Here is a 142351-nt window from a genome sequence, read left to right on the forward strand (position 1 = left end):
CCAGCAATTAATCATCACTTTTACCAATATTTTTTAGTATCAAACAATTTTATTATTTATTCTTTTCATTTTTCTATTTCCTTATTTATATAATTATATGATACAAAATAAAATAAATTAAAATTTAAAAAATAAAAACCACCTAGTCCTTGCCTAGGCGCCCGCCTAGGAGTCTGGGCGCTAGTCTCCTGGCCACCGCCTAGCGATTTTTCAAACCTTGCGTAGAAGTAAGGAAATCATGGCTCCAAACCTGTTGGGTCTTATCATTATAGCTCGTCATAAGGCCTAATGGTGATCAATCTACATCTTTGGCCACAAGACGTTCTGTGATTCACAAAAATAGAAACCAAAAAGTAAACTGCACGTTTAATTTCGACCAAAAAGTCTAGGCATTTACTTGTTATTGCCTAGATCCGGAGGATAGCTGATCTAGTTAACACGGACAAGCATCCGGTATCTCAGTTTGTTTAGTGAGGTATGTGATACCTTTACCTGTCAAATATAATACACATGCGTCATGAGGGACACTATGGAGACTGTATTCTCTCCACCGATGCCTAAGTCAATCAATATATTAATATTGACAGAGTGTCGGTAAGTAGAAATAAATATGTAGTCTTAATGAGAAAAAAAATATAATAAGACTTTTATAGGTGAGCTGCTACACCTCAACCTTTGTCTTCGATGTGGGAGAGATATGCATAAGTTCTGAGCAATTTTCCTCTTTGAGAGGTCACGATTGTTGCGTGCATGCAAGCGAGTCAGAGCATGGTTGTTAATGCTCAAGTCCGGCGGTAGCCGATTCCTTGCTTAACGCGGGTCCGGTGGGCAGACCGCTACTCCTAGGATCAGGTGATTCCTGTTTACTGCAACACGATAGACAGGGCGTCAGAGGGAGACCGCGTTGGGCGGTCTTTACTTCTCCGATGCCTAAGTCAGTCACTGTATATGCGCAGCATAACAATAAACGAGTAGTAATTGCGTAATTAATGAGGAGAGAGGAGAGAACCTTTTATAGGTGAGGAAGAGGTTGATCTCCTCCTTGTTTCCGATGTGGGACTGCTGTGCTTCGATTCCCATCGTCTGGAGCTTCTGATGCTGTTTTGATGAGGCGCGTCAGCGGTGATCTGGGGGCGGTCCAGGGTACGAGGTCACACAAAGGTAATTCACCCGGCCGGTACGAGCGGCTTGGATTCATTTGTCGCTTACGCCGAGTTCCTCAACGACGGTGAGCGGGACTTCCTGTATCACCTTTGCGAGCGGCTGGGGTTCGGCGGCTTGGAAGGGATTGTTCGGTCGACCGCCGTCAGCGAGTCGCCCTTCAGCACAGCCTTTGGGCACGTCGCCGTTGGGCTCCATGAGATGTTCCAGGCGGCGTCCAAGCAGCCCCTGGTTGAGCGGGAGCTGAGGGAGGAAGTGGCGGGCCTCTAGAGGGACTTGGGGAAGGCCCAGGAAAAGCTGGCTGGCGTCGAGCGACGTTTGACAAAGGCCTACTGCGATGCGGCAGATGCCAGGGGCAAGCTAAACGTTGCCATTGAGCGGCACCTGGAGCAGAATGAGCGGTTTGCCAAGCTGGAACAGGACATGTCCCTGCTGCGGGACCGGGTGACCACGAAGGAGAAGAAAGTTGAGATCCTTCAGCGGGAGTCCGCCGCCAAACAAGCGGAGATCAAGCGGCTAGAGGGTGAAGTCGCTCGCTTGAAGGCTGAGGGAGGCCGTCCTGCGGCTGCCGCTGTTGAATCATACAAGCAGTTGGCGGAGTACAAGAAGGCGCTGAACGAAGCAGCTAAGGCTGGTGCCTGGCCAATGTGGAGATGTTACGGCAGAAGGGCGCCATCGACTGGGCGAAAGCGGCGATGCCGGTCGTGTAGCCAAGTAAGGAAGCTCCGCCGACAACAAGTACCGCTCCTACTACCGCACCTGGTCATGTTGGAGCCGGCTCGGGTAGCGGGGAGAGCGGCGGGCTTCCAGAGGGAGACTCTCAGCGGACGCCTACGCAGTCGGAGGTGTCCCGCGCCGGGTTCTTGGCGGCCCACACCCGGCGGATGGCACAATAGAGACCCCCAGTCCCACAGCCCGAGGGTTCGACCAGACGAGCCGCTCTCATCCGCCGCAGGCCGCCAGTGGAAATGCCGAAGGTAGCGGAGCCGACCTTGCCAACCCTATCAACCCCGCCAACCCCTGAATAGGAGTAGAAAAGTTTTTGTAGCCGCTGAGGCATAAATACTTTATGTAAATTCAGTTTGGATATGAATGAAATTTTGGAACCCAAGCTTCTATACTTGTTTTTCTTTGTGATAATGTGTGTGCCACTAGAGGTCTTGACACTTGCTTTTGGTCATGAATGAAACACTAAAGGAATTAAAATTGGTCCAAGTGCACAATGTAGCAGACGTAGTCCGCTGACTGGCGTTGCCAGTTGCCCTCAGTGCTAGATTTGGTAACAATGGTTTGAATAATTCCTCATTTCATTGATAGCTGTCTGAACAGCGTTTACAAAAGCGGGGTCGTACCTGTTGGGTAGCTTCCCTTAGCTAAATATTGAACAAAAATTTAGCTAAGTCAAGATGCTCTTGGGTAGCGGTATGACTATTTGTAGTAATACCGAAGGTGTTCGGTATTCCAAGGGTGGGTCGTTGTGACGCCATCCTTGTCCATTAAGTAGAAGGTGCCTGGGCCAACGACCTCTACAATTTTGTATGGACCTTCCCAAGTTGGGTGGAGTTTTGTTGGCAGTGGTATGACTTCCTTCATTACCCAATCCCCCAGTTGGAGGTTGTGGGCTTTGACCCTGGCATTGTAGAAACGCAATACCCGTTGCTTGTTCTGGAGATTGCGCAAATGGGCTGCGTCTCGCGTTTCCTCTAGGAGATCCCTGTCGAGGTTAACGCCGTCGCAGTTGGTCTCGGGGCAGTAGCCTTTGACCCTAGCGGTTGGTTGGGTTACCTCGATAGGCAGGACAGCTTCAGTTCCGAACATCATACGAAAGGGGGTTTCACCAGTGGCGGAAGTTGGGGTTGTCCTGATGGCCCATAAGACCTCCGAGAGCTTCTCCGCCCATAAACCCTTGGCCTCAACGAGCTTCTTCTGTAACAGTTTCTTGATTATCTTATTTGCCGCTTCGACCTGGCCGTTGGTTTGGGGGTGGGCGACAGATGCAAAACGCATCTTGGTGCCCAAGTTGGCGGTGAAAGAGATGAGTTCCTTATTGTTGAACTGTGTGCCGTTGTCTATGATGATTGCATGCGGGACACCATATCGACAATAGATGTTCTTCTAGAGGAAGTGAAATTCACTTCTGGGGGCGGTAGCACCTGGAGCAGAATGAGCGGTTTGCCAAGCGGGAGCCTCGGGTGGAACCTGCCTTGATTTCTTCTGCTGCTCGCGGGCCCCGGTGACCTCCACCTCCTCCTCTTCCCCGCCGAAGTCGGGTTGACGGAGGTTTCGCTGAAGGGTCTGCGTACCTCCAGCAGCGACAGCCCTCGCACCCCCCCTCGACGCTCCAACCCTGCTATGGTTACTCCCTCTGTTGGGCGCACCGTTTTCTTTGGCACCCCGCGCCGTATCGCCGGCGCTCTTTCCTTCTGCGGCGCCGCCTCGCTCTCCGAGCCGATCCCCGCCTGAACAGCGGGCAGCCCGTCACCACCAAGATGAGAGTGGTGCGGCATTGGCAGCACCACCGGAACTTCTGATGGGCTCAGCGCCAGCGTATCGGGGTCCACCGCTGTGTTCTACGCTGCCAGCCCGGAAGCATACATGGCCTCTAGGAAGTTGTCAATTTCAGCTCGGTCCATCGCTTTCTTGAAAGCGTCACGGCTGGCCTTGTTTCCCGGAGGAGTCTCTACAAAAGTGCATAATGGCAAGCCGGTCAGTATGAGGCAACGTCACAAAACATGCAGTACAGCGGAGAGTACTTACCAACAGCACGCGTCAGTTGTTGCGCTACAAGCAGCTCCCACCCGATGAGGAGACGGAAGTCCAGTAAGTTGCGATTCCGCCAACAACCCTTGATGCGTGCTACGCGGCACTCTTCCTCACGAGTCAGGTTGTACCGCAACCTCGCTGCACAAAAAGGTCATTGTCAGTATAGTAAAAAAAAAAACAGAAACCACGCCAGTCTTGTTCAGCAGAAACGACAAACAACCTCGGATGGGCTGAAACTCTGACTTAATTCTAAACGACGGCTCCCCCTCGTTAGACCCCGCTTGGTACTCCCACCTCGCTGTGGCAATGCAAAACGAACCCCGCCAATACGACATTGAGTCCCACAGGTTCTCGATCAGCTTGGGCGCTCCTTGGCGACGATTGAGGTTTACCTGCCCCCTACAACCCTGGTGCTTCACGTACACCAGTTCGTAGAAGTGTAGTACCTCCACCACGGTCGGTCCTTCGCAACCAGACAACCGCCACAGCGAGTTCAACGCCAGCAACAACCGCCACATGTTAGGGCACACTTGCCCAAAGGCGATGCCGAACTCACACACCAGGATCTGTAGGTTGGGCACCAGCGGCAGGGTCACTCCCTCGTGGAATATAGCCTCGTGCACCTCGGCGTGGCCCACTGGCAGAATCGAAGCCTTCTCCTCTACCGTAGGCGGACGCAGCTTCACCACGCCGGGTAACCGGAACACCCGCTTCAGCCGGTTGACGGCAACCGCGGTCATCCTACCTCCCGCCTCGTCAACGGGGGTGCCGTCCTCGAACACCCACGCCGACTCGGTATCCTCTCCCGCTACATCTCCTCCGCCAGTGGAACCGCTGGCGGCACTATTACTTTCTAGCCGCTCTTCATGCAGAGTGTGTGCAGCGGCAGCCTCCCCCTCCCTAGAACTATCCGGACGCGATGAACGATCCATATCTACGTCCCACGAAATGGTCTGTAGCGGCTCGACCTCTAGCGGTTCTGGCAGTGAGGTTCCTGCACGGGCAGACAGACGCAACGAGTCAATAAAATTTCTATCCACCGCGCTGAACGACACTTTAGATCCGGAATCCTCACTGCTCGAAATCTCTACGACGTCGGCCATCCCAAAACCCTAAAACCCAAATCAGTTAGCTCACACAAAGATCTAACCTACCCATATATCAGCCAGTGCCCAAGACCATCAAGAACACTCAAACCCAGAAAATGCCAAAACAAGAACAAACGCACTCAAACCCAGAATTGACCATCTAGAAAAGCCCTAACAACTCCAATTCTGTCAATCACAACCACCCTTCCCCAAACCCACTCTCACACCCTCACAGTACGTCAACAAATAACATATCACAGAAACACCCAAAACCTAGAAATTCACCGAGGCAGACACCCAATGAAACAGGGAAATAGGCCAGAATACCAACCTTAACAGTGGAGCCTCTGACAGCAGTGTGTACACTAGTCTTCGAAGCCGGAGATCGTCGGTTCTTCCACGCACGAAAACTCGCCAATATCACCTCACCTTTCTTCTCCGATCTCAGACACAGAACACTTGAAGACGACGAAGGCACAGTTCAAAGTTTAGAGCAGTGCCAAATATGCTACCTTCCCCCCTTTTTATGTCAACGTCAAACAATCCTACGCCGTCCGTTTAAAAACGACATCAAATGTCAGCCGTACACGTGTCCCACAACTGCAGTTACTCTCCGGATTAACCGAGGCGTCGCCTCGGTTACGAAATCCATCATTCCTCAACATTAATGGAGAGGAGATGGCTCGGCGGAGGAGGCACCCCTCCGCACGCTAACCCTTTAGGGGTTCGCCACGTGTCCACCACCATCAGGCGAAGCGTCCAGTAGAAGCCACAACTTTTGGGAGGAAGGCGCCAAGTGTCGAAGTCCGCTGAGCGACACCCCTCTAGCGGAGCTTCTCACTTGTCATCTTCCAAGTGTCGGAGTCCGCTGAGCGAAACCCCGCTAGCGGAACCTTTCACTTGTCATCTTCCAAGTGTCGGAGTCCGCTATGCGAAACCTCGCTAGCGGAACTTCTCACTTGTCATCTTCCAAGTGTCGGAGTCCGCTGAGCGACACCCCGCTAGCGGAACTTCTCACTTGTCACCTTCCAAGTGTCGAAGTCCGCTGAGCGACACCCCGCTAGCGGAACTTCTCACTTGTCACCTTCCAAGTGTCGGAGTCCGCTGAGCGAAACCCCGCTAGCGGAACTTCTCACTTGTCATCTTCCAAGTGTCGGAGTCCGCTATGCGAAACCTCGCTGGTAGAACTTCTCACTTGTCATCTTCCAAGTGTCGAAGTCCGCTGAGCGACACCCCGCTAGCGGAACTTCTCACTTGTCATCTTCCAAGTGTCGGAGTCCGCTATGCGAAACCTCGCTAGCGGAACTTCTCACTTGTCATCTTCCAAGTGTCGGAGTCCGCTATGCGAAACCTCGCTGGCGGAACTTCTCACTTAACACCTATCGAAATCTACTATGAGCGGATGCCCGCTGGAAAACTTCCACTTGTCAATTTGCAAGAGGCACCCTCCGCTATGCGTGGCACTGTCGGCAGAACCAACTCCATTTTGCAAAACCTGTGCGTTGCTGAGCGCAACTCCGCTCATTAACTATCACCAAACACGTCTACGCGACGCTGTTTCCCTCTACGTCCAGCGGGGGGTATCCGCCAGCGGCGAATCCCGAGGCTACGCCTCACTCTGACAACGACCGCCACGCGGCGTTACGGTCAGATGGTCCCTACGGGACACAGGGACTTGTCAACAGTCTACGACAACCGTGATCAGGTACATTGACCCCAGTCACCCGGGTACTAAGATTGGGCTCGCTACCCAATACCCTCTACTCCGCGCAGCTTCCCCTTAACAAACAATTTGTCGACCATCCGGAGGTCCGTCTTGACTAGGGAGTGGGGGACACCCTGGCGGGCCCGGCAGGGGCCCACCGGAAAGGGTACAAAGTGTTAGCTCAGTAAATCCATGGTTGACAACGCACTGACGCTAATTATGCTGTTGCAAGTCTAGCGGAAGTAACGCTTCACACCGTCGATCAACTCCCCAACTAAGATTGCCCTCCTTGACTGGGGACTTGGGGGACTTGTACCTACATATGCCAGAACAAGCATAATTAGCTATAATGAGCCACGCTCAAGGTACCGCCAGAGGTACCAACTCCCACCAAGGGGGTAACCTGTGAAGGCACGGCCAGGCGGGCTACCGCTCGAACCCTGGACCACCCCCAGATCACCGCTGACGCGCCGCCACGCGCAACGTCAAAACAGCATCAGAAGCTCCAGACGATGGGAATCGAAGCACAGCAGTCCCACATCGGAAACAAGGAGGAGATCAACTTCTTCCTCACCTATAAAAGGTTCTCTCCTCTCTCCTCATTAATTACGCAATTACTACTTATTTATTGTTATGCTGCACATATACAGTGACTGACTTAGGCATCGGAGAAGTGAAGACCGCCCAACGCGGTCTCCCTCTGACGCCCTGTCTATCGTGTTGCAGTAAACAGGAATCACCTGATCCTAGGAGTAGCGGTCCGCCCACCGGACCCTAGTTAAGCAAGGAATCGGCTACCACCGGACTTGAGCATTAACAATGGTCGAGCCTGAGATTGGCTCAGCTGAAAGTCTGACTTCTAGTGTTTCCGAAGGTCATACTGGCAAGAACTTAGCATGGTCGGAGATGACTCCAAGACATGGCTGATTATTATCCACAGTATGACTATGTACATTAACCAACTATAATGTCAATTACAATGAGAAACGTAGCAGAGTCGAGGCGAGGATGAGAGCCTTCGGCAATGACCAATGGTTCATTTGGGTTATCTTTATTCCTCGATCAGGGTGAGGATCTTGCGCATCTTCAAGGATTTGATTAACCGGGTTACTCCCATCCCATATAACCTAGTTGTTCTACACAAATACATATAAAATGTACATTGTTTATGTAATGCCCCGTACCTATTAATTACTTTTTACCGTGGTTGACCGAGGAGTGACTTTTTCTTTAGTCCAGTAAATTAGGAAATTTATTTGAGATTGTCGTAGAAGACGCAAAATCGAGTTCGTGGACACGAAGTTTGTTTAAATCGGAGTTTTTACGGAAAAGTTATGATAAAAAATAGAAAGTACTATTCATAGCATGGTTATTTTTTTTAGATGAGTTTATTATTGTGGAAAAGAGGAAATAAAAACAGAAAAGGAAGAGAGAGAAATCGGTTTCCCGATTCCAGCCCCCCCCCCTTCCTTTCTTCCTTCTTTCTTTTCTCTTCTTTCTTTTCTTTCTCTTTCTGCAAACCGGAGCCACTTTTTCCGGTGAAACCACCGCCACCGGCCGCACCACCGGCCATTAGAGGATCTTCTCTTCCTCCTCTTGCATCTAATGTAAGTATTTCACCTTGGGTACCTTTGGTTTTGGAGATATGAGGAAAATTGCAGAAATGGAAAAAAGTGGATTTTTGCTTTGATCTCAGTTTTCCGGCGATTTCCGGTCAAATTTCTTTGGGTTTTGGTTGTTGGTGAGTTGCTGAATGAGTTCCTAACCTTGTTGCAGCTTGTTTTGGGCTGTGGAGGAAGATTTGAAGGTGTTTGAGACTGTGAACAGTACCGTGAACAGTAATTCTCGAATTCTTGGGTTCTTGTTTGATTTTTCTGGATATTTTTGCTTGTTTTTGGTGGCTGCTGCAGATTTAGAGATAGTTGTGTGGGTTATGAAGTTGATTTTGGAATAAATAGGTTGATTGGAATTGAATTTAATCTTTGAGTTTGTGTTAAAGTTGAAGTTTGTTTGATATTGAGTTTTCTTTGGTTGTGATGTTGAACATGGTTGATGGATTTGTCATGTTTGTAGTGTTGGGTGAAAACTCTTGGTAAAGGGCTATTATGAATTATTTGTTAGGAAGTAGAGAGAATTTGAGATTGTTAGAGTTGAAATTGTGATTTTGCAAAGGAGAGAAAAATTAAGAAAGAATGTGGAATTGTTCTATTTTGTGGAGGAGTTTGGAGTGGAGATTGTGTTTTGGAAAAGAGAATTTAGAGAGGAGTTGAAATTTAGAGATGGAAATGTGAGTGGAAATAAGGAAGGTTAAGAATGAATTTGGAAATTTTTGGAAAGGTTTTATATTATAATTTGGTGGTAATTTTTTATGAAGGAAGTGAATTAAAAATTTGTTTAGTTATTGAAAGGTTCTTGTGAAGATTTAAATTAAGTGAAGTCCTTGATCGATTGAGAATCGAATTAAAAATCGGTTGAGTAGTTTGAGTTAGAGGGCATTGAGATTGTAAAGGAATGATAGAATTTAATCTCAAATTAATGGATGGGCGTTTTATAACCATTTGTGAATAACGGATGCTTATTCCGAGGGGAATGAGTTGTTTTTGAGAGTACCTCATTATATGGTTAATTATATCCTATTTTATTGTGACAGGACGTACTGAGCCCTCGAGCGAGGAGGACACAGACAGGCAGCAGGGTTAGCTGCGGGATTCACTTGTGAGTGGACCTTTATTTTTATTTAAATAATGCATGCAGCATGGTATTAAGTTTTGAAATGTGATTTTATGGAAAGAAAAGGATTAAAAAGGAAACAGTTGACAAGGAGGCCAGTTTGGCGCATGCGTATCTTACCTAGTTGGCAGACCCTTCTAGGTAATAGTCTGGTTGGCAGTCCCTTCCAGACTACAGCTCGGGTGGCAGTCCCACCCGATGCGTCATCTGGTCGGCAGTCCCTTCCAGATGACTTGAGGTAGTTAGTCGGCAGTCCCTTCTCCTACCTGTGGCTAGTTGGCAGTCCCAACTAATCACCGCCTCCTACTCCGGTTGGCAGTCCCTTCCGATGCGTCATCGGGTGGCAGTCCCTCCCTGATGGCATGAGATGCCTAGGAAGCAGTCCTTCCTAGTAATCAAATGAGTTTCTTGGAAGAAAAAAAGACTCGCTGCATGATGGTTTTGTTAAAAAGAGAAATGGGGAAGCATACCATAAATTGTTTTGATTCTAGTTTCGGTTTTGTCCACTCACTCTAATGGATTTTATATGTTTTCCCCTGGGCCCTTCGTTTTCAAATGCCCAGATTTCAGATTTGCAGAGATTGCGTCCAGGCTCAAGGACTTTGGAAATCAGCGCTTCCGTTTTTGTCCGTAGGTTATTACTTAACCTACCTTGTATGATATCGGCTTAGTTTAGTATTGCTCTGATAAACCTTTTCTTTTAAGTTTGAGGGTTGTTGTGGTTTGGTTGTTGTTGCTTACGGAGGATTATGTGGGGATTTGAACTTTCCGGATGTAATATATGTACTTGGATTGTAAATTTAATATTGTAGGTTGAGTAGAAGATATAGTTGAAATCATGTCCAGGTTTGTGAAATTTTGGGTAGCCCATTTTTAGGGGAGGTTCTGCCGAATTTTCGGTAGGATTTCGCTTAAAGTGGGTCCCGCAGGCTCGTATCCAGGTAAGTGGGGCGATTCCTGGGTCGGGTCCTGTCAGTTTAGTTTCTTTCATACTTTAAAATTTTAAAATAAAAAATAAACAAAAAACTTGAGTTCAGCCTTAGTTTTGAGGATCTCGGAATGGTTTCACTAAAAAAAAAAAAAAAACACACACACACACACAGGGAGTCCTTATAATGATTAGGACTAGTTGAAGATTTTCTAATCAAAGGTTTAGGAGACACACTTTTCGATTACATTACGACAAATCAGTCGTTAAAGGTTTATGTATGCATGAGTAGATTACATTACTTATGAAAATTTTCTTCCAAATCTGTCAAACAATGGATCAAATCAATGGATGAACCAAATCTGTCAAACATGTACTGTTCATGTTCATAACTAATAGATCACGATTATGAATGCCTTAACGATTTTTAATTTGATCAAAAAATTGCATAAATGATCTACACATAAATAGCTAAACATCCAATGGTTGATTTGTGGAAATGTGATCGAAAAGTGAGTCTCACAAAAAAATCCTCAACTAGTCCTCATTAGGAGAGCATCTAATATCATTTTTCCGATATATATGTATGTACATATATATATGTATATATGTATATATGTATATGTGTGTGTGTGTGTGTGTATTCTAGGTAATTTGGTCCTCTAATTTTTTATTAGATTGATTGAATTGTAAACAAAATATACTAATTACGCGAGGAAGTCTTCACAAGTCTCGTGCTCTTCATAATCTTTGTAAGCGATCTCCTCTTAATTAATGGAGCTAAGAACGTACGTTTATGACTTATAGATATATTCGATCTCGAAACCAAAACAATGTTTCAATCTAATTGCTGCCTCATCATAAGTCTGTTTCCTGAGTCAAATCTGAGGACTTGGTTGGAAACCTACAATATTTTTTTTTTGTGTCAATGATTGTATTAGAAAATCCAAATGATCAAGCAAAATACAAGAGGTACATAAGACCCCAGTAAAAGAGGCACATAGGCCCAGATAAAGAGGCACGTAGGCCTAGCAAACATAAAATAAAACCCAAAATGGGTCAAACCTAGCTACCAGCCAAAAGCCCAAAGAAAAATTACAAACCCTAATCCTATCAAATAGCCACCAAATCTGCTGCTACAAAGAAATACCACCGCCGCATTCATGCCATTCCATGAACAGAAGCCACCACCATAGAACCAAATCATGCCTCCTCCTCCACCTGTTGGAACACACACAGGGCTCAAGAACACCCAAAAGAAACAAAGTAACCGTAGAGGGTGTGATTGCCGAAGCAATCTGGACAACCTCTTTAAAGTGGACAAAAATTCGGGCGAAAGCTTGCCTAGATGTGGTGGAGAAGTAAGCAGATCTGGAAGCAACCATAGTCAATCCCGTCCAAAGAAAGCATGAACAGATTTGGGCGTAGAACTCAAAGAGAAAATTTTGGTGACTCGAAAGGAGAATTGGTCTGTGGAGAAGGAGAAAACGTGGGATGGAGAGGAGGTGAACATGGTGGTGAACATGGAGTTTTCCATCACTGGAAATCTCAGGTGAGGAAAGAGAGGAAGGTGGTAAATGATGAAGTGAGCAGATCTGGTCGAGAAAAGAGATTGGGTGAAGGTGGAGATGGAGGTGAAGGTGAAGGTTATGGGGGCAGTGGTGGAGGTGGTGGCGGGTGGGAGCGGTGGTGGACTGTCAAAATAATGGCAGATCTAGAGTCGTTGCAAGTTAGTCCCTACAGTGTTAATTTCAATGTTAACGTAGGATGACTGATGACATGAGTTGAGTAGAATGAAAATGACAAATTGTTGTCAAAACTCAATTAATTAGGTTATGATTTCGTCCCAATATTTTTTTCACATAAACTAAAGTATAGGTAAAAGAAATTATCGGATAAGATATAATTTTCTCCACAAGTCATTCGGCAAAAATCAAAACCTAGGTAGGAATCATGTCGATCAAAAACTTGTCTTGAAAATTATCACAGCAACAGTTGCATGAACGATGAATTCAACATTTTTACATTTGTCAATTGCTGCTGGTGTACATGTTACAACTTTAATTGTGTTCTATGCTTAGAAGTAAGGGGAAAATCCTGGCCCTACGGATGTTGGGTCTTATCCATTATCGCTGGTCAAAAGGCCTATAGGAGTATAGGTAATCTTGTGACAGGCCCGCAAAGGACTTGACGAAGATTAACTTTTCTTATCCTTTTGCAAAGTAACGTATTATTAGGAGTTTCTTGGTAAGTTTTATAGTTCACCCCAAGTAGAAAGTTTCGAAAGAAATTGATACTCATTTGCGCTTAATTTCCCTTAGTTTAAAATCTAGCAGTGAAAAATAGTGAGTTAAATAATATCATTCCGACTACTTAGTGTTATTCACCCTTAGATTTGGATCTAATGTAAGTTGAGTTTAGTATAACTGAATATGAAATCAATTATGTATGTGAACAGAACTGCTCGGGTATATATGCAACTTACTTTCACCTTATTAGTATTCAATTTATATTAATGAGTTTGGTAAGTTGCTGCAATGAAATGCTTAAAAGGGTCGGCGTCATTACATGTTGCTTAGTTAGTAGTTAGGAGTTAGGACTTCGCATTCAAAACCCTTATAATGAAGTAACTAGCTCTTTTTCAGACAAGATTTTAATGAAGTCACTCTTCGTACTCAGATCTATTATAACACATGCACTTTGATAATGATAAAGAAGAGGCTTAGTGCATGCCTTTAGTGCTGCTTGTTGGAGCCAGCTGCATTCAGATAACAGCTTACTTAATACAATTCCACCGCCAAAAATTCCAGCTTACTGGTATACCTTGAGCAAGACTTCCACCACAAGGAAGAATATGAATGGTACTCGTCAATTAGCAATCCTGCGGCAACCATTAATTAAAGTTATGGGAGACAGAGCTGCCTTTTTTTTTTTTCCTTGTCTTTTTTATTAGTTTCCTTAATCTCGATGTATCAATTTAGGGAAAACATTCCTCGTGGTCGGACCGACTCTGCAATATAAGCTGTAGATAGTTCCATACAAATGTGATGGCCATTTAACTTTACTTTGGTTTCATCGATAGCTACGGTACATTGATATATAAACTAATTTTGTTTGTTGAGAGGTTAATTTAATTTGTTGTTCATGTTTTATGTGACTTATTTTCTAAATGTTAACCAGACTAGTAGATGAGAGATCTAAGGTGTAAGGGGGTGTTTGTATTGCACTATCCGGCCGGCCACGCATTTCCCATACAGATTACCAATGTCATGTAATGGAAATTAACACAAGTTTAACTATAACAAAAGATTTGAGAGCTACTGCATGTGTATTTCTAAACAGTGAAACACAAAAGGAAGTTACAAAACCTGAATCAATCAGAGAGTATCAGACACAATCATTGAAACCAACACCAATTTGGCCTTTTTTACATTCTGGGTTCAGACACAAGCCTAGTACTAACTACTAAACGGGTAAAAAAAGAGAGCAGACAAATAGAACATGTGCCAGTTACCAATTAAAGAAACACAAAAGCACAAAGTCAATCCCAGTAGTACAAGTTGGTCACCATTACTGCTACTACCACATTCTTTAAGTTCCCCCAGCTATTTTTAATCGACCGCAGTCGGTGGGGGTAGGAAATTAGAATCATATCATTGAGCTTTGACGGTGATGCTTGGTCACATTGATAACTCTGGTTTGGTTCAGAAGTAACCGTGGACGATTTGACCCCTGATAATTTCAGCTCGAACCCTGCCTCACCGTGCAAGCAACCACCTGTGCCCACTGCTTCAACCTTGCCTTCACCGTCTGTGGATTATCCCCTTCAAGGTCACCCATTTCAAACAAACACAACCAAGATCCATTAGTAACAATTATCAAACGCAAGAAAACCGAAGTTGTTTATAGTTGTATTTTTAAGTACCAGTATTTTGAATTTCGCAATTTGGATGGTATGTGAATGAGAAAATGCTTAGTAATAATTAGCAAACGCAAAAAGTTCAATTTCAATTGTATTTCGAAACAAAAAAATTTAAAACGCATAGATCAAAATTGAAATTTTAAGTAAGAAGGCTCGAAAATAGGTGTACATACCGGGACCGAATATGGTGTGGGGGCTGCCGATGGGGGAGTGGGAGTCGCACTCCGACGGTGTCGGCGAGAACGACGACGTCGGAGTGGTGGAAGACTTGTAGCTTCTGTTGACGGCGTAGTAGAGTCCCAAAGCGGGAAGAGTATCGGAGAGTCGTTGGTCAGCATCCTCCTCCTCCGGCGGCGGCTCAAACCCGAACCCCAACTCAATACATGCTTTCAACTCGTCAAGGTCTTCGTCGGTGACGCTCTTGCTCCGCTGCTTTTGCTTCCTGCTGTTGCTTTTGCGGCGGTGCCACGCCTCGTCGCGGTAGGCGTCCGGGGACCACGACTTCTGCTTGTAGAGAGGATTAGGAGGCATGAGCATGGCGGTGGAGGAAGATGGGGGAGGGGTGGAGGTGGCAGTGCGTGAGGTTCAGACATCGGGATCGGCCGCCGCCCCGCGCGTGGGGGTTTGCGGAGGTCGGAGGACCTCGCGCGCGCGCTGGAGGTTGAGAGCGTTTGGAACTATTTGTTTGGTTTTGGGAGGAGGAGGGTTTTAATAGGAAGGGGAAAGCAAGGGGTTGGGGGCCCGGTGAAGACTTTGCTTTGGTTGGTCCGCGTCATCATTACCTGTTCCTTTCCTTTTGGTTTAGGTTTTCTTTTCTTCTATTTTTATTTTTTTGGGAATTTTGGTATATTCCGGGTTTGCTTGAGGAGGAAATTTTGTGACGTATTAATAGGGTTTTAATAAAATAGGGGTATTGGCGTTAGGTTTCGGTTGTAATCATTGTTTTTATGGTTTTACCGACCGTATTGAATGTGGAGTTTTGATTATTAGGGATTTGAGTGTGATATTTGTGAAAAATAAACTATGGGTAATAATAGCTAAAATTAGTGCTTTTCCTTTTGATGAAACACAAATATTGGAAGGTGCTATCTAAATTCATGAATGACCGACCAAAAAACAGCAACAAAATGATGAATGAAAGCCTTCGAGAAATCTCATCTTGAAATATAAGGTTGAGGTAATTTTTGGGCATCCTATGTCCAAATCGAACAATGACCACATAATTGGCTATGAAATCATGATGCAAGATACTGCATTTTTTTTCTTTTCCTTTTTTTTCGAAGAGGATCAAAGGATATTGCAAGATATTGCATTATCCTTCTTATGAATTGTTATGTTAGTTTTATATATATTGTGAAATAAAAAAGAAAATAATTAATATTATATACACTAGCAAGATCGCCCGCGCGTTACTGCTGGGTTGACTATTATTATGAATGAAGTGGAAAAGAAGTGCTGATTGAAATGAAGCAGATGTTTGTATACACAGAAGGAAGAAAGTTACACTATATATTGGACTTCATACTAAATCAACTTCTCTATTGAGATTTTCCGAGAAGATCACTTTGGACAAGCTGCATCTATATGGTACATTGTGACAACAGCTGTCTGAAAGAAACGCATATATACACTAATGCTTAAGAAACAAATCCAAAATGAAGAATAGTCTAACAAACTAAGCAAGGACAAAATCGATTTTTCTACCAGCTTGATATTCTACCAGAACAGTAAGGGCAAAATCGACTTTTCCACCTCTTATAAACAGTGTAACAGTGAACTCGGCTTTAATATATAGTAATTATTCTTCCCTACTATTTCATTTATAGCAAACTACATATACCCCCTTAATAGGATTTCAAAACACAAAAAACTCCACAACATTTGGTTTTGAACATTTAAGGACAAAAGTTTACACTTAAGGACAATATACTCTCCACTCTCCACTTCCCACTTGTCATGAGTTAATTTACTTTTTTACCCTTAACTACTTCTTTTGACTTGTTATCTCTTTATAAAGATTAAATCTTATAAATAAGGACAATCTGCTCTCTACTTGTCACATGTCATGAGTTAATTTATTTTTTTACCCTTAACTACTCCTTTTGACTTATAATCCCTTTATATTACTTTTTTTTTTTCCGAGAATAATCCCTTTATGTTACTCTTTTTTTCCCCTGAGAATAATCCGTTTATGTTACTTTTTTTCCCTCTTAACTACTCCTTTTGACTTCTAATCCCTTTATATTACTTTTTTTTCTTTTTCTGATTAATGTTACTTTTTTTTTTTCTGAGAATAATCCATTTATGTTACTTCTCAAAAGCAAAAAAAAAAAATATATATATATATATATATATATATATATATATCTTTCTTCTACAAGTTGCTAAAGAAAGAATCTCAGACCTCACTCTCCTACTGCTCTCATCTCATCGCCTAATCCTACTATTGCACTCGTCCAATCCTTCTACTGCACTCATACTCGTCAAGTTTTGTTACTGCACTTGTACTCATGTCCAGTTCTGCTACTCATGTTCTGCTACCGCACTCATCATCACCTAATCTTGCTACTGCACTCATACTCGTCCAGTTCTGCTACTCGTGTTCTGCTACTGCACTCGTCATCGCTTAATCCTGCTACTACACCCGTCCAATCTGCTATTGCACTCGCTGCACTCATACTCGTCCAATTCTGCTACTGCACTTGTACTCTTGTCCTGCTACTGCACTAGTTATCGCTTAATCCCGCTATTGCACTCGTCCAATCTTGCTACTGCACTCACTGTACTCATACTCGTCTAGTTTTGCTATTGCACTTGTACTCTTGTCCTGCTACTGCACTCGTCATCGCTTAATCCTGCTACTACACTCGTCCAATCCTGCTACTGCACTCGCTGCACTCATACTCGTCCAGTTCTGCAACTGCACATTTTCCTACGTGTCGGAGCTTTTCTTCTCACTGGTTTTGTTCGATTATTTCTTGTGTCATCACCCTTTTGCACCTCCACACAGTAACCAATTTGAACCATAAACAATGAATATCATATCATTAACATAAACCATAAACTATAAAGTAGCAGATTAATTCAATTTGAACATTAGCAGATCATATCATTGATAGTAGCCGATCATATCATTGACAGTAGCCGATCATATCAAAGTAAACCACAGAACCTTACTGATACTAAATTCATGAATCTACTCTTCATGTATATCAAAGTAAACTACAAAACATTTGTTACGCCCCGAATCAAATTTTTCATGTTTAGTTGTTATTAAAAGAGGAGTGACAATTTTCTATACAATTTATTTAAGTTTCGATATTTTAGGGGGTCCTAAAAGTTGACTTTTTAACTAGGTCAAAATTTGAAAAGTTTTTCTTCATGAAAGTTGTAGAGGACGTTAAACAGAGCGCGTGCATATTTGGTTCGTAAAAATCAGATTTCGTATGCAAAAGTTATAAGCGAAATACGAAAATTACTGTTCATGGTAATTAGGAAAGTTACTGTGGTTAGGTCATAAACCTACCCAGCCACTTTTCTCTCTCTTCTTCTCCGATCTCTCTCTCTTCCTCTCTCTCCCCCGCGTCGACCCTCTCCCGTTTTTCCTTGATTTCTCCGGCATTCGGCAACCAAACGGCGCGTCACCACCCATAAAAGAACCGTCTCTTTCTCCTCGATACATTGGTACTCATGGGTCACGGCGATTTGGCCATAAAACCATCAATTTTGGCCAAAACCGTCATTGTAGCAGTTGTGTTCTCCGGCGAAATTCTCCATTTTTCGGCCACTTCCGGAAGTGAAACCGGTCCTATTAGGAGCCACTCGAGTCACTGATCATCTTCCCTCAAAGCTTCTAGCTGAAACTCTCACTGTGTAAGGAGAATTTGAAGGATTTCCAAATCGGTGAGTTTGGAAATTGATGAAACTTGGTTTAGGGTTTGGGTATTGGGCAGTGGCAGTGTCGTAAATTATGATGAAACTCGAGTATTTTAGTCATTTGCCATTAAAATTGGGAATCATGCTTGATTCATTTGACTTTTGGACCTGCGCTCATATCCTCATTTGTATAAATCTTTTTGCAAGTAGGTTTTTTGTGTTTACATCTTTGGTCATGTGGTACTATATAATTTTCTATTCATTTTAAGATGGGATTGATTCAAATTCGATCCTCAATTCCTCATACTCGTACCTATAGAGTACTCTCAAATGACCAAAAAATATAAAATAAATTAGAGTACTCTTGATTTAAACAAATATTTCAGTTAATTATGATTATGATAGTAATATTATAAGATTAACTACAATAAATGAGCACATATTTATATATACTAGACCAAAACACACACTCTGTGTGTGAGTTTAATTTTGAAAAATAAAAAATAAATAAATAATCATTAGAGAAAACGTGGGGAGTTTTGGAATATTTTTTTTGTTTTTTGTTTTTCCTTTTTTGTTGTGGAATTAGGAAGTTATAGAGAGAGATTTTAGGGGAAAATAAATTAAAATTTTATTTTGTTATTTTGCTTATTACGATTATATCCTCTGTTTATTAAAAGATATTTTAAAAAAACTCTATGGTCTAAGGATTTAGTCATCTTTTCATGTCCACTCTGGCTAACAAAGCCTCTTCTCTTAATAATAGTATATATACACACACACTCGAATAGTTAGTTACGGGCAGAAGACGCTATAATATTATACATTATGATATATTCACGAGTTGTGCTTACGTACTCCACAGCATCGATGAGGATAAGATTAATAGCCAAATATCCTACAAGTTGAGCATAAGTTAGCTTCTGACATACTAAACAGTAATCACCAACCCAATAATAAGCAAAAGCCTTCATGTATGCACATCAAATTAAGTTAATTTGTTATTAATTAGCTAAATTAAGTATACACGTCAATTTGATGGCTGCACGATGGTGACCGTGTCGGTTTTCCATGAAATTAATTATAAAAAATTTCTATCCACAAGCGAGAGTCTTTTAATCAAAGAGTTCATGAGCGTGTTTAGTGTAGTTCATTTCATTCGAGGGAAGAAATCAAGAAAACCACACCATCTAGTTAAACTTCTTTACACACTATTTGCTTCAAGATATAGTGATTAATCAGCAATATGATCGATTAATCAGCAATACGATTGTTAGGGAAAAAAAAAGAAGGAAAAAAAAAAGCCAAATTATTTGTTCAAAAGCAGGTCTCGAAGTCAAAAGCCGTCACTTTTACTTTGAAAACTTGGTAGTGAATAGCTAGGGTTTGGTCAAAGCGACTACAGCCTTTGAACCAGTTACCAGTTACACGAAGGTTTGTTTTTTTATTGTATTTAGTCTAGATATTTTTGTAGTATTAGTATTAGTTTTGCAATAAGTTACAGACCCGACCATATATATAGGAACAAGTAATGTGACACAGTTGCTTCATAGGTTTGTGTTGACCCAGAAACCCAGTTTCTGAGTTCCAGAAATTTCGGGTGGAATTATTGATGGGCGCCATATTTCTTTTCCTCTTGACCAATTAAGATGGAGGCCGGATGCCAATTTTCTTTTTTGCATGATCACAGTAGATATGATTTTGACGATATATATTATTGTAAGAAAGACTCAAGTTTGACTACGCGTTAGGGTTTTGACCGTTTCTAAAACCCTAGAATACAAACTGGCATGGGGAAATGATGGCGGGGAAATATAGTGGTGTTGGTGATCATGTCAGGTGTCCCATCCCCTTCGAATTTAACGCAAAAGCAAAACATGCACCTTCCAGTAGGACTTTGCTAGCAGAATGAAGCATATATAGATCGGCGGAAACAGCTAGCTTACACAATTTGAATATTCCTTTTACATGATGAGTGATTGAGTGATCACATCTATTTGACTATTTCTTCAGCAAAGCATTCTAGAGCTCCATCATTGAGTTTCTCCTTTGTAGGGTTTTCGCAATCCACAGCACCAGCTCCAAAGGTATACTAAGATGCTTTTGATATTTCCTTTGTGGTTCCTTTCTATACTTAAAAGGAAATTTAGATATGTACAATAACTCTCTCTAAATAATGATTTTTTTTATAAAAAAAATTACTCTAAATAATGAATTTATAACAAGAACTTTAAATATTCAACAATGATAATTTAGGTCTTAGTTTATACACGTACGTATTCAATTATTGAAATTTCTTATTGTAAAATTCTCATAAAAATGGGTGTGATACAACTTACTTTATTATATTCTGATTAGAAAGGCTCTCATACAATTTTATTTCATTTTCTTCTGATTAGAAAGGCTCTCATACAATTTTATTTCATTTTCTTTCGTGTCTCGAAGTTAGTTGTGTCATAAGTGTTTCAACTAGTCAACAAATATTGTATAACATTGGAGTTATCATGACCATGCGACTGCTCAGTACTCACCTTACTTGTGCCCCAAAAGTAAAAGTCATGGGAGCTCGATACGTTGGATACGAGAGGGATGAGGATGGACCAGTAGTACTTGGAAGACTTTTATCCAGGTGATGGTCCTTCAATTCAAACAAACCCCTGTGGATACATACAAAATATAATTCAACAAACGTACCCAAGAAGTGTATACGATTTTGGGTCATGATTTGATTTCTATGTATGGGATGGTTTGCAGCAGATCCTCATCATTGGGACAAACTTGTTAATCCCACGTACGCTGGTCACTGAAATATGGATTACAAAAACACGACCCAAAAGGGGCAAAAAAAAATTATGGAAATTGGGCTTTCTGTGTATTTGCCAAGGGCCCAATACTGTTAATAGTTGAGAATATTGATCTATCAACTTGTTTTGTGATGATGAGATAAATCAATCACAGATTCAGAGAGAGAGAGAGAAAGCAGTGAAAAAAAAAAGGGTTGGGGTTAGGGGGGTTTCTGGTTTCAGTCGAATCGGAGAAGAAACGATGTGGCACGAAGCGAGGAGGTCGGAGAGGAAAGTGCACGACATGATGGACGCCGCTCGCAAACGAGCTCAACGACGTGCCGTTTTCCTCGCCAAACGCCGCGGCGATCCCCAGCAGTCCATCCAGGTCGTCGGCTCCCGCTGCCGCCTCTACCGCGACGACGGCCTTTATCAAGCCACCGAGGATCAGCAAGGCCTGTATGTCTCTCTATCTCCCAACTCTCTTGAGCCTTAAAATTTGATTTGATCCTCAAATTAGAATTAGTCCGAAATGCAATTTGGTTTTGTGTATGTGAATTTCTGAATTCAAGTATTGTTTTTGTTCAGGATTCCTTGGAATGGAAAACAGGATGTGTTAATTGACAGGTGAAAATCGCAATGCTTTTAGTCTGCTATTGTTATTCGGAATGCATTTTTTTTTTTTTTTTTTTTTAGCTTAGCTATATTGTAAAGGTTGGACATTGAGTTTTTTTATGTGTGCAAAATACAGATTTGATGGGCGTGCGCTTCTCGATTTTATTCGAGAGTCTAAGCATTTTCGTGTTCAAGAGAAGTCGGAAGAGGAGGAAGAGTTAGAAGAGTTTGTTAATTTTGAGCGTTATCGGGATTTAATTAAGCATCGTCGTAGAGGATGTCGGTACTTTTTGATTTTGGAATCATGTCTTCAATTAACTTTATTGTGTCGGCATTTTTATTATAGATTGTTTATAATGTATGCGATATCATCTCCTATCTGCTAAGACTATAAACTGTCTAAAAGCTATCAATCTTTCTAAACTCCATGTTATCATTAGTAATTCGGGGGTTTTAGTTTAAAATTGTCACATGCTAAGCTTTGTACGAAAACAGTTACTGATGATGAGGGTTTGCTACACGTGAATCAAGAGATGGAGGCCAAGGTTACTGCTCCGTTTGCACCTGAGAGGTTAGATTTTTCTTTTACATTGTTGGGAAGCTCTACTATACACGTATGTGTGGCATACACACAGAATCTGGCGGTCTGTAAGCCATAAATAGATGAGAGAGAAAGGCTAGCTTACACACTGTCAGATTTTGTGTATGCAATACATGTATGTATAGTAGAAATTTCGTACATTGTTTGCCAGCGTGGTTTCTTCATTACTTCTTATTTTGATCGCCTGTTTACTGATTAGGTAGTTCAGATTATTTGTTGCAACTTAATTTCTTTTGTTTTTATGCAAATGTGGTAGGTCTCAGCCGCAACAAGCTTCTGCCACCAAGGGTTCTTATTCCCAAGTTGGGTTCTCTTATGGTGGGGATGGAAAAGAGGACGCCCAGTATTCAGATGCTGATGAAGACGATGACGATGACGACGATGACGAAGATGAGGATGATTTCAACTCTGATGATAGCAGTGATGAAGGAATGGATAAAATAGCAAAAGAATTTGGAATCAAGAGGTATGGTTGGCTTGTCTACATGGATAAGAAAGCCAAGGAGGAGGAGAAAAGGCAAAAGGAAGTGATCAAAGGCGATCCTGCAATTGTAAGTTCTCACCAGTGTGTGTAAATGACATTTCTGTTGTAGTATTCATTGGTGCATAATTTGCATTTCCAAATCCCTGTAGAGGAAGATGAGTCGCAAGGAAAGAAGGAAGGTTTCTCAGATAGAAAGGGAGAGAGAAAGAGAAACTGCCCGGGTAACCGGAACTCGTGTTCTCCAACATGATCCATACCGGTAGAAATCTACAACTTTTTCGAAAATTTCATTCTTGACTGGTTTCTGTCTCAAAGCAGATGAATCTAGCATTTGATGGCACTAACAGTTACATCTATATATGCAGTGAAAGCAGGCGAAGTCCAACATATGAAGCTTATCCTCGTTCAAGAAGGTACAGTGTCTATATCATACAATGTATATCCTTAACTTCCCATCAAAGGCATTTAGTAGATGAATGTTATCTTGTGTGTGCAGATCAAGATCTCGATCACCATCATACTCAAGGCGTCATCCTCGCGGACGACATTCTGATGCTCATAGAAGCAAACCAACGACTTCTAAAATTGAATACATTACAGAATTTGGGGGCTCAGGCGATAAGGAAGAATCAAAGCGTGAAGGGTTTTCTCCACCACAATCTCCTCGCTCACAGACTGATGTGTTAAACCGGTCGGAGCACTCGACCTTTAATAATTGCAAAGATTCATTGGACTGTCTTTACTCTGCTGCAGCTTTTAACCCATTTGTTACCTGAGGCAAAATATGGTTTAGAATAGTTGGGTTTAGGGTCAAGTCTAACTACCCAAAGGAAGAGGGAGGAGGCTTCATTTCTGAAGCTCATTTTCCCCCCTGAAATTGATATCCTAATGCTGCTTCTTTACTGCAGGTCTTCAACTGGTGTAATACTTGAGGCTCTGCATGTCGATCCTGCATCCGGTGCATTGCTTGACAAGGATAAGAGCACTAAAGTGGTGAAGCCATCAGCAAGGTATTTCCTAAAGCCTGGATGAGAAGAGTTTTACTCCATATGTTTCATGGTTCACTGTGCCTGTTAGAGGGGTTTACTAACAGTATATTTTTTTTTTTTGACCTCTTGTTTGTCACCTGAATTCTATGTCCTAGTAACTGTATATTTCCGATTCTTAAATTAATTCCTTTTCCTAGCAGCACATCTTCAGCATTAGCAAAGTTAAGTAAGACAAGTACTTCTGTGGGGTCACTGAAGCAGCAACCAGCAGAGAAGAAAGAAACTCCTCAAGAAAGACTTAAAAGGATTATGAGCAAGCAGCTGAACAAACAGAGTATGTTCTACAACTCATGCATTTAGAAATAAATAGCTAATATATATTATCAATCTGTTTTGGTTCATAGTATATTAAATTGATTGCGTTGAAGTTGGTGATAGTATAAGAGAGTGCTGTGGTCATATATGCTGCATCCTTATAACATAATTTTGAAATATATTGCTTTGCAGTTAAGAAAGATACTGCCGCTGAAATGGCTAAAAAGCGAGAGCAGGAGCGCCAGAGGCTGGAAAAACTCGCCGAAACAAGCCGGTTAAGTCGATCTAGGCGCCATAGTCGTAGCAGGAGCTACAGCCGTTCTCCACCAAGGTGGTTTTATTTTCTATTGTCTGAATTTGAGGTGACAATTAACAAATCATGTTGTGTCATGTTTGATCATGTGAGTTGTAGTCGGCCATACGCCTTTTGTAGATGCCTGTTCTACAACTTGTTCATAGAGATTTGCAAAAGAGGAGTCTGTAGTTGTCTTCTGGAGATTGGGGAATTTGAAGTTGAAACATCTCCTTTTGTCTCTTGCAAAGTTGTTATCATTACACAATTAAGTGGGAACTTGTTGGGGTTGTTTGTCCTGATGCTGTCTTTAGCAACAAACTAAAATCTGTGATATTGCATTTCATGTATTCCAGATATACCCTCGGTAATTGTATCCTCTTGCCTATGATTGTGACGTGTGTGTAAATGCAGAAGACACCGACGCAGTAGAAGTCCAAGTCGAAGCAGGAGTTCCCGACGACATTACTCCCGTTCTAGGTCAAGGTCCCGCTCCCAGTCTCGTTCTCACTCCAGGTCTGGCTCCCGTACCTGTACTCGTTCACACACGTACTCCCGCTCACCAAGGTGATCACACTGTTTTCCTGGCCCCCTTGATTCCCTGCCTCTTGTGATGTGGCTCTTATCATACTGAAGACTGATTCAGAGAATGATATTACAGGGTAACTAGCCGTTCAAGATACTGATGGATACCTCAGGAGGGGTGATCAGTGTGCTTGGAATGCTAATATTTGGGTCTTGTACTCGTAGGAGTTGAAATGGCCCTTATTTACCTACTTTCCTAGGTTTCTTGGTTTCAGAATAGGTGTGCGAAAAGAATATAGGTGTGCGAAACTTTATTGTATATGGAATCTATAATAAAAATGTGTTGTGTTCTTTTGTCATGTTCTGTCTAAAAAGACCACACAGTTATCATTATCAGTTTGAAATTCGTTGCCTATATTTAGTTTCAGATGGAATCAATCTTTAAAACTTTTGGGAAAGAAGAATGACTAGTGGAGTATGGAGGAGATGGCAGAGCCGGGTTTCCAAGGCAAAATCAAGTGTATTGGGTTATCTTGGCATCTAATGAGCAGCATTGATGTGAAAGGAAAGGAGGAGATAGAATTCATGGGCAAGAAAGGGACTGTCGTTGAATATATTTTGTGTAAAGAAAGGATCAAGATACCTTGCACACGGTCAATTTCTGTTGAGCAGCGATCGGCTTATCATAATGTGTTATATCTGGATTGGCAACCTTTTCAGAAAATTTTGTCCAGAAGTTGAACAATGAGCCCACAATTAATTATTCCTGCGCCGACTTCCAAACGGCTAATGGGTACAGGACCAGGAACTTCTCGGTTATGTTTACTGCTGGCTCGATGGACACTCTTTTAGTGCTAGGGCTAGCAGGGATGTTGAAATTCACTGGTTTCAACAAGCGTGTTCTGGTACAGCACAAAAGATTAGCATGGATGCCAGGTTAGTGGAAGCTCAAGTCTTGTCAACACCGATTGTTATGTCAATTTTCAGGAGCAGTGACTCCGCATGTTGTGGGATCTTTATCAATAACTAAAGCCAAGCATTTGAATTTGACTGTCTCTGGTGATTCACCAACTTTCTCAACATAGGTACTTGGCCTACTGTTGAAGCATTTCATGGAAGATAGACTTTTGCAAGGAAGAAAAGGATTAGTTCTATCATCTTATCTTGTTGGTTCCTTGAATATAAAGTAGGTTTCTGTTGTGATAAGAATCTCGAATCTGCAAGATAGTTCCACTCCGTCTGTAATCAATCCAAACTAGTTCCTGTCTGGTGTTTCTCTGAATAATTACCAAGTACCAACTTGACATCATGTGTTTAGTTCAAGAAGCCCCATCTGGACCCTCTTAGAACATGATTGTTGAACAAGCAACTTACTCCAACATCACCCTTTCTTAGGTTTTACTTGATAGAAACCAAGGTTTCTTCATAAAAACAGCCCATTTACTGATTTACATTATGTTTTGGACTTGAAAATACCAAGATTATGTCCATTTGTAAGTTGAAAGTGGTTGAGATCTTTATGCTTCTTTGAACTTTAGATTCAATTTCAATTATGACACGATAATTTAAAAAATATACATTTACAATTTTCTTAAAACCGGATAAGTTTCCAAAAGGGTAAATCAAAACTCCCCCGTCAACCACTTTATCACATATAAAGCATATCATAGGATGATCTACCACCTTACAAAAACGAAAGATACAAAGAGACATTAATTGATCATTAGTTTTCGGAAATATATCCAAAAGTATATACGTTTTCCCAACTACTTTACTAAACATGCAGGGCCTTCCAAATCAAACTTCCAAATTTCCAATTGCTGATCAGATCTAGCACTTGATGGACATCTTGATACTAATGTGATGGGAACAAAAAGAAAAGTAAAGATAGCTAGATGAAGATAAAGGCAAATTCGATCAAGTTGGCGTTTAGCCATAGATGAATCCCGCATCACGTTCGTCCTTTTTATTCATGAGCCTCTAACCTTTTGCTTCCCGTGAGCCACACGGGAGTTGTTCTGGGTTTCCTTTTCTTTCTGTTGCGATCAAAAGCTTAATTACAAGCATCGATCGTTCTAAAACCTCCCTTTATTCCATCCATATCACTCGAAAGTGATCGATGCCTCTATCACTCTTAGACTCTTATGGTTCATTTCACATCACCTTTACTTCTACCTGCCTACTTTGATTTTTATAGAGAAAGTTGTCGTATAAAAAACTGAGGAATTCTCACCACCACACGAGGGGGCCTCTAATTAATCATAATAGACTTTAAGTTCTGTAATGGAAGTAGCTCTAGGTATGCAATTTGCTTATGTGGTGATGCTTTAGAAAAGATAATAACACAATTAGCTAAGCATGTCTCATGTGTTAGGTTAGGGTTTGGCTTACGAAATAGGTACGTATGAGAAACCATTCTCTTGCGGGATAGTTTAATCGACATGTTATATATGATACATCAAAATTATCAAATTTGACTCTTGATATTAGTATGTGAATTTTTGTTTGAATATACATGTACTTTAAAATAATTAACTAAAAAGTAACAATGTAATATAACATATCATAAAACTGTATATATGTTCTGAATTGTTAGATTTGAGAACATGACATAACACTTCCAACAATAAGATTATTATCCGATCCGAACTAAAATCTTCTAGTACAAACTTTTAGAAAAGGAGTCCGATTATCAAAATCAATTGTCTCTTTTAGCTAGCCTTCTTTATCTACCAATTATTTTATGCTAAAGCCTTTTCCACTTTGTAGTTTGTACATGCAATGAAGAAATGAATCCCCTTTCATTCCCTTTTTCTTTCTTAAATCCCACCTATTGTACTAGGCTTTAACACGATCAATTCTTCCTACAAACCCAAGGCAAAAACAACTTTTGTTAAGTATGTTGTTGTTTCAAATTAACTATAGAATACGTCTGAAGGAAAGTGAAGCACATGGGATGGTGTATCTCCTCGGATCAAATAAAGTTTGATTATATATAAAATTGAATCTTCAATCCAATAGTGTAAATAATAAGACTATTTCTAGGTTAGCCTTGCCCTACGAAATGATTTTATTCTTCTAAGCATGCTTTCTCATCTTATAACCACCTTGATATTATATTATCATCCTAATCACCATGAACCATCGGAAATCTTCATAATTTTGTCATAGCCATCCTTTAGTTAAATATGATTCCTAAACCTTCCCTACTCTATCAGCATGATAGTGACATAACTAGGTTTCCATTTATGTAAATATTATAAGCGAAGTGGTAAATAGTGCTATACTACTTTCATGTGATTTCCACTTACCCTAAAACCCTGGCCTAATGAAAACAAAAACCCAACGAACATGAAGATGGAAGACATTACTCGTCTACTTGCGTGTATCATTATTCTCCATTATTGTCAAATAAGTTTTTTTTTTTTTTTTTAATTTTTTTTTTTATCATGATAAGAAATTTCATTGCTTAACTCATGAGTTTTAAATTATGAAAAAAAATGAGTGACCTCAATAAAACCTTACCCGACTAAGAAAGTAGAAAGAGTAACACAACTTAGACAACTCCAATGCAACTAGATAAACCAAGACGGCTCAACTTCTTTCTATATTAGTATGGTATAATTAGACTAGAAACATCCATATGTAACTAATCTTGGGCAAACGATTAGGGTATTACCCCCAAGCTAATATGATCGATCTGTCCCTGTTGATAGAAATGGATGCATTAATTAGTAACAGGGACAAAACATCCTTGTTATTTCAATTTATTTATTTAATTTAATTTTTTTTTAAAAAGGGCCGTTGCGGTTGCCCTCAAACCTTGATTAATGAAACTGCATAATACAGGGGGGGGGGGGACATAGAGCCTTAACCCCTAATTACAATAAGCATCAGGAGAAAAAACATCATTGTTATTTCAATTTGTTTTTTTATTTTAAAGTTCTAGAGTAATGCTAGAGACCCCAAAAACTTATACCAAATATGAATCCCAAATGACGTGGCAGCTGGCAAGTAATTTCTATTGACTTCTTAATTTTCAATGTGTAAATAAAAATTAATTTATTTGAGAAACTAATATAATATTTTAAATTAAAACCCTAATATTACCCAAACTGAGGAAGAAAAGGAATTAAACTCTACAAACAAACAATCAAATCCCAACAATCCCAATACTAATAACATGTACCAACAACTCCTACAATTGCAAGTCGCCAGCATCCATTTTTGATGCAGCTTGTCAATTTGGATTCCATTTTATATTTGGTGCAACTTCTCATCTTCGTTATTTGTGTTACAGAGTCTACTTCTTTGTGTTCATATATTCATATGAATATTAGTGTAATCAAACAAAAAAGATCATGAGATATTTTGTCGCCCCAGATTTGCGCATCAAAAAATTGATGCTTAGTAGTGATCGACTCTCCTTCTGATTCCTCTTTTTCTTTAAAGAAAAAGTTATAGTACCAAAAACCTCACTTCATCTAAATTGAAGGACTTCTAATCTTTTCTCACCTCTTTGAACACAACATACACAATTGTAAATAAGACATATCCATATAGAGTGAAGATTCTTGATTGTGAGAGATAATTTTCTCATTTGGAAGAAACTAGCTTCAAAGAATACGGATCTGAATTTGAGTCATTTTCTAAAGCAAGTGATACCAGCGAAAGTCTGGTGATGGTGGCTTAATTAGTGGGATACCATGAAGAAAGTTTGAGATTTGCAGCTACTATTAAATACCTGAACAATTTATTTTATTTTATTTTTTTATCAAAATAATGTTTTTCTTTTTACTTAAGAGAAATGTAATTTTGCAAAGAACATATACCCATGTGGAAATTATAGGGTGACAATATGACATGCGCCATGTCATTTAGGATCCTATTTTAATATAAATTTTTTGGATCTCTAGCATTTTTCAAAGTTCTATCCATCTTGTCAATCAAAAGTATACCTCGTGGTCCTTCTCAATGTACAATTGTATTTATCAACACTTCATACCAAATAAAGACACCTATATAAGTCTATGTTTCTACATTTCCAAGCATTATAGACAAACCCAGAGATTGATGGCTTGACAAATCAAAGCTTAAGGGAACATAATGTGGGATTGAGGAAGACAACGTAACCAATGTTGCCCACCAAGTCCATTTAGTAGATTTCCAATTAGAAAATTGTTGATTTCAATTTCTAATATATATTGGAGTATTGGACCCTCACCAATTAGAACCCTGCCTTCTTTTGTACATATATACAACTCAATGGTACGTATCTTCCAATTACTTATGTGCGAAGTGGGATGTTCATATCTAAGTTCACTTTAGCATGGAAGACAATTGCTAGACATTGATGACTTTATATTATGGGTGATGACCATGCTATTTGGTCCATGCCCTGAAAAAGCCTACAAATCTAATCTAAGGTTTCATGTACGTCAAGAAATCGACCATGTCTATTTCCCACTCAAAATCTTAAGCCAATACGTTCTTGTCTCTCTCTAAGATCCTTGTTTCAAAAATGTCTAACATTCTAATATATATTGTGCAATGTATAAAACCTAGATCTAGAGAGGATGTACGTCTAAAAAGAAAAAAAGGAAAAGAGGAAGAACAAATTTTATCTAAAATGATCGAAAATCATTCATTATTCAATATCTATTAGTGAATAAATTATGAAAATGATTGATCTAATTTTAATTTTATTTTTTATATTTTCTATGTAAGGAAAATCTGTGCATATAATCCTCAAAAGTTACTTGTTACAAGAGTATCTTATATTCATGAGAATATTTGTCACGATCAATGACGAATCCATTTGCAGGTCGTTAAGACAATTGCATGCCTCCGGTCAACACTCTCTGTACTCTCAAGTTGTTGAATTAGTTATTTGAGGCAAACTCAAACATCTTCCGAAGTTCTTTTACTTTCGATCTCATGAAGAAAATTTCATAATATCCGTTACTAATCTACAAATTAACTTCTTTTTTTTTTTTTTTTTTTTATCAAAGATCTACAAATTAACTTAAGACGAATCCATTTGCAGGTCGTTAAGACAATTGCATGCCTCCAGTCAACACTCTCTGTACTCTCAAGTTGTTGAATTAGTTATTTGAGGCAAACTCAAACATCTTCCGAAGTTCTTTTACTTTCGATGTCATGAAGAAAATTTCATAATATCCGTTACTAATCTACAAATTAACTTCTTCTTCTTCTTTTTTTATCAAAGATCTACAAATTAACTTAATTACTTAATTTTGATGCAGCCTTCTTTTCTTGATAACTTAGCATGCCATGTGGACCATCCTAAGCACCTTATTTCACGTCCAATAATTCGGAGTCTTACACATGGAGTGGTGTTGAAGTTTTTTTTTTTTCTTTTCTTCTATAAAAGAGGGGTGTTGAAGTTTACTTCCAAACAAAGAAATACAATTCTGCAAGTGGAAATTTGCAGAATGTTAATTGGGTTTCTCGTTTACGTAAGGTGGTTTTTACAGTTGCAAATGTAATAGGATTGTTAACCTTCAGAATTAAGTCATTAAATCTAATTGCACAATGAAACCGTTGACCCAAAAATCATATTGTTAGAAAACGAAATTCAAGGCCTCTCACATGTTATGATGTTCATGTCGACTAATTAAACTAATTAATGTCCCCAAGCAATCGTAGCCTCCCTCCTGAGAAAGTAGCCGTTCAGATTAATAGATTAAGAAAGATTGATTCTTATTGTTTTGGGGAATATCATTGTTTCCCTCACGTGCTCAACTTGAGAATATATATAGCCGTTTATGTTAATCTTGTTTATGTCATGCAAGGTGTATTAGGGTTTGAACTTTGAAGTTTAAGAAGCAAAGAAACAATGAGATAGGTGTTTGATCAATTCAAACAATCAATTTAAAAGAATGCAACCTAATGTGAAGAAAGAACAATAATCAAACTCTTGTCATGAATGTATTCATAATGTCATAAACAATAAGATGCTTGATTGATTTAATTAGTATTATAAAGAACGCGAGTTAAACTAAAAATTATTATGTCAATAGATTTTGAGTGTGTATCTTGATTGATTTCATAACTCACTTAAAGGGCGGTGTTAACTTCTAAATTAAGTTAATAATTAAATATTGTTTACTCCATATACTTATAGGGTTTCATCTTCAGTCTCTGGCCTTCGAATTTCACCTAAAAAGTCTCTGAATTCTCAATTTCCTCCCAATTGGTCTATGCAGTCAAAATTTTCTGTTAAAGTTGCTGAAATGTCTATTATGCCCTCACTTAATTTATTTTTTTTAATTTTTTTTTTTCTCTCTCTCTTTTATTTCTTTTTTTCATTTCACCTCTTGAAGGTCTGTGGATTGGAACTATCTTGATGAGGAGATGAACAGAAGGAGCCGAGAGAGCCGAAAGAAGAAGAGGTAAAAAGAAAAAGAAAAAAAGAGGAAGATATTTTATTTTTTTATAAAAGTAATTGAGGGTATAATAGACTTTTTAGGGGAAGATAACGGAGTTTTGACGGATGTTTGACGGCATGGACCAATTGGGAGGAAATTGGGAGTTCAGAGACTTTTGAGGTGAAATTCAAAGGTCAGGGATTGAAACGATGAAACCTTATAAGTATAGGGAGTAAACAGTATTTAACCCTTAAGTTAAATAGAATAAATAACAAGAATCAGACTCTTATCAAGAATCAATATAGTTGCCTCGTCTAGCTACTTCGTGTATAAACCTCCCTGAATATTTGGAGTTTGTACCAAGTATGATTTAATAAAAATTAATGAATATAGAAGAAGTCGAAACAAGATGTGAGAAGACAAATATAAACAGCTAGGAATTAAAGTCTTCGAGAAGTTTTAACATGGATTCCAGTGCCACCATGTAAATCCAATAGTTTTTTCATTGTTGGTCAGAATGCAAATCCAACGTTGTTAGAAAACCCATTCCTTCTTCGAATTTGAAATGCCGGCTCTAGCCTGCCTGCTTCTGTAATTGCACATGAACAAGAGCAGTGCAGCTTGCTAGGTAGCCCTCGTTTCTGACTTTGATTTTTGTGTCTGTTTAGATTGACTTTGTGCCCTGCAGTTTGAGAGATTCCGTATTTTGGACAAGAAGCACGTTTTTGATTCCAGTTCATTGAGACTTTTGTAACCACGAGTATTAGTGTATTACATGCTTCAAGAGGGATTCCTTTTTTGGTGTTTTCTAGGGATAGGGTATTAGACTAACTTTTCGATTACATTTTGCAATCTCAACCGTTCAGTTTTTAGGTTCTAATGTGTAGATCATCTCTACAAATTTTCAGTTAAATCGGTGATCATTAAAGTATCGAACTAGATTAAATCAATGGACGAAGCGAATCTGTTCAACATGAACCGTTCATACATATAATTGTAAATATCAGTTTTGAATGCCTTAACGATAATCAATTTGGCTGAAAATTTACAGAGGTGATCTACACATTAGGACCTAAAAACTGAACGGTTGAGATGTCAAAATATGATTGAAAAGTTGGTCTAATGCCCTATCCCTAAAAAAGACAAAAAAAAAAAAAAGATCCCTCACTAGAAGGGTCCTGCATGCTTCAGATCAAATGTACTTTTAATCTTATCCTCTTTGAGTACCGAAAATATGATTTTACCAACTATGATAGTGTCCTATTCTATGCCACATTAGTTGGTAATTTAAGTTCTCCATGCTTCGAATAATCAGGTGAAATGTGTGAGTTATAGTAGTAAATGTTATATTTGAACTCAATATAACGAACATAAATAATACAAAAGGGTACTCACATCTTGCGCTTGTTAATGTAGCGTTTGTATTATTAACTTGTGCATAATGTTTCTGTTTTCTTTCAAGCGGATGGAAAGTAACTTTCACTCCAATTTGCGAACAAATCCAACATCACATTTTCGAAGTTCCCATAAACGTGTTAGCGTAAAACGTTCTCTAATCAGACCGCATGTCTAGCAATTAGGTAAAAATTTGTTAATTAATTTTGAGATAAAAATGAACACTTCTTAAAGTTTAACGTGTCATATGATTTGAGCCCAAAACAATTCCGGTCATTGGACCAGGAGAATTTATCTATGAATGATGCTCCTAAAGAAACAATTATTGAAGATGAAGAATACTAGGAAGAGACTTGAGTTGGGTACTTGGAAGGACATGAACTAGCAGAAGCCATGCCAGAAGCAAACCTTGCCTTCACCCTGAGGAACATTTCCTTGCTGGTCTTATTATTCTGATGACCAAATGATTAGCCGAGTCTAATTTTTGCAACAAAATATTGCTTTGTTTTCCCAAATTTAATACTTAAAAAGCAATTAATGTCTAGTCCCTGATGGGTATGATCATAATTTGCTTCCCCTTTATCATTGCTGTCATACAAAATGCATCATTATTTTTTCTTTCTGGGCCATATATTTTGCTTACAGTTTGCATCATTATTCTGGATCATATATACAAGGAATGTTTACCACGTAGAATCAAACAAATCGTTGCTCAAAATGATACCTTTAGAGAAAGAATATTTTGCTCACAGTTTGTTTTTATTGTGAAGACAGTAATAGGCACTAAAGCTTGACTAATAATTAGGACAAAGAAATGGTTGGGGCATCAAAATCCCGTTAACAAAGGTGTCAATCTCCAAACACAAGATGATTAGCGTACTTTTTAGCTTTTAACCGTTGTCAAAAGGACAATGTACTGATATTCCAGGAAAAAGCAAAATAAATAAATTATTTTAACTGATAACGTTGTACGTTATATCGTATAAAGTCTTACGTTCAACGAATGTGTCTAAAAACAATTATTGTGGGTAAGACACACGATCTCAAAACTCTTAATGATCTCCATTACGTAAAAAGTGTGACAACTAAAAGACACGCTCCATCATTGTAGCCTTGTAGGTCCAAAAAAAAATCGTATACTCTAACATATATACGATTTTAATTAAAGAAACAACAAACAATATATTTTTACAGTAACCAAACTATCATACAAAGCAATAAATACATGAATTGGCAAAATTTATTGGTATTATTTTTTTTATATGAGTACTGTATGAATTTGTATTCTCTCCTACATTCTCGTTAACAACATGTGAAATATTTCACATTAATTATGATATCCTCTTTATATTAATAGACCATATTCATACAAAAGTAGATAATCTCATATTTACTACTCTATTATCCATATATAGAGAACCAGATTTTTTTCTCATTCTCCTCTTAATAAAGGAAAAAAAAAAATTAAAAAATCTTCCAAAAGAAAAAAGTACAAAAAAGAAAAATCCCGTATATTAAAATTATAGTTAGTCATAATCACAAAACCCAAGGGTAATTAACTAGTAAACCACTAGGCAAAGGAAGCTAGCTAGCTACGAAACTAAAAAAATAAAAATAAAAATAAAAAACAAGACCAAAATCTGAGTGGGCCCCACTCAAGAGCGGCTATAAATATCACCACTCCTGCTTTGCTCAGCCTATTTCCTCTTCTCCCTTTCTCTCACCAAAAGCCACCACTCACACTTTTCCTGTTCTCCACTGAACACTCCGGTCACTCCCACAATGGTCGACGTCGATCGGAGAATGACCGGCCTCAACCCGGCCCACGTCGCCGGCCTCCGCCGCCTCTCCGCCCGAGCCGCCGCAGCCCCAACAACTCCCTCCAACACCAAACCCTCCCTCCCTGTGCGCAACGGCCTCCTCTCATATTCCTCCCTGGCCGAGAATCTCATCACCCACCTTAAAACCTCCGGCATCCAAGTCCAGCCGGGTCTGTCCGAACCCGAATTCGCCCGCGCCGAGGCCGAGTTCGGCTTCGCATTCCCGCCCGACCTCAAAGCCGTTCTCTCCGCTGGCCTTCCGGTGGGCCCAGGTTTCCCAGATTGGCGCGCACCCGGTGCTCGCCTCCACCTCAAGGCCTCGCTGGACCTCCCCATCGCCGCGATTTCGTTCCAAATTGCCCGGAATACCCTCTGGTCCAAGTCGTGGGGTCCGAGACCGTCCGACCCGGAAAAGGCCCTCCGGGTCGCGAGGACCGCCTTGAAAAGAGCGCCGCTTTTGATACCCATTTTCAACCATTGCTACATTCCTTGCAACCCTTGCCTCGCCGGAAACCCCATCTTCTTCGTCGACGAGAATCGGATCTTCTGCTGCGGGTTGGATCTATCCGACTTCTTCGAGCGCGAGTCGGTTTTCCGGAAATCCGACTCCGACCCGTACATCCTCAAGAAGCAACGATCCGTCAGCGAAAAATCGGCCGGGTCGTCCGCGAATTTTTCTCGCCGGAGCCTCGACACGGGTCTCGGGTCCGGAGCCGCCAGAACCCCGAGATGGGTCGAGTTCTGGAGCGACGCCGCCGTGGACCGTCGCCGGAGAAACTCCTCATCATCCTCATGTTCCTCGCCGGACAGGCTATTCGATTTGCCGAGGTCCGAATCCCCGAAATGGGTCGACGACTACATTGATCAGATAGGATCCGCTTTGAAACTGGGCGGGTGGTCCGACTCGGATATATCGGATATCGTATCGGTTTCCGCGTCCGGGTTTTTCGAAGGCGAGATGGTCATGTTGGACAACCAAGCCGTGCTGGACGCTCTGCTGCTCAAAGCGGACCGGTTCTCGGACTCGCTCCGAATGGCCGGGTGGAGCTCCGAGGAAGTATCCGACGCGCTGGGTTTCAATTTTCGCGCGGAGAAGGAGAAGAAACCGGCGAAGAAGCTGTCCCCGGAGCTCGTGGAAAGAATCGGGAAACTGGCGGAGTCGGTTTCCCGGTAAATTAATTTTTCTAATTTATTTTTTTGAAAATATCCATCCGGATCTCGGGTTTCGGGTTTTCGGGTTGAGAAAAGAAATTATAAATACGTGGGTAGACGCGTCTGTGTACTGTGAAAAACAAAGCGTATAAGAAGTAAAAACAAGTTCCAAATTTTACAAGAAATATATAAATAAAATTTAAATTTTTTTTTTTAAATTCTTATTTTGGGCTTTGTAATTATGTTGTTGGCTTTAATTATGTGGATCCAGCGTGGTTTTAGTTGTGCAAAAGACATTGATTAATTAAGATGATTAGTATTGTATTTGGGCTCTGGTTTCTAAATGGAATTGCACGTGTGGTTTCTTTGTGCGCTCTCCTGCAACAAGACGACGACGACGTTCTCGGGAAGGTGAGATCCAATCACGACTCGGCCCGCGTGGGACAGGATGATGTGATTCAACGAACCAGACGGCATTGAAACGGCGCCGTCCGAGGTGCTGAACAGAAAATGGCTTTTCCTGAAAGCGAGTTTCCTTGGTGTGGTGTGGGTTGGTGTTGATAACACTTGGGTGTGTGGGAGTTTGGGGAGTGTGAAACAATTAAATTTTTGGTGCTTTTGAGAGAAGCACTTAATTTTGGCTATGACAGAGGGAAAACCCTTCTCGCGGTTAAGCTTTTGAGAGACATAACAACGAGGCGTGTGCTTGTGCAGTTGTGCTAAAGCTTTGGGTCAGAACATCTGGTTTTTCTGGATATGGAGTGTTTTTCTTTTCATATTTTTGTCACCTTTTTCTAGCTGGTCCATACAGAGTTGTTGTTTTTGATTTCAAAGAAATTAAATGGAAACCGATCAAGATTTATGGATAATTACTTTCTTTTTTTTTTGTTGAAACCGAACATTTTATTAACAAAGGTTAACCCTCGGAAGAAATATATTTATAAGTATGGTAGATGACAATTGTGGTTCATCAACATATTTATGAATAATTACTTGGGAGGAGATATTTTAAAAGGTACATTACATGTTACATGACCGCCACATGGATATTTTTAAGTACGGATGCTGCTGGATTCCTTGAAAATTTTACGTACTAAAAAAATATATTTTGTGATAATTTTGATATGACGAGGTTTTTACTCAATTCATAAATATATCATAAGATGCCAAATATGGGTAAATGCGTAATAGATTTCGAGTGTTCCAATCAAGCTTAAATATCGACACATTTATGATTTTTAATAAGTATTGATATTAGCTAAAGCATATGTCTGATACTTAATTTTACTGTATTTTAAGTTCATTTATATAGCCGTTAATAACTCTAAAAATTTAGATATTTTATTGATTATTGATTCAAGTGAAGATAATGACCATGTCCTAGATCTGAATAATTTGTTGGGAAAGAAGTGGAGCTTTCACACACTTTGTTCTCAATAATTTGGAGTGGATTCCGTTGGAGGTAGGGGTGACAACCGTGGGTAAATTGGATTCTTGTTTTTGTTTTGATATTGGTTTGTTTTATTTGTTGGTTTCCTTTTTCCTCACATAATCAAAATGATTTAGTTTGTCACCATGTTAATATTGTGTACATTTGGGGAACACAAGTGGTGGAGCGTTGTGAGGGGTACAGACTCGAAGGACTGTTTGGACCATCAAAAATATTCAAATTCGAATAATTAGGGAAGGCAGATGGTTCCACTAATTTGGATTTTACTACGGAAAAAAAGTTAGGCTTGCAGTCCAATAATTTCTCTTAAATAACTGCTTGGGACCAAAAGCAATTGAATGCGAAGCTGAAAGCTTTCTCGGTTTCTTATACGCTTCCCTCTAATTGACCTTGAGTGCCTCAAAAGTCTAGCGTTTAAGTTCAAGAGATTGAGTAGTCAATACTCTCTGATGCACTGTACCACAGTATGAATATGCAACGAAACTGTAGTGAAGAAGCATTCCCGATCATGTTCGAGTTCATTGACCCACCACATGGTAATGTGCAAGGAAAAATGTCCTCAATTATCATCTTGCACTTTTCAAAGTACTGCAAAATTCGGTAATTGTGGAAATAAGATTGGGTGGAGTTGAAACGGATGATATTACATGGAAACCCAATCTTTAAATTTCGGTTGTTGGGTCTATACTAACATCAATTAACCGGCATTGTAGATTTTGAGGTCTATTTGGTCTCTAGTCAGGCATTTCGTAAAATTGGCTTACACTGAGCAAACAGAGGATGAAGAAAATCACCAGACATGCAATATGGTCGTTCTTGTGTCATGTACAGTTAACCAACACTTGCCAACTCTGGACCTCTAGTCAAGAAAATTAAGTTTCTAGGAAAGAAAGAGTTGTACATGAAATTAATTTAGATGAATTCTCGATAATATTGGCAAATCATTATCACATTGGAGTCGTTTTAATTATTGAATGAAATATATGTTTAAGATTTAAAATATATATAGACATAAATCATTTCAAATTCAGCCACTTTCCAAACATGCATTATCACACCAGTGTACACAGAAGCATTGATCATCATTATCAATGAAGGCTGCTTCTCACATTCAATCACCAAATCTTACAAAAACAATAGAAAATAATGCAATTATAAATAGCAAAGGAAAGAAGAAAAAAAACATCCAAGAGAATAATATAGTGTGAATAATAACAAGAATAATCTATGATGCATATGGCGGCATATGATGAGGATGATGCATAGAGGGTTCGAAATGGGTGAAAGGACGTACGTGCCCACACTCAATAAATGTCGCAACGGTCACTGCCATCACCACCTGAACCGACCGTTGCTCCATCACGTGCTTACTCGATCCACCGCCTCATTGACCCTCTTCACATGCCCTTGCGCCACTCCCACTCCCATTCCTCTCTCTCTCTCTCTCTCTCTCTCTCTCTCTCCTACTCCATCATCTCTCATCCTCACTCTCCCTGTTCTACAAGAACCTTCCCCTCACACCATCACAGATCTGCTATATATTTCAAATAAACAATCCAAACAAAACTAAACGTATAACAAATATATAGTTGGGGTTTGGACTCTTTTAGTGCATTGATGCCTCAATACATTAGTGTAGAATATTCAATAGTAATATAATGAATCAATGATAGATTCTGGTATAAATTAATAAAAACTAGCCTAACATAGTACAAAACTACCATCACGTATAAACACTAGTCTAACGCAGTGCACTGTAGTATTTCCACATTTTTTTCATCTAATCGTCCCAAAATCCCATCAAGATAATAAGAGAATCTACGTAGGATATGTTATAAGATCAATGACTAAACAATTTTTCAAGAAACATCGAATAATGTCATAAAACAAAAAAAAGAAACATCGAATAAACACCTACGACTCTATGAGAAAAGATTTAAATCTTGGATGGCCCTCATCGAACCGATATGGAATATGGGCCGGACTTCTTTTCTCTGCAGCGACAAAGAGGTTGGAAGACCCAAGTCTACTGGTCTAAACATAGAGCATCGATCATGCACTTTGATAATTTGAAAGCATAAAATGCATGTTGGGTTAAGTAGTCAATCAAAACTCAAAAGACAGTGCAATGTGATCCCTAACCAGTTAGCTGCTTAATTCTGTGCAACTGAGTGAATGAGTGAGGTATTTGTTGCTGCAGGATGTTGGTCATATTGGTTTGATAAGAATTATTTTCTCGTCTTTGATTTCGACCACTTCTTAACGGGGTTTTCGTATCATCACGTCCCTTTGTGCTTTCAGTTGGGGCAAAATCATGCACATTAGTCATGATCTAGCCGCTCGTGAATCCATTAATGACTTTGCAATCTGTTACATGCCTGCATGTCTCTCATGTCTGGTTGAGAGGGGTGTTGCGGTGGCCTCTACTGTTGGAGCTGTGTTTGGCTATGGTCATTTAAAGGGAGACAACACCACTTGGTTTGGCATTTAATTTGATAGAGATCGACCATTGCCATGGACACGAACGATAGGATCGAACTGGTCATGACTCATGAACAGTGAGATCTCGAAGCGCAGTAGCACTTGATGATAATAAGGACTGGACAATGAGACTTGGGGAGAGAGATCGATGGCTACCACATGTACCAAGCTAACTTAGCTAAATCCATGTTGACATGAAGAGGATGACCAATGATGTCTTGGAGTTTAGTCTCTCTTTGTTTAATTTTGCTACATGCATTATTAAGAAGTGTAGGGTCGCAGCTCAATGAGGAGTCACATTTTCAATGCCTCCATGTGTGCTTGGTCTCTTTGTCGATCGCTGTTGTGTGCATAGGTGGATAGGTATAGCAATCTACAGGACTTTTCGACCCAAGCTTGGTTGAAATGTAGGAAAAGTCATGGGATCAGGTCGTGTGTGTGAACTGCATGTAAAGTGAATGAAAGCCCTAGTTCCTTTCAGATCTTGATTCTAATTAGCAATTAAAACAGAAAAAATATTTGATTGTTTGCTGCTTCTGATAGAGGTTTTTTTTATTTAGTTTCTCGTCTCTACAGGGACTTATTTCTTTGTTGTTTTTGATACATAGATTTGTTCAATTGTGTGTCATCATAGGTCTGAGGAGTGAGTGGCAAATACAAAAGCTAATAGAAAAGATGGGAAAACACTCGGAAAACAAGGAACTACCATCTATCATTCTGTCATCGAAAAAAAACAAGGAACTACCATCCTTTTGCTTTCAGATAACAAAGAAATTTCATTTCGAGTGATTCAAGTTTTACTAGTCCGAAAATCACAGAACTAGCTCCGGTAGCACGAAAGAACGCTTCTGTTTTACGATTTGAATTTCTCAGTGAAGAATGATATGGAAACCCCTCAATGCAAATTTTTGGGGTACACTGAGCCTACGGAAAAGGAACATTTCCCATATCGGAGCTTTCAGTTAAACTAAACCACATCAGACACTCCGGTTTCAAATCGAAACAGTGGTGGTTGCTACCCAAGTCTCCGTTCTTTTCTATTTCGGGTTTCTTTATGCAAGCGCTAGGAACCTAAAAGGGAGGAGGCAGTAGCAAAACATAACATACGGGCTCCCCATCATGACAAGCAAGCTAGTCTTTGGGGTAGTCTGTCAAATCATGCAGCTTCTGATCTCTTAAAGGCTGTACCTTTGTTTGTGTATTGCTAATTAGAAAGCATAGCCGCTTGCCTTGTATCAATAGGCGACTGTTCAACATAAAACTATGCAGTCAACCTCACATCCAACCACAAAAACGACTATTTAAACCATATCCAGTTCAATAAATGGGATCTCCATCACTGAAATATATACGTACAGTATGAAACTAGTCAAAATTGATATATTCACATTGATGTATAAAGATTTTGTTTTTTGTTTTTTTTTTGTGGTGGGAAGGGTCTGTTGTTTGTTTTGTCTATCATCTACTCTGCAAAATGCAGCACATTCCAATCACATGCTGTACAATTTCATTCATTCTACAAAGTTACCCACTTCATAGAAATGATGTCACGCTGCCTGAAGAATTCCATCCTTTTCAGGACTCCTTGGAGCAGTCTGCATAACTTTTACCCTAAATGCTACCTGCAAATTACTTGGATGCTAAGAAACTTATCCCAACAAAGAAGAGAGTTCATCAAGCAAACTGTAGAGAAAGGATTGTGGAGTACCTTCTGCCCAGGACCAATCTCAATAACATCCGAGGGGTGGAAACGAACTGCAAAATTTGGAGGTATCCGGTACCGCTTCTCCTCATTGCTGCACATTTACATAATTTAGAATATAAGGGGAACAAAATTAAACAAAAGTGATTAAAAATCTGAACAGGGAGACAACACTTTGCTTAAACTATTTAAGGCGAAAAAAAAAGTATACTTACTCGGCGAGCCAGGTACCATATTTGCTTCGCAAATCAGATAGGTAAAAACCACCATCCTTGTAGGTGATAGAAGCATGATTTTCTGAAACCTGGGTCAAAAAGAAAAAAGAAAAATGATTAGGTACTCAAGCTAGACTAGCAGATCACCATAAAAAGACGAAACTTTTTTTTGTCTCTGGAAATAAATGTAGAATGAACAAGACTGGTCAGATCACCTGGGGTAATGGAACTGATATTACTGATGAATCCCCATTTGAGGTGTTCCTGCAATGAGTATATCACACACTTAGAAACCCCCTCAACAGATAAACCTCTTACTATAATTTATTTCTTCAAGAATTTTAAGTTTCATTGGTTGAGTTCGAAGCAACTATATGGTAGAGTAGACCAGACATGTGGTTTTAAGGGAGTAGGAGGATGACAGACATATCGGCATACCCAATTATGCAGGGGGTTTTCTCATCTCTTTTTAAATGAATAAGTTGCGAAGCACCATTTTCAAGTCCACAAGGTATGAGATACCACCTACAAGAACAAAGTGATTGTGAACACCACTACCATGGAAGATTACATTGGCCTGAAACGATATATTAAAGGGATGACAGACATTAAGACTGAAGACTTACTCTCCATCAATAGCACGCTCCAGTGCATCATCGTCCTCAAACCAACTTCGTAACTGATCATCAGCCTTCATATAAATTGTCCAATATTAGCAGCTAGATCACAATATGCAATAGGCCAGTTCCACAATTTAAAGATTGAAACCTGTTAGTGACAAAATAAACTCATTAGTCACTGTGAACAACATACTTTGTCTGAAAGCCTGCAACTTGGTGGCCTTCCTTCAAGTTTTGAGCTGCAAAGAAAACCCAAAAAGGCAATTAGGCCTGAAGAAATCGAAAAGAAAGACATAGCAATTCTTGTAGTAATTCAATGTTTTCCTTTAAACTGAAATATATATCAAAGGCATCCGGTAATAATGCACATATGTCCAACTTAACGATTTGTATTCTATATATTTGAGCAATTCAAGTAATTAGGCAGCTTATTTTTCTTACATTCATGCTGCACATCATACAATTATTATCCCTAGAAGTGCAAAAGCACACAAAATGACACGAACCATGCAGCAGAAGCACATATCTTACTACCAAAGTACCAACCAAAGACGATATCTTACCTGTTACCACCTAAGACCCAACTCAGCATCAAGGGCATTGCCTTGTCAATAAAAACTCTCCCACCAACTCTTCCTGGATGTGGTATCCGAAACTTCGTCAAAAACTGCAAGGTTTTTCAAGCAATATGAGTATCTAGAGACACTTCCATTGCATTATCAGGACTCTAGACTCTATGCCACGTTTGGCTTATAATTTTCTACTGCAATTAACAAAGGTTCCTACCGATAATGGACCAAGTCCTACACCCAGATAAGCCTTGTAAGTTGAAGCCATAATTGCAGCCATTCTAGCCATTCCGTGAATAATGGCAACCCGCAGTTTTCTAGAGGTCTCATAGCTGATGGAAATGTAGAAATTTAAGGAAGAAAAAATTGAAACAGCAGTCAGAACTTTCTCAACTCAACTAATTTTTCCAACAAATAAGTCTTTGTTTTCAACTGCATGTCTTTCTTTCATACATACATACATATATATATATATATATAATTACATGCATAATATATATATATATATATATATATATATATATATCCTACACATAACCTTCTCCTTTCACCACTACTGTGATTGCATGTGCATACGCATCTTGATCTCATCCCGTAAAATTCAATTTCCTATCAGACTATACAGCAAGTGACCTGGGGTTTACCTTCTTAAAGAAGCAGCAATGTCAGGAGGAGTTCCCAGTTCACTGCTTTTCTTCATAGCTTTTTCAAGCTCCAATGCAAGTTGATAACCATCCTGTCGAGATGTAAAATATAATAAGGTCAAGATAACTTCAGTATTGAAGTAATTATTAACCGGTCAATCATCAAGAAGACAACATATGTATAGTTCAAAGAGTACATGCCAGACTAAAATCTGTGAAAAAGGACAAAGAATATACGGTCTGCAGCCGATAAGGAAAAAAGAGAAATACAAAGAATTAACCTTCATCACTTGATTTGAGTGATGATGAACAATAGTGTGTTAAAATTAAATATACAGTAAAGCATACCTCAATGGCCATGCATCCCCCTTGACCTAAATTTGGTTGCATAGCATGGACAGAATCTCCAAGCAAGGTCACATTACCCTTTCCCCAGGATAAAGTTGGGGTCCTATCATATATGTCGCGTCGTAGAATTGCATCTTCCTCTGTGGCAAGTAGCAAATCTATCACATTATCACACCAGCCATCAAATATTTTAAGCAGCCTTTCCTTTTTACCTGCCAAACAAGGGACAATAACGAACCAATTACATATTTCTTTCCATCTCACAAAAAGGAAAACACATAGGGCTAGAATAAGATGTCCCAACATAACTCTGTCAAGTATGACGTGATAATGCATCATTTAACCTCATAATTGTGTACATCTCAAATATCGCCTCATATAGTTTATACTATTACAATTAAATCCTGATATGAAATTGTGCATATTATGAATTTGGCCCTGATCAGAGAAAGAACGAAAAGTGGGCTAGAAATATATATCACTCCCCACCAGCCAGTAACTAGAGAGAACTTCACTTGATATCTTAGCATATTTTTCTTTCGGGTAGTTTCTTATACCCATTATTCTAGCTTCATTTGCTAATGAGAGTTTATGTGCTTAATTGCAGAAAAGTCTGAGGGCATCTTTAGCATAAGTACCATTAGGGGCATCAGCACCACCAGCTGGTTCCTTGTGAAATGCATACCATTGCATCTTTCCTGCCCCTACATCTGAAGAAACGAAGTATTGTTTGTGCCCCAGAAATACTCGATACCTACAAAAGATAAGTTTAATTTAAGTTATCATGTATGATATAACCTGACATAGAGAAAATATTATGGAGGTCTTATCTGAAAAATATGGATAAAGCATACCCTACAGAACTAATGTCAGCAGGCACAAAATCTGTAATACCAGTATAACAAGTATAACCCGAGTAAACAGCTTCCTCTAGTCCAAATAAGTTCTTCCTTACCTAGTCACAAGAAAAACATAAGTGAATTAAACTTGTAATTTGTAAAGATACTGTGCAGACTTTGTACCGAAACATGGTCAACAAGTAAAAAACAATTCATACATGTGCAAGCCTCAAAATACAGATATCTGCAAAGGGACTAGCCAGTGATGGCATATTGTCACTTCAAAGTAACTGAAGAATGGATACTAATTCTAATGTAATACATTTCACTGAGTGAACTTGTTTAGTTACCTTCGACCAGATACCATCAGCTCCAACCAGAAGATCACCTTCGTAACACTCTCCATTCTCAAGTACAACATTAACCTAAAAAAGTCGACAGAGACCAAATTCCAGATCAGATGAAACCAAGCAGTTGAAACTATAATGAAATCAATTTAGCAATAAGCAGCTAATATAAAGAAAGTAAACATATGAAAGTAGGAAAACAAGGTCTAATTCTACATATTCCTCCGCAAGATGAACTCAAAGAACATAAGGGAACTAACTAACAGGTAAAAGCAACAACATTAAATTTTACTGCCACATTATTACCTTGTTTCCAAGATCCTGAAAATCAACGACATTACTCCCATTAAAAATAATATCATCACCAACAGCACCAGCAAGGATTTGCTGTAATAACATTCGGCTTATGACTCTTGTAACCGGAAGCCCCCGTTCCGCTGCAGGAGTGAATGTGTCAAACTTGACATACCTGATAACAAACTCAGTCATTACATGTTCCTAGCTGTACACAAATCAAAATCGCTCCACAGAGACACCTTATATCAATAAACTTGTATAGTCGCAGCCTTCAAATTATGTTGCTACAAATAAATTTCTATGATCCAAGATCAAATTGTTCGACTCTATGTAAATTAAAACATTTTATCATTAAATCAAGTATTTCAAGCAAAAGCGAAATCAGTAGAACTTTAACATACCAACTTCAAATTCTTTTCTTCCATTAGCACCAACCTCTACTATTAAGTATCACCATGCTAAAAACAACCGAAAGGAACCAAATTCAACATGGAGTATACCGGATCACTTAAAACACACAATAAACTCATGTAAAACAAAACTAAAAAAAAATATAAAAAAATAAATAAAAAGTTACCAAGTTCCAGAAACTCCATCAACGAGGCCATTGATCCTATCACCAGTAATACAGCCAAGTCTCATAACCTCCTCAGCCACATCCAAATCAATAGCTTCCAAAGCAGCCAAGGCATTACTCTGTATCTGAATTGGACCTCTGTACTGTCCCTCACCTCTCACAGCACTCAAATCCTTCTCAAACACCAAAACCTCAAACCCCTTCTTCTTCGCCGCCAAAGCGAAAACCAGCCCTCCAATTCCTCCCCCAGCAACCAAAATCCGAAGCTTCTTCTGATCAGAACTGTTGCATGCAACTGGGTTGTTCTCTCTGGTCGCCACCGTAGCTCTGACCTCGGTCAAATTCCGCTTCTGCCCTGTTTTTGCTCTGCTTCTGAGATTGTAGTCACAGTGAATGTAAGGTGAAAACTCAACTGGGAAGTCTCTGGTGATCGGAATCGGGAAATGGGTTCTTGAAAAAACGGTTGCAGAGAGGTTCATGGAGTTGTAGGAGAGAGCAGACGCCATGGTTTGTGCTCTGCCTTCAGAAACAGAGGATGTGAGAAATCACCAGAAAAAATGAAAACAAAAATGAAAGCTTTGGCTTTCCACTCCTTGGAGAAAGAGACCAACTGTGGAAGAGGGAATATTGAGGTTGTAACGTATAAAAGAGGATGAGAAACAGAAACCACACCCTTGAAGACTTAAATTGTCAACCAATCATGGAGATTTTCGAGCCATGTGGCACTTTCTGGGCTAGCCAAATGCATTTTATTAACTAGGCAAAAACATATCTTTATAGTGGTGCAGATTGGTTTCTGTTCTCATTTTTCAACTCCCAAGTTTTTTGTAGTTTTCTGCTTGTCCAGCCGAAAGTGATTGTTGTTGTAGATTAAAATATGTAAGTACAAGCTATTTATCCATCAAATCCCAAAGTGATTGTTCTTTAACGGTTTCAAACCGGTATGTTTTCGGAGTTTCCATACTGCAGAGTAATGTATATGAAAAATTTCACAAATGGTCACTCAATTATGACTCATTCGGCATTTTGGTCACTGAAGTTTCAAATATATCACTTTGGTCACTCAACTATTACACTGTCAATCACTTAAGTCACTTTGTTAATTTTTTTCATTATAAAAAATACTATTTGGGTGACTTAAATGATTGACAGTGTAATAATTGAGTGACCAAAGTGATATATTTGAAACTTCAGTGACCAAAATGCCGAATGAGTCATAGTTGAATGACCATTTGTGAAATTCTCCCTAATATATAAGTATTAATCCTCCTAAAAAAAAATATAAGTATTAATTGTAAGATCGTAATTCTGAGTAATATAAAATTAATAAAAATAATTTTGATCATGTTCCTTCACATGCATTGTCACGCAGATTACCGGAATCACTGAGAAATCAATCTTCTAATTGGGATTTGGGATATTAAAGAATTGGCTGTGTGGGTTGTTAAGACTTTGTTTAAGAAGATATTAAGAAATGAGAGGAGGGACAATGAGTGGAATAGACTGGGGAGGCCGGTGCGGTGGAGGAGCGTGGAGAAAGAAAGTAACTTTCAATTCAGCACAAAACATTAATCTCATTTGTTGATGGTGGGGTGCAATGAGGGTGGATGACTCAGCATTAGTCCATTGTGGAGCCATACGTGGCATGTGCCAGACGAGTCACCTCAATTCCGACGACCCACGTTGTCAGGTGCTGATTTATACCATTCAGTCGGCCCCTCAGACAATCCAATGAGAAGATGCCACATGTACAATTTTAAAAGATTATTATAGTGGTCGGGGGGGGGGTGGGGGCCGTTGCGCATTTCTGTGTGCGTAGAGATACCGACAACCTAAAAATGGGCGGCCTTCGAGAGAAAATATTAGGAAACTCGCATAAACAACGTCCTTTAGAAGCGAAAATTCTTCCCTGCTCCGAGTATACCATGCTTGGGCACGTCAGCATGTTATGGACCGTCGGATATATACTCTTTAATCTAATGGTTGAGGATGTTAACCGGCTGACCCGCTAACCATTTTATATAATTGAAAAAGTTACTGTGTGATAAACAAATAACAACTTTTACATTTAAAAAAAAAACGCTGCCCTCCGCAATCTGCATCTTCTTCTTCCATTTGCTTCTGTAGTTAATCAATTTGAGAATCAGGGTTTCTTCTCTGTTGTAAGTTGTAACCATGAGGCAGATCCCTTGGAAATAGAAATTCAATTTAATTTCTTCATCTTCTGCTTCAAAAAATTCAACCCCACTCTCCTAAATCAAAAGCTATTCAACTTCATTGTTCTTGATCCTGGTCTTTAATGATTCTCTTCCACCAAAGGTAAAATTCATGATCCATAAAAATCCCTCTCATACTAGCGAATCATGTTTGAATCATTCTTGATTTTTTGGCGACATATTACTCGCCCCACTTCCATAGCTCACAGCAATAAGTTCTGAGCATGAACAGACTGGCAAAGGAACACCTGGTGTTGGGCAAGTTGCAGGAGGGGGAAGAGAAACAAAAATTATGTCTCTATATTTGTTAATTAAATTTTTTAAAGATTAAAGAGCAATGAAATCGAGACGAATCCAGAGTCTATATCTAAAATTTTAAATGGATAAATGGAGCTTGTGGTCATGGAGGGCACGAACATCGAATTTTTGAAAGAATTCGTTGTAGCAAAAATGATATTCAAGTAAATTGTCAATAAATAATGGTGGATTGCATTGATCGAGGTTAATACGACGACAAACGAAACAAATTTTTTCGCATGGAACCTATCACTATGCGCTAAATACATGAGTAAAATGGGATCCACCATGATACATTTTTTATTTCTCGAATTGCATAAAACTTGATAGGATAAATTTCAGTTTAGTACCCTGTGGTTTGGAGGTAACATCATGTCAGTCCTTGCTCTTTCAATTTGATCAACAACACCCCTGTGCTTTCGATTTCAATCAGCCGTGACCAAATTTTACTGTTTCGTCCAATTTGAACGTTAACTTTGACTGGATTAACAAAGTAAAATTTGGACGGAACAGTAAAATTTGGGCACTGTTGATTGAAATTGAAAGCACAGGGGTGTTGCTGATCAAATTGAAAGAGCAGGGATTGACATGATGTTACCCCCAAACTACAGGGTACTAAACTGAAATTAATCCAACTTTGATATGTCTACTAGTGTTGTTTATTAAATTTATTGCTCAAAGGTATTTATATCTTCAAAAAATCATATCGTTTAGGAAAAAAATATATAGAAAATCGACCGCTAGATGTAATGATTGAAATATTTTATGCCTATGGTGAAAAATTGGACCACTGCAATAGCCATTTAAGCCCCTTATATGCCTTTACTAATGTTGTTTAATTTGTTTTAGACATATAAAGATTTTGTGTGATCCATATAAACAAAATTGAAAATCGATAAATTTGAGACTACCGATGCGTTTATATCATATTAATAGGTATTGTGTAAAAAAATCAACCCAATTTGCCAACATTTCGACGTCGAATAAAGAGGTCAACCCTTTATACGCTTGTATTTCCCTAAGGGGAGCGGAACCACGAGAAAATAAAATTCCTAAAATTTTTATATTAGTTGATATAGCACATATTCACGAGAGTGTGAGAGTTGACAGCTCGAAAATAGAAGTTGCGAATGAGTGGTTATGTGCAAATTAGTTTTAGGGTTAAGGGTTGACCACGTGGATCGAGACCCAAATGACGATGAAAATAGTTGAAATTTTGACCCTAACCATTTGTTGTTGTCATGATGACATCCAGCGGTTGAATTTGATAAATTCTATTTACTCTACCTTGTTGGTTATGGAAGGTATATTTTTCCTCATAACTAATAAACAAGTTAGACCACATTAGTAGGCATGTAAGGATTTTGTGTGATCCATATAAACAAAATTGAAAATCTAAAAATTTGAGACTACCCATGTGTTTATATCATATTAATAGGTATTGTGTAAAAAAAATCAACCTGATTTGCCATCATTTTGACGTCGAATAGAGAGGTCAACTCTTTATACGCTTGTACTTCCCTAAGGGGAGCGGAACTACGAGAAAATAAAATTTCTGAGATTTTTATATTAGTTGATATAGCACATATCCAAGAGAGTGTGAGAGCTGACAGCTCGAAAATAGAAGTTGCGAATGAGTGGTTATGTGCAAATTAGTTTTAGGGTTAAGGGTTGACCACGTGGATCGAGACCCAAATGACGATGAAAATAGTTGAAATTTTGACCCTAACCATTTATTGTTGTCATGATGACATCCAACGGTCGAATTTGATAAATTCTATTTACTCTACCTTGTTGGTTATAGAAGGTATATTTTTCCTCATAACTAATAAACAAGTTGGACCACATTAGTAGGCATGTAAGGATTTTGTGCAATCCATATAATCAAAATTGAAAATATAAAACTTTGAGACTACCCATGTGTTTATATCATATTAATAGGTATTGTGTAAAAAAATCAACCTGATTTGTCATCATTTTGACGTCGAATAAAGAGGTCAACTCTTTATACGCTTGTACTTCCTTAAGGGGAGCGGAACCACGAGAGTGTATATTTTTCTTGATAAATTCTATTTCCTCCACCTTGTTGCTCATAGAAGGTATATTTTTCTATACACAGTTAAAACCACTTTAGTAGGGATATAAGGATTTCGTGCGATCCAAAAAATTGAAACTTAAAATTGATAAATTTGACATTACCCATCTAATTTTAGTGTATTGATAGGTATTGTATTAAAAAGTTAACCCGATCCTTTGTTATTTAGATGTCAAATAACGCGGTCAACCATTTATGCACTTATAGCTCCCTAAGGAGTGCTTAACCACGGGTAGATAAACTTTCTGAAATTTTTACATTAGTTGATATATCTCATAGCCACGAGAGTGTGAGAGCTGACAGATCAAAAAAATAAGTTGTGAGTGAGCGGTTATGAGCATATTAGTTTTATAGGGTATTTAGGGTTTAGGGTTGACCTAATAGATCAAGACCCAAACGATGACAAAAATAGCTGAAATTTTGACCATGACCATTTTTTCTTATCATGATAACATCCAACGGTCAATCCTGATAAATTCTATTTCCTCCACCTTGTTGCTCATAGAAGGTATATTTTTCCATGCACTAATAAACAAGTTAAAACCACATTAGTAGGGATATAAGGATTTCGTGCGAACCAAAAAATTGAAACTTAAAATCGATAAATTTGATTTTACCCATCTACTTGTAGTGTATTGATAGGTATTGTATAAAAAAGTTAACCCGATCCGATGTTATTTAGATGTCAAATAAAGCGATCAACCATTTACGCACTTATAGCTCCCTAAGGGGAGCTTAATCATGAGTAGATAAACTTTCTGAAATTTTTATATTAGTTGATGTAGCTCATAGCCACGAGAGTGTGAGAGCTGACAGATCAAAAAAAGAAGTTGCGAGTGGGCGGTTATGAGCATATTAGTTTTATAGGGTATTTAGGGTTTAGGGTTGACCTGATAGATCGAGACCCAAATGACGACAAAAATAGCTGAAATTTTGACCATAACCATTTCTTCTTATCATGATAACATCTAACGGTCAATCTTAATAAATTCTATTTCCTTCACCTTGTTGCTCATAGAAGGTATATTTTTCCATACACTAAACAAGTTCAAACCACATTAATAGGGATATAAGGATTTCGTGTGATCCAAAAAATTGAAAGTTAAAATTGATAAATTTTACATTACCCATCTACTTGTAGTATATTGATAGGTATTGTATAAAAAAGTTAACCCGATCCGCTGTTATTTAGATGTCAAATAAAGCGGTCAACCATTTATGCACATATAGCTCTCTAAGTGGAGCTTAATCACGAGTAGATAAACTTTCAGATTTTTTTACATTAGTTGATGTAGCTCATAGCCACGAGAGTGTGAGAGCTGATAGATCAAAAAAAGAAGTTGCGAGTGAGCGGTTATGAGCATATTAGTTTTATAGGGTATTTAGGGTTTATGGTTGACCTAATAGATCAAGACTCAAATAACGGCAAAAATAGCTAAAATTTTGACCATAACCGTTTCTTCTTATCATGATAATATCCAACGGTCAATCTTGATAAATTCTATTTCCTTCACCTTGTTGCTCATAGAAGGTATATTTTTCTATACACTAATAAACAAGTTAAAACCACATTAGGAGGGATATAATGATTTTGTGCAATCAATATATTCGAAATATGGAAACTGAAAAATTGAGACAACCCATGTATTTATAGTGTGTTAACATTCAATGGTCGATTGCGATAAAATCTATTTCCACCACCATGTTGTTTATGGACGGTATATTTTCTTATACAACCAATAAACAAGTTGGACCGCATTAGTAGACATATTATTATTGTGTGTGATCTAAAAAATTGAAATTGGAAATTAATAAATCAATCCATATCGTCAAGCAATGACACCTTAGTAACACTATATTTGTTTATTACGTTCCTCTAAGGGCAACCCCATCAAGACATAAGACTTTGGGAAAACCGACCATTGGATGCATTGATTGAGATATTTTATGCCCATTTTCAAACTATTATCCTCTTTCGACTTCGATTCAATAGTGATCCATTATGTCAACCATAATGTTCAAAAATTCGAGGGACTTGATTTTCGCAGTTAGTTTTTCTAAACACTTAAATGTTAAATTTATAAATAAAATTTAATCCAGTCAACGTCCTATTAGAAAATTTAATTTTTTTAATCTTTCTTTCTATTTTATTTCTATGTCACTAATGTGGTCGAAACGAGAACAATAACTAATAAATCATAACAAATTCAGTTTATTATATATTGAAAAAAAGAAAAAAGAAAAAGAGAAAAAAGTGTTAAAAAAAAAAAAACAAATTCATTTAAGCACAAAGCCAACACCCAGCCCCTGCACCCGTGTATTTTTATTTATTTATTTCCCTTTTGCTTCTTCTTCTTCTTCTTCAATTAGAAGGATTGAGGTATGCAAGGAATGTGCTACCAACAGCTTGCCCGGAATTTTCCCGCCATCGTCCCACCATCCTCAACCCAACCACCACCTTCCATCGACTGCGTCGATCTCTACGGCCACCTAACCTCACCGTTATGGATCATCCCATAATCTCCTCATGCCGGATCTCAACCCCATCAACTTGCCTGTCCAAGCCTCCCACACACGGATTGCCCGGAGAAGATGGCGTCCTAGAAACTAAAGAGCTGAAGGTGAGAAAAAGTTTTCAAGAGGGAATGGGTTGTGATGATGGGTGACGAGCACGATGATAAACACTTTCAGGCTGCAGAACTTGATCCAAGATCTACCTTTTATCATAAGAGGTAAGAGAAGTTTTAAATACACACCCCTAATTACTTAATACACACTCCTTACTCAATACACCTATCATTTAATTTCTCATTCTAACATTTTACTAAATACACAACCCAATTACCTTAAATATCCTTAAACTTAAAAACCATGAAATACACTATTATTTAACATTTGATTAGTATATATAATTGACCATATTAATTACTTGTGTTAGTTATTGGGAAATCCATAAGGATTCATTGTTGTTCCCTTCAAAGTTCAAATAGATGCTTAGAAATAGGTTTTACATTATTTGAGTTCTCATCCACTAAACATCACATTCAACCAAAATTGTATAAGTAGTTTCTCCACAATGGCGGAACTACGAAGTTGTCATTGGATGGTCAAACACATTAACAATTACAAAGTTTTATACCTGTGATGTTTTATATTAGATAATAAATTGTCTAATAATCACTTTTAGATAAAAAAAAATGAACTAAAAAGGTGGGAGTAAAGCGATATGTTTTAAAAACATTTAATGCTATTGATTTTGAAATGCTAAATTACATGGTATCTCACCCCATTTAATTACAATTCATTTAAGGAAAATTTAAATAAGATGATTTCTAACTTTATTCTTGTTTTAAATGAGGATGCCATGTATAGAAATTCATTGTGTTTATAATTATAGAATAATATAAAGAACATATGATTATTATTATTATTTTTATTTTAATACATAAATGTCTATTTTGGTCATTTAACCTACCTATAAAATCTGATTTGAAATATAAAATAATAGGGATGTGTATTAAATAGTTTGGGGTGTGTATTTAAAATTTCTCCAGAGGTAATCACAGGTGTAGAGATTGGCTTATCATTTCACTCGGGTCCGCTCTGGGTAAAACCCAATTCACCCCAAATTGATTCACCCTATAACTGGGTAAAACTCAATTGAGAAATAAAAGACCGGGAACAGGCTTGGCCTTTCCCATGTGAATTTCATCTTAATAAGGAGGCACGTGAAAGTCATGTGGGTGGACCCAAAAAGGCCGAGCATTACTTGCTCAGAGCATGGAAGACGTTCTCCTTTAGAAGAAGAAAAGACAAAATTGGAACATCTCTACCAAGAGGTATGGATCCATATCTCTTCGCATTTTTCCAAACACTTAAACGCATCGATTCCAGCTCCCACGCCATTGCAAAGTTCCATTGATTCTAGTTGAAATATTTTCTCCAACATTAACATATCGATATCTCTTTGCATTTTTCCAAAAAAAAAAAAAAAACTAAAAACGTATGTAAGTATGACATTTGCCGATGATTTTTCTTAATTTGAATTTTTAAATTTTTTTATTTGTGTAATTAAAATAAATAATTTTCATCTCTTGTACAATTGATCATGAGAGTAATCTATCTAGAACTCTAACACGGTGGTGAACACATGTCTTATAAACACATTAAATGTTGAGATTGTCATATTTACTTCTCATCAACCATGTGACCAAGCAAACAAATTATAGGGTTGTTGTGGATAGCCTTGTTTTCGTGAAAACCTATTGAAATTAGTCTTCCATAGTGTCACGGGCTAACTTTACACGCAGCAGAATTTGTCTGTGAGGCTCTGAGGCTCCTTTGAACATAGGCCAGCCTATCTTCTTTCCTTCCGTGAGGCTCTAATTTGCTTTTCTCTGTGTGCTTCTCTTTTCTATCAGACCCTTCACACATCGTCCTTTACTTATAGGGTTTTACCAATGAAAGCTACTCACTTGAGTCTCACACCTTGTGACTAACCGATTGCTTCATTGTGTCAAGGTTGTCTTCCAAAGACACTCGCCCAATCGACAGGCTTTCATGTCATCCCGGCTTGTGCCATCGCATTGTTGTCCCGTGTGCATCTCGCACATAGATAGCAAGTGGCATGACAACACGCCAAGACTTAGTTGACCTTCACATTTCCTCATTGGGCCATTCCTTATTAGCTTGGACATCTCACTCGCCTTATAGGTATCACCTGCATGGCCCACTCTGCTCATGCACTTGCTTGTAACTAGAGGTGGCAAATGGGCCACTAAGCACGAGCACGGCACGGGCCCGACATGCTTAAAAGCGGTCCGGCACGGCCCAAGCCTGTTAGTGGCCCGGCATGACATGAGCACGTTAGAATAACGGATCGGGCTGGGTCTAAGAATATTGGCCCATTGGCCCGGCCCTACCCGAGCCCGTAATGGGCCCGGCACGGCCCGAGCACGACATATTGTGGGCCGGCCAGTTACAAACACAAAATTTCATTTTGTTTTTAAAAATATTAAAAAACTACAATGATGAGATTTGAATATGAGACATTTTTATTTAAAATCTCATGACAATTCCACCAATGCTTTTTTTTATATTGTCAAAATAATGAAACAAAACATTATATCCTTGTTTTGACATAAGTATTTTTTCTAAATATTAAACATATGTTTATTAATAAAGACTAATCTCATAATAATACAACTATAGAATGAAGGAAAGAATAATAGATACTAAATCTACATTATATTAATAAAGATTAATCTCACAATAATATACTAAAAACAATATATTTTGAGTTTTTTTTTTTTTCTTTCTTATAGTGGAATATAAAAAATTATTAGAAATCTAATCTTAAAAAGCTAAGATTAAGAAAAAAGTTATAGAACTTAATTTATTTTAATTTTCTAAATAGTTAAATAAAATTAATTTCTATTTGTTCAAATTAATATTTTAAAATCGTGCTTTATAGTAGGTAGGCACGAGCACGGCCTGTTATTGACCCAGCACGAGCACGGCCCAGCACGATATGGGCTCGGGCCATGGGGCGGGCCTGGCTGGGCTTAATGTTTAAGTAAATGGGTCGGCACGAGCCCGACAAGATAATAAATGGGCCGGCCCAAGCACGGCACGAAGCACGATTAGGCCCGTTTAAAATGGGCTGGGCCGGCCCGTTTGCCACCTCTACTTGTAACTCAAGCCTTGAGCGTCTTACTGATAAGCCATCTTGGCCTTATGGCATTATCTATCCACCGAGGCTAGCATTGTTCTCTACTTGATGTTTGTCATGGCTCTAATGTCGACTCTCGCCCATAGGTCAATTCTCAAGTGGGCACGCCTTCCTACTTGTTGGCATGCCGCTTGAGTGAGCAACTCATCTTCGATGTTCTTTTTTAGCTTTCTTTGGTTTAGCACAGTGTCGCCAGTCCCGTGCTTGCTAGCATCACTTTCTCACATTTTGAGTATTTCCAAATTCCAAGCTGAAATACCTCGAACCAGAAAATCACAAAGTTCAACTTAATTACGACAATGCCACTCTATCTTCATATAACTCCAAGTTTGCCATTGGGTCCCCAAGGCTGGCTCATCTTGGACATCTCCTTCATAAAGAGTCACGATAACACTACTCTTAAGAGAGGCTCATGACAAATAGCCTCATTTAGATAAAACTTAGCCTTCGGCACCCTCATGGCTCATCATGCTTAACCTCAATACTTCACGAAATTGACCACCCTTAGCTTCACTTGGTTAAACTCCAGCCACTCCGGCACTCTCATGGCTCACTGTCGAGAATATATATACATCTCACATGGGAAAAATGGAACCTTGCCTATGAGTTTATAAGGGTTTGGGCCACTCCATCCATTGCCAATTGGTTTTGGATGTGAACCCCAGATTACTTTATCATGGTATCAGAGCGGGTTACCCACGTGTGCATGCCTCACGGCCACACGGGCTCCACGTCACCCAAAGCCCAAAGTTGTCCACGTGTATGGCTTGAAAATTCGCCACACGTGCGGGGGCGTGTCGAGAATATATATACATCCCACATGGGAAAAATGGGACATTGCCTATGAGTTTATAAGGGTTTGGGCCACTCTATCCATTGCCAATTGGTTTTGGATGTGAACCCTAGATTACTTTATCACTCACTTTGTCGAAAATTACACGAAAATTAGCTCTCCATAGCTTGGCTCGGATCAACCATCCAAGGATTACTCATGATGCCTAATGCCAACACTATGAGCATGGGCAAGCAAACACTCGAAGCATGGCAATGCCAACCCCCAATGCCAATCGATCATCTTTGCCTGCAATAATTTAAGTGTTCATGACAACTGAAGACATTGTAATTGGACAACATTTCTAGTACAATTTTCCTCATCTCTTGCCTTGGTAATGATAAATATGCATGATTGTTCATTTGTAAACTTTCAAGCATGACAAAATTGGCCACAGAGCCAGCTCATGATCTCATAAGCTTGGTCTCCTCTTCTACCAGCAACTCATGTACCTGCATTATCATGTACACCTGCCCAGTTAGATAATATCTTTGGTAATTTGTTTTACTAGCTCTCATTACATTTTTACCATTTGACCAAAGAAAAACTTCTGCATAAATGGTTTTGCCTAGAACTTCAAGTTTTAAATTTGCAACAAAAAATGACCTACTTGTTAGACAAGGAAAACAAAGAATAGCACTGTTTGTCTACTTCCCCAGTGTCTCAGTCTTTGATTTGATACACAAGTTTGGCAGCTGCGAGAAATCTCAGATTGAAATGGGTGGTCCAAATCCAATCAGATTTGAGTACAAAATGGGATGGCCACCCGCCAAAACAGAGCCGAAAGTCCAAAAACTACAGCTGTGTGAAAGCCAACTCATGTATCATAGTACAGTAACTTGACTTTGGCCTTCATTAAAATGTTCCATACTCAATGTGAACAAACAGTTTGTTCTGCAAAACCATGAAGAAAGGCTCTGGAGCTTCCCTGGATTTGGGGACACTTCCAGGTCAAAAGGGTTGGAACTCAGAACGAGTGAGGACACTGAGTAATAACAATGGTGGAGGTGGAGGGAGGACTTTGGGTTCGAAATGGGAAGATGCAGAAAGGTGGATTTGCAGCCCAAATCTCGGACTTGGCAAAGACAGAAGCAAGGATATGGATTCTCATGGCCAGAAGAGGAGGCCCAAGTCCAAGAGTGGTCCGATTGTGCCGCCGGGAGCTTTGTACTACTCGAATAATTCACCTACAAATCCAGGTTTTGAAGGTGGAAGTTTCGGGAACTTTGTTACTGGTTCCCCATTCTCAACTGGAGTTTTGGCAGCTGATAGCGTCTGTCTTAACTATGGAGGGATGGGAAGATCAACAAGCCTGCTTGGAATGCCAGAATTCCTGAGTGAGTTTCTTTCTGCCCATCTCTTTTTGTACCAAGTTTCTTTAAGGTCATAATTTAGTGAAGTTTCAAGTAGGGTTTTAGAAGCTTTCAGAATGCAAAGTTCTATATTTGGATTAACTTAATGTGCAGATGAGAAGTTTGATGATAACAGTAGTGAGGAGCCAATGGTTGCTCGTGCTGTTTCACAAAGAGATATGGGAACCCAAATAAGCCAAAATGCAGAGGGTTGTCTACAGTCATCATCACCAAGGAGAAGGTCATCATTTGCTCCATCTTCTCCCACTCTGGTTTCCATTGTGGAGCAGCAACGTGAACATTTTGCAAGATTAGAGGTCAGAGAAGTGCAGGTAGACAATCGAGTCACCGTTGTTAATGGGTCTAGAGGAGGTGGCGCCGAAAACACCAAGAAAAGTCCACCGGATGTCAATGACTTCGGCAACATTGCTTTTCAGGACATAACTCCATCTTTTAACATTGCAGAAGCAGCAATGAATATATCAAGGTAAAGCTTTAGAGTTTAGTTTCATATGGCTGGGATGGTTGATATGTACTTGAGCATGATAGATGATGTTTGAAATTTCTTTGCTGTATGCAGGTTGCAAAGAGAGGAAGCCAAGATCAGTGCATGGGAGAACTTGCAGAAAGCAAAAGCTGAAGCGGCACTACGAAAACTAGAGGTTCTACTATTTCAGCAATGCTTAATTCAAACACCATATACGTTTATTCATAGGCACCTTGCTTGCAGTTTCTCTATTTCCTGCACTGCTAGGATAAGTATGAACAAGGATCAAAAGCATTTGAGGTTTCCTTTTATATACTAACATTGAAGTTGGTGTGCCAGATGAAATTGGAAAAGAAGAAATCGTCAACAATGGATAAGATTATGAAGAAGCTGAGCAAAGCACAAGTTAAAGCCAACAAGATGAGAAACTCAATGGCAGTAGGAGACAGCCATCAACTTGCCGAAACTCCAAGCAAGGCTGGTTCGTTTAGTAAGCGTGTCCGAATAGGTTTGCTGCGGAGGTGCTTTACCTGCAATGCCCTTTAAACCTTGTACTCTTGCCCACTAATTTATTCATTACCCCAGCTAACCCATTGGAGTTTCAGTTTAGGAATTCTATGAATCTCTTCCATGTACAATTTGGCTGCTTTTAACCTTATCCAGCATTTATATATACAACTTTGCTGATTGGACCGATCATGAAAGAGAGTGCTATTGAATTCCCTTCACGCTGCTATGCTCGTGGATGATCATTCTAGTGCTTCTCTTCTATTCAGTAATGAAAGTCATCGAAAATGAATATGTTTTCGACATAATGATTACAATGCTTAAATGCTCATATTTGAGGGTACTTTCCATCTTTTTCTTAAGCCAAATACAAATGCGCAAATTGGGACCTAGTTTTCGTACATATTTATTCCTTTATGGTCGGGAATCTATCAGATGAAAACAGAACTAATCACTTTCATTACCATGAATAACAACTCTTATGACTTAGAAACATAGTTTGATTTAAATGATTTCTACATAAAAGAACCATGGTACTGAACCAGTACTTGCCAGTAGGGGCTGATATTACACATCTGAACATTCCTACCCATCTACCTATGTTTGTACTGGCTAAACTGTTTAAATTGAAGAAGTTCAGAAAATGCAGAAAATATTATTAATCTTGTACAAATCAATCAACAAAACCTGCATGGCTTTTTTGGACATTATAAAAGATATAACGCAAATCCAGAGACATCTCTAGTATGGTCTGTACCTCCAATCTGCTCTTGATGGTCGCCCACCGCCCATTCCATAACCCCACTGCAGATTAAGATTGCACAATGGTTTATGTTAGTAACCGATCTGATTTGCAAATAAAAAATTCCATCCTTTTGCTTAAAGAGATTAATCAAAACAAAACCATAGCTTCCCTTTTTTCAGGTCTGTGACTCACTAATAAGCTTTACATCAATGGAATAATTATGCAACAGCAGATAGGAACCTACTCCATTTTTTGTGAAAACTTTTGCTTTCACTATTTCTTAACTCACAAACATATTATACAGCATTGATACTATAAACCACAACTACAGTCAAAATTTCTGTGGAAACCATTATTTGATGAAAATCGCGTATGCATGGAGAGAGATCTTGCATACGTGTGATCACCATCAGGCGAACATACTATAGAATTCATATAAGATATACTCACGTCATCAAAATCCAGACTTCCATACATCCTGCCATAAGGGCGCATAGGACCACCATATCCACCATATGGTTCTACATTGTTCATCATAAAGTTCCCACTTGTACCAGCTTCATCAAGAGGTGTGGCTGTATCTATTGCAACCTGCAGAACAGAGAACAAAACTAAAAAGTTCAAACAGTACTCGTGTATTCTTTTCGCATCATTCATCATGTGAGTCTGAATATTTCGCACTTCAAAGTCGAGATGATGTTTAGGAAAGCATAGGCTTCAAAATATCAAGGTATGTTTTAAGTAGAGTGCTTGCAGATGTTTCAAGGGAAAAAGAATAAGCATGTTTGAGGTTATTGGCTTAGAGATGGCCACATCTTTTCACCTCCTTTTTGTGCAAGGAACAAGTTTGATATGAAGGATCTAAATAAACCACAGGTTAACAAGCACATTAATGGTCAACTTCCAGCTAATACCTGCTGTCCACAGATCTCATGAGATCTTCGTGATACACGATCTGCTACACCGTCTTCCCCGAATGTTACAAAACCAAATCCTCTATGGCCAGTTCTTTTGGGATCCTAAAATGAGCATTAAAACATCTTAGGTTCCAAAATATTTCATGAATACAGCTAACTCAATATATCTAACTATAAATATATGCTAGCTTACCCTGGGAACATAGACATCTAATATACGGCCAAATCTGCCAAAATACTGGCGGAGATCTTCAGCAGTTGCCTCCTGAGGCAGCCTTCCAACAAAAATCTTTTTGCTCAATCCTCGAGCAGATTCCCCTCCTAGTAGAAAACAATAAAATAAAAAACTATTGCATGACTTCTATAAATTGCAGAAAGCTTGTAACTTGTAATAGGACTTACTTCCATAAACGGGCCCTGGATGTGGTGGATTATCATACAAAGTCGGAGCCCCAAGGGCTGCATATCTAGTGGCTGCAGAGATATACGCATTGTATGCACCATATCCACCCTGTGGTGCTGGCATTCTGCCCACTGGTTTAAAGTCATCTTCCTGAAAACAAAACTTTATAAATCTTGCTTCTTGACCAACAACTTATTATTATCAACAAAAACTATGAACCAAAACTATGAATATAAAATGGCAACTGATCTATAAGATTAATGATACTAAAAGTAAAGGTTGGTTATGCTGTAACTTGCCTTGGGTGTTGCTCGATCAACAACTACATTGGAACCCCCCAATTCATGAGTATCAGCCATTAAATTTTCCACAGAGTCTGCAATTTAGAGAACAATTATCACTTCAGTAATTTTTTCATCACAAAATATATGCACAATGAACCACAAACAAAATATGACACAATCAGCTCTCAGACACTATCCTCATTAAGCCAACTCAGTACATTCACAAAATTGAAGACTGATAAAGATTGCTATATCGATATAAAACAAGTTATTTACTATGTGAACAAGCTATAAAGGTTAAGCTACATAAGCAACACAAGCTCTAAGGGGAGGAGAGCTTATGGTAAATTGAAAATGTAAATAGCCTCCATTATGCACAATTTCAACTGCAAGTCAAACAGAAAAGTGAGATGATCTGACCTGCATTTTCAAAGGTAATAAACCCAATTCCTCGATGCATTTTTGAGCCTTGATCCTGAAGCAACAGATAAACCGAAATCATAGGACATCAAGTACAAACCAACAATACTTGAAAACATAAAAGAGTTGTAGAGTACATGTGAATCTTGGTGATATGTGCATCTGTACAGGTATGGACTATGGATACACATACTTAGAATGACTCGAGTGCATGTGTCCTGAAAAGTACCAAAAGAAAGTATACATAGATAGATAGAGAACCTTCGGCATGTATAAATCTGTTATCTCTCCATATTTCCCAAAATGACTGCAAAAGAGATCCAAAGAAACATCAGTTTGATTCCAGACCATGGCAGAAGAAAATGATTAAATAAGTAAAGAACAAATCAATGAATGACATTAATACCCTCGAAAGTTTGCTTCTGTCACAGATTGTGGGATCCTTGCAACAAAAATCCTGGTAACTTTTCTTGCAGGTGTTCTCATCTCTTCCTGCAAACAAAAAATATAAGCACAAAGAATTTTATGCTACTGAAAATAAAATGAAACATACATGAAAATTACAAGAAACCAAGATAAAAAGATTATGAGAGCAGCATTTCAAATATACTAATACGGAGATTTTGAGAACCTTTGGGGTAGCCACTTTAACTTCCAGCATTCTATTACCAAGAAAGTGCTCACTTGATGACACGCTCTGTGGCCAAAAAGATGTCAGCAATTAGACATTTTAATATACTGAAAGTGGATCTAACCAGAACTGAAAATCCAACTCACCTTGGCATCCTCAGCTGATGCAAACGTCACATATCCAAATCCACGAGATCTGCCAGTTGACCGCTCCTAAAAGTCATAGAACCAAAAGTCATAAGAGACGCTTATAAGGTCCCGACATAGAGTCAAGAACGCAAACACGCATCAAACTAAGATCAAATCAAAACATTATCACAATTGCCTCATGGAATTAGTTTATTTCACAATGTACAAATTTCAACCAAATCTTAATCCGCACAAGTATCTAGTTGGGTGGCATAAAAGAAACGAAATTTCATCCTCATTAGTACACTAAGCCCTAAATAACAAAGCAGGGTACAAAAAGTAACAGTCTTGGACTAAAAGGTTGATAATTGGCTAACCTTCATTACAATACAATCCTCCAACTCCCCAAATTTGCTCATATACTCTCTCAACCCGTCTGTATCAATATCCCATGGAATGCCCAAAACCTGCAACACAATCACAAAAGTCAAATGAAACCAATCAATAGCCAATCTCCCTGAATTCATCAAATAAAAATCCGCGAAAATGCAAACACTAACCACAAGCTTGCGGTCCATGGATTTATCCGGTGCAGAGAAACCCTAAAATTGAAAAAAGACAAAGCTTTCGTTGCTCTAACCACTCTCTCTCGCTCTCAATTCTCACACACTCGCTCCCTGCACATAATAAGCACACCTCTTTCTCACACACAGTCATCATGTACCAAATCAAACTCACCATTCGTTCCTGTTCTAATTGTCTCAGAATTAAAATTGGGGCTATAATCAAACAAGAAAACGAAATTAGTCTCAGAATTTTACCCGCTCCACTAACCTTGAGGGACCAATTTCTCTGGGGATTTCCAAAACCCTAACCAGACCTGAACCTCTCTCTCTCTCTCTCTCTCTCACCCGCGCGCGCTTTCTCTCTCCAAATCTCTAGCTAGCTCGGTCGGACGTTCACGCACACAGTTGGGCCGGAGCTTGATGGGTCCTTTCTAATTTGAACCTCGTCCTCTGGATTAGAGAAGGGAATCGTGTGCGGGAAGGACCACCACAGTCTAATTTTACTTCATCTATTTTAAAACAATGAGAGTCCTAAAAATCGAGCCCAATAGCACACGACCCAATTAGGATGCCCATCGCCGAAGAGTAATTGCGAAAGAAACACAGAAGTGGAGGAAAAAGCAAAGTCCATCTAATGTATGGGCTTGTGTATCCAAACTTTTTTGGTCATTCACATAATATTCGGTAGTAATTTGATAAAATAAAGTTGAATCAATGCGAACATTAATCGTTACTTATTCAATTACATCAAATATATGAACCGTTATTGTGTATGGAAATTATTCTATGCACCGACGGTGTAAATGACCCAACACTTATAAGATGATCTCAACCCTTGATATTTATAATTAATATTTTTATTAATAACCTAAGGGTGTATTTAATATAATATAACCATCCATTTATGTCGGTGCAAGTGCACTTCAGTGCACCGAATCATCCCCCGTGCAGCAAGATGAGGAATCTAAAGAGAAAAGTGGCTCTGAAGCCAAAGAGTCGGCATACCAGAATACTACGCCTAGAGACCAAACTAAAACAGTACTTGACTAAATAAATAATAAATAAGAGAAACAATTATTTAACTAAAGCTTGGTTTATTTTCCAACATATACTCATTTGTGGAAATCATACATACTATGTTTCAATTAATTTTGGAAGCTATTTCACAGTTGACTCAGCCAGTCGGGTAGCATTAACATAATCAAGGGGATTATGAGCTGCAAAACCTGGTATTATGAGTCCAAATACCCTAATCCCCTTGAGTAACCAAGTTTCTTTCTACTCCCATCCTTCTACGTTTGGAATTATGAAGCTTCTTATGAGCTCCCAAGCAGCAACTGGGTACTTGAATATTGCCTCCTTTGGAGCAAAGTAATTCTTGTTTGGCTCTTCTGTAAGCATCTGCATGAATATATAATAGACGCACAAAGTACATATTCCTCATTAAGTAAAATCATTAAACTCAATAATAAGAGATGTATATCAAAGTGCAGAATGAAAAAAATCAATGTCAATATTATTACCTTTTCTTTATACAGGCTGTTATAGTAGAGGCATGTCACAAAATGCTTGAACAAAAATGTAGAACTATCAAAGGGTATCCTAGGAACCAAATCGTTAGTCGTTACTATAAACGATCCTCTGATACTTGATCTTATGATTTTTCATTTGTTTCTCCATGAATCCTTGAAAGTCCTTATCCCCAACTCGTGGCTGCCCGAACGTATAAACCCCTTGCAATCTTTCCAACAACAAATCTTCCTTATGCAATGCCAAAATTGCTGCAAACAAAATTGCCAGTGCACCACCCAAGCTATGGCCGGTCACTATGAATTTCATGTTATTGGTGTCTTTCACGAGATCTCGCAATTGATTCCTGAGAGTGTAGTAAGCTAAAGGGTACGGAGCATCTAGTTCTGGTTCTTTGTCAGGAAAACCTTCGGGGGTTAAGCCTAGGGCTTTCATAAACCCACCATGAACTTTCCCAATGCACCTGTAGTCGTACCAGGAAATATCGAGGTCAGTACTCCATGCATCTGCATCAAAGAACTCGGTACCTCTGAATGCCACAACGATCAATTGATCAACAGGGTCATGGAGCATGAAGGCTTGAGTAGTATGTCTTCCTTGATAATCTGCAACAATATTGCTTGTTATATATACCTCCAATGATTTCAAATCAAATTTTCATTAGAGGAAAAATTAACTCGTACTAACGAAAAATTATGCAACAGTATTAGTACTATACTATATTGTTACTTACAATTATAAAAGTCAAAGAACTTGATTAGTTTCATCTGCACGAAAAATTACAAAAATAAGTATATTACGATCGATAATATGATATGCACTATAATACACACACATAAACACAAACAAATTTAGAGTTAACATTAAAAATTTGGAAAACGAGGGCATCCATCTCACATGTAATTAATGATCGGAACCTTCTTGTTTTGGGTAATCTTTTCAGGACCATTTCCTGTTAGAATGACCAAATTAAAGAATCAACTGCTTTAAACATTGAACTAAATTGCAGGGTGTGGCCGCAGAGGAATGGAGGATGGACGTCCACATTTAATGTTCAAATTTGTGGATTTGAACAGGATACAAACTCATCAATTTATATTGTTTTTCCGCACGAACATCATACATGTATTTTACCTTCCAATGATTTTTTACAGTAGTTTCAATGAAGGCTTGGTTCTCATATGCTATTTTAGCAGCCATTGCAGAGAGTGCTCTTCTATATCTGACATCTAACCGGCTGATGCTACTATCCAACTTCACTCTCTTGTCTGTATGTCCAACAGTGGAAATGAAACTCGCTGAGTCTTTCTCTTTCTTTATGTCACCTGCATGTATAGAAAGTTTAAACTCAGCTTTAATTAAGTACCATATAGGTCTGAAATTATGGATCAAAAAACTTAAAAACAAAAAGGTGCTTTTGAAACTTTCATTGAGGGCAACAAAATGCAGTCTATGCAGATAGAGAGTTTGTTAATTACCTGTTAAAAGATCAAGAGAGAGCTCAAGCCAGTTTCGCTTACTAGAAGGAAGGTTGAGGAACCACTCAAAAACTAAACCAAAATTTCTCATGGGTTTGGCAATCCATAACAGAATCATTTGAAGCAGGAGGATGAAAGATATAAGCCATTTACGTTTGAGATTTTCCTCCTCTCCCGTTGGGCACAATATCATAGCATCTTCTCCCTCCACTATGTAGCCAGCCCACAAGAATTGTACGAGCTTGATCGGACCAGCCTTGTTTGGTTTCAAAACCAAATAATTCTGGGTTTTGAATTCGACAGGAGAAGTCATGGTACACAGAGGAGCAAGGCAAGTAAAACCTAGGACAGTAAAAGAAGATTTAGTTTAGGGTGTAGTTTCAAATGAACTCGTGCATGTATTTGTAATAGATTTCTTTTTGGACCCAATCTTTAAGTTCAAGAATATATAAGTATTAAAGTGGTTGGTGTTATCGGCTTTCAATTCTTGGATGCCTTGGTTTGATATTCAATACGCAACCTTGGTTTGATATTCACACTTGCGTATAATGTTTTGCCACTTCAGTTTTGAATAAAGACCGAGTTGTTTTTGTCAAATACATGTTCCTCGAGCAACTTTGTTTTTCTCGTTTCAAACATTATATATGTATTTCATTCTGATATACATGTATTCCTTTAACTGGAAATTCGATGATATTGATCACGATGAATTAATTGTTTTTATTGGATTAAATAAATACAATAAGTCTGATATGTCTAATATGGAGCATATTTATGGAGGCATGAAACTTAAACGGTCTTAATTGTTAAAATGAGATTACATAATGAGTCTCAGTTGCAGCCTCTGAAATAAATAAAAAATTACATTCATTTATTCTCAATCTTTAATGTTAAATTCACCGCCGGCTGACTGCAACTTTCTTACTTGAATACTGTTAGATGAACCACGTGGTGTGGTGTGTTGATCGAGCTGCCTAGTCTGGAACCCCCAGGTCTAGAGTTCAAATCCCAGCTCCATCCCGTAGCCAACAGATTTGAGGGACATGGGTTAGTTAAAACACCCAATGGTTCGTGCGTCTGCAGTGCAGTGATTAGTCTGGCTATGCTGGGATACACTGCATGAGTGTGTGTGTGTTGGTTCTATTGACGTCTTCCACTCGAAAAAAATAATGGTAGATGAATTACCTTTCTTTATCTCATATGCATCTCACATTATGTGACAACTGAGATGACATTGTCACATCATTTAATGATAAGTTCTGATAGGTTTAGTTTTGTGTTACATCAACTGCCACATAAAGCATGGTGCAAGTGATACCCAAAAAAAAAGTTCACCTAGCATTACTCTTCTTATGTAGTCAGCAAATAAGTGATCGAGTGAATGAATTGCTCTATATCACTTCTTTGCACTATACATATGGCTTTAATAGTCCAGTCACAAATTGGCTGAGAAATACTCCCATTGAACAACTTATTTGTTAGTAAATTCATCATTTCTTCCTTTAAAAAAAAAATTCATCTCTCCCTTTGTACGTGGAAGGTCGTGAGTTTGACTCACAATAGACTAGTTGATGCAAAACAGATGGCGGCTCAATTTGAAGAACAATTGGATCGTGCTAAAGGTGGAAAACGAAAAGTGACTAGTAGACGTGAAATGGGCTTCCGGAGTCTGATTGGGACGCACCTTACCTTTCCGGAAAGGGAATCGCGCCAAAAATCAAACTCGTCGCTTTGCCACGACCTGTGACCTTTTTCGGGCTTTCGGGGTCATTTAGGGCCTCGAAACTGCATTTTTCTATTTTTCGGCGTTTTGGTTTTTCTAGTTATTTTCGGGTTGTTTTCGTTTTTACCCATGAGCTTTAGGGTTCCATTGTTAGTCGCCCTAGGGTTTATTTTCTTATAAATAAGCCGCCTTAAGGCTGCAGAACGCATCTTATCATCTTTTATCAATAAAATTGAGATTATTCTCTTTTATCTCTGGTGGACTCCAGAATCCTTTGCTTAGGTTTATTGCTGGTAAACCTAGTTATCAATCCGACTGCGTCAGGTGGTATCAGAGCAGGTCTTCCTTGTCTCTTTTATTTGCCTTAGTAGCAATGGGTGAAGTCACGAAATCAGATATTGAAGCTCTTACAGCAGCATTTACCGCTGCCATCAATTCCATGAACAATCAGATTGGAGAAATTCGTGGATTGTTGGGTGAGAGGAACAACAACAACAATAATCGGCGTAGAGATGGGGAAGGAGGCCAGCGAGTTAGGGCTCCATGTGGTGAAGTTGTTGATAATACATCAGGATCTGAGCCTCCAGACGAAATTTTACAACATGAACAACAGGGACAAGCTGACCAGGATTACAAAGTTAAGGCCGAAATTCCTTTCTTTTCAGGCAATTTGGGTGTAGAAGATTATTTGGATTGGCAGCTTCAGGTGGACAGATTCTTCGAGAGTATGGAAGTGCCTGAACACAAGCAAGTTAAGCATGTTGCTTGGAGATTGAAGAGTACTGCTGCAGTATGGTGGGATAAGTTGCAGAACACTCGAAAGAAGCAGAGGAAGCAGGGTGTTAGAACATAGCGAAGAATGAAGCAGTTGATGATGGAGAGGTTCTTGCCAGATGATTATGAGCAGATTTTATACAGGCTGTATATAGAATGTGTCCAGGGAACTAGGACGGTGGCTGATTATACAGCTGAGTTCTTACGCTACTCGGAGCGTAATGAATTAGGGGAAACTGAAGGCCAGAAGGTGGATCGCTATATCAGTGGGCTGAAGCCTTCCATTCAGGAGAGAATTGGGTTACAAACTGTTCATACTATGGCCGAAGTTACGAACCTAGCATTGAAGGCAGAGTTGTTGAAGAAGCCTTCACGAGCTTCTTCCTTCCAAAGGTATAACTACCAAAGGAGTACAGATTTGGTTAACGCCTCAACCACCAAGGGTACAACCACGCTGCAGAGAGCAGAAAACGCTTTTAAAGCTTCTAATCCTCCTTTTAAAGGCGCGGGCAGTTCTAACAGTTCTAGTGGTGCTCAAAATAGGGCCCCGAATCAGAGGTTTAATAATCCCTATGCTAAACCTACAACAGATATCTGTTATCGATGCAACAAGCCTGGGCATAGGTCTAATGTGTGTCCTGAGAGGAGACAAACTGCCCTTATAGATGATTATGATGAGGATGAAGAAGAAGTTGGAAGAGATGGAGATTATGATGGGGCTGAGTTTGCGGAGGAGGAATCTCCTGAGAAGGTTAATATTGTGTTGCAGCGGGTTCTACTATGTCCTAAAGAAGAGGGGCAGCGGCGCAATATTTTCAGGTCACTTTGTTCCATTAATAACAAAGTGTGCAATTTAATTGTGGATAATGGAAGCTGCGAAAATTTTGTAGCCAAGAAACTGGTGGAGTATTTGCAGTTACCTACGCAGCCTCATGAGACACCTTATTCCCTTGGGTGGGTCAAGAAAGGTCCACAATTTCGAGTTGTTGAATCCTGCAAAGTACCGGTATCCATTGGTAAGCATTATAAAGATGAAGTTTTGTGCGACATTATTGATATGGATGCTTGTCATATTTTGTTTGGACGACCTTGGCAATATGATGTGGATGTGACTCATAAAGGCAGGGACAATGTGATGTTGTTTATGTGGAATAGCCATAAAATTGCTATGGCTCCTGTGTGTCAATTTGAGAAATCTGGTGTGAAGAAAGGGGAGAATTTCCTGACCTTGTCTAGCAGTGAACTTGAGATGGAGAGGGCCTTTAAAGAATCTGAGGTTTTCTGTCCAGTGGTGATAAAGGGGTTGTTGTCTGCAGAAAAGGAAGAAGTGGTGATCCCCAAGGAAGTGCAGGACATGTTGGGGGAATTTGAAGAGCTGATCTCGGATGAGTTGCCCAACGAGCTGCCACCTATGAGAGACATTCAACATCAGATTGATTTGGTGCCTGGAGCTAGCTTGCCCAATCTGCCACATTACCGAATGAGTCCCAAGGAGAATGAGATTTTGAGAGAGCAGATTGAAGACTTGTTGAAAAAGGGGTTCATTTAAGAGAGTATGAGTCCTTGTGCAGTTCCAGTCCTCCTTGTTCCTAAGATGGGCAATCAATGGCGGATGTGTGTTGATAGCAGGGCCATTAATAAGATAACTATGAAGTGCAGGTTCCCTATTCCTCGTTTGGAAGACATGCTTGATGAGTTAGAGGGTTCCAAAGTGTTTACCAAGATAGACCTTCGAAGTGGATATCACCAGATTCGAATCAAGCCAGGAGATGAATGGAAGACAGCTTTTAAGAGCAAGGATGGCTTGTACGAATGGATGGTTATGCCATTCGGATTGTCTAATGCACCCAGCACTTTTATGAGGCTTATGAACCAGGTTCTTCGCCCTTTTATAGGTTCCTTTGTAGTAGTGTATTTTGATGATATATTGATATATAGCAGGACCAAAGAAGAACATCTGGTGCACTTGAAGCAGGTTTTGGTAGCTTTACAGGAGAATAAAATGTACATCAACCTAAAAAAATGTACATTCTGCACCAGCAAGTTATTATTTCCGGGATTTGTGGTTGGAGAAGAAGGCATTCAGGTTGATGAAGAGAAGGTACGAGCTATAAGAGAATGGCCAGCTCCAAAAACAGCTTCTGAGGTGCGGAGCTTTCATAGTTTAGCTACCTTTTACAGAAGGTTTGTGAAGAATTTCAGTACCATTATTGCCCCTATTACTGAATGTTTGAAGAAAGGCAAATTCCAGTGGGGAGAGAAACAAGAGAAGAGTTTTGCCTTGATCAAGGAAAAGCTTTGTACTGCACCAGTTCTCGCTCTTCCTAATTTTGATAAGGTTTTTGAGGTTGAATGTGATGCTAGTGGCGTGGGAGTAGGTGCTGTATTGTCACAAGAGAAGAAACTAGTAGCATTCTTTAGTGAAAAGCTGAGTGAAGCTCGCCATAAGTGGAGTACTTATGATCAAGAATTTTATGCAGTGTTCCGAGCATTGAGGCAATAGGAGCACTACCTGATTCAGAGAGAATTTGTACTGTTCACGGATCATCAAGCCTTGAAGTACCTTAATAGTCAGAAAACTGTGAATAAGATGCATGCCAGGTGGGTGAGTTTTCTGCAGAAATTTCCTTTTGTGATTCAACATAAATCTGGTACTCTTAATAGGGTGGCAAATGCTTTGAGTAGGAGGGCTTCCTTGCTGGTCACCTTAGCTCAGGAGATTGTGGGGTTTGAGCTCTTGAAGGAGTTGTATGAGGAAGATACTGATTTTAAGGAGATCTGGACCAAGTGCAGTAGCAATAATGCAGTTGCAGATTTTTATGTGAATGAAGGATATTTATTCAAAGGCAATCGGTTATGTATCCCTAGTTCTTCATTGCGAGAAAAACTGATTAGAGATCTGGATGGAGGGGGTTTGAGTGGACACTTGGGCCGAGACAAAACTATTGCTAGCCTTGAGGAGAGGTATTTCTGGCCACAGTTGAAAAAGGATGCAGGAACTATCATGAGGAAGTGCTACACCTGCCAGGTTTCTAAGGGTCAGTCCCAAAACACAGGACTTTATCTTCCTTTACCTGTTCCTGATGATATTTGGCAGGATCTTGCTATGAATTTTGTGCTGGGATTACCCCGTACCCAAAGAGGTGTGGATTCTGTGTTTGTGGTAGTTGACAGGTTCTCTAAGATGGCGCACTTTATAGCTTGTAAGAAGACTGCTGATGCGTCCAATATAGCCAAACTGTTTTTCAGGGAGGTGGTTCGTTTGCACGGAGTGCCCAAGTCCATCACCTCTGATAGAGACACGAAATTCCTTAGTCACTTTTGGCTTACGTTGTGGAGAATGTTTGGCACAACCTTGAACCGTAGCAGCACAGCTCATCCTTAAACTGATGGACAGACAGAGGTTACTAATAGAACCCTGGGTAACATGGTTCGGAGTGTTTGTGGAGATAGGCCCAAACAATGGGATTATGCCTTACCACAGGTGGAGTTTGCGTATAACAGTGCTGTGCATAGTGTAACAGGGAAGTCCCCATTCTCCTTAGTTTATACTGCTGTTCCTCGACATGTGGTGGATTTGGTAAAGCTTCCTAAAGTTCCTGGTGTTAGTGTTGCTGCTGAAAGCATGTCCAAGGATGTGCAGTTTGTTAGAGAATCAATTAAGGCCAAGTTGGAACAAACTAATGCCAAGTATAAAGCTGCAGTTGACAAGCATTGGCGAGTTAAAGTGTTCCAGGAAGGTGATGACGTGATGGTGTTCCTGAAGAAGGAGAGATTTCTTGTTGGTACCTATAACAAGTTGAAGCCCAGAAAATATGGTCCTTTTAAGGTGGTGAAGAAGATCAATGATAATGCTTATGTTGTTGCACTTCCAGATTCAATGGGCATTTCTAACACTTTCAATGTTGCTGATCTACATGAGTTTCGTGAAGATGAGGCTCTTTATCCTGAAGAGAACTCGGGGTCGAGTTCTTCGGAGGTGGAGGAGACTGATGCAGAACAGATGGCGGCCCAATTTGAAGAACAATTGGATCGTGCTAAAGGTGGAAAAAGAAAAGTGACTAATAGACGTGAAATGGGCTTCCGGAGTCCGATTGGGACGCACCTTACCTTTCCGGAAAGGGAATCGCGCCAGAAATCAAACTCATCGCTTTGCCACAACCTGTGACCTTTTTCGGGCTTTCGGGGTCGTTTAGGGCCTCGAAACTGCATTTTTCTATTTTTCAGCGTTTTGGTTTTTCTAGTTATTTTCGGGTTGTTTTCGTTTTTACCCATGGGCTTTAGGGTTCCATTGTTAGTCTCCCTAGGGTTTATTTTCTTATAAATAAGCCGCCTTAAGGCTACAGAACGCATCTTATCATCTTTTATCAATAAAATTGAGATTATTCTCTTTTATCTCTGGTGGAATCCAGAATCCTTTGCTTAGGTTTATTGCTGGTAAACCTAGTTATCAATCCGACTGCTTCACTAGTTGTTGTATATGAGTTGGTAATTAACATAGACTTCTGACTGTTACCGGAGATAAAGAACCTAAAGGAAGAATTTTTTTGATGAGCGAACCTAAAAGAAGGATGAGATCATGAGAATGACGAATAAGTTATGGGGACATGTCGGGAAAAAAAAAATATTGAGAATTTGAGATGACTTAAAAGAAGTCTTCAGGAGGCAAATCTGACTTTAATAGATTAGTAAGATTTACTTTATAAAAATCTTCCTTTACTTACCACAAAGGAAAAGCAACGGGTTTAGATATCAGGCAACTATCATTTCACCTTTCGTGTTCCACACTTCCACGTTTTTGGTTTCGCCGGACCACAATGCAAATTGACAGTTCTTGTCCGAGGGTGTTGTTAATATTAATGTGATTCCCAAATCTTTGTTCGTTATAGAAAACTAGATAATCAAAGAACTACGTATAAAGAGCTATTGAGATTGATTTGCAAGTTCATGATTTTGATAACCTCATCAGGTCGATATTAATTTGAAGAGCTCTTCAAAAGTTTGTTCGACAATGCATGTGATGGTTATTCTATGTAGTTTTTGTTTTTCTGTTCTTGTTTTTTCTTTATATTGGGTACAATTCTATATAGTTAAAACATTAAGGAATTAGGTCTGGTTTTCGATCAAGTTTTGAATGCCTTAACGATCACTGATTTGACTAAAAATTTGCATAAGTGATCTACATATTACGACTTAAAAACTGAATGGTTGAGATTGCGAAATGTAATCAAAAAGTTTGTCTAATGCCCTATCCCTAGAAAAAACCAAAAAAGGGATCCCTTAGTGGAAAAGCCCTCTATATATATATATATATATATATATATATATATATATATATATATGTATATAGAAGCCGGATCGAGATCGGACGTCCGCAACCCAGAAAAAGTGCGGACGTCGCTCCTCCGGCGTCGGGAAGGCGATGATCGCTGCACTGCAGGTGCCGGACTCACCCCTCTGGACATCCCCGACTGCCTCGAGCAAGCGGCGAACGCGATCGGAAACTCAGCGGTGTGCGGCAAGCTCTTCGGAAACCATGGAAGCCCATTGAGCTCGACATCGAACCCTTTGTCGACGACTCCAGTCGCTTCTGAACTGCTCCACGTCTTGGCCTGGTTCCGTCCGGCAACAGAAACGCCGTCGTCGCTGCTCGATCGAGGCCGGAGGAGCGACGTCTGCACTTATTCTGGGTTGCGGACTTTCGCTCTCGAACGGTTTTGTGTGTGTGTGTGTGTGTATATATATATGTAAACACACACACACACACACACACATATATCTATATATGTATATAGATAATTATAAACACACACACATTATATGTTTACGATAATACATATACCATAGGGAGGTTGATTGCTAGGGTTGAGGTGGGCGGGTGAAGCGTATCAGATCGGATAACATGCTCGGCATGTCAGCGTATGACCATGCGAACACCTCCTCTTTGGACTTGAGGAAGGCAATTAACTCTGCTTGAAAGTGTGGGTCCGTTTTGGAGCCAATTTTGACCTCTCTTTCTAGCTTCGTATCGGATATGGTTTACGGGATTTTATGGGCCGGGAGTAGCAGGCATTTACGGGTCGGGCCTAGCGAGCTTTTGGCATGTCAGGCCGGGTTTCAAACCTTTAAACTAGGCCTGGCCCTCTACCCACCTGGCCGAACCTACCTATTGCGGGCTTTTTGACGAGCTGGGTCGGGTTTTTGGCCCTGCGGGCTGGCGGACCTCCATCAGCCCACTTGATCCGCTGACTTTTTGATGAGGCCTATTTCGAGGTAATTATTTTCGAGTTCGCTATTTGTTTTTGGACCTTATGGTAGTTGAAGGAATTGCTAAGCTTGTTGCTATGAACATTTTTACGTAGGTTTCGCAACCAAATGAGTGGTCATATTAGTGGAGCGTGGCACATGCCGTCTCTTTTGGCTTTTTAGTTTAGCCAATAGGTAGAGCTTGTGGGTACAATTTGGTAAGTATATGTGGAAGTTTGGGTTTGATAATAGGAATTTATGAAGTTTTGAGAATTCAGGTACGAATTCACATTAATTCGACCATTAGATTGCTCTAATTTTTCATTAGAATATAAAAATAATTAAGTAGACGAAATCATTGAAGTTTGGAATTTAGTTAAGTGAATTTTCATGTTTCATTAAAGTAGACGATATAAAGGTCAATTCCGATCTGATTTCAGAACTCCAAGGAATTTATTTAAGTGAATTTTCGTGTTTCATTTTAGAAATTCGTATTTAACTTCATATCCTTGGATTTATCGTTATGAGTAATAATTGTATACAGGACGACGTACCAAGTGATTGCTCGACGAGGAAACCCTACACTTGGCTGTTTTAGCCATATATAGTGAGTGGACATTTATTTCTTTTCTAAATGAATGTTTTATTTCCTTATGAGCATGTTGGATTTAGTTTCAATAAATGATTTATGATTGATGCCTTGGTTCGTTTTTCCGATAAGATACTTTGGATTTATAAACTACTTTGGTAAATTTCCATGCTCGAAGTTGAAATTGTGGATTTTGTCATGATATATGATATTTTTGATAAATACTTTGGATTTAATTCTAGTCATGACTTGCGCTTTTGAATAATTGTTTCCAAGGAGCATTCCAAAATTTAATTTGCTCTTATTGTTATGGTTTATGATGGATTTCGATGAATTCTTTTTCTGACATGATTTTCTTTGGTAATTAGTGAATTTCGTTAAATCTTGCTATTATGTTATCGTTGATTAAGTTCTATGAGATATTGGTAATCACATTGGCTTGATTTATGTTTCTTTGAGTATAATTTGATCTTGAGCTTTCCGAGTATGATTGGGGATCAGACTTATTTTACATTGTGATTTATGGATTTATGCAAGATTTATGGGGAAGTGTTTTATGATGGTTTTTAGATTGTTTTTCTTCACCATACCTGGGTTGTATTATTTCATTGCTAGCTAGCTAATTTCTGCTCCTCCTTCATGGTGAGATGAATAGCCTACCTTTGTTGCAGACTCACCGCAACCCTGTATCTGTTCTGCCTTAGCGGCGAGACAATACTAGTTGATCAGTAGAGTTGAGTATTTAGCCTGAGAGGCTCTTTATTGTGTGGTGACTTTTCTTCCCCTCGTTTCACTTTTTTATTTAACCAGCGGGACTGGTCCGATTTTACGAGATTTCAGTTTCAAAGAAAAGTTTTATAAATGTTTACATGCATCGACTATTTAAAGAATAAAGTGAGAAAATATTAAAATTTCCTTTTAGTTTCAGTTAATGCAAATATTTATTTCTTTGTCCAGTCACGCTAACGTTTTTCAAATACTTTTCTCTGGACCTTTTGGTTTCAAATGTCCAATTTGCAGACTAGACTAGTTGAGGTTGGGCTCATGGGCATAGCTTGCTAGGGTCGAGGAGGGTCATTTTGACTTTAGCTTTTCTCTTATAGATATCCTATATTTTTTTCTTAACATGTTTGTAAACTTCTTGTTGACCCCTCTAACTCTTCCTATTTCTTTCGCGTTTTTGAGTAACCTATATATGCTATAGATTTAAGTTACACCTGTAAGGAAATTAAGATTATTCTTCTTTTTGTATCTTTCTTTATTGAGTATAAATTTTTCACTAAATGTTTCACTTAAAAGTTAAAACTTTATTTTTGACTTCTTTTATTATAAATTCTGGCTACGTCACTGGTCGGGCGTACTTGAAATCGAGGCATAGTTGTCAATACCGCCTCTGCATTGTAGAAATTGTTTATCTTGATTCTTTATTCTTGTATACCTTAAGAATTACCAACCACTAGTGTAAATTGTAAATTTGAGATGATTAAGAGTTATATTGTTTTATATTTGGTTGTGAATTGTGAAGAACATGTAGGTTGCAGGAGTTGAGGATGGATTGTGTTATTGAGAAATGTTAGATTGTTTCCAGAGGTTGGGCAGTCCATTGTTATGAGTGGTTTTGCCAAATTTTTAGGTATAGTTTCTTCTAAAGTAAGCCTCACAAGGGCAGCTTGATTGGATTTCAGGATGAAATCCAGGCGGGTTCTGTCAACAATTACCACCACTTGCAATGAAATCAGCTAAGAAAAGAAACTTCTTAACCTTGACCAATACATCTTCAGTGGTACTAACGCCGGTCATGAGATTCTAATGGCCTGAGACGAAGAAAGAAAATGTGGCCTCGCTCACACATACACGAACGCGCTGGCACACACACACACACGAACGCGCTGGCACACACACACACACAACGCCAAAAGAAGTACAAAATCCTGTGAAGAATTAATAACAAAACAAAAATTTATGAATTTTTTATTAGTAAATAAATTTCTCAAATACAAAAGTAGTTAAACATAATTAATATATAGAATTTTTGGTCAAAATTTTTATATAGAGAAGGAAATGAATTAGTTATTGATATGAAAAAGGAAAAGAAAATGAATTAGTTGTCTGTTTTTATATGGAAAAGGAAAATGAATAGTTTTTTCCTTAAAAGAAGCAAGAAACCGGAAAATGAGAAGGAAAAAAATCTAAATAGAAGCAAAAATGGGATACAAGGCTCGAACCTTGGTTGGTTCTAACACAAACCAACAGCTCTACCGCTGGAGCAACATGTTCCCCCTATTTTTGGTGGCAAACAGAACATATACACTTTACATAACATAACATATATACATAATTAAAGCATCGAGGCCCTCTGGGATCCGGTGGCCTGAAACGGTTGCCTTAGGCGGTAGCCCTCGGGGCCGGCCCTGAGTGGTACCACGAAGAAAGGGTTGACAAATTAATACATGTATATCAAGCATAGAAAAACTATTATGTCGTCAACCAAACCCAAACCATACGATTCCTGTGTCATGCTCAAACTTGTAAGCTTGATACATCTAGTTTACATGGGATGATGTGTGTTTTGGTAGGAGGAAGACGTCCGAGGACCCCAACCTGGTCGTATTCACATAATCTTGAGTGCTATGAGCTGGAATCCCAGGAAATACCAAGCCAATTATCCGGAAAATTCTGAGAAAAATCCCTTCTTTATAATCTGGCCCCTTTGTTTTTGCAATGGTGAAGCTTCTAATTAGCTCGAAAAATGCATTTATTATCATTGGTATTGCCCCCAATGGGGAGAAGTAGTTCTTATTAGGTTCCTGGTCCACAACCTGCAAAGAATATTTTTGTCAGAAATTAAACATGCATATTTTATTTTCAAATTGTAAATATAAATCTGGATGCATGGTTAGTGTACTTAATTACCTTCACTTCATAGTGCCTATTATAATAGAGGCATGTCCCAAAGTGCTTGAACATCAAGGCTTTGTCATCATAAGGCAACCTAGGAACCATATCATTACCATAAACAAATCTAAAATACTGAAAGTTATGCTCTTGCAACTGTTTCTCCATGAACTCACCAAACTTTTCATCTCCTACCCTTGGTTGCCCAAATGTATATACCCCTTGCAATCTCTCCAATAACCATGTCTCATTGTGGAGAGCCAAAACTGCTGGAAACAAAATTGCTAAAGCCCCTCCCAAACTATGCCCTGTCAATATGTATCTAGCTTGATCATTTTGGCTCAAAAGCTTGTTTAGCATGTCTCTAATAGCATAGTAAGCCAAGTCTGGATGACCATCTTCTTGTTTGGTTTCCTTAGGCCAACCAACATTCTTTTGTAAACCTAGAGCTTTCATAAAGCCGCCATGAATTTTTCCGACCCCTGAAAGCTCATACCAAGAGATGTCAAAGTCGGAGCACCATGCATCTGCATCAAACGGTTCGGTTCCCCTAAAGGCCACAACAACGATGTCATGGTCAGAAGACTTATCCCGAAGCATAAAGGCTTGTGTTGTGGCTTTTTGTTGATAATCTGTGAAAACCAACAAAATAATTATTGAAAGTGAAATTAAGTACATTTTTCTCCACAATATGGCTTGTTATTAATTTTGTTGGGTTAAGGTTAGGGCTATTACTTGGTCGGTTCCAGTCGGTTATAAGTTTTACCAACTTCAAAACCAAAGCTTTCGGTTTCAAAATGAAGCTACCAATTACCAACCAAAATTTTCGGTCTTTAATCATATCTACCATATTCGGTATTTCAATTTTTGGTATTACCAACTTTACAACAAGTATTTCTTTATAATATAAATTAGAATGAACAATACTAGATTATTTAATTTGATAAGTTGTTGAAAACTTTGTATTCATCTACTTATCTGATTATAGCTCTCTTTATTTACATATGACTTCAAGTTTTAGTTATTTTCAATAAAATTAGTCATTTAACGATCTTTTACCATATTACTTTTAATACAAATACTATATTAATCTAGTATTAGTAATAATGTTAATATTATTATGAAAATAATTTGTTTACATTTCTTAATATACATGTACGTGTATTGTATTGAAAACTAGAGTATATATAGCTAATATTTAGATAATCGGTACATTCGGTATTTACCAAAACCAAAGTAATATTCGATTTCGGTTTAATCAATTTTGATTACCAACAAGTCGGTTTACCAAACCTAAAATATCGGTTGGTATTCGATCAGTTCGTTAATTACCAAACTAATTAAATGGCAAATGTAATTAGATTAAGAGTACATATGTTGTCGGTGGGTTATGACTTATTGGTAAGTTATAATTTCAACAAGGTCATGAGTTCGATTCTTATTGACATATGTAAGGGAGAGATGTGCTCAGGTTTTTTGTTGTTGTTAAAGATTAAGAGTATATATGTTTAATTTTATAGTATGATACACCTTATCTCAAGAAACAAAAAAATATATCTCTCTCTCTCTGGGAGGCATCCACTCCTAATTTCCCTTTTGCTTCTATTTGTTTCGGTTTTCTTTTTAGTTTTCTCTCTTTCGTTTTATCCATGTCCACCGTCTTGAGTGATTTTGCTAGATTTACTTGACAGATTGTTTGATAACATAAAAATGACAAAAGTTTAAGATCAATTTAAAAAGAATATCTCAAGTTACTTCCATACCATTCCAGAAGTCGAAGGATCCTAAGAACTCCATCTGCTTGTAAGATCAATCAGATTTGGTATTAAAATTAGTTAATTCAATATCAAGTACTTGACAATTAATATGTAAGAACTACTGCTAATTTGTTAAGCGTATATACCTTCCAATGATCTCTAACAGTAGTTTCAATGTAGGCATTATTCTCATAGGATGCTTTAGAAGCCATCATAGAGAGAGCTGCATGGTACTTAGCATCATCATATTTAATGGTGCTATCCAACTCCACCCTCTTGTCAAAATTTCCTATAAATGACAGGAATGTTGCTGATGTCTTATCTGGCTTTACCACCACCCCTGATCAACATATATAAACCCATCCGTCAAATCTAATCCAGAAGAACAAAAATTCATAAACAATTAGCATCTTTGTAATTTTCGTAGTTCTTTTCTTAAATCTAGCTTTGTTCTTAGTGACAATGAAGCTCTGAGACTCTGAGTCACAAATTCTCATACTACAATCACGAAAAAAAAAAAAAACCATAAGAGCTCTCCCAATTAATAATACATATAACCTTTTTTGCCTGTATCGAAAAAAACACAAGTTACAGGTACGTTTTTGTTGTTGAACACACATCAAGGAGGGCCCTGCTGTCTGAGAATAAGGTATCATTATCACCGACCGTTGAAATCTCTGCCTACCTCTGTGTGGCTATGGATTTTCGGAACAACAAAAGGCTTTTATAAGGTCATGAGTCACCCACTACCCAGGATGGAAATTATTGAAGGCTTCATACGTACTTTCTTGTTTTTATTTTAATATTTTATTGTACATGAAGACGTATAATTTTTTGGCTAACTGCAGTATTTATACAAAATCGATCGAAGGACTCAAAAAACCAAGATTCAAATCACCTCCTCAATTCTAACTCGACAAAATAAATAGTTTGCAAATTATAGACAATCTATAATTGTTTATTTTGTTTTTTCGGTATTTTTACTTTCAGCAGTTTGATTTGAGCATCGAGTTGTATTATGAGGAATTCGAAAATCTCTCTGACTTAACCTAATGAGGTCGTTAAATTATTAATGAAACATGATTCAATTTCTCTAAAAACAAAACAAAAAAGTGGGATTATAAAAGATTTCAGTAAAAGTTACTACATCCTTCAAATCTTCAATACATGTATGTTTTTTTTATTATTGTAATTAATTTTTTCCTCCTTATTAAAATAATTCTTTTTCCTCTCAATAGAGTAACGTATGAATTTCATATTGCCATACAGGCTAAAAGCTTTCTAGTCTACTTAATTATTTCTTCTTCCCTTTTTCCAGAAAAAGAACAAGTAATTTAAGTTCTCTTATCTCTCTCTTGCATGATCGAGCATACCTACATGCTTAAACAGGAACGACATAGATCAATTTAAGCACAAGGAGGCGGAGACTAACCTCGGAAGAAATTGATCACGAGCACAAAAACATTGCGGTTGACGGATACAAGATTCAAAAACATTTCGATCCCAGATCCGACAACTGAGAGTGGCTTTGACACAAGTTGCAGAAACTTTTGAGCCAAGATGGAAACAAATATGAGCCATCTGCGCCTGAAGCTGATCTCGTCAGTGACAGTTCCCTCCGGGCAATCTACAAATTTCTTTTCCTCTAACTTGCTGGAGAACAAAATGTGAAACAGACCAAACAATCCGACTTCTTCTGGCTTCAACAGCATAAAACTGCTGGAAAATCCCTTGTCGCAGGCCATGGCTTATGGGATTTGGACCTAAAATGGTGGATATACAATCTGTGTTACTGTTTAAGGAACCGTAAAGCATTTATTAGGATGGCAGTGGTTGGCTCATTAGTACTGTCAACCGATGAGAAATGTTTGCATTAGAACAAAACTGTGATGAGCAATGGGTAATTATGAACTTTTTCAATTTTATTTTAGTTTATGGGAAGGATAATAGTCTTGTTGCTGAGCCTCAAATCCGTCAAATATCGAGACCTTAAAGCTTTGCTTTCTGTTTTCGCATGCGTTTTGATGAGATTTATTGTATAGTGCTTCGATTGATTGAAAATGGGCCCTTGTGCTTCAGGTTAGTTCAATTATCTTTCGTCCTTTCATCATTTATTCATTCTGCATAGAAAAGGACTATTTCCATTTCGTACTGTGCTGAATGTATGGTCTAGGCAAGCAAGACAGTCAGACAGATATGCTCGTTGGAACGTAATTAAATGGAAAATCTTTTGATTCGCCGAGAAAAAAAGAAAAAAAGGGAATTGTTTGCTGTTTTTCTTGTTTGTTTTGTTTTGTTTTTTGTTTTTGTTTTTGTTTTTCGTGTTTGTCAAACTCTTAATTAAGCTTTAACAATGCCATCATTGCCATGCCAGATGGTTGGTGTTGGGGTGTATATAAAGCAGTACTGTTCAGTGGCGGATCGGAGATCTGAGACTTGTCTAGGCTAATTAGAACAATCACTAGTTTTTTTATTTTTTTTGCATAAACCCAGACACTATCACCAAAACTCTAAAATAAAAATTCTCCAATCTGCAACACAAAATGCACATCTTTAAATAAAAAATAATCACATCATAATTATAAGCCAAAGAAAGCATCAATCAAGAAATCTCAAAACCCAACAAAAGCTTGACTGCTTGAGCTGAAAAACCAGTCCATGTTTGATGTTTCCGAACACCCACCAGAAACAGTGTACACAAACAAACCCAAAACCGACAGCCCCCAACTCACCAAGCAAAACCAATAGTAAGAGAAGTCCCAACAATCCCAATCCTCAACTTATACGCAAAAGACCAACTCACAATTACATCCGCCACTGGTAGCAAATAGAATCGGCAAGCTTCTTCTTCTGAGATTTCTTTGAGAAAACCTCATTGAGAAAAACAGAGCAGGAAGAAAAACAGAGATGTATCAAAAATTCAAAACAGGGGAGATCGATAGAGACATAGAGTTTCATAACTTGTTTACAAGAAAGCGAAAGAAAGATTGTTGCTTTGGAGATTCCTTGGTCTGAGACGCAGATTGAGGCTACTAGACAATAAGGGGTGTGGATTGCTTAAGACATTTCGCTTTCGAAGATAGACTTAGGGGATTTGTTTCAAACGATAACACTACTGACCTCCATCGAAATGCACAAATCTGACCTACTGAGTAGTGTGAGGGTGTAAGCTACTGTGGGAGACTGGGAATACACGAGACTTTTACAAATAAATTTTTTTCTTTTCCTTGTGCTGGTATGGGCTAAAGGTAGACACACACACTGTTTAGGCTTGAGCCCATAAGGCTTTCTACTTACTTCTGCCCCTGGTACTGTTACTGATCGAAGTATCTTTTTCTCTTGGAGCATGCCATGATTATAAAATATATAAAGGATAGGGAAAGGATATTTACATCTTTGACACAGGCACTTTTATTTTAGAGGATCTGATTCTTTGATTTTTGAATTGGGTACTAAATACTAATAGTCAAATATTAAGTCCTAAACCCTAAAACCACATAAAAAATCCTCTTACCATATTTTTTCCACAGACTCGATCTCCCAATCTCCCATAATCAAAAGTCATCACAACCTAGATGATCGAGACTCTACAATGAAGATGCTAGGCGTGAAACAATCGAACTTTTAATTTGTGTTCCAGTGAGGAAGAGACGGCATCGAAAGAAAAATGAGGATTAGAAGAGACAAGCCACATGACCCTAGACTGTTGAGTCAGAAACGATGAACCCGCTGAAGATGAAAAGCAAACCATAAAAATTGTATATCGATTAAACAATAGTAGAAATTAAATTTCACTCCCAGAGCTAGAAGAGCAAGTCACATACATATAGAATATTAAGTGTTGAGAATATATACATCCTATAGACCCATATAGAAAAAAATGGGACCTTATCTATGAGTTTATAAGGGTTTGAGTCACTTCATCGATTATCAATTGGTTTTGGATGCGAATCTCAAATTACTTTATTATGGTATCAGAGCGGGTTGTTTCACGTGTGCATACCTCACGGGCTCACAGTCACACGGGTTTCTCGTCACTCAAAGTTGTCCACATGTATGGCTTGAAGATTCGACACACGTGTAGGGGCGTGTTGAAGATATATACATCCTACATGGAAAAAATAGGGGCATTGCTTATCAATTGCCAATTGATTTTGGATGCGATTATAGAGGCTGCAAATTACAATTAATTAATTAATTGAAACCTGCTCATAATGGTAGGCAATACAAATAATTTCCTTTTGCATGGTTTCACAATTAGGGGTGTAAATGAGCCGAGCCGGAGCGAATACCAAGGTGATCATGTTTGGCTCATTTGTTTTTTATCGAGCTCGAGCCGGGCTAAAGCTTGAATTTTTTTTTCCATGCTCAAGCTCGGCTCGGCTTGAATATTTTTCTTAGGCCCGAGCTAGGCTCGGCTCGGCTTGATTTATTGGACGAGCTCGAGCTTGAATAGGCTCGGCTTGGCTCATTTGACTTTAAATTTAAAAAATAAAAAAGATAGAAAAAAATTTAAATTAATAATCCAAATTTGATGTCTGACCATCATACAAATCCCTTTTATTGTCTAGAATAAACTCAAAATGATGAATCCAACTCAAAATTGCACTTAAACTAATTAAATAAGAATGAGGCCAACTCAGATTCTCTTCCAATTGAAAAGGAATGTAATAAAAAGAATTGAAGAATTGAGATTAGAATAATTATATTTTTATAGTACAAATTTCATTAGTCGAGCTTTAACAAACGAGCCGAGTTTTAACAAGCTCGAGCTACTCATGGAAAATACAAGCTACTCACGAGCTAGACGAGCCGAATATATCCTTGCTCAAGCTCGGCTCATTTTTTGGCCGAGCTTAATATTGAGCTCAAGCTCGGCTCATTTATCTTACGAACACGAGCCGAACGAGCTAAAATCGAGCCGAATACGAGTCGAACACAAGCTGTATCGAGCTTACTTACAGCCCTATTCACAATTGCTTGGGCTTAGGTGAGAGGAACACATCTGAGGGTCCCAATCTGGTTAAATTCACGTAATCTTGGGGACAGTGTGCTGATGCCCCTGGCATTAGCAAACCACTTAGCCTAAACAATCTGAAGAAGTACCCTTCGACGTAGTCAGGTCCGTACTTATTTGGAATTGTGAAGCTTCTCGTCAGCTCATAAAATGCATTCACCATCATAGTTATTTGCACCGATGGGGAGAAGTAATTCTTGTTTGGCTCTTCTGGGAGAATCTGAATCATTAAGAACATATATAGAATTTAATTAGAAGAAGCATTCTCAGACAGACCTTTAATTTCATTTCAGTAATGTGATTGATAAGAGAAGAGAAACAGCAAGCATACCTGCGCTTCATAGTTTCTGTTATAGTAGAGGCAGGTCCCAAAGTGCTTGAACATGAGGGCCTTGTCATCATAGGGTAACCTGGGCACCATATCATTACTATAAACAAACCTAAAATACCTAACATTGTGCTCTTTCAATACTTCATTTTCCATGTATTGCCCAAATTCCTTGTCTCCAACCCTAGGCTGCCCAAATGTATAAACTCCTTCCAATTTCTCCAACAGGTCGTTTTCCTCGTGCAATGCCAAAATTGCAGGGAAGAGAATTGCTAACGCTCCGCCTAAACTGTGCCCTGTTATGATATATCTCGCTTTATCATTTTCACTTAGTAGCTTTTTCAGCATGTCCCTAACAGCATAGTAAGCTAAGGGGTGCTTGTCATCTTGCTGGATCTTCTTTGGCCAACCGATATTTTTCTGTAAACCTAGAGCTTTCATGAAGCCACCATGGATCTTTCCGTTAACTCCACCTTCAAGTTCATACCACGAAATATCAAAGTCAGAGCACCATGCATCTGCATCAAAGGGTTCGGTTCCTCTAAAGGCAACAACAATGGTATCATGATCAGCACGTGATCTGTCGCGAAGCATAAAGGCTTGTGTTGTAGCTTTTCCCTGATACTCTGCAAAAAAAAAAAAAAATTAGTTAGTATTAAAATAACTGACCGCTTGCATAAATATATTTTATAGGGCAAAATTCATTTTACCTCCCTAATCTTTACACCATAAATTATTTGAACTCATACACTTTTAATTTCATCAAGGATGGTCATGTACTTACTAATTTCAACCACTCTTGTCTAACCCTTGACTATCTTGCCAACGATTGTGTGATGTATTTTGAAATTGTAGTCACATACAATATAATTTTGCATGCCAGATTTGATGATTTACAAAATACTTGACAAAAAAACTAATAATTGGACATGATTAATTAAATTAGAGAGCACCATAGGTACATATGGTGAAATTAAAAATGCAGGGCCACAACTGATTTAAAGTGTAAATGTTAAGAAAATAAAATGAAATTAGCTCTATATTTAATTATGATGATATACTGTCAAATTGTTAATCTGAATCATTAATCACAATCAACTATTTTTGTGCGAATATGACATTATTGTATATGCCAATGTATTAATTCTCGGCTTTGGATGTTTCTTACCATTCCAGAAGTCGTAAAACCCCACGAACTCCATCTGCCAGAGTTTGAAAACAAAAAACAGAAAATTAGGTATGAGCTTCACAATTTAATCTATTATTACCATTCTAATTGAGTTTTAATGGAAGCAATATTAGACCCAGTTGAAGTTGTAAATTAATTAATGTGATACCTTCCAGTGATCTTGGACTGTAGTTTTGATGCAGGCATGGTTCTCATATGATAGTTTAGAGGCCATCACACTGAGTGCTGCATTATATTTGGCATCTCCAGGTTTGATTCTACTGTCCAGCTTTACTCGCTTATCCAAATTCCCAATAAACGACAAGAATGTTTCTGAGTTGCTATCTGGTACTATGATCTTGCCTGCGTGCCAATCATAACCCAAGTGATTAATCTCCATTCGATAATTAGTCTAATACATGCAGATTATTTATTTTCTCGTATTTTCTATCTACATCATGGTTCACACTTTATATAAAGTATCAATAGTTGATCATAAGTTCATAACATAACAGCAAAACTAGAACATAAGGAATAAGACAGTTCATCATAACCACTACAATAATTTAGTGGCTTCCAACAACTTCGTGCGTTTATTATTATTCTTTAATTTCTTTGACTTCAGACAGTGACAATTTACTTGCGTGGATGTATATCAATAATTCAAAAAAGAATAAAACAAAAATATTTACTTCCAAATACATACCAATTGCAATCTCTCTCTCTCTCCCATGGAAGAGCGCCGCCGCTCGACACGGCTGCCTTCATATAGAAATAAAATTTTAAACTGATTTAATTAACTTCTTCTCGTAAGTATATCTATTTAGATTTTAGGGGTGTTACTAGTCCGTTCACTTGGTGCTAATTGATTTTATGCTAAATGTTTTGATTTAACGATACTCAAAGACCGAGCAGTCTACTTATGAGTGGTGACGAGAGAGTATGCTAATCTGTAGATTCCACAGTCATTAAACAATTGCATGAATATGAGAATTAGGAAGCAATTAAAACTAAGTACCTCGCAAAAGATTTAGAAGCAGTCCATGCAAGCTGCAGCCATTAATTGACAAAAAGTTCAAGAACATTTCGATTGCCCAGCCAATAACTGCCATTGGCTTCGACACAAACTGCAGCAACTTCTGCACCACAATAGACAGAAATATGAGCCATCTGCGCTGAAAGTCATCTTCTTTGTCATCGGAGGAGTCAACGAACTTTCTCTTCTCCAAGTTATTGGAGATCAAGATGTGAATCAGATCAAAGAAACCCACATCGTTGGGGTCCAGTAGCATGTAATTGCTGGAAAAACTCTTGTTACAAGCCATGGCTAATGTGAGAGAGAGAGAGAGAGAGAGAGAGAGAGAGAGAGAGAGTATTTCTTAGTACTGTTTTGTCGAGTTGAGAGAGAGAGAGAGAGAGAGAGAGAGAGAGAGTATTTCTTAGTACTGTTTTGTCGAGTTTATCTGCTATGCAATAAACCAGGTGAGAGTTTTATTGGTAGAGACCGTAGAGTACTTATACACAAAGCTCGATTATAGTGTTACCTGGATTGCGGGTCGCACCGGTGTGAATACGCGTTACGCTAGTTACCTAGGTATGTGGTACGATAAGGGTAGGTTTCTGAATTTTATGCACTCTACTTTTATAATCAAACTCTTAAATTATTTTGAATGATTGATTAAGTCATTAACCAATTAAAGAAAGTTTTAAATGTAAAGAAATAATCAAATGAATTTGTGTATAATTAGAAAGAATTTAATGACCAATGTATGAAAGAGAGGCAGAGAAAGCCTTTAAATTTGAATTAACGAGTAAAATAGAAAAGAGACGTGAGAAAGTGGAAATTATTCTATGCACCGACGGTGTAAGTGACCCAACTCTTATAAAATAATCTCAACCCTTGATATTTATTATCAACTTTATTTTTAATAAACAAAAAGTGTATTTAATGCAATCTAACCATTCATTTATGTTGGTGCAAGTGCACGGCGGTGCTCTGAATAATCTCTCGTGAGAAAGTCATATTCAATGAACAATGAAGACAATCTAATCACGAAGAAGAAATCAATTTTCTTCAATAACACCAGAAGATAGATCCTAGGTAAACAATCGATTCAATATGAGATCGGGATCGACCAATCCGGAACGCGGGTCGCAGGGGAGAGGAGCAATCCCGGTAACTCCTCGATTGTTTGGTCAGTGAAGGGATTCAATTATTAACATGAAATAATTAATTGCAGCTAGGTCTGGCATACTATATCTTATCACGAAAATGTTCACCTAGTCAGTTATTGACCAAGAAAATAATGCTCAACCACCCTTGGATGTAAATCCAAGGGCAGAGAGAATTATTATTAAGTTGAGTTGTTTTGTTTTCCACCTTTGGATGTAAATGTAAGGGTTGTTGAGCATAAATTATTTGGTCAGCAACTGACTAGGTGAACACCACTGATCTTATCATCCATAAAGGCTATGCGATATCAAATAGTAAGTCATCCATGGTGGCTATACCATATCAAATAGTAAGTCTTCGCAGAGACTTTCGTTTATTTGACGCGACTAGTTCATAAAAAGGTTTGTGAATTAGATGAAGTGTAATTCGTTTGCCTGGGAGAATTTCACAAATTATGAATTGCGATGTCTAGACTTGCTGTATATACAGTCTATGGTTATTGATCAAATTTATTTGTAAATAGTTCTCATTTAAACATTTATATGTAACAAATAACATACTAATCGATGTGGAAGCGCTGGCGCTAAGGGAAGGATTGTCCTGGGCCACCGACAACGGGTGGAGCAACATTGATATTGTATGATAATGCTTCTTTGGTGGCTGCTGCCCATAGAAATGGTGTTGAAACCTCACTTATTGGACAAATAGTGGAGGAAATCAAAGCTTATGCACACTTACTTGTTGACACACAGGTACTTCATATGTTTCATAAGGTAGCACATCTTATTAGAAGTAGTGGTGTAGACTATAGAATATGTATTTTGTTAGACGAAGTTCCTAATATTATTCAAGACGTTTAATTTATATCACACAGTTGATATTCTTTAAAAAAATCTCATTGTATTGATATATATTTATTGCATCAATTACTTATGCACATTCTCAAAATTAAAAAAAATTATTTAAGCAAGTTGTTGATTACCATAGGACTTTTGAATAGGCTTTTGTGATCTTAAAATTTGTTAACTTTCTCACCTTAAAAACTTGCATATACTTTTGTAATCCTCTTTTGAACGTTCCGCGTAACTTTAGAGCCGGTTCTTTCATTATCAGTACGCGGAGGTTTCTACGAAAATGGCTAATCACGTCCCAGAAACTTCATTTTCGACAAGGCAAAGAACCGGAGATACCAGAGGCACCATCCACATGCATACAAGCTAGAACGGGCCCGGTCTTGTCTCTCGCGATGTTTCGTGATGTGCCAGGACAAAGATAAGTGTCGTTTTACACAAACGGGAATAAAGAAGGGCGAAGTGGCGAACACATGCAATATGCTCGCTCCCACACCAATAATTTCCCATACTTGATTGATTCCTTATCTTTCCCTTCTCGTTCATCTTTTATTTCTATTTTATCACTCATATAAACCCTAAAATAATATATAGTCGTGCCAGTAGAAATATTAAAGGTGAGGCTGTTAGCCTTGATGTGGTCTTGGATATTCATCAATACTCGTGTGATTCACGCGCAAATGATTGAAAAGAAAAGAGGGTACAGGACTTGCACATCAAAGTCCTACACTCCAACGTACTAATTATGCCTCTAGTCCTTTAATTATTTTGTATCATTTTAAATCTTGTACGTAAGTCTATATAATTAACATCCATGTCAATGATCAAATTAAAAGTAGTTATTTGTGTTTATATATCTAAGAGCATTTTTAGTAAACTCTCTATTTTGGCTCTTTAACTATTTTGGAGAGCATGTTTAGTTTTTTATATATTTTAGTAATTGCACCATACTCCTAAATAATTTTTAGCTATCTCACTCCTAAATATAGAAAGCGAGATAAGACTCTATAATTTAAAACATTCATTTTGGGTAATTTTATATAACTTATAAATACATTTAAATTATTTAATCTCCATTTAAAAAATAATATAAACTCAAAATTAGCTAAAATAGAGAGCACTGATACAGACGTATTTCTAAAGTGGCTAGCTAAAATGATTTTTTAGCTATTTTAGCTAAAATTTAACTCAAAAACGACTAGCATTGTTAAAGATGCTCTAAGTCAATATATTGGTGATGATTTTTTTCTTACTTCCATATCAATCTTAGATTCTTTTTTTTTTTTTTGAACATTAATCTTAGATTCTCTTTTGGAACCAAATTACTACAGTATATTGGTCTGCAACCAATAGCTACAAGCCTGCAAGGTGGCTCTGTATATACGACATGAACCATCCAAAAAATAGTAAATAGAAAACCCATACCCCCTATAGTGTGGGCCCCGGAAAATCTATCGAGCTTAAATTGAGATCATTCAACAAGTTATTTATTACGATCTCGATAAATGTCAAGATGTTCGAGAAAATTTTCAGAAATTTTCATAAAGTGAAAACCTCAATTTGAGGGTTGGATGATAAAGTACACGACACAACGAGTTCGTGGAAGTTTTCGGGGAATTTTTCGGATACCCGAGCTATTTATGGCTATTTTCCGAAGTTGTGGGATTATAGAAAATGAATTAAAGAAAATGGAAATTTCTGCGGTGCAATCCTAGTCGTCCAAAACTTCCACCGCTTCATCAGGGCCGTCTAAATTAATTAGAGGGAGGTTATAAATAGAGGAGAGGCTGATCGAACGTTCCAGATCAACCTGGAGGTACCCAGCGCTCTCGATCTTTCTCGGTGCCTGATGACCCGCGACCAGGCCACCTCACGACGGCGCACCACCACAAATTGCTTCCTCTCCTCGTCGCCGACGTCTCTCTGGGGTCAGGTCTTTCAACCGGAAGCCCTGGCGCGAGAATCGACACCATGAAGCCTCATGTTTTCCGGCGAGTTTCTGCAACTTCCGGTGACCGATTGGGCTGCATGTGGTATGGAACTTACTCCTTTCGTCATCCTCTACGTCATAGTTTAATTAGTTTTCGAATTGGATTAGGTTCTGATGATTTGAGTTCTGGGTTGCTCTCGGTCTCGACGCTATCACCGACGCCGGTGACTCCTCCGGCACCTCTGGCCTTGGATTTCGTCTTACGCATGTATGGATGTGTATTTCAGAAGCTGTGAATGAGTGGAATTCGATTTGGCAGTATGTTTAATTGTTTATAGCCGGCTTCCAGGAAAGAGTTGAAATAGAAGCTTGGGTTCTCACCTGCAAGTCGCACTGCTGAAGGTAAAATTCGAGGTTCTGGAAGAAATTGTTTCTTGTTTTGTACTTGGATTGAGAAATTAGTTCGAGCTATGTTGAATGGGTTGTTGAATGAAATTGATTGTTATGTTGGCACTCTGAGCATAGATTCAAACTCTTTTGTCTGGTGTGGTGAGATTATCAAAGCATGAGTATTTTGGTGGAAGCATTTACTGGTGCATAGCCTGGTATTCATTGGAAATTGGACATATAGTGGATATAAAATTGTTTTGAGTTGGCTTGGAAAATCCAGAGTTTTATGCACGGGGTGTGTGTAAAGATAATAGAGAATTGGTTTAAGACAAGTACTTGTGGCATTGTGCATAAAGTAACTAATTGAATGGGTATAATTGTTTAGAACAATTAATTAGTAGAAGCTGGTAAAGGGTAGAGTAAGTTTTGGTGGCATTCCATATTTAACTAGATGCCAAGGTTGGTACGGAGATGTTAATTAACTTAGTTTGAAGTGAAAGTAAACTAAGTGGGTAAATTTGTGGGGATTACCATGTGGTGTGATATTTAAGGAACTTTGAAATAATTGCTAAAGACAAGGAAATTAGCCGATAGTCCAATTCCAAGTAAAGTGTTGATGATTCGGGACTATTCGTGGATGTGGGCGAAATTTGGTCAAAGTTTGCTTGATGTGGTCAATCCTGGTCAAACCAGGAAAAATTGGTTGGACGATTTGTTAATCGTCGTGATTTCATATAGTTGCTCAAAAGATATTAACTATCGAAATGTCGGAATCTAGGACTCCAGTTATTCGAGGAACGGAAGGTTCGCAACTCTCGGAGTACGTGAAAGCAAGCACCGGAATCCAGGTAGGGATTCAGGACTCTCCTCGGTTAGTGATTTTCTTATATTGTTATTAAATGATGCATGTTAGTTGGTATGGTTTGGTTATGTTCAAATGCAATGCATACTAACCAAACCATGTGAGAAATGTGATGGCTTGAGAGCGAAGGGTGGCTCTGACTTCCTTGGGTTCGATCCCCAAAACCTCCGGAGGGTTATTTACACCGGTCGGACGGTGAGCGATCGTAATGACGACCCGATCCGTGTGTGTAGCTAGGTAGCGGACGCTCTCGCTACGCTTACCTGGTGATAAATTAAATTGAGGTAAGGTCGTGTAGTGGGTCTATGGGACCGGCCATCAGGTAAAAGTTGGATTTGGCGCCGTAGTTGTTTAAGCATCATGCATAAATTTTCAAGTTGAAAAACATTAAAGTTTGTCTTTTCTTTTAAACACTTGGTTTAAGCATGTTTTCATACTGAGGCCTCGATAATTTATTTATCGATTTTCAAATCTGGTCGAGATAGAGTTCCTGTTGAGCAGCGAGGACGAAAGCTCACCCCTACAACAGTGTGGATGCAGGTACTGTGCACTGGTGATGGGACTATAGCGGAAGGAGCTGGGTGTGCGGAAACAAGTTCGGTAAATCGTCGTTTGAACCTTATTCTAAATTCTATTTCTCGAACTTCGTATTCCGAGACTTGTTAGTAGTTAGCCTTGTGTCAATGTTGGTTGAGTTCTCATTTCCTTGGAGTTCGTACCTCTTGTGTGAGAACTCATTTCAAGTTCTAGACGAATGAAATAAATTTTAGCAACTCAATTATTTTCACCTCAAAAATATTTGTAGCTTCCGCTGTGTTTCTACGAAAAGTTTTCAAACAAAATGCCTAGCAGTTCTCTAGAATGTAAATCGAGCGTTCGGTTTATGTTTTAGAGGCTCGCGGCACTGTGACGTGCTTAAGCTGGTGAGGTGCAGCTTGGGGCGTTACAGAAAGTGGTATCAGAGCAATGCTTCCGAGTTTTCGATTTCAATGATCTAAAAATCTCTGATACCCGAAAATTTTTTTGTCGGCTTGTGAAAATTTTCAAATCCTGTGAAAAAGTCGACTTGGGAAATGCTTGTTCGAGAACGTGTTTCCGAACCTTTGACTTGAAAAGTTGTGAAAATCTCTACCTAACGCTGGAAAAGGGTTGACTTCGGTTTTTAAGACTGGGTTCCGAAAAACGTTTGAGAAAGTTTCCGGAAAAAGGATTTCGAAAAAAACGGTTCACAAGCGGGTTTTAAAGGTGTTTCCATTAAGAGATTTAGAAAAAGGGGTGCCAAAAGCGAAAGTGCTTTGAAAGGCGATTTGGTGAAAAACGGATTTACTTCCCGTTATTGTTCAAAAGTTTTGGATTTTGGTGTTTACTATTTACGTGTTTAACCCGAACCAACTTTGAAATGTGTTTTGCCGGAAATATGCTTTGTGCCGAAAAAGGCAAGTTTTTGTGGAAATCGTTGTTTAACTTCAACGTGGGTTTTTACATTTGAGGTTTTTGAACGAAACCTTGCACTAATTTAAACAGTTTTTTCGAAATTCGTCTAGAGTCTGCATTTTCAGTTACGTGGGAGACTTTAGGAATTTCTTTACCATGAAATTCTGATTCACTTCTTGGTTGTGAAAGAGTAAAAAGAAAATTTACTTGAACGGTTTGTTGCTGGTATGTGTTCATATAAGTACAACTCTTCACTCGGTTTAGGGCCCGACTGGCCACCGGATCGCCCTAATGTATACCGAGGTTGAAAGTTGTTAATTACTGAATACAACTTGCGACAAATAAATGACTCTAGAGTTATTCTCTGAAACTTCAACTTCTTGTTAGTCGGAACTATTGTTTGTTTTTCCCTTTGGATCCCTTAATCCGAAAATCGTTATCCCTTCTTCGAAAGGTTGACATATGTTCCGACTTGTCTTTGTAATTGACCTTGTGTTTGTGTCATTTTCTGTCATTTTGAATGTTGTGTTGAGATATTGTTGGATTCACTTACCGATTCGGTTGTTTGCCATCGCTCTGTTAAGTGAATCCGGTTTGTTAAACGTTGGACTTGGTAATTGATTCTTCTTTGGATACCTTGTCGAGTCTAGTTCACTTGATTACTTCCACAGACTCGATTGTTGTGATTTGTCTTAAATTCTTTTCAAGCCCAACTGTTATATGTTTATACATTATGTTGAATTGGTTTATGGATTCACTTCCAAATTGTGCATATTCACGTGAATCCTGTTCATTGAAATATTGTTGGTGGGACTCGATGTTGCATCTATCTTGTAATCTTTATCGAGTGCAGTTATTGTTCATCCTTTCATTTGTTTATCTTGAATTTGAATGAGTATCGCCACCCAAAGCTCCTCCACAGTGCACAGACCGCGGCAAAGATTACGTGGGCCCAGTATGAGGTAAAAGTAAAAAGGAAAAGGTACGTGAACGACAAACTTTAGGTCCCTATAAGCATAGTGGATGTTTGGACATGGAAATTGTCTTGTGAGTTTCTTTTGGTTGTCTGAGTAGTGTTGATTGTTACTCTCTGTTACTCTCATGTTAGCCTTGAAATGTCGTTTGACAACGCTCGAAGACTTCAAATCATTATTCCTGGAAGATCATGTCAAGTACAACTCGTTGACGCTTCTCATGCCTTAGGGGTATGAGTCAAGAAAAGTGGATCTTCAGCTACTTAATCTACTTAACGACGGAACTATAATCCTCGCTTGGACATGTCAACTTCGAAATTAAGAGGAATTAATTGTGCTTTAGAACTTGCCATTTGACGTTGCTTGTGGAATTTTAGGATTTGTAAAATCTGAAAGCATGGATTCGGCAAGTGGTACTATATAAGGCATTGCTTTGGGGTAGCCGAGGAAGCTACGTGATTAGAAAATTTATAAATTTGACTAAAGGCCCTTAAGATACACTTGGCGGTGTGTGGACCTCCTCGGGAATGCTTTATCAAGTTAATTCGTAGTCAGCATGGGCCGAAGCTTATCGTGAAGGAAGAAGGAGAAGAGGTGTGTATCACCGTGCAACCTCTATAGCGGCTTCGCGAACTATGTTTCTTCTCACTCGTATGTGAGGTGGGAACCTCGTGTTAATTACGGCTATAACTGACCGAGTTTCTGAACGCCGAGATTCGCGTCTGTACGAGGAAACAAGCCTACTTTGTTCCCTGGATCAAATTGCTCGACTCTAGGTATCGACAAATTTGGTAGATATCGATATGTTAACTATTGCGTGGTTGAGTTCGTTCGACGCTTGACCATTTACCGAAGCCAATCATGAAAGGTCATCGAGTAATACGTCTATCAAGGAAGAGCAGGCGAATCTCTGGGAATCTGGTCATCAACAACGTGTGTAAGGACCGTAGAAGGACTGCAAGTATTTCTTCCTTGCTAATAGTTACGTTGAATTTTATTCCCTTGTTTTGGTTGATGTTGTTTTACGATTCTCCAACCTCATTAAAGTTCTGGTTAGTTGAGATCATGCTAGTTCAACGTTGAAACCTCTCCATTTGAGTTATTTCCAAGGTTTAGAAAATCTTGTGTTTTGAAAAGGCTTTTCGAGTTGCAAAAGTATTTTGAGTAAAGTAATTTCCAAGTTATATTCGAAATTGTTTTCAATTCCAACAAAGTTCACCCAAAGTTGAGACATTTTAACTCTCAAGGTTCTGCTGATTTTCCGTAGCAACTACTTGGGAATCAGTTTTGAATGATTATCAGAATTCTGAAATTTTTGAAATTTTAACCCAACAGTGTTTAGACTTTTGGCTACTGATCTGGAAAATTTCAGTTCGTTTCGACTGAGAATGAAGTCGTGGTAATTTTTCCAAATCTGCCTTGTGAGGAAGGAAAATTTGACAACTTTTTCTGCAACTTGTTTTGAAAAAATTTTCGCTTCCTTTCTCTTTCCTTATCCGAGAGTTTACCAATTTGGTGTTGAAAAGAAATCATTTGAAATTTTCTAGAACTCAAATTCATTTTCTTAGCAAATCTGCAGAGTGAAGTTTTGGCATTGTTTTCGGTTGCTTATTCATATACGTCAAATTCAACGTTAACTGTAGTAATAAGGGAGGATATTCTCTACACTCCAAGTTGATTGGCAACCGAAGGACAAGAAGGAGATGTGCCAAGAATGAAAGGCGGAAAGCTTGCGTCGTCACCATTAGAAACGCGACTTGCGTGTACTTAGCTATTTAGCTTAACGGGATCTTGACGAGGTGTAGACTAGAAAAGTGTCTTGCCGTCAAGTATGTTACGAGTCCTATTCATGGTTGCTTAACCATCAGTTCGTCTAATTTTGGGGAACCTTTCGAGATAGACGCTGTGCTATACGTAAAAGCCTGTGAGCCTTTAGCCCAAGAGATAAACCTTTAAAAGGTGATCCTCAAATTTCATCAAATCGTGGCAGAAGCGCTTGTTGAATGTCTGTTCGACAAACTAGTGTCCAAAGGCTCGTTGGCACATAGTTGTTGCGGGAACGGCAACATGATTCGATGTTGTTAACACAACGCATATCGTCCACGTGGTTGGTAGGTGTACTTCGTCGTCGAGTTCGTGGAATGGATGCATTAGCCAAAAAGACGGTCATAAACGAATACGTAACGAACTCGAGTACATTACGAGGTAATTCGTAAAGTGTCGCCGCGTGGAAATTCGTGGAATAACTTTTAGAAATCGATTGTAAGGTTCCGTGTGCAATCCTTGTAAAGCGTGATTGGGGAAGACGAATGCTCAACTAGCTCTGCATGTGTATGTCCGTTTAAGGACAGTGGCTTCTTCCACGGTAAAGTGCGGGTTATACGTTAGTGAGCGACCGATGAACTCCTAACAAAGAATGTATTCCAATAGACGATAATGGTCGTCAAAGCTACGGATCGCAGTGACAACGTCGACTTGTTCATCATAGTTGACGTGGGTTCCATGTGAGGAACATAATTTAACCTACGGGTAGTTGTATCCGACTACGAGTATTTAAGTATGTCTTTTGACAAAACTGCAATTCCCGGGATGTTGTACTTGTAATGAGCGGGAATTGAATGAAGACGTGAGTCGGCTATGAGTTGCTAGTTGTGGCAGTATTGTGTTTGGGGTAACAAGGGTAGTAGTTACCCAGTCTTATTGGTATAAACATGAATTGTCTGTGGAAATGACGAGTGTGGTGGTGTTATGAGGAGAGTAATGAAATTGTTAATTACTCAGTCTGGTTGCTATAAGAAAAGTCTTGTGGGTACAGAAAAATAAAATTAAACGGAGCGAAGTGTATCCTGTGGATGATAATTGAGGGACACTTGGTTAAGAAAAATGTTAGCTCCGATGGTGATATGTATGACTAGTAATAGTCGAATTGTACCACAAGAAATTAGACTGAGAAATAGTTATGGGTACTGGAGTCCGACATGAAAAGTAAAGTATTGTTGACCATTTGACCAATCAGGAAATTTCGAGGACGAAATTTATTTAAGGGGGGTGGAACTGTGGGCCCCGGAAAATCTATCGAGCTTAAATTGAGATCGTTCAACAAGTTATTTATTACGATCTCGATAAATGTCAAGATGCTCGAGAAAATTTTCAGAAATTTTCATAAAGTGAAAACCTCAATTTGAGGGTTGGATGATAAAGTACACGACACAACGAGTTCGTGGAAGTTTTCGGGGAATTTTTCGGATACCCGAGCTATTTATGGCGATTTTCCGAAGTTGTGGGATTATAGAAAATGAATTAAAGAAAATGGAAATTTCTGCGGTGCAATCCTAGTCGTCCAAAACTTCCACCGCTTCATCAGGGCCGTCTAAATTAATTAGAGGGAGGTTATAAATAGAGGAGAGGCTGATCGAACGTTCCAGATCAACCTGGAGGTACCCAGCGCTCTCGATCTTTCTCGGTGCCTGATGACCCGCGACCAGGCCACCTCACGACGGCGCACCACCACAAATTGCTTCCTCTCCTCGTCGCCGACGTCTCTCTGGGGTCAGGTCTTTCAACCGGAAGCTCTGGCGCGAGAATCGACACCATGAAGCCTCATGTTTTCCGGCAAGTTTCTGCAACTTCCGGTGACCGATTGGGCTGCATGTGGTATGGAACTTACTCCTTTCGTCATCCTCTACGTCATAGTTTAATTAGTTTTCGAATTGGATTAGGTTCTGATGATTTGAGTTCTGGGTTGCTCTCGATCTCGACGCTGTCACCGACGCCGGTGACTCCTCCGGCACCTCTGGCCTTGGATTTCGTCTTACGCATGTATGGATGCGTATTTCAGAAGCTGTGAATGAGTGGAATTCGATTTGGCAGTATGTTTAATTGTTTATAGCCGGCTTCCAGGAAAGAGTTGAAATAGAAGCTTGGGTTCTCACCTGCAAGTCGCACTGCTGAAGGTAAAATTCGAGGTTCTGGAAGAAATTGTTTCTTGTTTTGTACTTGGATTGAGAAATTAGTTCGAGCTATGTTGAATGGGTTGTTGAATGAAATTGATTGTTATGTTGGCACTCTGAGCATAGATTCAAACTCTTTTGTCTGGTGTGGTGAGATTATCAAAGCATGAGTATTTTGGTGGAAGCATTTACTGGTGCATAGCCTAGTATTCATTGGAAATTGGACATATAGTGGATATAAAATTGTTTTGAGTTGGCTTGGAAAATCCAGAGTTTTATGCACGGGGTGTGTGTAAAGATAATAGAGAATTGGTTTAAGACAAGTACTTGTGGCATTGTGCATAAAGTAACTAATTGAATGGGTATAATTGTTTAGAACAATTAATTAGTAGAAGCTGGTAAAGGGTAGAGTAAGTTTTGGTGGCATTCCATATTTAACTAGATGCCAAGGTTGGTACGGAGATGTTAATTAACTTAGTTTGAAGTGAAAGTAAACTAAGTGGGTAAATTTGTGGGGATTACCATGTGGTGTGATATTTAAGGAACTTTGAAATAATTGCTAAAGACAAGGAAATTGGCCGATAGTCCAATTCCAAGTAAAGTGTTGATGATTCGGGACTATTCGTGGATGTGGTCGAAATTTGGTCAAAGTTTGCTTGATGTGGTCAATCCTGGTCAAACCAGGAAAAATTGGTTGGACGATTTGTTAATCGTCGTGATTTCATATAGTTGCTCAAAAGATATTAACTATCGAAATGTCGGAATCTAGGACTCCAGTTATTCGAGGAACGGAAGGTTCGCAACTCTCGGAGTACGTGAAAGCAAGCACCGGAATCCAGGTAGGGATTCAGGACTCTCCTCGGTTAGTGATTTTCTTATATTGTTATTAAATGATGCATGTTAGTTGGTATGGTTTGGTTATGTTCAAATGCAATGCATACTAACCAAACCATGTGAGAAATGTGATGGCTTGAGAGCAAAGGGTGGCTCTGACTTCCTTGGGTTCGATCCCCAAAACCTCCGGAGGGTTAGTTACACCGGTCAGACGGTGAGCGATCGTAATGACGACCCGATCCGTGTGTGTAGCTAGGTAGCGGACGCTCTCGCTACGCTTACCTGGTGATAAATTAAATTGAGGTAAGGTCGTGTAGTGGGTCTATGGGACCGGCCATCAGGTAAAAGTTGGATTTGGCGCCGTAGTTGTTTAAGCATCATGCATAAATTTTCAAGTTGAAAAACATTAAAGTTTGTCTTTTCTTTTAAACACTTGGTTTAAGCATGTTTTCATACTGAGGCCTCGATAATTTATTTATCGATTTTCAAATCTGGTCGAGATAGAGTTCCTGTTGAGCAGCGAGGACGAAAGCTCACCCCTACAACAGTGTGGATGCAGGTACTGTGCACTGGTGATGGGACTATAGCGGAAGGAGCTGGGTGTGCGGAAACAAGTTCGGTAAATCGTCGTTTGAACCTTATTCTAAATTCTATTTCTCGAACTTCGTATTCCGAGACTTGTTAGTAGTTAGCCTTGTGTCAATGTTGGTTGAGTTCTCATTTCCTTGGAGTTCGTACCTCTTGTGTGAGAACTCATTTCAAGTTCTAGACGAATGAAATAAATTTTAGCAACTCAATTATTTTCACCTCAAAAATATTTGTAGCTTCCGCTGTGTTTCTACGAAAAGTTTTCAAACAAAATGCCTAGCAGTTCTCTAGAATGTAAATCGAGCGTTCGGTTTATGTTTTAGAGGCTCGCGGCACTGTGACGTGCTTAAGCTGGTGAGGTGCAGCTTGGGGCGTTACATATAGCAAGAGCAAATCATATTTTTCGCGATTTCATGGATCCATATAAATTAATTTAAAGTATGTATTTTTAGAGCGGATATAAAAAAAAATTAAGTTTCGATCTCAAAATATTGATAGGAATTATCATTTTTGTTTTTCACATTTTCAACGTTATTTACCATGGAACATTTTCATGCATTTTCATGTTACAAATCTTTACTTCCATGGATGATGAAAATTAAATGGGAGAGGATCCTCTCCTGAGCAATGAAATTGTCTGAGCTTCCTAAGCTTTTAATCTTGTAATGACACATGTAAAACAACATCTACAATAGTGCCACGTAATGAGACATCTAAAATTTCAACCAAAAGCAAAGAGAAGGGGGAACGGCTTCCTTCGCTCAGAGTACTGGACAGTCTGGGAGCCATTGGAGCTCTTGGTTCAGAATCTCTTGGCTGCCAAATAAAAACTGCATCGTCGTGGCTATTCTTGCATACAGAGAAACAAAACTCAGTGCAGAGAACTGCCTTCTGAGATGGGTTGGGATTCAATTGATGGGACGACATTGAGGATCCCAAGTATTACCTACAACAAGAAAGTCAAAGACGAATTTGGGTTGGGATTCAATTGATGGGACGACATTGAGGATCCAAGTATTACCTACAACAAGAAAGTCAAAGACGAATTTGGGTTGGGATTCAATTGATGGGTTGGAACTTTTGGGGTGGGTGTTCCATTGATGGGTTGGTTCTTCTATTCTATTGAAGAACAAGATCTGGGTATATGGGTAAACCATCAGGGGAACATATTCGTTAAACACAAATCAATTTGTTCTTATATTTGCAAAATCCAATTAGACAAGGTTGTGATTTTCTGCGAAGCCAACAAAGAGAGGAATGAGATAAATGTAAAATTATAGCCACCATGATTCAATAAATTAGGCGACCCAAAATTTGATTTACCCAGATCCACTGGAATTAAACAACTAGATTTATATTTCTTCAACATCAGTAGTCTATTTTCTGGCGAAGTGACAGGTGATTTCGTTATAGAGAAAATGAGAGGAAAGGAGGAGATGGTCTGCTACAGTAGATAAGCATTTGAATTTAGAAAAAGCAATCAGTTGTGGGTAAGCTGCGTTGAGTGAGAGAGAATAAATCATCACTTCCCAGCATAAGTCTGCATATACCCAATATTTCAAGCCACTATTATCTTCTTATTTAGTCTCAGCTGCATGAAGGCATGTAGAACAGACCAGTAAAGAAGAACTGAGGGGAGGCGTGAAGGAAGAGAATAGAGAGAGAAGAAAAGTAAAATAAGACAAATTAAAGCTTATCCATCCTAGACCGTTGGATTCATTATATCCACGTGTTATTATCTAATCAAAAGGTTAGGAAGCTCAGGAGGGGAATGAGTTTAGGAGAGGATCCACTCCCAAATTAAATACCTACCTATCGATAGGATAGGTGGAAAAATCTTTCTCTAGAGAACTATGGACAAAGAGTGAACGATTATGTTCATGATAAGTATACCCCACCAGCACTAAAACTAATCTGTGCCTGATTATTGAGTTTCTAGCATCATTCTTAGCAGTGGCAGATCCAGGATCTGAAACCCATCTAGGCTAATTATAAGTGCCCAAAAATTTCTTAATCATTAACAGAATTCTCAGTCACCCCAGAACTCAAGCACCCTTCTCAAAGCCAAATATATGTCTGAGAATTGGCACGAATGCAACGTGCTTCCATAGAATACAAAAAATTGATCCCCTTTGGACCACCTTCATTTTGATGAACTAGATAATCATCCGAAACACGAGCATTGGCTGCATTACCAAGCACAAACTGATTACACTCCCACGAAAGTGCTGCAGAAATTCAAAAAATAAAATAAAACAATACTAGAAGACCCAGAACAAATCAGATGATAGTATTCTATTCCTTTCGTGCTCAGGAGAATTGTGAAATAAAGAGTTATTACCTTGTGAAGATTGATAGCTGAGGTGGGTTTGATTCTGAAATTAAGCCGATAGCTATGGAAGAACATAGGCTTGTGGCATTGGATTGCAGTGACCATCAAGAACCTGAGACACCCACTCCCACTCATCTGCCTGTAGTCATCACTAAACTCACTTTCACCACCCTGCTCCATATAAACCAAATCAATTTGATAACCATATGCATAAGAATCAATAGCATCTTCATTTCAATTTTCAACAAAACAACCATCATTCAAATAATTGCATATACCAGAGAGCATAGGGAAAAGGCACTACCACTACTGCAGTATGACGATTAAAGATCCTTAATATAAGAAAATTCTGGATTTGTTTGTTTATAAACCAAAATGATCATTAATCAGATAATCAGAAAGATTACATGCATTTTATGATTTTTATCAGACCCTAGGTTGTCCTACATGAGCTACTAATAACTCACACCACTATTTCCATCAACAAACCCATTAAACCAATCAAGAGACTTAGAAAGAAAGAAAAGAAATACCTCCCGTTTGGAGCAAATCAGAAAACAAAGCAAGCTTGGATGGGGAAAGCCGGAGAAGATGACTACATGACTGTAATGAAAATCAGTACAAGAAGAACTTGACTCAGCTTGGATGGGGAGCCGTGGAGGAGGGTCTGACCACAGCGGAGAGAAGTGAGCTGCTGTGGGCTGTGGCTAGGGAAGAACGGGACTTTTACCTCCCAATTTTTTTTTCCTTTGGGTATGGGCTGAAACTATATATATATATATATATAGGGCCCTTCTAGTGAGGGATCCCTTTTTTTGTCTTTTATAGGGATAAGTATTAGACCAACTTTTCGATCATATTTTCACATTTTAACCGTTCAGTTTTTAGTTCCTAATGTATAGATCATTTCTGCAAATTTTCAGCCAAATTGGTGATCGTTAAGGCATCCCAAAATGCAATTTACACAAACGGACCGAATCTGTCGAATCGGAACCGTTCGTGTTTATAATGATAAATTGCAGTTTTAGATGCCTTAACGATCATCAAATTGGCTGAAAATTTGCAGAAGTGATCAATACATTAGGACCTAAAAACTGAACGGTTAAGATGTGAAAATATGATCGAAAAGTTGGTCTAATACTTATCCCTATAAAAGACCAAAAAAATGGATCCCTCGGGCCCTATATATATATATATATATATATATATATATATATATATATATATATATATATAGGCATGCTCACCTAAGGGGCAATTTTTAAGGGACTGTGAGAGACAAGTGATTCTGACGGTTGAAAATAAATGCACAGTTTTTAATTGTTATAATTTCTGCTTTTATATTTAATACATGTGGTTGAGATGCATTTGTCCCTCACAGTCCCTTAAAACTGTCTCTTAGATGAGCAAGCATATATATATATATATATATATATATATATAAAATCTTGCTCAGGTGCGGATATCCGCACCTAAGCAAAAAAAGTAAGGATTTTGTGTTTTTCCCCACTTTTCGATCACAAATTCACATCTTAACTGTTCAGTTTTTAGGTCCTAATGTTTAGATCACATCTGCAAAATTTCAGCCAATTTGGTGATCGTTAAGGCATCCAAAACTGCAATTTACACGAACGAACCAAATCTGTTGAAACCGGAACCGTTCGTATATATTGTTGTAATTTGCAGTTTTGAATGCCTTAATGATCACCAATTGGCTGAAATTTTGCAGAGATGATCTATACATTAGGACCTAAAAACTGAACGGTTAAGATGTGAATGTGTGATCGAAAAGTGGGGAAAAACACAAAATCGGTACGGATCGAAAAACTGTGGACGTCCGTAGTGGAGAACCGCTGTATATATATATATATATATATATATATATATATATATATATATATATATATATATATATATAGACACACACACTTGGTGGTTTTTTGCCCAAAAAACTATCTAGGCTTGAGCCCATATAGCCCTCCACTTACATCCGCCTCTGATTCTTAGTCAAAGTCTGTTTTTATTGTCCAAAAAGAAAAGAATTGAAGAGTATTTTTCTTTTGCAAATATTAAGCTGCTCTCATATATATCTCAATTAACACCCTTCCCTTTCTTATCTAAAATGGAGATGATGAGGTGGGTTTTCTGAAAAGCGTCTTGTAAGCTTCTTAAGTGAAGATGGGAGGAAGACCGGGACTAAAAAAATTGTACTGATCGGGGGAGTTTAAATTAACCTTATGTTGCTAAGTTTTTCCTCAAGATTTTTATTTCTTTGTTCTTTGCTGTATATCGATGGATGTGAAGGAAGTTTTGGGTATTCTTCACATGAAATCATACAATTATATATTGTACTTACAAAGACGATTTTAGAAGATGAAAAAAGTCTGGCTGATCGATGAAAAGGAGAGAGATTATTAGCTGGAGTTGATCTAATCTGATTGAATATATTAATTATTTTTTCTTTTTGGAAAAATAGGGTTGATTGCAGCACAACCTAGCCTCACCCTAAAGAGGTTAGGCTCTTTAATGCTGAGTTTGCGTTGACATCACCAATTGATCCCCGTGATAAATTGGGCTAGGATGGGCAATGTCATGGCGTTTTGCCGAATTTTGTTGCCGGGCCTTTTCAGTTTATTGGGAGTGTTTCTATTAATTAGTAGTTGAACGGAAAATTACTTTTTTGAGGGAAATTACTTTGATAATGACTTATTTTAATTGTGTCTATGAGAGATGATTCATTATGTGTGTCATGTCTCTCTTTTTTTTTTTTTTTTTTTTTTGAAAAGAGAGAAAAATTATGGTTGAAAACCTATTTTACAACCAACACCTAAGGAATCAAAGAGAAAAGCTAAAGAAGCAGTCAGGGGGAGCGAGTTGCGCCAAACATTAGCCAGAGAATGGTGTCCTGTTTTAGCAATGGCATCAGCCAAAATATTAGCCTCTCTTTTAACATGCTTGATTTGCGAAGTATGGAGCAATTTGCGAAGTTGTTGAATATTGTGCACAATGGGTTTGAGTCGCCAAGGAATCTGAGTAAAACCAACTAAAGCATCGATCAGAATTTCGGAATCTCCTTGTATTAATCTAGATGTGTAAAACCATGTATTACAGCTGCACGAAGACCAGCATGCATCAAAAGTCCTTCAACAAGCAAGACATCAGTAGAGTTGAGACGCTTACAAGCTGCTAAAATATCACTACTAAAAAAAATTGCAACCACTTCGGTTTTTTACTTTGGCAATAGTTGCCGTCGCAATTGAGACTCTATTGCTACGAAAAATGTTCCGTCACGATTAAGTCTTATCATTTGCGATGGAAAATCTTTGCCGTAGTAACTTTGTAATCAATAGCTACGTCTTTTCCTCTTGCCGTTGCAAAACTTATTTCTATTCCCCCGCTAACATCTCGATCTGTAGCCCTAATTAACCCAAACTCTCTCTGGCTCTATCTCGCCCAAGTGCTCTCTCTCTCTCTCTCTCTCTCTCTCTCTCTCTTCTCAGAACTTGGTTTCTGTCTTTGTCCAAACTCATGTTCCGTAAGGGCCTGAGGATCCACGACAACCCTGCTCTCGAGCACGCCTCCAAGGCCTCCAATTTCCTCTACCCGGTCTTTGTCATCGATCCGCACTACATGAATCCCAACCTGAACGCACCCTCTCCCGGGTCCTCCAAGGCCGGCCTGAACCGAATCTGGTTCCTGCTTCAGAGTCTGGTGGATTTGGATTTGAACCTCAAGAAGCTTGGGTCCAGATTGTTGGTGCTTAAAAGGCGACCCCAGCGAGGTCATCGTTCGTTGCCTAAAGAAGGTTACTAACTCTATTTTTTTCTCAATCCCTAATATATTTTTCAATTTCAAGATTTTATTGAAATTTAGAGTTTGGGGTTTTGGTTTGTTGTTTGTTTGGGCAGTGGGATGTGAAAAAGCTTTGCTTTGAGTATGACATTGAACCATATTACCAAGCTCTAGATGTTAAAGTCAGGGTATGCAACATTACATTTTTCATTTTTGTGATTACAAGTGATATCATGTAAAGTTATATTATTGATTAACAAATTCACACACACACACACACACACACACACACACACTTAGTTTCAACATAACAGTAATACTTAAATTTGCATAGGATACTATTTAGGATGTGCTTTAGTTGTAGATATTTGAACAGCAAGAGGGTTCTATTTGTTTTGGCAGGATTTTACATTCGCGGCTGGGATTGAGGTTTTCAGTCCTGTAAGTCATACGCTGTTCAATCCAGGGGAGATTATACAGAATGTGAGGTTTTTGAACTAATTTGTTAAGTGATTTTATGATGGAGGGTTTTGTTATATGTGGGTTTGATTGATGGATAATTTAGTTGATGGCATAAAAGAATGGGGGAAGGCCACCTTTGAGTTATCAATCATTTGTAACTCTAAAGAGTGGGGAAAGCTCTGCAGTGCCTCGAACAAGACATAGTCGAGGTCCCAAAGGATCGTCAGAGAGAAAAAGGTGAATTTTTTGAAACTCTAAAACCCCTAGATTTCTTTTAATCTGAAGTTATGTTGTACCCTATTATGTGATTTTGTTATCGCCAATTGTCTCTCCTTTCCTCTCTTATGCTGATCGATTGTGTTGATCTTTCATTTAATTGGGTATTGTGCAAATTTGATTCTATTTGGGTAGATTTCATTTGGGTCTATTTAGGACTCAAGATCTAATTTTGATTCGGTTATCAAGATATATCAGATTATCAGGCTATAATAGTAAGGGGACTGCTTTAGTATTTTTCTTATTCTTTTCTTTGGCTTACCTTTTTCTGATTCATATCCCAGATTAATATTAAGAGAGTCGGTTTGGGTATGAGCTAACTAGTAGTGGCCAAGTAACAAATTGTGTTTAGCAAAGTATGTAATGTATGGCTTTTTCTTTTTTAATTTCTTTTCTTCTTTTTTTGGTGTTCTTTTGTCCTTGATGCTGCTCATGTCTAAGTTGCTATTGAAATTGGTTTGTAATTTTCATTGAAATGCAATAGTATTCTTCTAAAATGTATGCAATAAACTAATTTATTGATGAGAATTCCTAAGATTCCTTATGCTTTTACATGGTAACAGGTATTGCATGTAGCTATTCAGGAGTTAGGTATAAGCCCTGTCAAGATTGAAGTTAAAACCTTGATAAACATTGTTTAATTGGGTCAAATGTCTGAAGTCTGAACTTGGCTACCAAAACAATTGACAGCCTGAGTATTTTAACAAGATATAAACCATTAGTTGGGTCTGGGAAGCTTATTTTTGTTTGGGTGGATAGATGAGCTGATATTGGTTGCCTAAAGGTCTATGCCATTGTAGATAACCTGAATTAGATTAAAATTTTGAGCTCTGTCTATGATTGAGATTAACATTATCGTGTTAAACATATGTGCATTTGGCAGGATCCTCTAATGGTATTGACAGTGAAATGGGCTTTCAAGCTTGCTTATGGAAAACTGCCTGGAGAGATTCGGTTGGTCAGTTTATAGAAGCTAGCATTGCCACTCAATATAAGAAACCCATAACCCATAGGGTACAAATAGGTTATTAAGTTGGATTCCAGTCTACTACATTTATTACTTGGAATCCAACTTAATAACCTATTTGTACCAGTATTAATTACTTGGAATGGGTGCAAGGCGTTGTAGCTGCTAGCCAAGGATCAAACCAAAAAGTGGAATTGAAGGACAAGCCCAGAAGCAGATGTTTTACTTGCTTATGAGATGAATGGAGAGGTAAGTTGAATCCTACAGTTATTCCATTTGTTCAGCTTTGCTTATCAATCACATTTCTGTTTTATTGCATAAGTATTTGGTTATGTACTTGGTCCATTTTGTTCAGCGGGCCTTCTAATTTTTTACTTTGTCTCCTTTTCATTTCTGTCCAGTAGATCCTCTAGTGATCAATTTTTTGGCACATGGCATCAGGATATCAGTCTCACATTGGGTGTTGTTTTATATTCTCTTATCATGTGAAGACCCTAAACAGAGATCATGGGTATCCATTGTGTGTGGTTATACCTGCTGTTATTGGTGCCCGTTCTGTTAAATGGCTTGATTCTATTAATGTCATTGCAGAGGAATGTAAGGTTGGATTCTTCAGTCTATTATTCATAGTAATCTTTTATTATGAATAGTAGACTAAAGAATCCACAAGCCCAAAATGAAAATAGAAGTTCAACATTTGAAGTTCTATTGAGATCAATTAGAGAGATTAAATGCTTTCACTAGTGGAGTTATCATAAGCAACTAAGGGTTTAGAAAATTAGTCAGTCTAGGTAATTGAATTTTGTCAACAATATTCTTGCTGTGAGTTAGTCATTTCTTCTTGTTGTTTATCGTTGATCGAATTATAGCTTCACTTAGTGTGATTTTACTTTGTGATCTTTGGACTAAGGCACAATTATTCCAAACAAACATTAACATGAGTCATTGTATTTTAACATGAGTCATTTACGTGCACGCCATTTTCTCTTTTCTTTCCTTTTCTTTTTAGGGATGGGAGATCAAACTAGAACATGGGCATGGCCTGTGGCCCTTGCAATGGGCCATTCTTTGATTGGATATACCTAATTAAGTGAAATTGCATCCTTCCTGCTAGGTTGATTGAATACCTAAATAGTACTAGCCAAGACACATGGAACAACATACCTAAAAACCTTGCAGGGTTTCTTTATGCAAAAAGACTACAAAATGTTTGCACCTTCAGTAAACTGGGATAACATTAATTGGTCCACCAGAGGCCACAAATGGATTTTCCTGTCCAGCTGTGGAAAGCCAATCTTACCTTTTGCGGAATTGCCATGAATTTTCTCAATTACGTACAGTCTGTTCTATTTGGCTGACATAGGATATTGCTGATTGACAGTGTGTAATTTGTTCTTTAGAGGATGTGAATGCTGTAAAGCCTGGAAAGGTTAGTTCTATTTGCAAACTGCAATATTTTCCTTCTTTTTATGCAATTGAATATATCTATTGTTTACTTCACATTATGGCATGCACAAAGACCTGAATTGCTGCTGTTTTAGCTCCAAATTCCAATTCAACAAGTATCTTTCAGCATGCATGGTGAAGGTCAAAGCTCTCTAGTGTTTTTACCTTCTCGTAGCATAGAACTCTTATTTCGTGTGCGTGATTTGGCTGGTGCAAATCCCATAATATTAGTCATTACTAAGGTATTAAGCAGCCCATTGGTACTTATGTAACGTGACATTGGGTTGTGGAGGCCACTGTAAAGAAGCTTAAGTAAGATTTGTTTCCTTGGCCATGCTTTTACTTATGCATATAGTACTAATTTCATTGGCAGTGTTATGAGTGTTCATCTGACGAGTTCAAAGTCTTTGGTTGGAGTAGCTGGAGTTGCATAAGAGATTCAAAAGAAGAAGGTATTAACTTCTCAGTTTTATGAATGTGTGCATGTGTGAAATTTGTTAACCTGATTAAAGCCATTAATATCAGTTAGTTAATTATAGCCAACAGAATAAATAGGATTACATATTGTCATTTTGTACTTTTTGTTCAATGAAATGGAATATGAATTTCTGTCATTTACATGCTTCAAACTAAGTTCTTTAGCTGTTTTTTGGTTCAAGGGCGAGACGTGTATGTTATGGTGAGCTACTTGATGGGAATTCTGGAAGTTTACTTAGTACTGACTATGTAGTTTTGTCAAGTGAATTTAATACTTTATAGAACCTGTAGAATTTTTTACTTAATGCCCCTGCTTTTGATAGTGTTGATAGTTTGACCATTTTCTTCGACTTCTAATGAAGGTGCTGTAGTGTTGGCATGGATTGCTTTTGCTAATCTTTGATTTTAAACAACTCTTGGCTGGTCTTAGAATTGTGATTGACCTTTGGCTGGTCTTAGAATTGTGATTGTTGATTGGTTATAGATGATGAGTTTCATAATATTTTTCAATTTATGATATTGATTGTAGATGGTACTAGCTTTGGTGTGCAATTCACACTTTTTTTTTTTTTTTTTTTTTAATATTTTTTTTTTAAATGAAATATCTTCTTGTGACGGAAAAGTACCCCGTCGCAAATAGTTTAGCCATTGCGACGGCAACATTTTTCCGTCGCAAATACTTTTTGCAACGGAAATTTACCGTCGCAAATGGATTTTGTGATGCCACATATTGCAACGCTGACATTTCCGTTGCAAACATCTCAATTTGCTGTCGCGAAAAGTTTTTGCCGTCGCAAAATAGGCATAGCAAAAGCAATTGTTTTTACTAGTGGAAGTGGAGTTATGGAGGTGGAGCAGATGACAAGATTTTATCCACTGAGAAACAATGGAGCTACTGAAAACATGGTGGTGAAAATGAAATTGTTACTAGCAGAACTTTTTTTGGCCATGGCTTGAGGGAAGGCCTTGTGAATAATATCAAGGAAAAAGATATAATTTCTGACTGCAAGATCAAGGCTGATATTGCACCTTGGCGTGGGTGGGAGCTACACTCTACTTTGATAGAAGCTTATGAGTACAAGTGGCTCATCATCTTTCTTTTGTCATCTCATTAAGGGGATATGGTCTTGGCTCTGGAATTTCTCTTTTGATTAGGGTGAAGTTGGTTTTCTACTTGGTTCATGAGTCTTCAAGATTTCTTTCAAGCAAGTAGTAGCTCTGAAGCTGATGTCACTCCAAGATTAGTATTTTCTGATCAAAAGAGGCATGCTATGTTCTGAGTATTTACTGCCCTTGATTTTGGAGTTAATTAGCCGTCCTTGTTTTGAAGAAGAGGCACAAGTTCCATCATTTGGTTATGGAGTTTTACTTTTCACATTTGCTCCAATCATATGCTTGTGTTGAGAGAAAATTGCACACAGTGAGCGTAAATGTCACCCAACATAATTTCACTCGTATTCATTTAGTGAATAGAGTTTTTATTATTTTGGGTTCGACCCATTCAAGACAGAATGTGTCTCTTAATTACAATCCCTTATTACAGGGAAACACCTTTTGATTCCATTTATGAAGAAACCAGTTGATGAGATGTGTATTTGTTTGTTTTTGCGGCTGCACCCGGACATTTGAATGGGTTGCCTACGTACCCTTGGAGAGGGATCAAGCCACTCGTAGTTCAAGAGTTCCAATGAGTGGATGACTCATTGGAGGGCTTTGATTTTTGGGATTAGAGTAGTGTTTAGGTGAATTTGGTTGAAGTGAACCAGGGATTCGATTTTGTGTTTAGGACGCGGTTGCATCTAGATGAATTTGGTTCTAGGTTGCCTACATACCCTTTGCGGGATCAAACCACATGTAGTTCCGGCATTTGAGATTTAAATGGGTAGATGACCCATTTATTTTGAATTTGTGTTTGGGAAAGTGTTTAAAGTCCTTGCATTTGGCTTGGACTTTATTTGTGTGATTTGGGAATGGATTTGATTTTTCTGGTGTTGGGAGAATTTGACTGGAGTCAGTGATTCATTTGGGACTGGCTGAATTTGACTGGTGGAGTCAGGGATTCTGTTTGGAGTTGCGGTTGCATCTAGTGGGTCGCTAGACTGCCTACATACCCTGTAAAGGGATCAAACCACTGTAGTTCATCAAAATTTGTATTTCTGGTTTTGTACCGAGTAAACAACAGATCTTTTTTGTCTGTCGAACATTTTGGGTGGACACCTCAATTTTGGTGAAGTCTTCCATAATTTTGATTCAGGTAGCTGCCTTGTCGAGCTCTGCAATTGGGCCTTGAGACTTAAGAATGGGCCTTGCTCTGCTTTATTTTATGCTCTGAAGTTGGCTGCAGGTAATTTGATGAAGTCCGGAACTCTAAAAAGGAATGTGTAGCATCATCGATTCTTTTTGGCTTATATCTCTCCCTTACAAACTCAGTCCCCGATGTCATCTGATAACATCCTCTAAATATTTTGAAAGAATTGGTAAGCTTCTTTTAGAGAATAGCCTTGTACGTGATGATCATCAGGTTGAGTTCTTGCTGCCATGTATGTCTTGAGATTATTTTGTCAAGAGCAATTGATTGGGCTTGGTCATACTTGTCTGCGTCACCACCATTTTAACAAGAGTAGAAAAGTCAAGGAATTTCACTGTTGGTCTCCTTTCTTTCCATTGATATTTGTCTCTTTGCCGCCAAAGATTTTGTTAACCATGATTACTTATTTCAGGTGTGTAGACATCAATTCAAACCATATATATATTAAGCATTAAGGTAGTCTGGTAGTGTTGTACCATGCCTTGAATGTTGATTTTGCATGATTTCCTTTTGATTGAGAAGGAGCCATGTAGCTAGGCATACTTTGACAATTACACTTTCAATTATGTTTTGCAGCTTCTGTTCTTGTGTGCATGTCTTGAACAACGACATGAAACCAAAGCAAATGCTTTATTTTTTTCCTTTCTTTGCTTTGATTATAATGTTGCCTTGCATACACCATCCAAACCGTTGCTCCACAACTACTGAAGCTTTGACATATCTTTTGGGATCGATCGAGCTTTTTCCATCCTTCGTGCCAACTGGTCTACTTCATTCGCAAAAGGTTGTGAGCATTGATATTAATTGCCTCCACCGCTCAAGCACTTCTGCGGCCATTTGGGTTTGATGATGACCATGGGTGCTTTATTTTGTGCAGGTGCCAAGGAACTCACATCCTTGCTCCATTTTGTTGTTGTCGCGTAATGATCGAAGGTGAGCCGAGTCAAATACTTCTTTGGTGACGACCGAGCTGTGGCTTTAATTAATTACTGTGTTCCTTCAGCTTTTCGTGGCTTCGTCGATCACTGCCTATGCTTGGCTTTCATCGGTGATCAGGTTGCTTGTGGGATTCATGTGTTTTGACGCAGCAATTATTCTCCTGGAGAGCACCATCATTTGTTGACGCAGCAGTCTTTCACCAGGAGAGCACCATCATGGTCACTTTGCTTTCGCCACCTATACGCAGGACGCACCGCTATATAGGCATCGAGAAACAAAGTGAGGCAGGAATGGCGTTGTGGTTGACGCAGCAGTTCTTCGCCAGGAGTGTATTATCATGGTCACTTTGCTTTCGCCACCTATACGCAGGACGCACCGCAGTATAGGCATCGGGAAGCAAAGTGAGGCAAGAATGGCATTGTGGTTTTGATTTGTGCCAGAGAGACTATTGTGGGCAGCAGCTCGACTTCTCCGTGATTGCTGATGTGGTAATCACCTTGGTCACCAGCAGGAGATTATGAGGATGAGAGCAACACAGACACTCCAGGGAGATTTTTGGCCATGCTTCATGGATCTTATCACTTGACAATGTCTGCACCATGAAAGGAAAAGTTCAGTACTTCAGGTGATAATCATAATTATATACCTGTGACTTATGGAGCTTCTTGTACTGAAACGTGGTTCTCTGTATGTGGCTTCTTTTGGATAGCTTTAAGAATGGAATGCTGTAGGACTCCGGTGTTGAGTGAACTCTCTCCTTTCTGCTCTCCTCTCTCTTGAGTGCCTCAATGTTGCAGAGCTTTCACCTATTTTTCCTTTGCTCTCCAGTCTTTTTTTCTCTCTTTTGGTGTTCCTCGTTTGTTGCTTCTGCCCCGCCTCTCTGCTTTTTCTCCGCTGCCCCCTTTTGCTCTTGAAGTCGAGCCTTTTTATAGGTAGCTAGGAACCCAAATGGTTGGCTGAAGATAAGGATAACTTGCAATTTGAATTCAAAATTTGTCACTCTGAAGATGATCACAGCAGCAACAAAACTCCAATTTTCACGTTTGAAGCTTGAACCAGTAGTTTCTTTGTTTATTCAAACTTTGGATAGGTGCAAATATCTTTCACCTTGACTCAGTCTCCAGTTTGAAAGTGCTGACTGTTTTTTTCTTCTTTCATTGACCAACTCATGAATACTTGTTGATAAGTTTGCAAGTTCAAAAGAATTTATAGTCAAAGCTAAACTGAATTTCTTGTTGGCTCACAGAGTCCAAATAATCAATCACACCAAGAGGTGTAATTTTGTTTGAACTACCTCCATATTTATCTCGTTTTGCTTTGAACTCCTTTGATCAATCAATGAAATCTTTTTGCTGATCTGGTGGCCAAATGAATTTGTATATATTTTTTTTCGTTTGGACTCCAAACTTTTATTGAAACCACAACCACTTGTGGGAATTCATCGAAAATTTTTGGTCTCAACAGCTTGTACCCAAGCCTATGGTTGAGGGGGGATGTTAAGAGTATATTAGGGTATTTTGGTAACTTTGGTAGTAGAACAGCAGATATATAAGTCCATGTAAAACTGTAATTTGTAACAAACTCAGTAACAATGTAGTCCTCTTTGTTTTCACGTTTTCTCCCTCTCTCCCTTTCTCTCATCTTCTTCTTCCTTCGTCTCTGATTCATAGCTCAGCTTTCACCATGAACTTGATATAAATGAGGAGAATCTGAAATACTAAATCGTTTAAGATATAACTACATCAAGAAAGCGGTTCTAACAAAATAAAGTCATCAAACAAGAGTGCTCGATAAAAATTAGGAGGAGCAACTGAAATACTAAATCGATCGAATCCAAATGTAACAAACTAAGCTACAGAGCTGATGAGTTTCGCCAACATGATATAAATGATGTGCACACCACATTATTTGCCAGAATCGTTGTAAAAGCTAGAGTTTGAGATGCTTTAGTAAAAGATTCGCATCTATTGATTTAGGAGTCTCAGCAACATATAGCACAATCTATCTCCATGCACGTTAAAGTAATTAAAGTATTACGGTGACAGGCCAAACTTTTATAAATTGTTATTAGTTTATTTCACAATATGACCGGTTTATTCTGGAAGAGGAAAAATAAAACATAAACCTAGTGAATATACAGCTAAGAATTCGGTCTATCTAAGATCAATCTCTCTATAAACAAACAAAACTGAACTTAGTAACACACGGAGGGTGTACATAAACAGGCACAATATATAAAACATAAGAAAATCCGTGAGTTCTCACCTTCTGGAGATCAGAAGAAGAAATGGTCACCTGCGCGACATTCCGGACAGTGCTGGATCTGCAGGCGTTGCCCGAAGGGTGCATAGCCAACGTCATCTCATTCACAACACCTGGAGATGCGTGCAGGCTATCCTCGGTGTCCAAGATTTTCAGGTCGGCCGCAGAATGTGACGTGGTCTGGGACAAGTTTCTTCCCCCTGATATACACACGATCATATCCTGTTCTGTGTCTTCCTCTTCCGGCTTTTGGATCAAATCCAAGAAGGAGCTTTACCTTCATCTCTGCGACAATCCAATTAGCACGGGAAAGATAGTAAGTTCACGACACCTGCATGTTATTTTAGGGTACTCGATCAGGAATCCTGCCTCAAATTCTTAGGGTCTTAGTTCTAGGCTTCTTAATTACTTTTCTAATGATTGTCATTGACATCATGAAGAGCTTTAATTCACTGGACAAGTGGAGCGGAAAAAAATGCTATATGATATCTGCAAGGGCCCTCCAGATACTTGGGTCTGGTAGTCCTCAATTTTGGAGATGGATTTCTCTGCCCGACTCCAGGTCTGTAAATAATTGAATTTGTTCATCCCAAGATTTCTCTGCAACTTCGCTAATTGAAGGTTTCAATATAATTAATTACCCATGCATAATGTGTTATATTAGCTAGAAGTGGAGAAGAAAGTAATGTTCTAGAATCGTTGCTATATATGTATGTGTTTCTTGTTTATTACTATTTATATATACTTGTTCCTCATCATGATTACTGTTATGAGAGAAATTTAAATGTTCAAAGATCACTTAGTACATATTATTTTGTTCAGTCATGATTGAAAGAATCTATCCTCTTCAATAATATATAGATGTAGTTTAAGATTTCTTATTAATTGATTAAGAAAAATGAAGGTAAAAGTGTGAAACTAAACAGATTTGAGGAGGTAGCTGAGCTTCTCGATTTTTTGTGGCTTGAAAAGTTGTAATCACTGGGAAAATTGCTACATGGATTCTGTCGCCATCATCCCTATATAAAGCTTATCTTGTCTTCCAGTTAACTGAGCGAGCTTATGGATTTAGAAGCCAACCTGTGAAGGTCAAAGTTAAAAAGTCTTATAAGGTAATTCTAAGGGCGGTGTATTGTATTTAGATGTGTGTAGACTTTTTTTAAATGACAGACTTTTTGAAAAGTCCACAGAGTCTTTAAAAAGTTGATAGACTGCTATGGATTTCTTAAAACCATTGATTTTAGTAATAGACTTTTATTAATTCATGAAAATCTATATACTTTATTATAAATGACTTCTACAGATTTCCTAACATATACAAAATATAAAAACAAAAAACAAAAAAACAAAACAAATGCAGCCAAAACACAAAACAAGATAATAACTCGTTGTCTCTTCAATGCTCAAGTATCTCCTAATAGAAATTTACTCAAATGAATGATCGTTAGTCTGTCTAACGAGTTTGTTTTCATTCATAATCTTCCAACAACATAAATATGCAATATAGATCACTTGATGTTTATGGTTAATTATTCTCATCAATTTTGTTTTCGCCGATTAACATATATTGTAGCAAATATTGGTCAATGTGTTGATCTATAATCAATCAATTGAAATTCAATTGTTCAACATTTCTTTGAACCATAATATAAATTCAAATTAATGAGAATAATTAATTAATAAGATAAAATTTATTTGCATGCCATAGCAACACTATTCAAGGTCTTAGGGATAGACCACAATATTTGGGTTTTAGGGTTTCATAAATCTTTTTTATTGTTATTAGGGTTTGAAGTATCACAATTGAAAAAAAAAAAAAAAACAAAACAAAACAAAAATCACATTCAAGAACTACAATGAACATGTTGGGTATCAAAAAACGTTGATATCATAAAAAATTAGAGAAAAACAAAAAATTAAGAAAGAGAGACGATGAATGACCAACTTCTTCATGCGTAAAGAGAAGAACTTTGATAGACTTTTTTTTTAAGAGAAAACTTTGATAGACTTTTTCAAATCTTTGGTCTGGAGGCTTGAAAATTATTGGAGTTTGGTATGTATAATTAACACTACAAAGTCCATGATTTTCTAATTCCATAAGTATGAATGATATTTTGAATACCTCTGTACTTTTATTCATTTTTAAAAGTTCTAATTGAATACTCCTAGATTTTGGTGGAATTCATGAAGTTTTTAAAAATCCTGATTGAATACCTCAAGACATGAAATAAAAGTCTATATTAAATACACCTAGACTTTTAAATTCCATAAATTTCTTTAAAAGTTCCACTAATTCCATATGCAATACACCCCCTAAGTGAATCTTTTTGAAGGTTTATAACTTTATATAGTACGTACAACGGCAAAGGCATACAATTCGGAAAGTGGTTAAGTCTAGTTACACTAATTCCTGCAGTTGAATCCAACAACAGTGGGAGTAGAAGCCAATGAGCAGCTTGTGGTTTTGGAAAAAGATATTGTACTGGCATCGCATCTTAGGAATGCATGCATCGCATTCCCAAGAAATTGATGAAGCTCCATATCCGAGGGAAAGAGCGGATGGCTGGTTAGAGATTGAACTGGGTGAATTCTCTTATGAAAGAGATGAGGTCATGAGGAGTTGCTGAAGATGTCTTGTAAGGAGAATAGTTGTGGTGGCTTCAAGGGTGGTCTCATTGTTCAAGGGATTGAGATCAGACCCTATTTTGGAGAAAGGCCGGATCCAAGGCAAAAATGGCAGTCTTTTTGGGCCAGAATATGGAACGGGGCCCAATCTTACTTTTATTGGATCAAATATTCTTTTGGTCTGATGTTCTTGTTAGTAGTTTTACAAGAGCTTTTGCAATTTGCGTTCCTGTCGGTATTCTCAACCGAAAATTCAACAAATTGTTATATTGATATTTTATATTACATGATACTATTTTAATTATTGGTGTCATTTTACTTAAGCTTTAATTAGTAATTTATTATAATAAATACAAAATTCATAATTTATTCCCAGGGTATAAAAGAACAATAAAAATTCAAAAACTACAAAGCTAAAACTACACTACATGCCCTAACTAGCGCAAACTGATACAACAATCACCCCACCGACTGAAACTCTCTCTCTCCATAGAAAACCCCCGAAAGAAGGTTTCCTCTTTCCTCCCCTTCTCTTGCCAGATCTTGATCAATGTTTTGATCAGGATTCTTGGCTTGAGATTGGGGGAGGCTTTCCCTTCCGTTTTTCCTTTTGCTTCTGTTAGTTTCGGTTTTCTTTTTGGTTTTCCCTCTCTCGTTTTCTCCATGCCCACCGTGTTGGGTGGTTTTGCTCGGAGCTCGTCTCCGTTTTGGATCTGTTCGATATTTCTTGGTTTCGATCTTCCACTTTTCAGTTTCATCGGTACTCACCCTTTTCATTCCACTGTTATTGTCTTCTGCTGTGGTTGGTTTAAGTGGGGTTTGCCCACTAGTGCTCTTGGTGAAGCAACAAGGGTTTGTGTATCTTCAGATGCCAATCTCTTAGATCTCATCTGTTCTTTTCATCCGGTTTACCCAGACTCCTTTCATCCGGTTTATCCGGTTGTTGTTCCTCTGGTTTCTTGGCAGAAGAATTTCGGTGTGGTGACGATGATGATTTCGGTGATTTCTGGATCTCTGGAGGCTGGTAACCCTGAATTCGATATGGGTCTTCCCGATCTTTTGTGTTGGAAGATTCCTGCTGCTGTTTCCCTCGCCGTGGAGTAGTGGTGGTGCTTCTTGCCGATCTGATTGCTGCTGGTGGTGTGGTGGTCCGACTTTGGGCCGATCTCTGTTCTTGTTTCTTTTATGTTGGGCTTTTGGGCCTGTGTATCCATGCTAGGAGGGTTGGCCTCCTATGTACTCGTACTGTTTACTAAATGAAAGTTCTGTTGACAAAAAAAAAAAAAAAAACTAGCGCAAACTGGACCAATAAATTTCTAAAAAATAAAATATAAAATATAAAATAAACTTCTCCAAGATGATTTCCACCAAAAGCTCTTAACTATCGCACTCGATTTTTGGCACAAATTTCTTGTTCTTGTTTTTCTTACCAAATTTTTTCACTCTTAAATCATGATTTTCAAATACTTTTTTAATTGACAGAACTCAAATATCATAACATAGATTTTTTAAGGGTATTTGTCCATTTCACTACCAAATTCTTTCTGTCTCCATTTCACTACCAAAAAAAAAAAACAAAGGAAGGATGACATTTTTTTTCTTTTTCCGTCGAACCTGTTCGGAATCCGAACGACCCAAAAAGAAGCCAAAACTTAATAATTCCATAGAGCAACAACTTTAATATTAGCAACAGTTCTTATAGATTAGATGCTCCATGCAAGCACACACTTTTTTTTTTTTGGCTAAATATATACCGTTAAAAGAAAAAAGGAAGAAAATTCATGGTAGGATGGAAAAGTCTATGACCGCTAGACCTATACTTCTCAAGCAAAAGGATGAACAATCAAGAATCAAAATTACGGTCTAGCATCTCTGACATGCAATCATGCTACAAGTTTATCGAACCTATTGAATGGTAAAAGGTGCAAGTGTGTTCAATTGTCAGATTTTAAGAATGCTTCTTCTATCGAGACAAGTCTAAATGTATGCAGCTCCAAAACAAAAAAAGAGCATCGCACATAATGAAACCAAAAAAAAAAAACAAACGTCCGCTCACTGCTCTACAACTCGGACCGAAATGTGGATTTGGATTTGAGCCTCCAGAAGCTTGGGTCCAGATTGTTGGTGCTTAAAGGCGACCCGAGCAATGTCAATATTCACCGGTATCGAAGATGACAGGTGAGAGAGAGAAAGTACAAACGTGGAACATGACGCCGGCGATGCCGAAGATGATGACGACGATGTTGGTGCTGGAGAAGACGGGGAAGAGGGTCGACGGAGGGATGAGTGCAGGGAAGAAGGTCGGGATCGGACTCAGAGTTTTTGTAATTAAGATCCTCCTCCTCGTCGACGACGTCCTTGCACAGAGAGAGAGAGAGAGAGAGAGAGAGAGAGAGAGAGAGGAATCCTCGTCCTTGCAGAGAGAGAGTGATCGTCGTCGACGGAGTCCTTGCAGAGAAAGAGATCGGTGATGAGAGAGAGTCGTCCACGTCTTCCTTGTAGAGAGAGATCGCCGGATCGGTGATGAGAGAGAGACTCGTCGAACTTGCAGAGATGTGAGAGAGAGAGAGACGGCGAGAGAGATAAAGTGGCCGAGATGTAATTATTAATTTTTTAGAGCCCTAAATCATCATTTAACTATTAAATTGGGTTAGTGGGAACAAAATTTTCTTGGTGGTGTAAGTGGGCTAATTTTAACATATTTTGGTGCTATGGGTCAAGAATCCATTTTTAAATTTTTTTTTTTGATAATCGAGCCAATAGGGCGAATATATATTCATCACAAGCCAGAATAGGCCATTACATACAATTCCGTTGCCATCTATAGACAGACAAGAAGATAGTGGTAATACCCACAATGGTACATAGAAAATAGACCCACTCATTGTACAATCAATACGTAGACATAGCGAGAATCCCCCTTTGGTACTACGCCGGAAGCGCTAGAAAGATCCGGCCCTTCCAACCTAACTCTGTAACCAATAAACCTAGCTGCTTAGAGACCTCAATTGGTGTACACCTAGATTCATTGAGAATTAAGTCAACAAGACCAGACCAAATGCAAAAACTAAATGCACGGAAGTGCCTAAACTGTCCCTGAAAAATAGGGACTTATTGAAAGTAATAAAATTACTATCCTAGATAATGCACTAGGGCCAAAACCCTAGTCCAAAACTCAAAGCCCAAATAGGGCAGCCAACAAAGAAAGTCCACCCAAGCCCATACGACAAGTTTGGTCCAGTTCACCCCAAACCAGCTGCTTCCCCGTCGTTCGCAACAGTCCAACAAAACTCCATCCGCTGCACGCAGCCACGATCTGCACCGCCTCGATCCGCACAACAACGATCTCACCGCCTGTAAACCACACCGCCACGGGCCATGTCATAGCAACCCACGCCACCATAGAGAAAGCCAAACCCGATCCAGGTCGCCCGCCTCACACCGCCATTGAGTCAGCCCCATGGCGCTGTCGACCAAGCAAAACCCGTCATCAGAGCTAAATCGCCGCCCCTGTTCGAACGACCACAGCCACGCACAATCCCAGCCAAACCTCCGACAAAACCCGAGCAAACCCCATCTGATGGAACCCTCATGAGCCATAATCATCAATACCCGTCCGGCAGCAGACCCATGACAACAGCGAGGCCAGAGGCTAGCCAGGAGTCCCAGTGCCGCCGGACGAGCACGAAATCTAGGATAGGAAAAAACCGGCCTTTAGGGTTCTCGAGGACAGAGAGAGAGAGAGAGAGAGAGAGAGAGAGAGAGAGAGAGAGAGAGAGAGAGAGAATAGGTTTTTATCACTAGCTTTTTAGTTTTTAAGAACCCATTTTTTAATGATATTTCAAAGTTAGAAGAAACAATAAAATTCATAAAAAGAAAGTCTGTGGTTTCAATGTTCCGTCAGTTGAAACACATCTTAAAATCATGCTCTACAAATGGGGAGATTATGATAAAAGAGAATTTCAAGAAAAAATAGTGTTAACAAGGTTTAATATGTTTCAACATGTTATTGTATTCCATAGGTGGAGGTGCAATGTGATCAAAACATGAAAAACCTTGTTAACACTATTTTTTCTTGAAATTCTCCTTTACCATAAGCTCATCACTGTAGAGCACGATTTAAAATGTATGTGTTCCAATTGACAAAACATTGAAACCTTGAATAATTTTTTTTAATGAATTTTATTATTTACTAACTTTGCAAAATCTTAAAACAAAAATTACATTGTGAGTTTTGAATTTCGTTAGTTTCATAAGCATTTAAAAATCATTATTTTATGGTGAAAAGAATTAGTAAGAAAATGAGAACATGCGATTTTGACCCAAAATCGTGTACTATAGATCATCTTGGTAAAGGTTTTTTTTTTTTCCTCTCTCTTCTCCATTGGTCAAGTTTCCACTCAGTTAGTTCATAAATCGTAGTTAACTTACAGTTTTTAAATTTTTATATTTCTTTTGATGTTGAAAAAAGACAATCATTTTTATAAAAAGGGAAAATTGATCAAACAGTGTCCCACCTTTTTGTCATTCTAAACTTTCGTACCTCAGCTTCCAAAACTATCATATTGGTATATGAAGTTCTCACCCCGACCCAATTTCAGTATCTGGAGTAGTTAGCTCCGTTACGGTGCGTGCCACGTGGCATATTCCTTCATGTTTTAATTTTTTTTCAAGCATCTTTTTCTATTTTTTTTCTTTTTCCCTGCTTTCTTCTCTTCCTTCGCCACTCATCCTAATCTCTCTCTATTCTGTTCTTCCGATATGATCTGGCTCGTCTTGGTGATCTTGCCTCATATCAAGCATCTCCCTGTTGTTCATTCTTTATCGTTTTCAACTCATTTTCAAAACAATCAGCTTTGATAGAATTGGGATTTTGGACTTTTTATTTTATTTTATTTATTTATGGTGGTTTGGGTTTTTGAGGAAGAAAGAGGATGAGAGCTCGTGATTGGGATTGGATGAGAAGAAGCAAGGACGAAAAGAGAGGAATTGAGCTTTGCGTTTTGATTTGGGTTTGTTACTTTGGATAATCAAACTAGATTTTGATCATAATCAAAAACAAAAATCTTAACAACTCCTCCATATTTATTATTCTCTTCTCAGACTCTCTTCGATCTATTTTCTCTCTCCTCCCCCTCACCGATTTCTCTCTCTCTCTCTCTCTCTCTCTCTCTCTCTCTCTCTCTCTCTCAACTCGTCTCAGACTCTCTCTCTCTCTCTACCGATCTGGACTTCTGGATCGGATGCACACCTCTCTCGCTCTCTCTCCCCCCTACCCCCAAGACGGATTTCGAACCCGACGTCTCCGACCCCAGCCCACTCCACGACGGAGGCTCCAGTGAGCTCGCGACGGTGCTGTAGGTCGTCGTTCGTTTGGGCTGAGCGGGGCAGAGCTCCGAAGCACCGACTATCTGATCTGGGAAGACGAACCAACGTTCGAACCCGGCTCACTCCACGACGGAGGTTCTGGTGAGCTCGGGACGGCGCTGCAGGTCCTCGTTCGTCTGGGCTGAGCGAGGCGGAGCTCCGAAGCACCAGCGATCTGATCTCTTTCAACGAACCAATGTTGACAGGAGGTTTGAAGGAGGAGATGGATCTTCTCCGACCGGTGCCCAGGGTTTTATTTTTATTTTTTGGGTAAACTGTGGGCAGAAGAAGGAAAGGAAAAAAAGGAAAAAAAGAAAAAAATGGAAAGTCGTGACTGGGCTTGGAGTCGAGTCACCGAAAGAATGGGTGCATGTTTATTGCCCCAATAATATGTTTATTGGGGGGGGGGAGCAGTAATATGATTATTGAGGGGTAATAATATGCATATAAATTGATCAATTGTGTCTGTAGTGTATTCATTTTGGTTTTGAGAGTTTATGCAATTCACTGGAGGGCAATAATATGATTATTGGATGGCAATAATATGAGTATTGGGGGGGCAATAATATGATTACTAGGGGCAATAATATGGTTACTGGGTATTATTAGGGGACAATAAATTCAGACGTCGGAATCCAGTCACCAGTCCGGTAGTCGGATTCAGGATTCCGGTGACCGGTCGCAGGAGTTCGCCACCGGAGTCAAGCAAGGTGTCCAATGACTTCTTTCTGTAAGTGACAAAGAAGGAGAGGGCAAAAAAGTCTCAAAAATAAATAAAAATGAATTAAAAAAAAAATACTTAATTGGGTATTAGGGAAATAATCTCTTAGAGTGTTTGGGTAAGTGGGCAATATCATTTCCCCTAATAACAATCATATAATTCATGACATGTACTGTTTCAATCAAAATCGAAATTACCTGAACTTACCCCAAAAACTAAGTATCGATCACAACCCTATACCCAAATCCCTCATCTTCTCCTTGGCCCAAAACGCAGGTCCTCTTCCTCCTCACAGCAAAACGGAAAAATACCCCTACAAAATCGAAACCCAATTCAATTTAAAACCAACCACAACAAAAAAAACCCCAATCAAAACTATAAACCAAAGACACAAACCAAAAACCAACCCAAAAGGTAGACGGCAGAGCTATCCAAGAAGCAAATCTTCTTCCTCCTCACAGCAAAACGGAATCACCACTCTCTGGCTCACTTTCGTTATCTCCCTCTCTCTCTGTTTTGACTGTGCTTCCTCTCTCTCTTTCGCTCTCTCTCTCTTTGCGGAAAGCTAAGAAACACCCCTGCACACTCTCGAGTCTCGATCCTTCTTGACCTGTCTGGTTCTCTCGATCCTTCTTGAGCTCTCTCTTCGTGGATCAAGAAAACAGAGCCACGCCACAAACCAATCAGAATGCAAAAAGCAATGGCAAACTGTAATTCAGAACAAAACAAAGGTAAAAGCGTCAATTTACTGTTCACTAAAATGAACAGTCCTTATGAACAGGGCTTTCAGCTTTAGATGTATGTATAATTTGCAAAAGTAGCATCAATATTTGGTTTTATGGTGATGTTAATGATTTTAGACTCACAAGAATTCACCACAAATCTTAGTAAAAAGGAATAGATAAAGAAATGTGGTCATTTGAATACATGTTAAATATAATGTCATCAGACCCTTACCAATAATGTCACATAAGTGAGCCTAGACAATGCGTTTAGCATCCCTACTCACATTGAAAACCATGTTATGTTGGAGGATTTGGCTGGCCTAATAATAGTGTTACTCATCTCTTTAGCAGTCAGGCAAACCCTTTTTGGGGCAACAGTATAATTGGATAGGGCCATAACTGAAATTATTTGCAGAGTTTGGTTCAGAAAAATGATTAATTATCATATGTTTCCTAGTTTCTTCATACTATGTCATTCTGGTGATTCTCCAACGTTCAGTCTGCAAATTGTGTGTAAAGGGAGATTATTGGTATAGTACTTCTCAGCGATGAAACCTGAAAGGCCAAGGAATAATTCAATGGCATTTACAAATGCAAAAAATGGTTGAGGTGTAAAATATATCTAAACTTGTTGGTAATATCAATTTGGAAAAAGAATTCCTTTATCACAGGGGAGTTGGTACTGCTCTTGGTGGTGAAATTGTTCAACAATTTGAATTTCTTAGAATTCAAAACACCAAAAAACAGTTGTGGAGAGATTATTTGAGGAGGAGAAAGCCGAGAAATGTAGGCATACCAGATAAGTACCATCTTCATTGATGTTGAACTAGTAGTAGAATGGTTTACTAAAGCCCTTTGCTGTCTTATATAGAGGTGATATATCTACCAACTGGTTGATGTCTTCAATAGCCTTGCTTTTCGTGAAAGAGTTACCAGACTTCGATTCCCTAGAGAAATTCTTGACAGTTAGTGAGGCTTGCATTAACATTAGAGCCACAATTGATGAAATAGTCATCAGCTAAAGAGAGAAAGTGAAGGGATGAGAGGTTGAGGAAAACACACAAGCAGAGAGAGTAATGGGATGTGAAGATATTCCGTGGAAAATGATGAACTTGGTTGATTTTGCTAGTAACTTGGAAGGGCAGTAGAGTTCAACGAGTATGGAAATTAGGGCTAGGCACGGGTTGGACTCGAGTAAATTGCTGCAGGAACCGATCTCGAGCCGTAATTTTTGGGCAGGTCTTAAAATGACTCATTTCAGTTTCTAGGCCCAACTAGATTCCGGACCGAAATTTTTCGGGCCCAATATTTATTTCTGACCAGCTTGAGAGTTTCACAACAAATAATCTCAATTCTGTTCCAGCTTCAATTCATCAATTCAACTAAGTTAGAGTTTTGGACTATGGTCGCACTGAGAGACTATCAGAGTTTTGGACTGAGTTGGAGTGTCGGACAGGTGCAGAGGCCTGGGAGAATTGGGTTTTGATTCACTGATTAGAGCGAATTAGAGATTGAGAACCTGAGTGTGGGATTTAAGGATTTTGTGAGAGATTGAGGATTGGGTTGAGAGAGAGGTGATTAGGAATTTAGAGTTTTTACTTGGAGATGAACTCATGACAATCATTTTTGGGTTGAGACTTTTTTTCTCAAAGAAGGCTGAGAGGAGAGGCAAGGGTTTGTATTTACTCGAACAACTAAAATCGAGAAATTGATCTTGTTTTCCCTTTATAGTTGGGTTTGTAATCACCTACGCCAAATCTATCATAAGCTTATGGAAGACGAATTATATGTAGACACAGGGTAAGAAACAAGACTTCTGTTCTTTTCTAATTTTTTTATTCAAGACCCCAGAGGCCCAGACCAGTCCTGGCCGATATATAACATGAACCGGTCCGGATTTTAGTACAAAACTCAAAATTCTGTTAAAAGACTAGACCGATTGGCCGGTTTCTGGGTGTGTGGGCTTTTCTGCCCAGCCCTTTGGAAATTGTGCAAGATAGAAGACTATGTAACTTTTGTCAACATATAGTCTTTTATCCTGCAATACTGGGCTTCACCAAAATCCCTTTCCTGTTTTCTCCCATCTCTCACTGTCTACCTTTAACCCTAACCCTTCTCTCCCCAAATAGCCACCGCCCAACCTTTCGAGAAAGGCTCCATAACCCGATCAGCAACCCGAACCTGTCATCGACGCCGCCACAACTGCTGCATCCGAGTCCGACCCTCCCAGCACTACAACCAATAACAACCAAATTAGAACCTCGACTCCGAATCTGTGCCCAAATCGGATTCCGAGGCTCTGGCAAAGATTTCCAGCCGTGACACCAAAATCAAAAGGGCCACAATCTTCACCAAACTCAATCCATGGCTGCCTCATCCTCTCTCTGCAACTTCCTCTCCTTCATGACACCCTCAAATCCCTCATCACAAGCCAAACCCCCACCACCCCATCTCCATCTCTCCTAAACCCAGAAGCCCAGAGACGCCTTCGTCCCTCTTGTGGCCCAACCTGGTCCTTCTTTCTCTTCTTCCTCTTCAGAATTGGAGCCTGTGATGAATCTGTCTCTTGCTCATAACGATTCCAATTCCAACTCCTTTCGATTCCAATTCCATACCCGAATAACGATGTCCCATCAAAATCAAATAATCCAGGCTTTCTGATTGGACAAACCCAAGAACAGACATTTTAGATGAAGAGGGTTTCCTACGATTTCCTTCATTATGATTAGAAACGAGAGAAAAAAAGAGTGAGGCAGTGAAGTAAGAGATTCAGAAGGGAACGAAAATGTAGAGAAGTAGAAATTAAACCATGGTTAGAGTAGAGACGAGTTGCGGAGAGAGAGAGAAGAAGAAAAAAAGCTTAGAGAAAAGAAAAAAAAGAAATAATAGATTAAAATATGAAGGGACGAAAATACCCTTCAAAATATGCCACGTGGCACACACTGTAACGAAGCTAACGGCTCCAAATACCGAAATTAGGTTGGAGTGAGAACCTCAAGTACCAATTTGATAGTTTTGGAAGCTGAGGTACGAAAGTTTAGAATGGCAAAAAGGTGGGGACACTGTTTGAGCCATTTTCCCTAAAAATCAAACGTAGTGTAAAATCTTTTCTGATGACAATGGCCCTACTCCACTACGCAAGTGATTCAAGTAATAAAAGAAAACACAAATCACAGTAATACATGCAAGAACAATTAATTAATACATCTCACTACGTCTCAATTGTCTTTACAAATATAAGGAGAATACTTCGACAAATAGATCATCATCTAAGCATTGCAGGATTAAAAGGAAAAAAACCAAAATTGATGTATTTTTGCCTAAACAGACAAGCAGGGCTACCGCCTCAGGCCATCGGCTACGAGGGGCCTCTGAAGTTTCTGTGTGTGTGTGAGTGTGTATTGTTTGCTGATATGAACAAGAATTGGTGAGTTGCTCCAGCGGTTGTGAAGTTAGTACGTGTTCTCCCCACCACGGTTCGAATCACCTTCTTGTCTTTTTAATTTTTTAAATCAGTTAATTGATTAAGATTGGCCCTTTGAACCTTCACTAGTTCACCCTTCAGGTTTTTTTTTTCATGGCCCAGCCCACATTTTTTATTTTTTCCTTTTCCTTTATTTTCCTTTCCTTATTCCATATGAAGAACTATTCTCTTTCTTTCTCCGTATGGAAAACCCAGCCCACATTTTTTATATGACCTTTTCCTTTCCTTATTCCATACTAGACTCCAAACGCACCCTATGGGTGTGGATAATTACGTGGGAAGTTATTCCACAGAATGTGGAGAAAATTACTGCACATATTTTGTTTTTAATTTTTAATTTTTTTTTTGTTAAATTTCTTTTGTTTTTCTTTTATTTGTGAATTGACCATTTTGTCTTTCTCAAATATTTCAGTTCAAATGTTTTTTAATATTTGAGGGATAATTTCTATTTTGGCTGACAAACACTCTTATCTTAATAATAGTACGGATGAAAATTGGTAAGAAAAATTTAGGTTTTCTCTCTAGGGCCGCCGCTTTAAGGGTTTCGAAGACAGTGTTATAGCCCGTTCGATGGCACGTCCATGGACGCTATCGTCGGATGGGATTTGGTGTTGAGTGAGCACGGCTCTCTTGATCGGAGTGGTTTCGCTGTGGATCGATCGGGTCGGTGGCTCGTAGTTGGTAAGATCGGAGTTGCTGGGAGGTTGTGGCTTGATTTTTGCAAGATTCAGTTATGGGTCAGAGGGGCGTTGGTCAACCCGGTTGTCTTTGCTGGTTTGGGAGGGAAAAGGGTGATGGGATCCGCGGTGGTCGTTAGACCCTGCTTGGACGGGGCTGGTTTTTGCGAATTAGGCTATCCTTGATTGGTGCTGTGGATATTATTCCAGGATCCGGTCTAGACAGAGTAGCCGGAAAAGCTTGTCTTTGGGACAATCAGGTGGGAGGAGCGGTGGCAGTGGTGACCATCGGCAGGTGGGAGTTCAATGCAGGTTGGGGTGATCTGAGGTAGACTGTGGAGTTTCGATGCAGGCGGTGGTGTCTACAGGTGGTGGCGACTCGAGGCAGGTGCTAGAAAATTTGGGCTGTGCTTGACTAGTTGGCTGCAATCTCATTGCTATTTGGGCTTGGGCTTGAGCTTTTTGGGCCCTACCCAAGTTGAGTTTTTAGTTCCTGTTTTTATTTTTTTCATGTTGGTTAGTTATGTTACGCTTTATGCGAGCAATAAATTCTTACGTCAGTGATGTAAGGCGAGTCAGGCTTTTTGCCTGTGTATGCACTCGATGTGCCTTGTCTGCTCTGGGTAGGCGACAAGTTCTTTACTTCGTCAAATGGTCGCTACCTCCTAGTGGCAGAGTAAGACTAAGTGTTGTCAGATTTATTTTCTGGCAGCAACATAGTAGGAAAGCTGTGCTATTGGTAATTATGCTACGTTGTAATCGTGTTACATATCGAGTTATCTTTCTGTTATGTCACTGCTCTGTTAAAACAAATAGAGTCGCTAGTAGAGCGCTCTTTGCTAGTTGGTGCATGGTTGAATACATTTTTTTAGTAGAGACTTCTGATTTCATTTCAGATCGTTCTCTAGATGCTTATTCTATTCAGGGGTTTAGGCTCAATGTCCCCTCCCCTTGTATTCGATAGTTTCATTAATCAAGGCCTGAGGGCAGCCGCACCAGCCATTTATTAAAAAAATAATAATAATAATAATAATAATATAGATGAAGAACTATTCCTTTTCTTTCTCTGTATGGAAAGCTGACCCAAATTAAATCCTATATATATATATATGATTTTTCTCAGGTGCGGACGTCCGTACCGAAATTTCGGTACAGATTTCCAGTTTTCACCCACTTTCAGATCACATATTTTAATCTTAACCGTTCAGTTTTTAGGTCCTAATGTATAGATCATATCTACAAAATTTCAGCAAATTTAGTGATCATTAAGGCATCCAAAACTGCAATTTACACAAACGAACCGAATCTGTCTAACCTGAACCGTTCATGTACATTGTTGTAATTTGCAGTTTTGGATGCCTTAATGATCACTAAATTTGCTGAAATTTTGTAGATATGATCTATACATTAGGACCTAAAAACTGAACAGTTAAGATTTGAAAATGTGATTGAAAAGTGGGGGAAAACTGGAAATCCGTACCTTCTGCACTGTAGCTAGACTATATATATATATATACACACACACACACACACACACACGAGGCTATATTTTAATTCTTTGCCTCAGGCTGTTAGAATCTCAGAACCGGCTCTGCAGACAAGAAATGTCGCTACCATAAATTCACAATTGGATTATCAGTTACATCGTAGTAAAAGATGAATTGAGTTTTGACATAGAAAGAAGCTTGCATTCAAAACTCTAGATGGATGCTTTTACTTTCATCGATCTGTATAACATATATGAGATGATAGATCTTCCTAATACATCCCACCTTGCATAAGAGACATGGCTGCGAATTGTCATCTTCCAACATAAAAGAGGAGGTGGAGGAGAAAGAGCAGAGAATTTTGGTATCAAAATATTGGATACGGGTGCTCCACCTGCCCCCTTCCCCTTTAAATTGGCTACGTATTCCTGTCAAAATCCCATCCATCCAACTATTTTATTGTCTGCTTTCATATATTTTGTACTATAAACCATATAGTATTACTATCGTGTACATTTTAATATGGGGACTATCATGAAACAATTTCCATTGTTAGATGCTCACACGATCGATCACACCACCTTATCTTCATTTATAGTCTCTTCAGTGCACTTCAGTTAATAAACCAAATAAAATGAGGAGGTACATGTGGAGCATGGACTTGTGTTGCAGGCTAATATCCACTCCATAACTAGGTCAACTGGTTGACTAACATTTGATGTCATAGAAAATTCTAGACTGTTGTTTTTGGCCGGGCCGATCTAAGAACTTTTCTTCATTGGAGATGAACACACAACAAACTGTTTTTTAGGCTTTTATTTATTTATTTTTGATAATTTGAGGTATTATTGTGTTAATGTTAGTGATCGAGGAGTCTAATTAACGTAAAGAATGAGAGAGAGAGACACACACACACACAAAAGAAATATAGTAATTCGTCTCCCGCCTTGGCGGGAGACTACGTCCACTTAAATATCTATGTGTGTTTGGGCCTTGCGGCCCAAAGGGAATTATAAAGTGTGTAATGGGATGATGTTTAAATAGGAGGAGGGGTCCCTTTTAGAGGTAAGGGAACCCCTCTCCTTTACATTTTCTTAGATGTGGGATGCAAAACCACTATTCTAGTCTACAAAACCATATTGTGAAGACAACTTGGCAAGGCTGGGAAGGTGGCTTCCCGGTGAGGTATTGGCCGCTTCCGACTACCGTGGCGTAGCTTGGACATCGGGCTATGGGATGCATGTCACGGTTGGGTCCCACCATGGCTTGTGGGCCTACAAAGAAGGTGTTACTTATGTTTGGTGATGTAGCAAATTAATCATGCTAGTGAGAGGTATCTACACATTGAGCACTAGTTATTTGGACAAATGATAAAAAAAATATATTTATTTTGTGAAACGAGCGACTCACTTTCGTGATCATATATAAATTTAAATGATTAGATAAATTGACGTCTAAAATTAAATTAATTATAATTTAACTAATGAACAGTTTGTTCAAATTGTTAGATGATCACTATAACATATTTCCAAAAGCAAATGAATATGAGTTTGATGATGGATTTTATGATAAAAAAGAGGATGGAAAGAGGAGTAGCTGGGGCTATGGAAAATATAGAGGAATGTGTCAGAAGAAGGGATACAATGCACTTGTTGCGGGGGGTTGGAAGAGTCGATACATTTCATGTATTTATAATAAGGGGCCTTGGCAACTTGCTCCTTTCTATTTTCTAATAATGAAAGCTTCTTTTAGATGTTGGAAAGTTAGTAAGCTATCTCACATGGATGTACTTGAGATAAAGCGCTTTGACCAATTTTCTCTCTCTTTTTAGTCCAAATTTCTTCTTCTTTTGTTTTTGTGCTTTGCTTTGTATAATTGAATTGGGATAACTAGCTAGATACGATGAATGGATTTTAGTGAGGCATGATCCTTGAGACATGAACACGTCCATTACTCGACCCTGCCTTGGGAGGCAACTTACCACCCACCTCCAGAGGAAGAGCTAGACTTAAATGCTCTTTTAAATTATTATTTTTTAAGAAAAATGTGGTTTTTCTTCTTTTCTTTTGAGGATGGAGATATGAGACTCTTTTAGAGTAAGGGGTCGGTGCACCGAATGATTGGCTACTATTCTTGATTAGTTGATTGCCACCTTGTTTTTGTTGTTGTTCTGATTGGAATCCCATGTATTCTGATTTAGTTAGTTCGAATCAATGGCAGTAAAGATGACAGGTGATAATTTAGAACACATACAATCTTGACTTGGTATTATGAGAGCGTAGGGGACATTAGAGTAGTTTTCATAAGTGATGAATGATAATGAACATTCATTTAGTCTCAACTAAAAACCTATGACACTTAAATTACATTTTGTTGTTTGAAAATAGGCTAGGGGAAAAAAATGGAAGATAGAAATCATGACCCGAATCGGTTGGTTCGGTCTGGCTTGGTATTGTTTTTATTTTATTTTATTTTTTTTATATATTTCACTTTTCGGTTCGGTTCGATCCGAAATGGATTTTTGATCTGGTTTTCAATCCCATGAATTTAAAAAATGAAAAAACCCGGCTAGACCAAATATATATATATATATAGGGAAAATGGTCCGTACGGTACCTGAACTTTTCCACCTTCTAACTTTTGGTACCTGAGCTTCAAAAAATATCAATTCGGTACCTGAGGTTCTTTGCCCAATCGAAAATTGGTACATATGGCCGTTAGCTCCGTTACGGAACTTGCCATCTGACAATTTTCTAAGGGTATTTTTGTCATTTTATGTCTTCATCCTTCCTAATCCCAGCCATGTCCCTAATGTTAATAGATTGATGGTAGTGATTATGTAAACCTCTGCACCCGGATTACACCAATCACTCCCCCCCCCCTCCTCCACCACCACCGCTGCCGCCATTAGATCACCTATGGCCACCACCACCACCGTACACTCCCTCTCTTTCTCTTCCATAAGCTTCTCCAGGAGTCAATGATCATTCAAAGTGACAAAAAGCAAACAGAAAGGAAGAAAGACAAAGACCCAGATCGTTCAAAGTGCCATGTTGAATCAAAATCCCTCAAACAATAACAAAACCAACAAGATACAATTTCACATTTTGCAACCAAAAAACCAGTTTCTTGAATCAAAATCCCTCAATTCTTGCATAACCTTGATCAAGACTTGTGCTTTTCCAACAAAATATAGGAACCATTTCTTCATTACTATTGCTACAGAACAAAGGATGATTAAGACAACAAAAGAAGAAGAATCAAGCTTCAATCCCGACACCAGCCAGTCTCTGCCGTCGATTCCGAAGACGACGACGAGGATCAGCATCTCCATTACCGCCATTGCCCTCTACCACACTATCTCCATCCTTCTCCACCTCCTCCGCTGCCCGGGTCGACCCGTCCCTCTCGGACCTATCCCCGCCCTCCGCTCCCTCCTCATGACCCTCCTCTCCCTCACCATCTTCGTCCGCATCAACCTCTTCCGCTGGTTCTTGCGGCGCTCCAAAACCCATGAAATTGATGGTGGGATTCAAATAGATTGGGATAGAGAAATGAAAGGGGAATCAAGGACTACAAGATCGGAGGAAATTGAAAGGAGTGATGCATTTGGAAGGGAAGAAAATTGAAACTAAAACATTGGGTTTCTGTTTGTATTTACTTGCTTTATTTTGATAGAGCTTTTGGTAGTGCAACTGAAGAAGAAGAAGAAGAAGAAGAAGAAGAAGAAGGGGAGAGAAGGGGGGAGACATGGAGAGAGAGAGAGAGGAAAAAATGTTAAGAGAAAAAAATAATAATTAAGACATAAAATGACAAAAATACCCTTAGAAAATTGTTAGATGGCAAGTTCCGTAACGGAGCTAACGACCATATGTACCAATTTTCGGTCGGGCAAAGAACCTCAGGTACCGAATTGATATTTTTTGAAGCTCAGGTACCAAAAGTTATAAGGAGGAAAAGTTCAGGTACCGTACGGACCATTTTCCCATATATATATATATATATATATATATATATATATATATATATATATATATGCGCTACTTGATGAATAGTCAAGTCTATAAACTTATTATAAACTTGCTCACATTTGATCTTGTACTTAGGGCTGGGTTAAGTTCGGTACCGGAGTTGCAGGCCCAAAACTAGCTACCGTACCGAACTAGTTTAGTACACGAAATCTTCTCCCATTACCGACCACAGAAGTCGGTATACCAACATATCGATATACCGAGAGGCTCAGTTGGTATCGATTGGTTAGGTCTCCAACTGAGTTTTTAACAAGAGTGAAGAGTTAAAGAATCACTGAGCTTGAAGAATCACCGAATCCAAAACCCAGAAATCCAGCTTGAAGAATCACCGAATCCAAAACCCAGAAATGGAGTTTGAAGAATCATAGAGCTTGATACCAGAAATCGAACCCAAAATTTCTGCTTTGTGACTAAAAAGTGTAAAGTCCAGAAATTGTGAGATTGTGAGAATCATGAGAGTCAGAAATTTGACTTACCACTTTTGCTACTGAACCCAAAAACCCAAAGTCATGGGAGAGCTGGAAGAGTGGAAGTCCAGTTTAACCAGAGCTACTGAAATCCCATCATGGCTGGAGAGAGGCTGAGAATTGAGGGCCCGTGCCAGAGAGAGAGAGAGGAGGGATGGCATTTCTTTGAAGAGTTTTAGAGGCTCAGAGAAGAGAGAAGAAAAAGAGAGAGAGTCCAGAAAGAAGAAGAGAGAAGAATAAAAAACTAGAAAAATATGAGTAATTAACTAATTATACATGAGTTCGGTATGGTATGATATACCGTGTATGTATAAAAATTGAAACCATTACCATGCCGTGTATGTAAAGTTGGTACGGTTGTACCGTACTAAGAGTTCGGTATCCAGCAATGTTGGCTACCAATTTCTTTGGTTCGGCACGGATACGGTTGGTACGGTTCTTCTCGACACAAAGTGCCAGCCCTACTTGTACCCCTACGTATATAGGGGTTTTTTCTCCCATCAGATTAGCGAGCTTGCTTAATTTTCTTCTTCCATACCAGAAACAAGGCCACCGAATCATGTTCGACCCTTGTTGGAGGGTCAGGCTGTCATACTCTGTTATGGAAGAATATTCCTCAGTGTAGTCACGCAAAAACTCTTGCATCCTCTCTCTAGTCCTCAGCATCTGATAGCTCTCTTCCACCTTTTCTTCTTCCAGCCTCTCGTACTTCTTCTTCCTTTCCTCACAGATCTCCATGGCCACTATACTTCTTCATCTTCTCATAGATTGCCATGGCCATGGTTTAGAGAAAACAAAGAGAGCGCTCTGTTTGGGCTCGACATATCCGGAAAATCGACCCCAAAAAATTCGGTTCGGGTTTTTCGATCTCAATATGTTGTACAACATCATTTAGGCCCAACCAGAAAGTTTCGGTCCGGTATCGGGATCTAAAAATTCAAAAGAAGGCTTATATGCTAAAATAGCGCAGAATTTAACTCTGCAATAGATTGTAAATTAATTAATAGTATAGAGTAAGTAAGGATCGTTCGATGCCAGAGATTTGAAGGGTCGTAAACTAGTGCGAAGACTCAAAACAAATGAAAAGATAACGCAAATAACGAAATAAGGGGGCTTTTTGAGAAAATTTTGAAAACAAAAGAAGTAGAAAACGTTGGCAAATAGGGTTTGAAATCAACAAGATGAGGCAGGTAGCTAGGGACATACTTTTCTACCACCGGTTACATGCAAATCAGACTAAACCTCTTAATTTCTTTATTAAATGGTGAATGATAATGGTCAAGGAGAACCATAAACGCACGCATTAATCCTTATAACTTTTCTTACATCGTTCTCTTCAAAAAAAAAAAAAAAATTTCTTACATCGTTAATACCCTAAATGAAATGCACCGAGCAAAAACTATTCTAAACATGCAAGAAATGTACAAGAAACCAAGTTGTTCAAATATGTCAAGAATATTAAGCATAAGAGAAAGTATGACCACTAATTTGACCAATCCTAGCATGGAAACACCATTTATTCAAAGTCTAAGTTGATTGATTTTATTATTGTCCTCTAGTACTTACTACTTATGAACAAAGATAACAAATCGATTATGTGAGTTGTCTCTTTATCTTAGCCCTAATTACATGCATATACTTTAAGTTGTGCACCACAAAGCATACACAAGTAGAAGATATCAATCAAACATTCACGAAAGATAGAAAACATAAGTCTAACTTTCATATAACCGGGGATTCAAAACAGCCCCTAACTAAAGTAGAATTAGTTCGACATGCGCGCTTTTTGAAATCACAAAACAATTCATCATAAAAAGTTTATTATAAAACCAAAAATAGAGATGGATGGAGATGATAGCCTCATAACCGTTGAACTCAAGAAACTCCAAGTGATAATGATGATACAAGATGGTTATGTTTTAGGGTTTGTGAATCTCAAAAGCTCCAAGGAAGAGAGAGAGAGAGACATTCATTCCACCAATCCTTCTTGAATTAGGTTTTCTTTAAATATTCGGATTAGTGCACATATGTAGGACCAATGGAAGCACGCCACCTCATCAAATTGAACCAGGGCTGAATTCTCCATCATCTGCGCTACATGTGCATAATAAGTTGGAGTATTCAGTAAAAACTCATCGTTAGGCTTTCCGATGTGATTTGGGCATCGAAACATAAATTTAAATCAAAAACCAGATTCAGCGTTGTTTGACCTCCCTATACTAAGTTGGCCATAACTTCTTCTAGAAAAATGATATTTACAAACTGTCAAAAGCTCTAGAAACTATACATCCGAGGCTTTCCACCAGTATATACATCCGAGGCTTTCCACCAGTATAAATATCATTATATGGTTCTTCCTAAGATTCTCTCAGTGCTTTGTCGAAGTTAACTAATCTGCATAGGCAGATTTGCCTATTTTGCCATGCTTAATTCTTTTCTCCTTTACTCCAATGGACTCCTATGAAAATAAAAGAAACAGATTTGCTATATAACAAAGAGATTTGCGTAATAAAATATAGGACAATAAACATTATAATATATGTGTTTCATGCTCATATCAAGGGTCAAGAGCATGCTTAGCCCTATTTGGGATGAATTTACTTTATGTTTTGAAAGCAATCATATGTCAAAATGTGGGAATTTCACATTGCATTTTCAGATATATGTAAATTCCTTTCAAAGTCGCATAAGGACCGAATCCTTTGGTTTATCCAAGTGGTAATGGATGATGAAAAATTGGATTAGGATTGAGTTAGATAAAAAGTTCTATTCTTTTCGGACCTCCAAATTTAATATTTAAACCTCTTATAATTTTTGTAACTTTATAAATTCAATTTTGTTCTTAAAAAAGAAGAAGACTAAACTAAACTAGCCTAACTCAATTGCCGACATCAACGAAAATTGTATCTCCTCAGGCGTTGTGATTTGCAGTGGCTGCATGATATGGAGATTTAAGAGATGGGTCTAGAGAGAAAGCAAGAAGAAGAAGAAGAGAAAGTTTCGAAAAGAAAAGAGTTGTTTAAGGTTGCCATATCAAAGCATCTAATGGATCAGGTAGTATATGACCATTGAAAACACATTGTCCAATGCTTATCAATCAAACTCTATACAGTTCATTCCAATATGAATTCAAGAATTTCATCAATGAATTATTGAATATTTATTGAATAAAAATGACAAGAAGAATATCACTACCCGCGTAGAGAGAGTGAGACAGAGAGATAAAGAGACAGAATGTGAGAGAGTTTTCTACATGGATACAGTTGTAGACGGCTCGTGTTGCTGGAGATGTGATGCAAGGTGGATGTAGGTGCTGTGGAGGTGAAAGACGTAGAAAAGAAGGGAAAAGAAAGGGCACAACCGGAAGTTTAATTAAATTTTTTTTGAAGAAGTCCAAATACAAAATTCAGAGGTATGAATAGAACTAGAAGTTATGCTTAAAGACACTAAAATTTCACGGCCTTATGTGAGTTATAAGAATGGGTATATGCATATTGGCCTATTGGGTTTTAGAAAGTTTTTAAGGCCTGTTCGGTGTTATTTTGCGATACTGTTTTTTGTTTTACGAATTCAAAAATTTATGTAATTTGAGTTCGGTGCATTAAATTTGAAAAACAAGGAAAACAAATTTTAGGAAACAATTCAGGAACTATGAATAAATATGGGAAATGACTTTTTGACGTTTTCATTGTTTCCTGAAAACAACCTGCCCCGCAATTAGAGAAAGTGATTTATCGGTCGGATCACCAACCTCAACTTTTGTCGGCCAGATCCAGGCTTAAAGCCAGATCCCGATGAGCCCACACCAAGTATCAGTAAGAAACTCGCCGTGCCTTGTCGCCCGGCTTCGTCCATCCGCTTGATAGTCCGACACCCTTGCACTCTTCGCCTATCAACCAAACTCAGAGAGATAGTCGTTGCCAAACGATCCATGGCATACCATCACCACGATCTGGCCACTGCCCACCCTACTCCAAGCCTGCGTCGATCGCCAACCATCCATCCTGCCCACCTGCACTGTCGCCTGAGAGGAACGAAAAGTCATACAAGACTAGGAAGTAGGGCTGTCAATTTCGACACGACTCGAAACCCGCACGAAATAAAGCGGGTTGAACCCACACGATTAAAAAGTGGGTCGGTGGTGGGTCAACCCGCCATGACCCATTTAATAAATGGATCGGCCACGGGTCAACCCACCAACACGAAGTGAACCCGTACAACCCGATTGTCTATGTTTCTTCTTGAAATTTTGGACGTTCGGAGTATTTGATAATAGGATTAGACAATTTGAAATATTTCACTTTTTAATTATTAGATTTAATTATATATAATTATTTAAATTTTTCGTATTGTGGAGTTTTTAGTGAATTTAATCAATTTATGCATTTTTTTAGTTAAATGGGTCTCATTGTTAACCCTTAAATGGGTCATTTTGTCTAACAAGACACGAAATATTTATTAAATGAGTTAAGCGGGTTGGAAACAGGTCCCTTTTAATAAATAGGTTGGGTTTGGGTTTAAATTTTTGACACAATTATTAAATGGGTTAGGTTTGGGTTTATATCTTGCGACACGACAAATATCTTGACCAGACACAAACCCAACCCAACACAACCCATTGACAGCCCTACCAGGAAGGACGAAACAGAGACCAAAACTTGAACCCCGAGACCCTTCAATCCAGTCCGGCAACACCCGCCACTCGTCGATGAGGCTGAGACCTATGATCGACGCTGGGGATCCGCCGGACAGGCAGCAACCGCTTCTGTGCTTTTTCCGAACTCTAGTTTCTTCCCTCTATTCTCGAAGCGAGTTTTGACTTCAGTCCACTTGATCACAATGTTGAGCTAACCAAATAAAACCATGAAAACAGTAACTAAATAATAAATTTCAAATAAAGGGAGGGGGCGGTTATTTGAGTGGGGTAGACCAGTCGCCTTCGGGCTTGAGGGTGGGACCTGTTCCCTACTTTGTTTACCTTCGAGTAATTAATATCCTCTAATCATTTATTTGCTTAAAAAAATAAAAAATTAAAAAAAGCTTCAAGGAGAAAAATCTTGGCCAAATGAAAAAAAATAATTTAAAAAGTTAGTAGGGAATCCCACCATATATATAAACTTGATCTGTTAAGTGTTATTTTCTCTAAAGACATGAGACGAACGCTCAAAGATGAAAAAGTGTAGCTATTTTATATAATAAAATTAGAATAGCCGTGTGATTTGTGAATAGTTGAGTTTCTTTGAGTTAGGCTTTCCTTATGTCCCAGTGCAAGATTCTTTTTTTTTCTTAACACGCCCCTTCAAGTTTGATTTCGCCATTGAAACTCACATTGGGAACAAACAAATAATGTAGGCACACAATAGGTGGATAACTCTGACAAAACAAGGTAGAGACATGTGGCATGAGCCCGGGTGATGACGTGATAAAATTGAATAACCCACTCTGATATCATGATAAACACTAGATAAGCATTGTTCATGTGTGCAACTACTAATGGATATTGCACCGGTATTATCCCCAACTTAACATGTTTGGCTTCGACCTAGTTTGGCTAGCAAACAATCTCTTTTTTGATGCTTGAGCGTGCCAACACGGAGGGTGTAGTCGTTGGAGCGTCCCTTGACCTAACTTCTTATCAAACGCTATGGACGAGGAGAGCACCAACCTCATCACATGATTCTTTTCTCTGCCTTACGGATAAGGACTTGGGGTGTGATCTCTTGCGTCACCGAGTCGATACTCAACGTTGTAGGTTGAGTAGAGCAATCACCGGAAAGTAG

At 38.8% G+C, this 142351-nt stretch overlaps 10 protein-coding genes, 2 long non-coding RNA genes and 1 other non-coding gene across 22 annotated transcripts; 7 read left to right on the forward strand and 6 right to left on the reverse strand.

The window, feature by feature from the left end:
- Window positions 1–13684: 13684 nt before the first annotated feature.
- On the reverse strand, window positions 13685–14987 carry LOC112190364. The gene is made up of 2 exons (XM_024329798.2): window positions 14471–14987; window positions 13685–14199 (listed from the first exon to the last, which is right to left on the reverse strand). Exons 1-2 carry the CDS (start codon window positions 14832–14834, stop codon window positions 14117–14119), a joined length of 447 nt encoding a protein of 148 aa, XP_024185566.1. The 5' UTR covers window positions 14835–14987; the 3' UTR covers window positions 13685–14116.
- Window positions 14988–21108: 6121 nt separating this feature from the next.
- On the forward strand, window positions 21109–25822 carry LOC112186956 (CLK4-associating serine/arginine rich protein). Of its 5 annotated transcripts, none has more exons than XR_005806456.1 (14): window positions 21111–21415; window positions 21545–21583; window positions 21708–21850; window positions 22067–22142; window positions 22429–22723; window positions 22806–22915; window positions 23022–23069; window positions 23153–23347; window positions 23565–23666; window positions 23846–23979; window positions 24153–24291; window positions 24667–24819; window positions 24914–25076; window positions 25200–25822. XR_005806456.1 is itself a non-coding variant. In XM_040514581.1 (13 exons), the coding sequence occupies exons 1-13, from the start codon at window positions 21219–21221 to the stop codon at window positions 24936–24938; spliced, it is 1653 nt and encodes a 550-aa protein (XP_040370515.1). In that variant the 5' UTR covers window positions 21109–21218; the 3' UTR covers window positions 24939–25145. The 5 variants fall into 5 exon arrangements, 3 of the variants coding, with proteins under 3 accessions (XP_040370515.1, XP_024181303.1, XP_024181302.1); XR_005806457.1 differs by having other exon boundaries at window positions 25206–25822; XM_040514581.1 differs by lacking the exon at window positions 25200–25822 and having other exon boundaries at window positions 21109–21415; window positions 24670–24819; window positions 24914–25145.
- A 3309-nt stretch (window positions 25823–29131) lies between these two features.
- LOC112191102 lies at window positions 29132–29213 on the forward strand. The gene has a single exon (XR_002932823.1). It is a non-coding gene; the product is annotated as a small nucleolar RNA U31b (small nucleolar RNA).
- A 6051-nt stretch (window positions 29214–35264) lies between these two features.
- On the forward strand, window positions 35265–36746 carry LOC112191033. The gene has a single exon (XM_024330561.2). The coding sequence runs from the start codon at window positions 35346–35348 to the stop codon at window positions 36555–36557; it is 1212 nt and encodes a 403-aa protein (XP_024186329.1). The 5' UTR covers window positions 35265–35345; the 3' UTR covers window positions 36558–36746.
- Window positions 36747–41764: 5018 nt separating this feature from the next.
- On the reverse strand, window positions 41765–47130 carry LOC112187551 (zeaxanthin epoxidase, chloroplastic). Its single transcript, XM_024326398.2, has 16 exons — window positions 46625–47130; window positions 46057–46219; window positions 45754–45828; window positions 45419–45519; window positions 45203–45318; window positions 44565–44776; window positions 44217–44308; window positions 43790–43904; window positions 43567–43670; window positions 43197–43242; window positions 43010–43074; window positions 42822–42908; window positions 42599–42647; window positions 42384–42472; window positions 42175–42262; window positions 41765–42088 (listed from the first exon to the last, which is right to left on the reverse strand). Exons 1-16 carry the CDS (start codon window positions 47128–47130, stop codon window positions 42014–42016), a joined length of 1983 nt encoding a protein of 660 aa, XP_024182166.1. The 3' UTR covers window positions 41765–42013.
- Window positions 47131–58572: 11442 nt separating this feature from the next.
- On the forward strand, window positions 58573–60386 carry LOC112189654. The gene is made up of 4 exons (XM_024328999.2): window positions 58573–59132; window positions 59262–59634; window positions 59728–59809; window positions 59974–60386. Exons 1-4 carry the CDS (start codon window positions 58700–58702, stop codon window positions 60178–60180), a joined length of 1095 nt encoding a protein of 364 aa, XP_024184767.1. The 5' UTR covers window positions 58573–58699; the 3' UTR covers window positions 60181–60386.
- Window positions 60387–60607: 221 nt separating this feature from the next.
- On the reverse strand, window positions 60608–64688 carry LOC112189655 (DAZ-associated protein 1). Of its 2 annotated transcripts, none has more exons than XM_024329000.2 (14): window positions 64504–64684; window positions 64230–64346; window positions 64047–64136; window positions 63688–63753; window positions 63542–63607; window positions 63317–63402; window positions 63172–63217; window positions 62911–62965; window positions 62506–62582; window positions 62206–62356; window positions 61997–62124; window positions 61801–61905; window positions 61337–61477; window positions 60608–60945 (listed from the first exon to the last, which is right to left on the reverse strand). In XM_024329000.2, exons 2-14 carry the CDS (start codon window positions 64245–64247, stop codon window positions 60883–60885), a joined length of 1092 nt encoding a protein of 363 aa, XP_024184768.1. In that variant the 5' UTR covers window positions 64248–64346; window positions 64504–64684; the 3' UTR covers window positions 60608–60882. The 2 variants fall into 2 exon arrangements, with proteins under 2 accessions (XP_024184768.1, XP_024184769.1); XM_024329001.2 differs by having other exon boundaries at window positions 60883–60945; window positions 64491–64688.
- A 653-nt stretch (window positions 64689–65341) lies between these two features.
- Window positions 65342–67646, reverse strand: LOC112189454 (triacylglycerol lipase OBL1). The gene is made up of 5 exons (XM_024328791.2): window positions 67244–67646; window positions 66900–67090; window positions 66499–66532; window positions 65759–66370; window positions 65342–65636 (listed from the first exon to the last, which is right to left on the reverse strand). Exons 1-4 carry the CDS (start codon window positions 67554–67556, stop codon window positions 65853–65855), a joined length of 1056 nt encoding a protein of 351 aa, XP_024184559.1. The 5' UTR covers window positions 67557–67646; the 3' UTR covers window positions 65342–65636; window positions 65759–65852.
- An 11109-nt stretch (window positions 67647–78755) lies between these two features.
- On the reverse strand, window positions 78756–83205 carry LOC112188262 (triacylglycerol lipase OBL1). Its single transcript, XM_024327346.2, has 5 exons — window positions 82660–83205; window positions 81374–81567; window positions 81234–81267; window positions 79489–80102; window positions 78756–79394 (listed from the first exon to the last, which is right to left on the reverse strand). The coding sequence occupies exons 1-5, from the start codon at window positions 82970–82972 to the stop codon at window positions 79119–79121; spliced, it is 1431 nt and encodes a 476-aa protein (XP_024183114.1). The 5' UTR covers window positions 82973–83205; the 3' UTR covers window positions 78756–79118.
- A 2690-nt stretch (window positions 83206–85895) lies between these two features.
- On the reverse strand, window positions 85896–89209 carry LOC112183289 (triacylglycerol lipase OBL1). Its single transcript, XM_040513667.1, has 5 exons — window positions 88759–89209; window positions 87910–88103; window positions 87741–87774; window positions 86576–87198; window positions 85896–86464 (listed from the first exon to the last, which is right to left on the reverse strand). The coding sequence occupies exons 1-5, from the start codon at window positions 89063–89065 to the stop codon at window positions 86198–86200; spliced, it is 1425 nt and encodes a 474-aa protein (XP_040369601.1). The 5' UTR covers window positions 89066–89209; the 3' UTR covers window positions 85896–86197.
- A 3179-nt stretch (window positions 89210–92388) lies between these two features.
- On the forward strand, window positions 92389–102215 carry LOC112184323. 4 transcript variants are annotated; one of them, XR_005806527.1, is made up of 5 exons: window positions 92389–93096; window positions 94476–100307; window positions 101074–101143; window positions 101263–101479; window positions 101687–102215. It is a non-coding gene; the product is annotated as an uncharacterized LOC112184323 (long non-coding RNA). The 4 variants fall into 4 exon arrangements; XR_005806528.1 differs by having other exon boundaries at window positions 101263–101441; XR_005806529.1 differs by lacking the exon at window positions 101687–102215 and having other exon boundaries at window positions 101082–101143; window positions 101263–101501.
- Window positions 102216–107758: 5543 nt separating this feature from the next.
- LOC112186601 lies at window positions 107759–109597 on the forward strand. Of its 2 annotated transcripts, XR_002930831.2 has the most exons (5): window positions 107759–107863; window positions 107967–108038; window positions 108253–108333; window positions 108416–108549; window positions 109472–109597. It is a non-coding gene; the product is annotated as an uncharacterized LOC112186601 (long non-coding RNA). The 2 variants fall into 2 exon arrangements; XR_005806126.1 differs by having other exon boundaries at window positions 108253–108549.
- Window positions 109598–109764: 167 nt separating this feature from the next.
- LOC112183977 lies at window positions 109765–114931 on the forward strand. Its single transcript, XM_040515632.1, has 6 exons — window positions 109765–109804; window positions 110937–110984; window positions 111375–111453; window positions 114497–114570; window positions 114664–114719; window positions 114790–114931. The coding sequence occupies exons 1-6, from the start codon at window positions 109793–109795 to the stop codon at window positions 114836–114838; spliced, it is 318 nt and encodes a 105-aa protein (XP_040371566.1). The 5' UTR covers window positions 109765–109792; the 3' UTR covers window positions 114839–114931.
- The last annotated feature ends 27420 nt before the right edge of the window (window positions 114932–142351 follow it).

This window comes from Rosa chinensis, chromosome 2 (genome assembly GCF_002994745.2).
Source record: "Rosa chinensis cultivar Old Blush chromosome 2, RchiOBHm-V2, whole genome shotgun sequence".
In the NCBI taxonomy this organism is placed as follows: Eukaryota; Viridiplantae; Streptophyta; class Magnoliopsida; order Rosales; family Rosaceae; genus Rosa; species Rosa chinensis.

What these genes read in the sequence shown, in the direction of transcription:
- LOC112190364 (XM_024329798.2), bottom strand. Translation starts at nt 14,834, where the DNA reads ATGCTCATGCCTCCTAATCCTCTCTACAAGCAGAAGTCGTGGTCCCCG. An exon ending in CCACACCATATTCGGTCCCG is followed by an intron (nt 14,200 to 14,470) that starts GTATGTACACCT and finishes GTGACCTTGAAG; the next exon opens with GGGATAATCCACAGACGGTG.
- LOC112186956 (XM_024325534.2), top strand. Translation starts at nt 21,219, where the DNA reads ATGTGGCACGAAGCGAGGAGGTCGGAGAGGAAAGTGCACGACATGATG. An exon ending in GCTTATCCTCGTTCAAGAAG is followed by an intron (nt 23,070 to 23,152) that starts GTACAGTGTCTA and finishes TTGTGTGTGCAG; the next exon opens with ATCAAGATCTCGATCACCAT. An exon ending in ACGTACTCCCGCTCACCAAG is followed by an intron (nt 24,820 to 24,913) that starts GTGATCACACTG and finishes ATGATATTACAG; the next exon opens with GGTAACTAGCCGTTCAAGAT.
- LOC112191033 (XM_024330561.2), top strand. Translation starts at nt 35,346, where the DNA reads ATGGTCGACGTCGATCGGAGAATGACCGGCCTCAACCCGGCCCACGTC.
- LOC112187551 (XM_024326398.2), bottom strand. Translation starts at nt 47,130, where the DNA reads ATGGCGTCTGCTCTCTCCTACAACTCCATGAACCTCTCTGCAACCGTT. An exon ending in CTGATGGTATCTGGTCGAAG is followed by an intron (nt 45,520 to 45,753) that starts GTAACTAAACAA and finishes TCTTGTGACTAG; the next exon opens with GTAAGGAAGAACTTATTTGG. An exon ending in ATTGCTGCTTCTTTAAGAAG is followed by an intron (nt 43,905 to 44,216) that starts GTAAACCCCAGG and finishes CATTTCCATCAG; the next exon opens with CTATGAGACCTCTAGAAAAC.
- LOC112189654 (XM_024328999.2), top strand. Translation starts at nt 58,700, where the DNA reads ATGAAGAAAGGCTCTGGAGCTTCCCTGGATTTGGGGACACTTCCAGGT. An exon ending in TGGAATGCCAGAATTCCTGA is followed by an intron (nt 59,133 to 59,261) that starts GTGAGTTTCTTT and finishes CTTAATGTGCAG; the next exon opens with ATGAGAAGTTTGATGATAAC. An exon ending in CGGCACTACGAAAACTAGAG is followed by an intron (nt 59,810 to 59,973) that starts GTTCTACTATTT and finishes TTGGTGTGCCAG; the next exon opens with ATGAAATTGGAAAAGAAGAA.
- LOC112189655 (XM_024329000.2), bottom strand. An exon ending in TTAAAGTGGCTACCCCAAAG is followed by an intron (nt 63,403 to 63,541) that starts GTTCTCAAAATC and finishes TTTTGTTTGCAG; the next exon opens with GAAGAGATGAGAACACCTGC. An exon ending in TTGATCGAGCAACACCCAAG is followed by an intron (nt 62,357 to 62,505) that starts GCAAGTTACAGC and finishes TTTTGTTTTCAG; the next exon opens with GAAGATGACTTTAAACCAGT.
- LOC112189454 (XM_024328791.2), bottom strand. Translation starts at nt 67,556, where the DNA reads ATGACTTCTCCTGTCGAATTCAAAACCCAGAATTATTTGGTTTTGAAA. An exon ending in CTCTCTTGATCTTTTAACAG is followed by an intron (nt 67,091 to 67,243) that starts GTAATTAACAAA and finishes CTATACATGCAG; the next exon opens with GTGACATAAAGAAAGAGAAA. An exon ending in CTGTAAAAAATCATTGGAAG is followed by an intron (nt 66,533 to 66,899) that starts GTAAAATACATG and finishes TTTTTCGTGCAG; the next exon opens with ATGAAACTAATCAAGTTCTT.
- LOC112188262 (XM_024327346.2), bottom strand. Translation starts at nt 82,972, where the DNA reads ATGGCCTGCGACAAGGGATTTTCCAGCAGTTTTATGCTGTTGAAGCCA. An exon ending in CGTGATCAATTTCTTCCGAG is followed by an intron (nt 81,568 to 82,659) that starts GTTAGTCTCCGC and finishes TATGTTGATCAG; the next exon opens with GGGTGGTGGTAAAGCCAGAT. An exon ending in ATAGGCACTATGAAGTGAAG is followed by an intron (nt 79,395 to 79,488) that starts GTAATTAAGTAC and finishes TATTCTTTGCAG; the next exon opens with GTTGTGGACCAGGAACCTAA.
- LOC112183289 (XM_040513667.1), bottom strand. Translation starts at nt 89,065, where the DNA reads ATGGCTTGTAACAAGAGTTTTTCCAGCAATTACATGCTACTGGACCCC. An exon ending in CAGTCCAAGATCACTGGAAG is followed by an intron (nt 87,775 to 87,909) that starts GTATCACATTAA and finishes AAACTCTGGCAG; the next exon opens with ATGGAGTTCGTGGGGTTTTA. An exon ending in ACAGAAACTATGAAGCGCAG is followed by an intron (nt 86,465 to 86,575) that starts GTATGCTTGCTG and finishes TTAATGATTCAG; the next exon opens with ATTCTCCCAGAAGAGCCAAA.
- LOC112183977 (XM_040515632.1), top strand. An exon ending in AAGAGATTCAAAAGAAGAAG is followed by an intron (nt 111,454 to 114,496) that starts GTATTAACTTCT and finishes CAACTACTGAAG; the next exon opens with CTTTGACATATCTTTTGGGA. An exon ending in GTCTACTTCATTCGCAAAAG is followed by an intron (nt 114,571 to 114,663) that starts GTTGTGAGCATT and finishes TATTTTGTGCAG; the next exon opens with GTGCCAAGGAACTCACATCC.